Here is a 144,179-nt window from a genome sequence, read left to right on the forward strand (position 1 = left end):
GACTATAAAGAAAGCTGACCACTGAATAATTGATGCTTTTGCACTGTGGTGTTGGAGAAGACTCTTGAGAGTCCCTTGGACTGCAAGGAGATCTAACCAGTCAATCCTAAAGGAGATCAATCCTGAATAGTCATTGGAAGGACTAATGCTGAAGCTGAAATTCCAATCCTTTGGCCACCTGATGTGAAGAACTGACTCATTGGAAAAGACCCTGATGCTGGGAAAGATGGAAGGCGTGAAGAGAAGGGGACGACAGAGGATGAGATGGTTGGATGGCATCACCAACTCAAAGGACATGAGTTTGAGCAAACTCCAGGAGTTGGCAATGGACAGGGAGACCTGGTGTGCTGCAGTCCATGGAGTCCCAAAGAGTTGGACATGACTGAGCGACTGAATTGAACTAAACAGTTGGATAGGTGGAATGTGTCCACCAGAGTCCTGACAGACTGGTCATGTTGGATCTACCTCATTCCTGGGTTGAGAACGCTCCTTCAAGTCTCCATCAACCCACAGGGATATCACCTTTCTTATATTCCATCCCAATGCTTATGGCTCTTCAAGATGATTAAAAACCACAGTGGGATGGTTTGGGGCAGAGCCTCCGGAACTCAGAAGGAATACAATTGTTCATCACAGTCAACCCAAGGACTAGGGAGTGGAATGCATTTACTCCCAGGGGTAGCAGGCAGGACCGATGAGCATGTTAGACTCCAATGAACACGGTAGACCTGCTCTCTCCACCAGGAGAGAATAGTTCCTGAATGTGGAACCTGTCTTGCTGGTGCTCTGAATTGAATTCCCTTTGCAGAAATGTCCAGTCGCCTGGCAGTCGGATCCACCAGCCTCCAGTAATTCACCTAGGGAACATAAAGGAATAATAGACGATTCAACAGAGTGGAGCAATACGGGAGGATCACTGAGACAGGAGCTTCTGTCGACACCTTACTGTGTTTCTTCTGAATGGATGTCAGGGGGCTACTGGACACTGAGAGCTCCCAGGCCCTTGGACGAGAGATGCCCGTGTTGCCGTGGCAACCCAGGAGGCGTGCGCACCATCACCGACCTTGCCGGCAGCACTGCTGTCCATAGGCTGGTGAAGGTCAGTAGTTATGTTAGCAGTACTCATGCATCTGCAGGTTGCACATTGAACTCTCTTGGGGGGAAGTGTCTGAAACCTATGAAAGGAATTCATCAGAAAAGGATGAAAGCAAAGGAGGAAATTACCCGTGGATTGAAATGTCAGCACACTCCATGCCTCCAGCATACTCCATTCAGGAAATCAGTTCCTGACTGTTCATTGGAAGGACTGACGCTGAAGCTGAAGCTGCAATAATTTGCCCACCTGATGCAAAGAGCCGACTCACTGGAAAAGACCGTGATGCTGGGAAAGATTGAAGGCAGGAGGAGAAGGGGACGACAGAGGAGGAGATGATTGGATGGCATCACTGACTCGATGGATATGAGTTTGAGCAAACTCTGGGAGTTGATGATGGACAGGGAATCATGGCATGCTGCGGGCCATGGGGTTGTGAAGAGTCGGACACAACTGAGCAACTGAGCTCAACTGATACCCCATGCTGGTGGGTCTCAGCGAGGAGCAATTGTTTCCTCAGTGGCCATCTGGAAATGTCTGGATTCATTTTGATCGTCACAGCTGGGGAGAGGGCAGTGGAGTTGCTGGTCTCTGTTTCCCATGGGTCAGTGTTGCTAAACCTCTTAAGACAGCTGTCTACAAAAAAGGGATTGTGCGTGCATCTGTGCATGCTCAGTCGCTTCAGTCGTGCCCGACTGTGACCCCATGGACTGTAGCCCACCAAGCTCCTCTGTCCATGGGATTCTCTAGGCAAGACGACTGGAACAGGTTGCCACACCCTCCTCCAGGGGATCTTCCCCATCCAGGGATCAAACTTGCCTCTCCTGATGAAAAAGGAATGATCTGGTCCCAAATGTCAATAGTTCTGAAATTGATTAACCATGTTCTGAACAAAGAAGAGCTCTTTGTGAAAACCAATTATAAATCCCCTGGAGGAGGAAATGGCAGCCCACTCCAGTATTCTTGCCTGGGAAAATCCTGTGGACACAGGAACCTGCTGGGCTATAGTCCACAGGGCCGCAAAGAGTCAGGCACTACTGAATGACTGACACATTGGTGATATGGGAAACCCCAAAAGAAGGGATCAGTGCACTGACCCAGCTCATGAGAGGACAAGCAAGTCTTAGGCTCTGATCAACTGAAAACATACGAGCATCTCTAAAGTCATGGACTTCCCTCGTAGCTCAGTTGGTAAAGGATCTGCTTGCAGGGCAGGAGACCCCTATTTGATTCCTGAGTTGGGAAGATCCCCTGGAGAAGGGATAGGCTATCCCACTCCAGGATTCTTGGGCTTCCCTTATGGCTCAGCTGGTAAAGAATCCACCCACAACGACAGAGACCTGGGTTCGAGCCCTGGGTTGGGAAGATGCCCCCTGGAGAAGGGAAAGGCTACCCACTTCAGTATTCTGGCCTGAAGAATTCCAAGCACTGTATACTCCATGGGGAAGCAAAGATTCAGACACGACTGAGCGACTTTTCACTTTCACAGTTACCCTCCAGAGTCAGAGCTGCTGTCTGGGCAGGATGCTTGCAGAGGAGAGCACTTTTCACATCCACGTCATCTATCCTGCGTGGCAGCTGTGAACACCTTTCTCTGGACAGAACTCTCTCCTTGCAATTGCTGTGGGATGCTTGTCTTTGGGACCAGCCACTTAAGCTAGGATGGCAGCTGCACAGCTTGACTCCCCCGCAGCTGTGTCCTCAGGGTGGTCCATGTCACGCAGCACATGCAATTTCATCCTGCTCACTGCCACGTCTCCCAGTCAACTTGACGGTGCAGCTTCCCAGTGCCTTTGCCCAGAGCCCCCGTAATCACCTGACTGCTGTCTCATCCATCCTTTGTCTGACTTGGAGCTGGTGGGCCCCCGGGGGCTCACCTTTCACCCAGGTAGATGGATGCTCCTCTCGCATTTTGTTTGTGAGGCTCCCCTTGCTCTACAAGGATCGATTCGAAGCATGGTAGAAAACCCACGGCACGTCTGTGTCATGCTCACATGGCCCCTCATTTCATTTCACCTTGATCCTATAAAGGACACTTAGCTTTGGATGCCGGCCAAGCAGACGATGAGCTTGTGTGCAGCGTCTGCTCTCGTCTGGTGACTGCTTAACCGAGATGGCTTGACGCTGTGATTTTTTTGTTTTTAAGGATAGATATTTATCTAAGAGCTTAGTGTGTGGTCTTGGCCATCTTTAAATCGACACAATTATTTGCCCAAAGCCGTTCATGTGAGAACGTGCCTCTCAGAAAATCCCTCTCAGCGGTAGAGAAAAATAGCTCTTGATTATCCACAAAGAGTTTCTCCCAGAACGTAAAAAAGGTATCCATCTTGAGAACTGACAGCATCTCGTTTAACTGAGACAACTCAGTGGCAGAAGTGTCGGATGTCCTCAGAGACCGAGTAAATTGAGTTGAGGGCTGGTGGAGCTCAGAAAAGACAGTCCTACGGGCTCACTTGTTCAGAACAGGTCCTGCCTGTCATCAGCTGAGAACTAACCACTTTTTGAAACTTAAAATTTATACTTTGGGGATTCATACGCATGTGCCCATCAGCTGTCAAGCACCGTCAGTCCCTGTTATTTATCGAAAACTCCATGTCTCATTTTGAGGATCTGCAATTTCCTGTATCAGCTTGTTCAGATTTTATAATTCATACATCCAAATAAAATAGCCTGGGACTTCCCTGGCAGTCCAGTGGTTAAGACTTTACCTTTCAACGCAGGAGGCATGAGTTGGATTCCTGATCAGGGAACTAAGATCCCCCATGTGCTAAGTTGCTGCAGTCGTGTCTGACTCTGTGACTCTATGGACGGGGGCCCACCAGGCTCCTCTGTCCATAGGATTCTGTGGGCAAGAAGACTGGAGTGGGTTACCATGCCCTCCTCCGGGGGATCTTCCCAACCCAGGGATTGAACTTGGGTCTCCTGTGACTCCTGCTTTGCAGACAGATTCTTTACCACTGAGCCATCAGGAAAGCCCAACATGAAAGTGAAAGTGAAGTCCCTCAGTCGTGTCCAACTCTTTGCGACCCCATGGACTGTAGCCCACCAGGCTCCTCTGTCCAAGGGATTCTCCAGGCAAGAAGACTGGAGTGGGTTGGCATTTCCTTCTCCAGAGGATCTTCCCGACCCAGGGATTGAACCTGGGTCTCCTGCATTGTAGGCAGACGCTTTACGGTCTGAGGGAAGTCCTTTACCACTAGGGAAGTGCAACATGACTTGTCCACCCCCTCCCCCCAAAAAAAGAAAGAAATGAGACACACACACACAAAGACAGAATAAATATTTTAACAAATCATTAAAGAGTTTTTAAAAATGGTCCACATTGAAAAAAAGTTTAAAATTACATAAAATAGCTATAATCCATTGCATCTCTTGGGATTCCCTGGTGGCTCAGACAGTAAAGAGTCTGACCCTGCAATGCAGGAGATCCGGGTTCAATCCCTGGGTTGGGAATATCCCCTGGAGGAGAGCATGGCAGCCCACTGAGTATTCTTGCCTGGAAAATTCCAGGAACACAAGAGCCTGGTGTGCTACAGTCCATGGGGTCACAAAGTGTCAGACACGACTGAGTGACTTCACTTTATTGTATCTCTTGTGAAGGCATTTATCACATTTGTCATTTCTCCTTGAGTTTTCTTCCCGGAAAAACAGTTTATCTCTGTTGCTGATGAGTTTGGGCCTCATCTGTGTTTTCTACTCTCTGACTGGTTCATGTTAGCCTTGCTGCCCTTCCCAACCTCCTATTTCCAATGAAAAGGTTCTTTCCTTCAGTTCTGAGCCCAGGTTTACCAATTGCTGTAATCCATTCTTATCTCATTCCTCTGCCCTATAATTTCTTGAGCCATGGCAGAAACCACCATCCTGCTTCTCCACCTCTAACCACCCAAGGTCAGGGGGGAATTTGTATCCTGCCACTTCCTTTGGGTTTCCCTCATAGCTCAGTTGGTAAAGAATCTGCCTGCAATGCAGGAGACCCTGATTCGATTCCCTGGTTGGGAAGATCCGATGAAGAAGGGATAAGCTACCCACTCCAGCATTCTTGGGCTTCCCTGGTGGTTCAGCTGCTAAAGAATCCACCTACAATGCAGGAGACCTGGGTTTGATCCCTGGGCTGGGAACGTCCTCTGGAGAAGGGAAAGGCTACCCACTCCAGGATTCTGGCCTGGAGAATCCCATGGACTATACAGTCCATGGGGTCGCAAAGAGTCAGACATGACTGAGCGACCTTCACTCATTTCTTTTACTTCTGACTCAGAAGGACCCCCAGGCCATCAGCAATCCTCACACACCCATGGCCTTTCAGGTATCCCAGATCTTCATCACCTTGCTTCCTTTGCAGTTCCTTTGCCTTCCTCTAAGTTGAGTGCACTCCTTGCCTCTGAAAAGAACGTGGGATGCCTCAGGATGAGCTTGCTCCGCACTTTGCTGCTATGTCTGACCCTTGTCCAGTAACCTGCAACTGTTTCCATGTGAACTTATCCCCTCTGGTCTCATGGATGAATTCCCTCCAGTGAAATAGTTTGAGTAGAGGGATAAAGACAAACCTGCATGCCTGCTGGTGAAGCAGGGAAGGTCAGGAAATGAGCAAAAGAATTGCAGATTACCCTGTTGGAACTATGGATGAGAGAGAAAAAATGTACCATCTGGAGAGGGAAGAAGATATGAGAAGAGGGAAGGAGTTTGCTGAAGTTCATGTCCATTGAGTTGGTGATGCCATCCAACCAAATCCTCCTCTATCACCCTCTTCTCCACCTGCCCTCAACCTTCCCCAGCATCAGGGTCTTTTCCAATGAGTCAGCTCTTCACATCAGGTGGCCAAAGTATTGGAGCTTCAACTTCAGCATCCATCTTTCCAATGAATATTCAGGGTTGATTTCCTTTAGGATTGACTGACTTGGTCTCCTTGCAGTCCAAGTGACTCTCAAGAGTCTTCTCCAGCATCTCAGTTCAAAAGCATCAACACTTTCAAAGTGAGGTCACTTCATTCGTGTCGGACTCTTTGTGACCCCATGGACTGTAGCCCACCAGGCTCCTCTGTCCATGGGATTCTCCAGGCAAGAATAGTGGAGTGGCTTGCCATTTCCTCCTCCAGGAGATCTTCCCAACTGAAGAATCCATCTCAAGTCTCCTGCATTGGCAGATGGATTCTTTATCGTCTGAGCCACCGGAGTTGATGCTTGACCATAATTCTTCTTCTCTAAACCTCTCTCGAGGCTTCAGAAACACCAACTCTGCTTCTGCTTAAGTGCTCACTAAATTCCTCCTCCTGTAAAAATATCTTGCATAATTTATAAGTTTTCACCGGTAAAATATGACTCACACAAACATGGGGATTTCTGGGGTAAGAAGCAACAAGAAGTACCCATCTAAGCATCTCTGATAATGAGCTTTCTGTGTCTGATGCCTCTTAAAGTGAGATGAAAGGTCGCCCTTCTATCTTGAAAAATGATGGACCCTCAAAAAGCTTCTCCTTACCTAGTGAGAATTTTGGCTTCATGCTGCGTTACTTCTTTTTTCTCTTTAAAGGAAGCATTCTGTGTTTTCATTGCTAAAGTATTGATGAGCAAGCTGTTTACTAAATAAACTCGTAGAATGGAGAGCTGGAGGAGGTAATTAGGAAAACATGACGAGGGACCAAAATATTCCTCCATCACCAGCTTCTGTGACTTCTTTATGGGAATCCAGAGAGCTTGTAAAGGGGTTTGCGAAGCGAGTCAGGAAGAGAAATCATGAAGAACAGCAGGTATGGATTCCATTTTCCTCCTCTTCTTCCCATGTGTGAAGGACACAGCACGCTTTCTTGAGGTTTTTGCGCTCCACTGGTAGCCTTGCTGTTGTGTCACTAACCTGGAAACTCCCCAGGATGTCGCGGAGACAGGATCTCCATGTCCCCTGCGGGCCTCCCTGTTGAAGTAGCTACTGGGTTAATTACAAAACCTCAACCGATGTGAGTGAGTGTGCCTGGAAGGCCCGTGGCTCATCTCACAGTTGGCATGGAGACCTCCCCGTGACGTCCTTGACAGTTTACATTTAATTGTCGCTTTGAAGGAAACGCAAAAGCCCACCCCTTCCCAGCAGGGCAAGCAGCAGTCACGGATTCCAACAGAGAAATCCAGCTGCCTGCAGTCAGCCAAGTCAGCAACCCTCACCTGGTACCCCATGTGTGGAAAATACCACATCCGTACCACATGTGGGAGCCGATCAGGGAAGAGACAATGTGTGTCGTCTTTGATTGTAAATAGCACACCTGCCTGTATGCACACCCACACACACACACCCACACCCACACACACACACATCCACAGACACACACACAATGCCTTTGGTGACCAAGGCTCCCCAGGAGATGCAATCACTCAGAACACCTCCAACGTGATGATCACTTTCTTTCCAGGTTCCCTCCCTTTTACACGTGTTATGTTTGGGAAGCTGGGACCAAGCCCTGTGCTCACGGAGGGTTCTGGGCTCCAACAGTACATTTGCACTCATTCCCTGCATGTCGCCTTGACCTTGTTAAGCACCCTGATGAAAGGAGCCACCAACATCAAGAGGCATGCCTCCCAATCGCTTCACCCAATCTCACTGGTTCGAGCTGTGCCCTTGTAATGTCGTGCATATGTTAAATCGCTTCAGTCGTGTCCGACTGAAGCCCACCAGGCTCCTCTGTCCATGGGGATTCTCCAGGCAGGAATGCTGGAGTGGGATGCCATGCCCTCCTCTGGGGCTGTTTAATGTCAGGACTTATTGGTCATGACTTATACCGGACTCAGGCTTCTGCCATCTGCCTGTGCTTTAGTCTGTAGCTCGTTTCATGATCAAATCTCATGCCTCGAGGCCAAAATTATTGCTGCAAGAAAAGGAGAAGAAAAAAATTATGCGTGTCATCTCTGTGGTCCCCAGCCAGACTGACAGGGCAATTTTCACAGTGTGGTGAGAGGTTCCAGTGTAAGGGATGATGCTAGTAACTCCTCTTGTTCATTTCCTTCCAAGATGTAGGAAGGTGATTCTTTTTTTTTGTTTTTTTTTTTGTTTTTAATATTTCTTTCTTTCTTTGGTTGCTCTGGGTCTTCATGAAAACTCTTAGTTGTGGCATGTGGGATCCAGTTCCCTGACCAGGCATCAAACCCTGGGCTCCCTGCCTTGGGGGCATAGAGGCTTAGCCGCAACCAGCAGGGAGGTCTCATGCAAGCTGATTCTTATGTGGCTCGTTGGAGGACATGTGTACTTGCAGAAATAGCTCGTGAAAAGGATCACTTCCCTCGTCATAAGCAAAGCCATCGTGCAAACAAAATATGGAACATGGATGGACCTAACACTCAACCCTCAAAGGAAACTCATCATGGTTTGTTTGCTGTTTCAGGGACCTCAACGCTCACCCCTTTATTAACTGTCCACCATGAATGAGACACTAAAGTTCTTCCTCTCTGCAGATTTCCCTAGCAGTCCCCTTTCCATCTGACTTCAGTTGCTACCATCACCTCTCTAGACTGTCGAGGTCTAAGCCCCACACCCTTCCCCCTTGCCCCTTGTTCTTTCATCAAATCAGCTCCATCTCACCAATGCCCAGTCCCAGCTCAATCTTCTGATGAAAGGGGAAAAGCATCATTATCAAGAAGTAACCTTCCTTGGTTTTTCGTATCCCCTGCAGAATGATAGATATCTGCCTCCGCTCTTCTCTCAGGTCTCCAGGGAACCAGTATGGACCAAATCCATCCTTTCCCCCTCTCTCTCACCAGCAACCTTTTAAAGAAGAACAAGAATGTCTATAAATGAACGAGTTCCCCATGCGTCCCAATGTGGTTGACAAACACCATCTGTCAGTGTTATCCAGTTTTAGCATCTTCTGCACTCACGTTCACAACTCTCACCTCCTGCTTATTTCTGAACCTACCCTACGTCTGTTGTTACCGTTCAGTCTCAGATATTGGCAAGGTCAGTCATCAGTGACCTTCTACACACAAGCATAATGACCTCTCTTAGGGCATATTTCTGGGCTTCCCTGGTGGCTCCCTGGTAAAGAATTCGCCTGCCAATGGAGGAGACATGGGTTCAATCCCTGGTTCGGGAAGAGCCCCTGGAGAAGAAAACAGCAACCCACTGCAGTATTCTTGCCTGGAGAATCCCACGGACAGAGGAGCCTGGTGGGCTACGGTCCGTGGGGTTGCAAAGAGTCGGACACAACTGAGCGATTAAAACAAGTACAAGGGCATATTGCTACCTGGTCTCAGTGCATGCGTTATGTGATTATACGTGATCACAGAGTGGACACTTGTTTTTCTTTTTTTTTTTTAAAGTGTCTTTCTCTTTTGGAAAGGAGTTAGCACTCTTTCTTGTTCAAGCAACAAGCTCTTCTAGAATTTCTTGTGTGTGTGTGTGTGTTTTTGTCCAAGCACCGCCTGGAGAGGCAGTGTGGAGCCCTGAGGGACACAGAACGATGAGTCCATTCAGGGGTGTTTACCAGAGTCCCGTCTGCACTGTTACATGAGCAGTGGGTACCCAGGATGTGAATATTCGAGACTGAAGAATCATTCTGGCGACGGTAACAGAGCCACGGTTGTGCAGTAAGGCTCTGCATGAACGCGTTAGGGTTCAACATAAAAAGAAGCTTGCAGGAAACCCAAGCAAGCTTCTGATCTCACGCTGAAGATGACGGAAGCATGTCTCTGGTAAGGAGATGCTTCTCGTGTAACTGAAAGTGGGGTCCCTCTGCTCTTGTCTCAGAAGCCATTAGAGAGGACAGGTTGGTAGAAAGGAAAGTGTATTTTGGATGCTGGCAACCACAGGGGAAAGGGCTAAGGGGATACTGCTGTTGAGAGACCAAGTTCCCCATCACCGCTAGTCACGGGGCAAGAGATTTTACAGGCAGAAGCGAGGGGGGTGCATGCAGAAATACTGCAGTCAGCTCTGGCGGTCATGTTGAAGGAGGCCACCCGTGGTCTGATCAGTGTCATCTTGATTCTTGTAAGTACGGTTGGTCTTCCCTTCCAGGGTGGGTTTGCTCCCGTTTGCTTGAGGCCAGTTCTCAAATGATGTCCGCTTATGTCTTGGTGTCAGTCTGGTCCTCGAGTAGTTAACTTCTGCACCTGCTGGGGGTTTCAGTATCTACGAGACAGCTTGCAGGACATGGCTCAGAATATCGTCCGTAGCCCTGGAGGAAGAGCTAGACGTGCTCGTCTGTGCTTCATGCCTAAACGCTTTAGTCTTGCTGAACTGTTTTCCTGTTTCTGCTTTTTTTTTTTTTTTTACACTTCTCTCAAGTTGAAACTTACTCTTTGGCTGAAGTTTTTCCACAGACAAGAGACAGGTGGAGGATATGGGGGACAAACTCCATTTCAGTTTGGGTCCCCAAATCCAACTTACACTCCACAGAGTGTCTGCTTGGTCCTGACCTTTGACCTGGGTGTCCAGTTGACAAGACTGGGGTTCTTGTTTGTGCACAGCTTTTTTCCAGAGGAGTCCCCCAGAGCCATCCTCCCAGGCACATATCCTGATATCTACAGGCAGCCTCTTCCAAAACAGACGGCAGAGCTGAGCTTCCCTCCATGGTTTTCCCCTTCCTTGTCAGTCTGCTGGGCTGAAGGACACGGGACAACCTACCATGATTTTCATGCACCGTCTCCACACACATTTTTCTCTTGCACTCTCTGCCACTCGTTCTGCAGATTTTAAGATGTGAGTCTAAAAATAAAGACGTGTGAAGATTCAATCACCACTGTTCTTTTATTTAAAGCTCTGGACAATTACTGAGGAAAAAAAAAAAAAACCCGAGGGATGAAAAATAGAGATTAGAAAAATTGAATAAGAAAGTCATTATGTACAATACATCATTTGGTATATGGTGCACTGCGATCTTGAATTTTAATAATGAGTCAGAGAATTGTTAGGATTTTTACCGAGTATTATGACCCTGTAAAATTATTCCCATAAGGGCAGTTTCCTAAGTACCTCAGAGATTAAACTTATACTTAAACATACCTTTCTAAAGCGGATATTGTTTCCTATGTATTTTAAAATGATTATGGCTGTCTAATTAACATGAGCCAATGATCAGTATGCTCGTCACTAATTGGATAATCCTCCAAAATGATTCATGCAGTTAATTGGACAGCAACTCCGTAATGTCTCTTTGTATCATCTAAAGAGTATTTAAATATTGACAAATGTCTCATGCATATGTATGTACCTGAAAAGGTCAAGATGACTCAGAAGATGGCAGCTTACTACTTGAGAATGAGGTTGAAACAAATACATGCAATGCGCTTCTCCAGTCCACAGGTCAGACACACAAGTGAAAGCACATGCACTGACTCCGTACTGGATCCAGTGGGAAATCTAACATCCAACCTGGTGAACGGTGAAGTCGCTCAGTCGTGTCTGACTCTTTGCGACCCCATGGACTGTAGCCTACCAGGCTCCTCCGTCCATGGGATTTTCCAGGCAATAGTACTGGAGTGGATTGCCATTTCCTTCTCCAGGGACCTTCCCAAACTAGGGATCAAACCCGGGTCTCCCACATTGTAGACAGACACTTAACCGTCTGAGCCACCAGGGGAGTCACCCAGCTTGGGGCACCCTTAAATCATTTATTCATTCATGCATTACAAAAAAGCCTGCAATACAGGAAACCCAGGTTTGATCCCTGGGTCAGGAAGATTCCTTGGAGAAGGGAATGGCAACCCATTCCAGTATTTGCCAGGAGAATTTCATGGACAGAGGAGCCTGATGGGCTACAGTCCATGGGGTCGCAAAGACTCGGACATGATTGAGCAACTAACACTTTCACTTTTTATGTGTCAATGAAGGTGAGGTACTGAGGAGTGAGAAAGGAGACAATCCCAATCTCAAGCCACTTACCATCCTCAGGAAAGCAATGGAGAACTTAAATGCAGGCATGGGGATTGAATTTGTTGTCTGAGGTCAATACTTTCCATTTACAATAGAGTTTAAAGGATTGGAGTGCAACCCTGTTCTTTCAAGATCTGTATGGGTGCCCGCTCAGTCATGTCCAGCTCTTTGTGACCCCATGGACACTAATGGCCCACCAGGCTCCTCTGTCCATGGGATTTCCCAGGCAAGAACACCAGAGTGGGTTTCCATTTCCTTCTCCGGGGGATCTTCCAGACACAGGGACAGAACCTCCATCTTCCGTGTCTCCTGCATGGGCAGGTGGATTCTTTACCAACTGTGCCAACTGGGGTACCTCAGGGCCATTAAGCTCCTATGTCCTGAGTATCTCTGCTGATTCCTGAAGGATGAGTGAGAGTCCTTCCCGATGTATGAGGTTGGCAATGTCGTCCCTGGCACAGGGACCAGCAGTGACCAGCATAGGGTCTAGAGGGAGCCACTTACTGGCGTGTGGCCACGTAGGAGTCACCAAGCTACAGACCAGAGAGCTAAGAATGGTGCTCACGTTGATAAGTGGTTGAAAAAGTCAGAAGAAGACGAGCGTTTTTGTGACACATGAAGATTATACAAAACTCAAATTTCAGTGTCCATCAGTGACACTTTATTGGGAGGCAGCCATCTGCATGGTCTTATCTCATTTGTGATGTCAAGGACTATGTTCACGCTACAGCAACAGAGTTGATTGGTAGTAATAGTGACCATGTGGTCCTGTCTGTCCCCGGACAGAAAAAAAATTTGCTGATCCCTGGACTTGCAGGGATCACATCCATGTGAGTGGGCAGAGGTGAGCCATAAAGGTGAGCCCCAGATGGTGCAGAGTCTTGCAGGGAGACCAGGAAATTGGATTTTATTATCTGCCGATTGAAAGACATGGAAAGCAGGGAAGTAAGTCTATTATCGAGAATGAACATTTTAGGAAGCTCGCTTGGGTGGACCCGTGAGTGAAGATCTGAGTAGGAAAGCCAGGATGGAGTTAGGGAGGTGTGGCAGTAACCTCGCCAGGAGCAAAAGAAGAATCTGTGTGTAGGCAGTGACCACCTCCAACCGTGGAGGGAGGGATAAACAAGACAGAGTAGAATATTCCCAGAACAGTTTTGTGTGTTGGCCAGTGATACCATTGTCTTCCGGTTACCTGGACACCCTTGAATACTGTCTGTTACACCTGGAGGGGCAGACTCAACCTGCATATGAACAGATTTGATGATTGGAGTGGAGACAGTTCGTGGGCCATTCCCATTGTCTCTGCACCCACTTCTACATGCCACAAGCTGTTCACTGCTCGCTCAGATGGTAAAGAATCTGCTTGCAATGCAGGAGGTCCAGGTTCAATCCCTGGGTCGGGGAGATCCCCTGGAGAAGGGAACGGTAACCGACTCCAGGATTCTTGCCTGGAGAATGCAGAGGAGAGGACAGAGGAGCCTGTGGGGCTACAGTCCATGGGGTCGCAAAGGGTCAGACACGCCTGAATGCGTTTCACTCAGTCATTCATTTCATGCCACACATTGCTCGCTGTCAATACCCCTGCTTGTCTTCTTGGAGTGTCTTTCTCGCCATGGGAGGCATGCCGGGACCAAGTACAGGACAGCCAGACGTTCTAGAGAGATGCTGGCCTTGTCGGCATCCCTCAGACCATGACATATGAGGTGAATACATACCCTGCCTCCTTCTCCATCCATCAGGTGGGATGAGTCTGGAGTGTGTCTTTCAGATAGTTTACTGGGCTTCTGTTATCCGCAGGGTTGGCTGCCCTGAGAAGCCATCCCTGTTTTTGTTTTCTTTTTGCAACAAGTGATACATCCAACTGCTCAGTTCATAGTGGTCTTTGGCCAGACGGCATGGAACAGCAAAAGGAAGTCCAGATTTGGTGTAAGGAGATGACTTGCGGGGGGCTCAGACAGTAAAGAATCCACCTGCAATGCAAGAGACCCAGATTCCATCCCTGGGTCGGGAAGATTCCCCTGGAGGAGGAAATGGCCACCCACTCCAGTATTCTTGCCTGGAGAATCCCGTGTTCAGAGGAGCCTGGCGGGCTACAGTCCCTGGGGTCACAGAGTCGGAGACGACTGAGCGACTAACACTTTCCCTTTGCGCTGCACCCACAAATAGTCCATTTAGACCAAGAGGACATCGCTCACACATGTAGGATGTTTGCAGGAATGCATGCTTACGTGCCTAGCAAAAGCATCGCCAAGGCTAAATGCCTCAGAGGTCCCCATCCCCAAATCCCTCAGCCCTTCACATCCTCTCCTGGGTAAACTGAAAGGCTTGGCCTCCTTAACACTGAATGACATTTTATCATCAAAAATCAGTGCATCCCTCAGGAGCACAAAGTCAAAGCAGTAAGATTCGTATTCTAAGTTATGCATAGTGTGGACATGTACACACATGTGCTGAAAGAGTGAAACACCCGCCCCAAGACACACACACACACACACACACACAGAGCTTGGAAAATGGTCCCATGAAAACGCAACCACCACAGTAACCATCTGTAGATCTGTTTCTCCTTAATCCTGAAGGCTAAGCTGTCGGGATTCAACTCAGCTCTTAGGGACCCACGAAAGCAGCAGCCCATGACATCCGGGAGACGGTTGTCACCAATGTGTCTAAAAAATAAATCCCCTGGTCGTTTTCAGGAAGAGAGCCCTCTGCGTCATCTCCACGGAGGTGCAGGACTCGACTCGTCTTTTCCCGATTTTTGAAAGCAGCCAATTTAAGGATATCTGACTTTGCTCCTGAGTGAAAGCTCTTGTGTTTCAGCTTCCTTATTTCTTTAAACATTTCCTTATTAGCCCTTATTTCTTAGGAACTTGGTTCCTAAGAAACTTAGAGTTAGGGTTAGCAGAACTTGGTTCTCTTGAGTCTGTGTTAGAGGTAGGAAAAACTTTCCTGTACAGGGGCAAATAATAAATATTTTGCCTTTCTGACCCACACAGTCCATGTCACATATACTTCTGTTCCAGACAGTATCTATGTGAACAGGTATGATCAAATGCTAATAAAACGTTATTTATTAAAAAAAAAAACAGACAGTGTAGCCTGGGACTGCAGTTTGCTGAGCCTGCTTTAAATTAACTTACCTAATATCTGAATCAGAAGAGAGATTTGCTAGTTAATTCAATAAATCCACTTATATCATCTCCCTGATACTTATCTAGAGTCTACCATACATCAACCTGAAAAATACAAGACAGAAATTTGTCTATTAGCATGCAGAATTCCATTTTGAAGAGGGGGAAAAACAGGCATGAAAGCAAGTTGATGTCAGGGCTCTACTGGTTTTTAAAAACTTCAAGATGAACCATGGAATGTATGTATATATGCATGTGTGTATGTATATATGTGGGGCTTCCCTGGTGGCTTAGCAGTAAAAAAATCCCATCTGTCAATACACAGGAGACACAAATTCCATCCCTGGGTTGGGAAGATCCCCTGGAGGAGGAAATGGCAGCCCACTCCAGTATTCTTGCCTGGAAAATCCCTTGAGCAGTGGAGCCTGGGGGGCTACAGTCCCTGGGGTTGCAGGAGTCGGACGCGAATGAGTGACTAAACAGGAATAAAAAATGCATGTATGTATCATATCTACCTAGACTGTGCTGTGCTGTGCTTAGTCGCTCAGTCGTGCCCGGCTCTTTGCAAACCCTTGGACTGTAGCCCACCAGGCTCCTCTGTTCATGGAATTCTCCAGGCAAGAAGACTGGACTGGGTTGCCATGCCCTCCTCCAGGGGATCTTCCCCACCCAGGGAATGAACCTGTGTCTCCTGCACTGCAGGCGGATTCTTTCCTGCCCGAGCCACCTAGTGGACGCCCCACTAGTGAGTACTGGACACTAAAACACTCCCCAGAGGGTGGCTGAGTATTCCGTTGCAGCCCGGCTTCACATGTTGCGAAACCCACTGGTACAGCATGACTGTAAGCACAGCAGATAACTAAGCCACAAGTATTTGGAGGAGAGAGGATGTCAGTATGTACATAAATCACATTAAATATTATTTTTAAAATTTATTATATTTTTATTGAATGATAAGGATGAGATGGTTGGATGGCATCACTGACTCGATGGACATGAGTGTGAGTAAACTCCGGGAGTTGGTGATGGACAGGGAGGCCTGGCGTGCTGCAGTCCATGGGGTCACAAAGAGTCAGACACGACCGAGCGACTGAATTGAACCGAATTGCTTTACTGAACTTTGTTGTTTTCTGCCAAACCTCAACATGAATCAGCCATAGGTATACATAAAGAGTATTAATAGGGCTGCTCATATTTTTCTTCATCCTACCTGCTTTTTCTGGGGTTTCTCAGCATCACTGACATTTAGGCTGGATTCTTTATTTATTTTTTTATGTTTTACAGCTCTTTACTATGGGAAAAGAAGCCAAATACAAAACAATGTGAAAGAATACCGAAATGAACACCATATGCACACAATTTAAATTCAAAATTGTTAATGTTTGCGTTCCTTTGGTGTAGGTATCACATGTGCTCTTGGTTTTTGCTCTGCTATTTGCAATCAAGTTATAGACACCCAGTACTTTAATAGGTTTCTCCTACAGACAACGACATGCGTGTGTGCGTGCGTATGTGCTCAGTCACTTCAGTCATGTCCAACTTTTTGTGACCCTGTGGACTGTCCTCTGTCCATGGGATTCTCCAGGCAAGAATACTGGAGTGGGTTGCCATGCCCTCCTCCAGGGGATCTTCCACATCCAGGGATGGAACTAGCATCTCTTAAGCCTCCTGAATTGGCAGGCAGGTTCTTTACCACTGGCACCGTCTGGGAAGCCCAGTTCAGTTGCTCAGTCGTGTCCAACTCTTTGCCACCCCATGGACTCCAGCGTGCCAGGCTTCCCTGTCCATCACCATCTCCCGGAGCTTGCTCAAACTCACGTCCATCACGTCCATGATGCCATCCAATCATTCCCTCATTTGGGAAGCCCAGATAAGGACATATTCCTACATAATCAGACTTTAATATGTATCTTTGACATGCCTACATAATGACAATAGCCTTGTTATAGCTAAGATAATCATGTAATAATTCATAATGTGATCTAGTATCCATACTTCCGTAATACGATCTAATACCCAGTTTCGTCTGCAGCGTCTTCATCTTGTGGGGCCGTCCTGTGCGCGGTGGGACATTGGGCAGGGTCCCTGCTGTCCCCCCCACCGCACAACACTAGTACTCCCACCCCTCAGTTTGTAAAGATCAGAAAGGTACCCAGAAGGGCTCTGTCGCCTCCCGCTGACAACCCCTTGGGACCTCTACAGACAGTGGACTGTCCACAAACACAAAAGCAGAGTCGGGAGGTCCCTGGTCAGACAGGCACAGCCACGTGAGGACCTCCTCTTGGGCCGCCAGCCAGTCGTCTGCCGTTTCCAGAAGATGACGTGGCATCTTGGCATGTGGAGATGCCCTGTCGGCCCACACGCGTGATTTCACTGACGAACCCACCCTTCGGTACTGATGAAGTTTAGTTCCAAACCCTTAAGGAGCAAAGACCTTGGACCCAACCTCAACACCGAGCATGTCCTTAAAACTTATCAGATCACTAACTCAGCTCTCACAGACACAATTCAGGAAGGAAAGGAGTATGCAAATAGGTGCTTCCCCTTGTTCTCAAAAACTGCTAATTGCTCCCCCCACGAACCTCCTAAAGGCACTTGTGTGTGTGCGAGAGGTGGTGATTCAGCCCAGGTGTTTCCACTACTCAGCACTCTCTTCCTTCCTTCCACACACCACCTTCAGACTGTCAGTTACAGTCCAAAGTGGCAAAAAAAAAAAAAAAAAGAATGTGCGAGAGTCTGGCAGTTACTCAGGGACTCATGAAGGCAGTAACCAAATTCCCAGAGTTTGGGACAAAGTACGTCAGCTTCTGCATTGTTGATGCTTGGGGTTGGGTAGTTCTCTGTGCCGGGGACTGCCCTGTGGTCTGTAGGGCATCGAACTGCGTCCCTGGACTCTAGGATATGTGTGTGCTCAGTTGCCTCTGACTCTTTGCGACTCCACGAACTGTAGCCCTCCAGGCTCCTCTGTCCATGGGGTTCTCCAGGCAAGAATACTGGAGTGGGTTGCTGTCTGCTTCTCCAGGGGATCTTCCCAACCCAGGAGCCACCTAGGAAGCTCAGACTCTAGGATATAGTAGGATGCTAATTAGGTTATGGCAACCATGAATTGCCATCTCGGCAAGGAGATCCAACAAGTCCATCCTAAAGGAAATCAGTCCTGCATATTCACTGGAAGGACTGATGCTGAAACTCCAATACTTTAGCCACCTGATGTGAAGTATTGACTCATTTGAAAAGACCCTGATGTTGGGAAAGATTGAAGGCGGGAGGTGAAGGGGACGACAGAGGATGAGATGGTTGGAAGGCATCATTGACTCCATCGAAATGAGTTTGACGAAGCTCCAGGAGTTGGTGATGGACAGGGAAGCCTGGCGTGCTGCAGTCCATGGGGTTGGAAACAGTCGCATGTGACTGAACTGAACCATGAATATCTCCTGACATTGCATAGTATCCCTGGAAAGGGGAATCCCCCCAGCTGAGTATAATGGCTTGTGGCAGGGGTCCCCAGCCTCCCAGATCTCATGCCTGATGACGTGAGGTGGAGCTGATGTCATAATAATAGAAATAAGTAGTAGTTAGTAGTAGTTAAGTCACTAAGTCGTGTCTGACTCTTGTGACCCCATGGACTGCCAGGCTCTTCTGTTCATGGGATTCTCCAGGCAAGAATACTGGAGTGGGTTGCCATTTCCTTCTCCAGAGGATCTTCCTGACCCAGCAGTCGAACCCAGGTCTCCTGCATTGCAGGCAGATTCTTTACTGACTGAACTATGAGGGAATGGGATGCACCTGAATATTCAGAAACCATCCCCTCCCCACCCTGCCCCAGTCCGTGGAAAAATTGTCTTCCACAAAACTTGTCCCTGGTGCAAAAAAGTTGGGGATCACTGGTTTAAGAGATAAATTCTTACTGAAAAGGAAGGACACTGACATGAAACATTTGGGGAAGGGCCTGATTGGAACTTTCAAAAAGACTTCCGCCTGGGTCTCACCCTTGGGACTTTGGAAATAATTGTCTGGGGTTAAGCTTGAGTACAGGGTTTTTCAAAACTTCTGGTTTGATTGTAATACACAGACAGGCCTGAGAGTCTCCAGATCTGGGAAAAGATAATCATGACCTGATTTCAAAGGAAGCTTCACCAGCGCTCTCATAAGTCAGTATACCACCTGATCCCACTGGATGGTTGACCACGTTGCATCATGGTTTGATAACCTGTAGAACTCTTGTGGTACAGTTGGTAAAGAACCCACCTTCCAGTTCAGGAGACATAAGAGAGGTGGGTTCCATCCTTGGGTGGGGAAGAGCCCCTGGAGGAGGGCATGGCAACCCACTCTAGTATTCTTGCCTGGAGAATCCCATGGACAGAGGAGCCTAGTGGGCCCCACTCCATGGGGTTGCAAAGAGTCGGACACCACTGAGCACACACACAGAACCCTTGTTAGTCTGGGGACAGATGCCAGTCCTTAGTACTGTTTTGTCCACAGGTTGAAGAAGACATGGTGGGCTGGCAGATGAAAATGCATCAGCCACCCTTTGAGAGTCCACTTTCTAGAACTTGCCCTGGTTTCCCAGGCTGTCATGATGGAATGTTCATCCACTCTCCATCGCATGTCCCATCTATTGAACTTTCACAATCTACCCAGAAGATGACCTCTTCTCATGATGACCTCCACTGTTCTTCTAGAAACTTCCACCATTATCTCCCTCAGGATAATAAAAATCATTGCTACTAATTGGTATATGTTCAGTTCAGCTCAGTTGCTCAGTCATGTCCGACTCTTTGTGACTCCATGGACTAGAGCACACCAGGCCTCCCTGTCCATTACCAACTCCTGGAGCTTGCTCAAACTCATGTCCATCGAGTCGGTGATGCCATCCAACCATCTCATCCTCTGCCGTCCCCTTCTCCTCCTGCCTTCAATCTTTCCCAGCATCAGGGTCTTTTCAAACGAGTCAGCTCTTCTCATCAGGTGGCCAAAGGATTGGAGTTTCAGCTTCTGCATCAGTCCTTGCAGTGAATAATCAGGACTGATTTCCTTTAGGATGGACTGGTTGGATCTCCTTGAAGTCCAAGGGACTCTCAAGAGTCTTCTCCAACACCATAGTTCAAAAGCATCAATTCTTTGGCGCTCAGCTTTCTTTATAGTCCAACTCTCGCATCCATACATGACTACTGGAAAAACCATAGCCTTGACTAGACAGACCTTTGTTGGCAAAGTAATGTCTCTGCTTTTTAATACGCTGTCTAGGTTGGTCATAGCTTTTCTTCATATAATACATTATTATATGTATTATTATATTAATACATTATTTGTACATAATTAAAGTATATTTACACAGTTACTTCTCCTCTGTCTCCTGTTTCTTTTTTTCTTATTTGATTACCACTAGCGTCACTACAGGGGCTTCCCAGGTGGCTTAACGGTAAAGCATCTGCCTGCAAATATAGGAGACGTGGGTTTGATCCCTGAGTTGGCAAGATCCCCTGGAGGAGGGCATGGCAACCCACTCCAGTCTTCTTGCCTGGAGAGTCCCATGGACAGAGGAGCCTGGTGGGCTAGTCCATGTGGTCTCAAAGAGTCGGGCATGACTTAGCAGCTAAATGGCGATGCAGTCAAATTACCACAAGCTTGGGGTGGGTGCCTTAAAACCAACAGAAATTTATTCTCTAACATTTCATAAGGCTAAAAGTCAGAAATCAAGGTGTCTCAGGGCTGAGCTCTCACTGGAGACCCCAAAGGAGGTTCCTTTCCTCCCTCTTCTAGCTTCTGGGAGGCTCCAGGCTCCCTTGTTCTTGTGGTTGTATCTGTCGAGTCTTCGAGATCAGCTTCTTCAAACCCCTGGCCCCTCTGCCTTCACCGTGTCTTGGCCCGTGTGTGTAAATCGATCTTCACCTTTTGACGCATGTGACACGTTCAGAGCCCACCAGCTTAGTCCACAATAATCTCACCATCTCAAGACCCCAGATCACATTTTCAAAGACCCTGTTTCCATATAGAATTTGTAGGTTCCAGGGCTTAAGAATATTTTTCTTTCTTTTTTTAAATAAATTTTATCGGGGTAGAGTTGATTTACAGTGTCACAATAGTTTCAGGCATACAGCAAACTGAATCCCTTATACACATACATATATCCGCTCTTTTTAGTTTCTTTTGCTATATGAGTCATTATAGAGTGCTGACTAGAGTTCCCTCTGGTATCCAGTAGGTTTTCATCAGCTGGAGCTGATTTCTTAAAGGGTTCTGGTTATTCTACCTACTGCTCCACTGCTTCATTTTTCATGTTTATTTGTATATTAGATTTCCTCCGCTACGATTTAAAATTCATTAGGGCCAAAGTCTTTTTAAAATTTCTTATTCCACTGTGTTTCCCTACCGTATTGCATCACACAGTATTGTAATAACCCCATTGTACACCCCATCTAAAATACAGAAATTCAATACATTTTTAAATCTTTTTTTTTTTAGACGAAGGGATAAACAGATTTGTGTGTGTGTGAAAAATAGTATTACTGACTTAAAAGTACCTTCATGGAGTAGATATTAATCAAAGGGAAACCTCCAAAGGGATTATATATCACTGAGCATTGAATGATACTTCTGACAAGATGACCCAGAGTGTAACACCAGCAGGAAAAAAAAAGAGTTGTCAAATAGGAGACAGGAAGGAAGAGCCCTGAGAGGATAAAAGCAGGACTTTGTATAGGATTCACTGGAGATGCAGAAGAAGAAATCAAAATAAGAGACTGGGAGAACACTCCAGCACTCAACAGGCAGTTGAGTCCCTAGCCCTCCTCTCTGCCCAGGCCGTCTCTCCCCTCTCATGCTCGGCATGCCTTCTGGAATAGAGTCGGAAAGTCAGAGGCCATCACCCTCCCTGAGATGGGCATTTATGGTCAGTGCCCGCCACTGCTATCTGCCTCCTTCCCTGGAGCTGGACCACTCATGCATCTTTGCAGGCAGGGTGCAGTGCATGAAAGAAAAATGGTGCTCCACCAGACTCCTTTTATAAATTAGACGTGTTTTATAAATAAATATATATATATATGTATATGATTAATGCAAACAATGTGGAACAGATTGATCAGAGTGCTCAAATTGCAGCTTTATTCATTCACGACTTCAGTTATATTCCCAGCCTTCGTATCTAGAAAGTTCTCCATCCTCCCGTCTCCATCCTCCCCTGTTCCTGTAGAGTAACTCATCCACACCCTCCTACTTTGCAGAAGGAACAGCTTCCAACAATTAGCAGTGTGCCTTCCCTTATGTATTGTGTGCTTTTGCACCTTTTCAAAAATACACAAAATGTGATGTGACATGCACGGGAATCTCTCAGTGTTACTTTGCGACGTCTCTTTCATCTAGCAATCTATCTTGGGCATTTTTCACTGTCACCCCACTGAGACACTCAGAAACCCAGAGAGTGTCAGGCATGCTAGGCTTTGCCTGGATAATGGTACTGATGGGCATTTACATCGTTTCTGTTTTTTTGCTACTGTTAGCAAGGACCCCCATAAAAAAAATCATGGTATAAATCTATTTGCATACTTGGGTGAGTATGTATGTGGCTTTTTCAATAGGCTATGCGACGATAATGACATTATTATTTCAAACTAAAGAGCCTCTTGATGAAAGTGAAAGTGGAGAATGAAAAAGTTGGCTTAAAGCTCAACATTCAGAAAACTAAGATCATGGCATCTGGTCCCATCACTTCATGGCAGATAGATGGGGAAACAGTGGAAACAGTGTCAGACTTTATTTTTCTGGGCTCCAAAATCACTGCAGATGGTTATGGCAGCCATGAAATTAAAAGACGCTTGCTCCTTGGAAGAAAAGTTATGACCAACCTAGAAAGCATATTGAAAAGCAGAGACATTACTTTGCCAACAAAGGTCTGTCTAGTCAAGGCTATAGTTTTTCCAGTGGTCATGTATGCATGTGAAAGTTGGACTGTGAAGAAGGCTGAGCGCTGAAGAATTGATGCTTTTGAACTGTGGTGTTGGAGAAGACTCTTGAGAGTCCCTTGGACTGCAAGGAGATCCAACCAGTCCATTCTGAAGGAGATCAGCCCTGGGATTTCTTTGGAAGGAATGATGCTAAAGCTGAAATTTCCAGTACTTTGGCCACCTCATGCGAAGAGTTGACTCATTGGAAAAGACTGATGCTGGGAGGGATAGGAGGCAGGGGGAGAAGGGGACGACAGAGGATGAGATGGCTGGATGGCATCACTGACTCGATGGATGTGAGTCTGAGTGAACTCCGGGAGTTGGTGATGGACAGGGAGGCCTGGCGTGCTGCGATTCATGGGGTCGCAAAGAGTCGGACACGACTGAGCGACTGAACTGAACTGATGCATTTTGAATGTCGATCAGGAACAACCAAGCGTGATATTTTCAACAATATTTTTTATGTTTTAATCTTTGCCACTTTGCAAGTGACTGTTGCTATCACATTTGGAAGTGTACGATGTAAACATTAGGGGAAAGTGGAGTGAGATACGTGGCGATGCTTTGTGGTAGCTTGTCCAATTTTCTGTAATGGCGAAAACTCGTGTTGGAATTAAAGACTCAAGCTGCTCATTTTACCAGCTGTGTGACCTTCCACAAGACACCTAACCTCTCTCTGGCTCAGGTTTCTCATCTGTAAAATAGAGCCAGCATTGGTGTCTGGGATTAAAGACCTTAGAACTGTTTCTGGGACTTCATAAGATAAAAAACCCAACATGTTTTGGAATGATGTCATTATATATTAGGATTGTGTGATTCTAATGTATCTGTGATTTTAATGGCATGTTTATTAGATCCTAACACTCAGATTCATTTATAGTAAAGATCTGTTCTTGTTCAATCACTAAGTCATGTCTTATTCTTTGTGACCCCATGGCCTGCAAGATGCCAGGCTCCCCTGTCCTTCACCGTCTCCCAGAATTTGCTCTAATTCATGTCTATTGAGTCTGTGATCCATCCAACCATCTCATCCTCTGTTGTCCCCTTCTCCTCCTGCCTTCAATCTTTCCCAGCATCAGGGTCTTTTCAAATGAGTCTGCTCTTCGAAAAATATGGCCAAATTATTGCACTTTCAGTCTCAGTATCAGTCCTTCCAATGAATCATCAGGACTGATCTCCTTTAGGACGGACTGGTTGGATCTCCTTGCAGTCTAAGGGATTTCAAGAGTCTTCTCCAACACCACAGTTTAAAAGCATCAATTCTTCAAAGCTCAGCTTTCTTTATAGTCCAACTCTCACATCCATACACGAGTACTGGGAAAACCACAGCCTTGACTAGACGGACCTTTGTCGGCAGAGTAATGTCTCTGCTTTTGAATATGCTGTCTAAGTTGGTCATAGCTTTCCTTCCAAGGAGCAAGCGTCTCTTAATTTCATGGCTGCAGTCACCGTCTGCAGTGATTTTAGAGCCCAAGAAAATAAAATCTGCCACTGTTCCCACTTTTCCCCCATCTGTTTACCATAAAATGATAGGACTGGAGCAAGGTTTAGTAACATCCTTTAATGGATAAATGGGTGGATTAAATGCAAGAACAGACCAGGATCTTCAGGGATGGAGATCACAAGAATGCTAGATGATTTACCATCAAAAAGCAACAACAACAAAAAAAAAACCTAGGAAAACAAAACACCCCCTCGAAGATGCTTTACAGGAGAGAGAAGCAATTTTGCGACACAATTTCCTCATTGCAGAAGCCCGATCAAGATAATTTGGAACATCCTTAAGGCAGGCTTTGTCAGTGACAATCCTGGCTCTAGCAAAACTCTCCAGATAATGGGATGACAGTAATATGATTTCCAAGCAATAAATCGTGTCTTTAAACTTCCCAGAATAAATTATCAGCTAAATGGCAAGCAAATGAATTAGCTCGTGGCCACGGGTTATCAAAAATGAGTCAATTAAATTTTTCATGGCATCTGGCAAAAAATGATGATGTTTATTCATAAATACTGAGTAATAAATCTTTTTTTTTTTTTCTGACAACTTTGAGACTGCAGGAGCAATTATCTGTGGAGGCAACTCCTTATTTTGTATAAATAGCATGCTGTGCATGTAGGAAACCTTTCTAGAAGATTCCCAAAATGCTTTCCCACCACTAAAATAGGAAGCCAGACGGAGGGGCTTGGAGAACATTCCCTGCTTATTTTTACAACCTAACTATCACTACCTCATCCGTTGAGAAACCATATGTGCTTGCTCCGACTTAGCCGTGTGTATGCGTGCTCAATCAGTCATGTCCAACTCTCTGCAAAGCCCATGGACTGTAGCCCACCAGGCTCCTCTGTCCATGGGATTCTCCCGGGAGGGATACTGGAGTCGGATGTCATTTCCTCCTCCAGGGGATCTTCCCAACCCAGGGATCGAACCCAGGTCTCCTGCATTGGGAGGCAAACTCTTTACCATCTGAACCACCAGGGAAGTCCTATTTGTCACCATTACTTATACTTAATTCTATAGTTAGCTTCCTGTTTGCTGCCTCTCTTACCACGCCTATAATGGTCAGTTGTAAATTTCAGTTTTGATTGATCTCGCCTTTCACTGGAGTACGTCTGCAAATGTTTATTTATTTCCAGAAAGACTTATGGGTGATATATTTTCCGAGTCTTTGCACATTAAAAAAAAAAAAAAAACCTTTTCAGCTAGTTTTTACATGGGTGACATTTCCTGGAGTGTGTGTTTTATGACCATCTCCACTCGAGAAGAAAGGGACGTGTAAATCACGTTAGGATTTGGTTTAGAATCTATTTTTTAACATGTGTACCAGAGATGACGTTGTGACACGGGGCCATAGATATCTTGATTCCTAAGAGCTGTTAAGATTTGTCATCTGAAACATGATCAGGAACAAACACTGATGATGCCCATGTCTCCTACCTCTCTGAAGTTGGATGCAGGGATAAGCCAGAGGGGCAGAAGGACTCAGCTGCAGTATTGAGAAAATGGGGAAAAGATGGCATGCTTGCTTGCTGGATTCAGACGCTCGTGCTCAGTGACTCAGTCATGCCTGACACTTGGTGACCACATAGACTGTAGCCCACCAGGCTCTTCTGTCCACGCGATTCTCCAGGCCAGAACCACTGGAGTGGATTGCCATGCCCTTCTCCAGGGGAACTCCCCAATCCAGGGATCGAACCTGCATCTCTTGCTTCTCCTGCATTGACAGGTGGGTTCTTTCCCACCAGTGCGACTTGGGAAGCCCTTACCTCCCAGTGAAAGTCACTCAGTCGTGTCTTACTCTTTGCAACCCCATGTACTGTAGTCCATGGAATTCTCCAGGCCAGAATGCTGGAGTGGGTACCCTTTCCCTTCTCCAGGGCATCTTCCAAACCCAGGGATCGAACCCAGGTCTCCTGCATCGCAGGTGGATTCTTTACCAGCTGAGCCACCAGGGAAGCCCAAGAATGCTGGAGTGGGTAGCGTCTCCCTTCTCCAGGGGATCTTCCCGACCCAGGAATCGAACCGGGGTCTCCAGCATTGCAGGTGGATTCTTTACCAGCTGAGCCACCATGGAAGCCTCAGAAGCTAGAGGAAGATGGAAACTACCTGAGCACCATCAGAACTTGGGGCACATCACATACACCCGGAGAAAGCTCCCTATTCTCTCAGCTGAGCCTCGATGGCATTATTCTTGAGACAACACACCTGTGCTGTGTGGTTTCCCTAACAGCCCATGGCCAGGTCTCTGGGGACCAGCCACTCTGAACCCAGGAAGAAATACCTGCAGACCATGATCAGCAGTGACGATCAGGGGCCAGGACAAGCTCTGCCATCCCTTCCCTCGTCCATTCATTTAAAAAGAAATATTTTCCCTTCTCGAGTGCCTGATGCATGTTCAGAATGCTCCGCTTTTGTTAGATTGCAGAGTCGGGTGTTTAAAACAGACTTTTTGAAGTTCCTTGGAGCTCTGTTTGCCCTGGTGGGTGAGGCTGGAATCGTTACTGTTACAAATATTTCCCCAGGCTCTAACTGACTGGGGGATCCGGTTAACCACTTCTGCATAATGGACGGATTCTTTGTTGCATTTTGAACCCTGTTTAATTAATGACTTATTTCAGTGTAACAACTGGAAGATCAAACTGCATTCCTTTAAGTCCTGAAATCACAGCTTTGCTTCATCTTGCAATGAGCGCCTTTCTGGCAGGATATTTCTTGTCTAACAGGTGGGCTTATGCCAATGTCTGGGCTTCCCAGGTAAGGAATCTTCCCAGTGGTAAAGAATCTGCCTGCCAGTGCAGGAGATGCAAGAGACGTGGGTTCAAGCCTTGGGTCGGGAAGATCCCCTAGAGCAGAAAAGGACAACCCACTCCAGTATTCTTGCCTGGAGAATCCCATGGACAGAGGAGCCTGGCGGGGCTACAGTCCAGGGAGCTTCAAAGAGTCGGACACGACTGAGCACGCATGCATTCGTTCATTCAAGCCTTTAGTTATTGTTTTATTTTTTTCTGCAGATGGATCGTTTCTTATTCATGAATTTGTGTTTGTCTTTTCAAATATCGTGAAAATGTCATGAAAAATAGAAAAGGGAAACAAAATTGTGGAGCATACGTTTGCAAACAGCTGATACTCTTCAGTTTTCTGGAACACACATTCATTTCTTTGTAGTAAGTGCATAATGAGATGGTTTGATTATTCCTTGACCTTTCAAAGTTTGAATATATCCACTTTCTTCTATAAGATATTGTAACTCAGGAAATGCCTTTTTGGCGAGAAGGCCAAAATGGTCCTTTTTAAAAAGTCTTTGCCATGGGCTGTGACTTTTGATGTTATTACAGATTAAATTACATGTGAAGGTACTTTTATTTGAGGCTGTTATGTTTTAGGTCATTTGGCGTAATGCAAGTAAAGATATAAGGGAAAAGGATGAAAATGAAAGAAAAAAATAATGCTACTCTGAGGCGGGGGGAGCAACAGATTTCTTTCGCGTTTGGAGTTAAATCTGCCATCAGTGTGTTTTCTTAAATCCAATCAGCGTGGCTTCTTACATTTAAAAAAAAAAAAAAAGGATAGTGGAAAGTTGCTGTATATAATACAGGGAGCTGGTGCTCTGTGATGACCCAGAGGGGTGAGATACGGGGAGAGGAGGGGGCTTAAGAGGGAGGGGATATATATATATATATATAATTATGACTGATTTGCGTTGTATTGCAAAAACCAACACAACATTGTAAACCATTTTTTCACCAATTAAAAAATAAATTTAAAAAAGTGAAATATTTCCGAATTCAGCTCAGTTCAGTTCAGTTGCTCAGTCGTGTCCAACTCTTTGTGACCCCTTGGACCAAAGCACACCAGGCCTCCCTGTCCATCCCAACTCCCGGAGTTTACCCAAACTCATGTCCATTGAGTCAGTGATGCCATCCAACCGTCTCATTCTCTGTCGTCCCCTTCTCCTCCTGCCCTCAATCTTTCCCAGCATCAGGGTCTTTTCAAATGAGTCAGCTCTTCACTTCAGGTGGCCAAAGTATTGGAGTTTCCGCTTCAGCATCAGTCCTTCCAATGAATATTCAGGACTGATCTCCTTTAGGATGGAATGGTTTTTTCAGAGTTTGAACATATTTTTATAACGCTTTTTGTTATTCAGCCCCTTGGACTATAAATCACCTAATTGATAGCTTTCTCCTTGAGTGTTCTCTTCCTAAGGTGTAGGACCTCTTTGCTGAGGCAGGAAGTAATCCACTTTGAGTTTGGATGTGAGAGTTGGACCGTAAAGAAAGCTGAACACTGCAGAATTGATGCTTTTGAACTGTGCTGTTGGAGAAGACTCTTGAGAGTCCCTTGGACTGCAAGGAGATCCAACCAGTCCATCCCTTGAAAGTCTGTCCCTCAGTCCATGGCTTGTCTCTTAAACTGGTTTACAATGTCTTCTACAGAGCACAGATTCTGGATTGAATGTGACTTGACATGCCAATATCTGAGCTTACCAGGTGGTTCAGTGATGAAGAATCTGCCTGCCAATGCAGGACAGATAGGAGACTAGGGTTCCATCCCTGGGCTGGGAAGATCCCCTGGAGAAGGCAATGGCAACCCACTCCAGTACTCTTGCTTGGAGAATCCCACGGACAGAGGAGCCTGGTGGGCCCCAGTCTACTGGCTCGCAGAAGAGTTGGACTCAACTTAGCAACTAAACAGCAGGAAAATGATAATATTTCCTTTACATAGGGTTTGTATGTCGAGTGCCTTTGGGAGATTTTCTTAGTCCAAGGTCTTACACGTATTTTCATTACTTTCTTCTAATTGTTGGGACACTTCTATTTTCAAGTTAGATATACTTTATTTATTTATTTTTTTTAGTTATTCAGCGTATTTGTTTTTAGTACTGCAATGCAGGAAGCTCTTCTCTCTTCCTGTCCCATCTACCTGACGGAAGTTTTCCAACACCATTTATTGAGCGGCCTGTCTATACCCCACCCCATTAGTTGGCCCTGAATTTTTGTTTGTTTGTTTTTTCAGTATTAGAGATTCTCTCTCTTGTTGTTGGCCCTGAATTTTTTTCATATTATGTTTCTTTTTTTTTTTCTTAATGTTTGTTTATTTGGGGCTGCTCTGAGTATTCATTGTTTCAGTTCAGTAGCTCAGTCATGTCTGACTCTTTGCCACCCCATGAACCGCAGCACGCCAGGCCTCCCTGTCCATCACCAACTCCCAGGGTTTACCCAAAGTCATGTCCATTGACGTGCGTGGGCTTTTTCTGATTGCAGAGAGTGGGGACTGCTCCCTGCCTGTGGTGTGTGGTCCACTGGCTTCCCTTGTCGCAGAGCACGGGGCCCTAGACCCGTAGGCTTCAATCATAGCTGACTGTGGGTTCTGTAGTTTCAGCTCCTGGTTCTAGAGCACAGGCTCAGTATTTGTGGGACATGGGTTTAGTTGCTCTGTGGCATGTGGGATCTTCATGGAGCAGGGATCAGACTCAGATATCCTGCATTGGCATGTGGATTCCTAACCACTGGATCACCAACCAGGAAACCCTCACGTTATGTTCCTATTAACACCTCCATCGACTTCTCATCCCTCTTGTCTGTTCCTTTAGTCAAGCTGGCTGCCCACATCGCATTGTTTTAATTACTATAAACCTTCTAATGTGATGTATCCTGTTGTAATGCTGTTTAGTAGGAGAATTGCCCCCAACTTTTATTATCCTTCCAAATAGTGTTGGCAGTTCTTATACACTCACTGTCCATGTGAAAAAAATCACCATCGTTTGCAGTGTAAAGAAATACGCTATCGTGGTTATGCTAGCTGATTTGCATTGAACTGATGGCTTACTCCAAGGATAATAAACATCTTTAAAGATCATTGCGTCTTCCCTTTAGTGGGAAGTGAAAGTTGTCCAACTCTTTGCGACACCATGGACTGTCCATGGAATTCTTCAGGCCAGAATACTGGAGTGGGTAGCCTTTCCTTTCCCCAGGGGATCTTCCCAACCCAGGAATCAAACCCAGGTCTCCCGCATTGCAAGCAGATTCTTTACCAGCTGAGCCACAAGGCAAGTCTAAGAAGACTGGAGTGGGTAGCCTTTCCCTTCTCCAGGGGATCTTCCCAGCCCAGGAATCAAACCCAGGTCTCCTGCATTGCAGGTGGATTCTTTACCAACTGAGCTCAAAGTCTATCTAGTCATCTGTGACATCTTTTATGGTCTTCATAAACATGGTCTTGTTTGTCTCTCTTTCTAATGGGCTCTCATGTCTTATGATAGGTGTACTTTAGGAATTGATAGCTTAATTATAAATTGTTTGTATTTGTAATATAATGCTTGCTAAGGGGTGTTTTCTAATGCTGTGTTGCTGGTGTAATGGAATGCATATTGTTTTGTGTATTATTCTTGTCTTCTGCAGCTTTGCGGAACACTCTTCTTCATAGATTCCCCAAAGATTCTCTTGAATTTCCGTGGAGATGATCACATTCTCTGTACATCATGCTATTTCTTTCCTCTTCTACATTCTTACTGCTTTGAACATTTTTGCCTAATTGCCCAGCTCTCCCTTCCCATGAAATTCTGAGTGGATGGTGTGTCTTCAATTGTATGAGATGATATTTTGTGTGCAATGTGACTTTGGAATTGGTTCACTCACGCATTGGGGGCTTCCCAGGTGTCTCAGTGGTGAAGAACCCACCTGCCACTGCAGGAGATGCAAGAGACTCCGGTTTGATCCCTGGGTCGGGAAGATGCCCTGGAGTAGGAAATGGCAACTCCACCCCAGTATTCTTGCCTGGCATGAAAAATTGTACTTTATACTCGTCTGTGGTTAATCACATCAAGGAGGAAAAAGCTTTTCCTCCACCCTGTGTGTTCCATCACTAAGACGGTGCAGAGTTCATTAACAAGAGACAGAGAAACGAGAGGAAAAACAGTGTTTATTCACACACATACACTCCTGGGAACTCACACAGCCAGGCGGCTCGAGATGCTAGCATTTAGAGCTGATAGATCATCTTTGCAGGGGAAGGGGAAGCAGGGAGAAAGGTATTTATGGAGGTATAAATAACATTTAGGAGGAATTAATGGCTCTTCAAGAGCATTCATCGCAGGTTGGATAGATTTGTGACCATGTCTGCTCAGGCGGTTTCCCTTCTTGCTGCCTTGCTGATGGGAGTTCATTTTCCAGGGTGCAGGAAGCCTTCCTCGAAGGGGAATTTACCAAAGTTGACATCTTTTAGGAGACTTTTTTCGGTGCAGCAAAGGAGGGTTCCAACAGGACCTCTTTCCTGCATCTGTTCATTGTGGAATGTCTTCAGCTCAAAATAACTTTATTGCACTGGAGGTGCATTCTGGATTTCTTTGTCCACGTTAGTAAATTTAATGAGCTTCCATCTGGCCATCAAAACCCTTCCCTCTGGTCTAAAGATCCTACTTCCCCGGGGTGGGTCTTCCTCTCTGGTTCTGCATCATCGAGGCCAAGTTCACGGGCCCTCAGCCCAAACCAGCCCGACTACGTCACTGTTTGAATTTCCACGTCTCACAAGTCATCTCCTGGTAGCACTTCACTAATCTGTGTTTCGGCATGTCTGTTTGTGGTCCGTTCTGTCCTCCAGAATTCAAGCCGGGAGGCAGTGCAAACGCCCTGAAACAACCGTGACCTTGTGTTAGTTCTCCTGTGTATGTGGTAGCCACCTTCCCACAGTTCACTGCCCCTGGTCATTTGCACCATCTTCCTCCAGTCGTTTCTCCACAAATTCATCCTTCTTTTAAGAAAAATGCGTGTAAGTCCTAAGCACTTCTTTACGTCTTGATTTTTCCTATGAAAGCTCCTCTGTGCATGCAAAATATTAATTAACATGCATGTGCTGTTGCGCTGTTAATCTGCCTCATGTCAGTTTAATTCACAGGCTCCCATTTCAGAACCAAAAAGGATGGACGTTTTCTTCTTTTACAATAGCCACCCAGCGGATTGCTATGAGGTTGATCAAAATGATGCAAAATTATTTTTTGAGATGGGAAAATGATTACGATCCACTGTTAAATTAGAAGAAAATGATCAGTATCAATTCCTTTTTGGAAAGCAAATTGTGTATGCATATATAATATTAAATGCATATTATATGCATATTTGGGCTTCCCTGGTGGCTCAGCTGATAAAGAATCCACCGGCAATGCAGGAGACCGGGGTTCAGTCCCTGGATTGGAAAGATGCCCTGGAGAAGGGAAAGGCAACTCACCTCAGTATTCTGGCCTGGAGAATTCACTTTCACTTTCATGGGTATTATAATGTGCATGTAAATATAGTACATATAAATTTATATCTGTATGCACACACACACACACACACATATGGTTTTTGAATATAGTATATATGTAACTGGAACAGGTAGCCTATTTAGGACATTGGCAATGTGACAATCATATGTTAAAAGAAGAATGGATGAAGTTTGTTTTGAAGACTCAGTTATATTTTCTTTTTGGAGATTTTTAGCTTTACTTTTATATGGTTTTCCATGCAAGGTTGAGCAACATATATCCAAAATTTGGCTTATATTTCTATGTCATATGAAGTCATATTTATATATTTAGATAGGATATATCTATATACACCTATATCTATTATCCATCTATCTATACCTATCTTTCTATCTCTATCATCTGTGTATCAGTTCAGTTCAGTTGCTCAGTTGTGTCTGACTCTTTGCGACCCCATGGACTGCAGCACACCAGGCCTCCCTGTCCATCACCAACTCCTGGAGCTTGCTCAAACTCATGTCCACTGAGTCAGTGATGCCATCCAACCATCTCATCCTCTGTCGTCCCCTTCTCCTCCTGCCTTCACTCTTTCCCAGCATCTGTCTATATTAGCATCTCTAGCTAGCAAGCTCATCTGTCTGCATTTCTATCTCTGTATTGGTCTGCCTAAACATCTGTGTCTGTGTCTTTGCCACTGCCTCTGGGTATCTGCCCGTTTACTATATGCCTGTCGCTTGTCTGTCTATAAATTTGTCCATGGTTATCACTACACGGTTGAATTATTGACTATCTAGACTTTCGCATTTCTCTGTAATCAAGATATAGTAAGGTTCCCATAAAACGATAAGCTGTTGCAGGCTCTGGTCACCTGCCTTATGGGTTTGAAGTGAGAGTTGATCCCTGTGGGACCTTATTCTTCTCTTTCCCCTCTGGGGAGCTCCTTTATGCCCATCTCTTTGGTCCCAGCCTCCCTGACACATAGCCCTTCCTGCACATAGCTGCCTCCCAAGGCTGGCTTCCTCCTGCACCACAAAGGCTATCATCCCGCTAGAGTCTGCCTCATACTGTGTCTCTGACAAGCTATTTGAAATGCTGCCCTGTTCAGGGATGCTGTGCTTGAGTGGAAAAGACAAAGCTAAACAAGTAACTTCAGCTTATCGGTGACTACCATTGTGCTCGTTGCCTGTAACACACAGCTGAAAAAGCATGATTTCTGGTGAACAACAGCTTGCATTCTTGGAAAGCCCAACCACCCTTTGGTGTTTCTTGCAAAGATCCGATAAAGACTTTCCAATGTGGGGCATCGTACTCTTCTGAAGCTTGGGGGTCCCAACCCTCTGGGACTCCTCCTGAAAGCATCCCTAATGCCCTGTATAGTACAGTGGAATTGCAGGTCATCATGCCCTGTTCCTCTGGTGAAAACCACGCTCCTTGTCCAGCCTACTGCCTGTGGCAGAGAGAGTTGACCTCCTCATCATAGTTGAATGCAAACTCAGACAATCTCAAAGAAATATGTCTAATATCATCACCAAGAACTCTTGGCTCACTAGCTTGATAGCATCCTGAGTTGGGCTGCCCACCCTGCATTTATAGACAGGGCACAATTATTTTTATGAGCCTGGAAGCAGCTTAGAGATGAGCCAGAGGGCCAGAGTGCTGAATCAGGGCTGCACACATTGTGGGTTAATCACTGGGGGCTCTGACAACCGGTGGTCAGATGGGTGGGCAGAACATGTGCTGGGTCAGTCTGAGTCAGCCAGACCCCACAAGCAGGGCTTGAACTGGAAGGGTATTTCCTGGCCTTGGTAGAACATCGAGGGGTTGGACAAATAGTTGTGTGCAGTCTGCAAAACGACCCAGCCTTTAACACACAGAGAAGCCTTAACTCTTTTCCTCCAGCCTACAAGTGATGTTTCTAGGCAGCAGAGGCATAAAAAAAGCAAAGTAATCCGTTCCTTTCAACCGGGCAGCCCCACGCATAGCAAACTTTTTCTCTCTGTCATTTATAGTGAGCTGGCATATAGATGACAAGATCTGTGCTGGTCTTAAGATCTTTTGAGCAAGGTGGCTTCCAGTGTTTGAGCAACACACAGCAATGACCACAAGGATGGGGGAAAGGCTGCAAACATGCCTTGACACTTATGTGCTTGAGATGAAATCAGATCGCTAAAGGAATTGTAAGAAAAACAGGGAAACAGGAACTTTGTGCAGTTATAAACTCCTGATCATTGATGGTGCCATGGGTGTATGGGGGTGATGGAGAAATGGATGATGGGTGGGGAAATGGGTGGGCCACGGAGACATGGGGCTGTGGATAGATGGGGTGATGGGGGAGTAAATACTTGGGGTGATGGATAGATGGGGAGATAGATACAGGGGGGATGGGAAGATGGATAGATGGGGGGATGGGAAGATGGAGAGATGGGGAAGGGGAGATGGATAGATGAGGGATGCATAGGTGGGGAGATGGATAGATGAATAGATGGTGAGATGGATAGGTGGGGAGGTGGATAAATGAATAGATGGATAGATGGGGAGATGAATAGATGGGGAGATCTGAGATGGGTAGATGGGGAGATGAATGACTGGATAATTGGGAGATGGATAGATGGGCAGATGGATAGATAGATAGATGAGGAGATGGATAGATGGGGAGATAAACAGGTGGACAATGGGGAGATGGATACATGAATAGATGTACTGATGGGGAGATATAGACAGATAATATGGAGATGTGATATGGGTAGATAGACAGATGGGTAGACGGGATAGAACCTGTGCCCCCTGCATAAGAAGCATAGAGTCTTAATCACTGGATTGCCAGAAAAGTCCTGCCCTGTGATTTGAGCCCTGGAATCCATCATGTTTAGGACTCTATTCATACATAACCCACTCCACCCAAGCAGCGTTTGTTGAGGGCCGCTCATAAGCCAGGCTCTGTGCTGAGCCCAGGGAGTGGAAGCTGATACCTCTGCTGGATGGAACTAATATTTGAGAGGGTGTCAGTGGGTGGCCTACTGGACCAGTGGGGGAAAGAAACACCGTACCTCACCTTGAGTGAAGCAAACACGGTGGAGTAAAGGGTTCCTTTTGTCTCGGCCATCGAGAACCTTTCCAAAGAAGATTGTAGTGGTCCGTGAGCAAGGTGGAACAGGACTTCTAGACATGAGACGAAATGAGTGGAGAATAGAGTTTATTAGAGTGGGAGGTGCTGGGGGGCAGCAAGTGGGCTCAGGGGAGAGACGACACCTTTTGCAAGCTCATAGCCAGTTCTTATAGCCTCGAGTGTCCCCCGGTGAGTCAGTCATAAAGAATCTGCCTGCAGTGGAGGAGAGCCAGGTTCAATCCCTGGGTTGGGAAGATCCCCTGGAGGAGGAAATGGCAACCCACTCCAGTCTTCTTGCTGAGAAATCCCATGGACAGAGGAGCTTCCCAGGCTACAGTCCATGGGGTCGCACAGAGCTGGACACGACTGAGCACACAGCATGCTCAATAGCCTCAAGACAGAGAAGGGCTCCCCAGTCGGCGCTAGTGGTAAAAGGATCTACCTGCCAGTGTAAGGAGACACAGGAACACAGGTTCGATCCCTGGGTCAGGAAGATCCCCAGGAGTAGGAAATGGCGTGGGTCACCACCGAGTTGCAAAGCCTCGGATAAGACTGAGCACAAGATAAAAAATTTCCTACTGGAAGGGTGGCATTAGGTGTTTGGTTAGGATGCTGTACGGTGGGTCACAGGGTGGATATTTGACCTAATATGGGTTTGGGAACTGGCCGGTTTCTATCCAGAGGCTCAATGCAACAGTTGCCATGGGGCTTGGTCAGTTCCAGTGAGGAGGGACGGCTCTGAGAGGCAGAGGCTGGGAGAGGCTGAGTGCTGAGCACTTAGGTTTCATTTCCTTGGCTCTGTAGGGCCCCTCGGGCATGTGAGGAGGGAAGTGACATTCCCTAATCCTAATCTCTTAAGAGGATGATCCTGGGGAAACACTTTGGAGGATGAGCTTCTATTCCGAGCTCCAGGTCCCTTGAGCCCTGCTCCTGTTTCAGTGTCTGGGGAGAATGGACTCTACTGTCCAGGGCCGTGTCTGCCAGGGTTTTCCTGTGCCTGGCAGGGAGGAGGAAGACGGGCCGCATTTGAACCACCCTGTGTCTCCGGGTCTGTGTTGTCTCCTTTGGAAGTGCAGTCGCTGACCCTGATCCCTCTTTCCCGAGTAGTTTACATGATGGAACAGGAAGCCAACATCGTCAGGGGGCACCTTGACTCAGGTTAAGAACCCCCTGGGTGCCTGACCCCAGCTGACTCCTGGCGCGGCTGTTTATCCTCACGTGGCTCTCATACAGGAACCTGGGTCGTAGAGGCGATGGCTACGAACTGAGAGTAACCAGAACAAAGGCAGCTGAAGGACCGATGATGTGTTCATCTGCAAAGATCATTTCCTGGAAGGAGAAAGCATCCCCAGAAGGACTTAACGGTTTCCTGCCCCGGGTTAAGTCATCCATTTAGCCCGAACCCTGGTACCATGGAGGCTGCTATCTGCACGCCTCTCGTTTCCACGTGTGCAAGACTTTTTCTCAAAACCCCGAGGACTGCCCGGAGGTCATCCTACTCATTTCCTCAGCACTTTCAGGAGCTGTCTGACAGCTTTGGAGCTGCGGTTTACAGATTAAGGAAACGGGTGGGAGACAGAGAGGGTCTTCCCTCAGGCTGCGGAGTCTATTTGTGTCCTGGCAGAGAGACAAGTCTTATTTTGGAAAACGCTCTCCACACAGTCATTCTCACACTGCTTGGGGGGAGAGGGGGACAACGGCTCCCGGAAGGCTACCATAGACAGTTGGCATTTCAGAAGAATTCTTTCTATGAGGCTGACAAAAAAGAAAAAAGAAAAAAAGATGACTCAATTCAGGAATGTGGAAACAGATAGCTCTTTGTTTCCTCAAGGCATCTCTGCATGCTTGGTAGCTGTTTGAGCTGCTTAAGTATTTGAGGAATTCAACTTGTTTTGGTGGGAGGAATGCATTTTCTGGGTCTTTCAGCCACGACTGCTGTAAATCCCACGGGAGTCTCTTGCCTTAGGGTTTCCTCTTGTTGTTCAGTCACTAAGTTATATCTGACTCATTGAGATCCCATGGACCAAACCAAGCCAGGCTTCCTTCCCTGTCCTTCACCATCTCCTCGAGTTTGCTCAAACTCATGTCCACTGAGTTGGTGATACCATCCAACCATCTCATCCTCTGCCACCCTCTTCTCCTTTTGCCTTCAGTCTTTCCCAGTATAAGGGTCTTTTCCATTGAGTCGACTCTTCTCATGAGGTGGTCAAAGTATTGGAGCTTCAGCTTCAGCATCAGGCCTAATGAATCGTCAGGACTGATTTCCTTAAGGATGGACTAGTTGGATCTCCTTGCAGTCCAAGGGACTCTCAAGAGTCTTCTCCAACACCACAATTCAAAAGCATCAGTTCTTTGGCACTCAGCCTTCTTTATCGTTCAACTCTCACATCTGTATGTGACTTCTGGGAAAACCATACTTTGCTTGTACAGACCTTTGTCGGCAAAGAACAGACACGGCCAAAAATGAATAGTGAGCTGGTGAAGTTGGAGTCAAATGTAGAAGATGATATAGATTAGGAAAATGGTGATAAATGTTTCTCCAATTATACAGCAAAGTGCCAAGTTCACAGGCTTGCATCAGCCATGTGTCTAACCATGGTTCTCGCTGCTCTGCTACGGTCCATCCTGTGGGTGACAGAGACTCAGCCCATCATGGTTCCAGAGTGTGCATGGAGTTGAAAGATATGCACAAAGAGTTGTGAATTATGTTTCATTTGAGGTAAAGTGAGGACTGCAGTCTGGGAGACAGCACCTCAGATAGCTCTGAGAAACTGCTTTGAGGAGGTGGGGGAAGAGATGGGTTATATAGTTTAGCAACAAAGAGCACGTAGTCTGAACGTCGAAAAATTGTTGTTAATTGAAAGTGGAAGTGAAAGTCGCTCAGTCGTGTCCGACTCTTTGCGACCCCATGGACTATACAGTCCATGGAATTCTCCAGGCCAGAATCCTGGAGTGGGTAGCCTTTCCCTTCTCCAAGGGATCTTCCCAATCCAGGTATCTAACCCAGGTCTCCTGCATTGCAGGTGGATTCTTTGCTGTCTGAGCCACATGGGAAGCCCAAGAGTCCTGGAGTGGGTAGCCCATCCCTTCTCCAGCGGATCTTCCCAACCCAGGAATCGAACCAGGGTCTCCTGCATTGCAGGCTCATTCTTTACCAACTGAGCTATCAGGGAAGCTCATTGTTAATTAAATAAGATCAGATATCCGAAGTTAAGGAATTTAGCACTTCTCTGTGTATGGGGAAATGCAAGAGTCTGGGTGCAATGAAGTCATTCCTTTAATCTGCACCTTAGCGATTGGGTACCAGGATGTGAACACACCCTGAGTTTCCTCAGGGTTTACCATGGGAAGTGGCCGCAGTCTGACGGCTGCTAGAAAACAGGTGTCCCTTCCTCCTTGAGTTCCCTCGGGGCTCACCATCCATGGTGGCTTCAGGAGCTGGTGACTGTGACGTCCTTTGTTTACTGAGATGGCAGGAAAGTTTCCATTTCTCAACGGCACAGAACCCTCCAGAATCGATTCTACCACCTCACTTTCCCTTTCTTACTGTATTCCACCCCCCTCTCCCCGAAAAGATCATTATACACTATTCCTGACGTTTATTTAGGCCATCCTTTAAAAATTATGGTAAAATACATGTAACATGGGCTTCTCAGGTGACTCAGTGGCAGAGAACTCACCGGCCAATGCAGGAGGCCCTGGTTTGATTGCTGGGTTGAGAAGATCCCCTGGAGGAGGAAATGGCAACCCACTCTAGTATTCTTGCCTGGGAAATCCCATAGACAGAGGAGCCTAGTGGGCTATAGTCCATGGGGTTGCAGACTTGGACACAATTTATATATATATAATTGGACACACACACACACATACATACACACACACACACACACACATATATGTGTATGTGTGTGTGTGTGTGTGTGTGTGTATGAAATGGGCTGTTTGCTGTCATTCTGTTTGTGTAGTATTTGGCTGAGAATCTATGTCTCTAAGGAAGCAGAGTGCTGGGTTGGGAAGATCTCCTGGAGAAGGAAATAGCAACCCACTCCAGTATTCTTGCCAGGGAAATCCCACGGTGGGGTCGCAAAAGAATAGGACACAAATTAGTGAGAAAACAGCAGCAACATACGTGACATAATGTTACCAATTTAATCTTTTTTTAAGCGTATAGATCAGTGGCATTTTTCTGACTACTGCTGCTGCTGCTAAGTCGCTTCAGTCGTGTCCGACTCTGTGCAACCCCATAGACGGCAGCCCACCAGGCTCCCCCGTCCCTGGGATTCTCCAGGCAAGAACACTGGAGTGGGTTGCCATTTCCTTCTCCAATGCATGAATGTGAAAAGGGAAAGTGAAATCGCTCAGTCGTATCCGACCCTCAGCGACTCCATGGACTGCAGCCCACCAGGCTCCTCCATCCATGGGATTTTCCAGGCAAGAGTACTGGAGTGGGGCGCCATTGCCTTCTCTGTTTCTGACTACAGTCTTTATCTTATGTTGGGGTATAGGAGATTTCCAATACTGTGTTAGTTTCTGGTATCCAGCACAGTGGTTCAGTTATTCATATATATATATGAATATATACATATACAAGCATGTGTGTTATGTATATGTTGCCAGGCCAGTGCTATGAAATACATTCACATTGTTTTGCAAGCATCACCATTGCTCATGTGTAGAACTATTTTCATCTTCCCAATCTGAAACCCCATAGTGATTTTTAAAATTAATTTTATTGAAGTACAGTTAACGTATCATGTGTTCATTTCTGCTGTACAGCAGAGTGACTCTGTTATACATACGTGTACCTTCTTTTTAAAGTCTTTTCCCCTATGTTGTATCCCAGGGTATTGAATGTAATTCCCCGTGCTATACAGTAAGGACTTTGTTTATCCATCCTATGTATAATAGCTTACAATCTGCTAATTCCAGGCTCGCAATGCATCCGCCTCGCTTCCTTTTGGCGACTACAAGTCTGTTTTCTACTAAGCTGTGGAAACTCTCTCCTCATTAAACAGTCACTCTTCACGCTCCCTTCCTCCCAGCCACTCCCCTCCCCCAGCCCCTGGAAGCCACACTTTCTGTAGCTATGGATTCAGACTGTTCCAGGAACCACATATACATCGACTCACGCGATGTGGATCCTTTGGCGTCTGTTTTATTTCACTGAGCACAGTGTTGTAGAGTAGCCAGAATATGCCAACTCCCAAATACACTAGTTCCGTTGCATTGATCTGAAGGCCATTGAGAACAAATGGATAGGAGAAAATCAAAGCTCCCTATATGCCTTGATTTGCCTAAAAGCAGGACATAGCCTTGGAGGAATAGCGATATTCCTCCTCCCTTCTCTAGCAGGAAAGACAAAAGTTATTCATCAGAGACAACTTTGGACCCCATGAGCCAGGAATCTACCTAACACTTTCCCAACTGGCTTTATCTGCCATGAGTCAAACTTCCCACAGTTTGACCTTGGATGCCTGAAACCAGTCTCCTTTGTCCCACTATTTCTTCTGAAGCTTTTCTTCTTTGCTGAAGACCTTTGGGAGCTACAGTTCTAAGTCATCTCTAGGAGGTACTCATTTTTCCTTGGTCTCTCCCAGGTATATACAGGAGGCACCCATATTAATAAACTTGCTTGTTTTTCTCTTGTTCATCTGTCTTTTATCACAGGGATCTCAGCCAAGAATTCAGAGGTATAGAGGCAAAATTCATTTTCCTTCCCTACAGTGTCCTCAAGATTCAGCCCAGGTATGGAATGAGTTACAGTTTCATTCCTTTTTAAGGCTGAGTAAGATCCCATGATATTGATAAACCACATATTAGTGAGTCCTTAACTCATCTGGAACCATTTTATGAGTTTATTCTAAATGGCAATATTTTATGCCTCCAACATTTAATGTAATGGGATGAGAAAGACACACATCCTATCTAACCAGTGTGTTTGGAGATAGAGGACTTCCCAGGTGGTACTAGTGGTAAAGATTCCACCTGCCAACGCAAGAGATGCAAGAGATGTGGGTTCAATCCCTGGGTTGGGGAGATCCCCTGGATCAGGACATAGCCACCCACTCCCCTTCCCTGGAGAATCCCAAGAACATAGGAGCCTGGTGGTCTACAGTCCATATGGTTGCAAAGAGTCAGACACACACAAAATTTGGCATGCACAAACACACAGAGTTACAATTATCTGACAAATGGTATGTGTTGAGTTGGCCAAAAAGGTTCATTTGGGTTTTTCTGTAACATCTTTTGGAAAAACTCAAACAAATTTTTTTGCCAACCTCATAAGTGGTGATATCTATAGGAATATGTTTCCTTTGCAGGGGCAAAAGTTTATTTAATGGGATTTAAGAACAGCACAGAAAAAACCAAAAGCCTTCCATTTTTACCTCCAGAATATTATAACTCAGCTGTTGTATTTGCTTGTGGTTTGAAAGATCATCACATGTACATGTGTGGACATAATGTAGGTTAGAGTATACCTCTCTCTACAAGGTCAAGTCATTTCCCCTTTGAAAAGGTCCAGCGGGAATATCTGCAGGTCCCCATGTGGTGATTATCAATAGTTTTGCAGTGGTTCAGTACGCATTGCTCAATGAAGGACCCTGGGGGAAATTGAAGCAGAAAACAGAATTATTGGAGGGCTGGTTAAACAAGACAGCTGCCTCTATACGCTTAGAAATGAGAGTGCTGTAGTTTGTCCCTGCTGTGTGAACAAGCGGACACAGCCCACGAAGTGAATTTCCCGGCAGAATGTCTACAGTATCGAAAGTGGAAAAGTAAACTCAAAAACGACCCCAACATGCATAGCATCACTGGTAGCTTTTCAGAGATGGTGTGACTGATCCAGGTCATCGTTTTAAAAACTCCCTTGCGACTCTGGTGTCTTCTAGGTCGAGAATCTCTGGCTAAACAAAGACTATAAACACAGGTCTTTTGAATTCTGATTGTAGAAAAGGTAAAGAAAAAAAAAACACATTGAATTTCTCAGCATCCGCCAAGAGAAAGATGAATGCTGCTCCTGCTGCTAAGTCACTCCAGTCGTGTCCAACTCTGTGCGACCCCATAGATGGCAGCCCACCAGGCTCCCCTGTCCCCGGGATTCTCCAGGCAAGAACACTGGAGTGGGTTGCCATTTCCTTCTCCAATGCATGAAAGTGAAAAGTGAAACTGAAGTCGCTCAGTCGTGTCCGACTCTTAGCGACCCCATGGACTGCATCCCACCAGGCTCCTCTGTCCGTGGGATTTTCCAGGCAAGAGTACTGGAGTGGGGTGCCATTGCCTTCTCCAGATGAATGCTAGGGGAAACTAAAGGAAATCTGTGAACCCAAACAGAACAAAGAATGTGTTTATAAATGTGACTGCTTGTTAAGTATTCATAGAAACTTCCTGTGTGATATATAAAGGATCAGTTTTACAAAATAGTTTTTAATGGGGAGGGGGGGTGGAACCAATGAGAAAAACAGTTTCCACTTCTTGACCTAAAGTCAATTGACTATGGAATTTGCTTCATTGTGGTATGGTTGCTCCAGAAATGTTCTCAGCATAAATCAGTGATAAAAGTTGTCTTTATCTATAAAATGGCATACCTCTTTCCACTCAACTGTAATAACTATATAGAACTTGGAAAGTCTGTAGATTTAAAGGCATCACGATCAGAGCTAGCAAACCAATGTGTTTTTAATGAGTCTTTGCTTCTTTACCAAAGGTTTTTGATATGTGGTTGGCTTTAAAGGATACCTCAGAAATTGGCAAGGTAAAAAAAAAAAAATACACAGTATGATAGAGAATTATGTTACCATAGCTTATTTTCAGTATGATGGAGTGCTTCTCTTAAGAAGCAGGCAAAGTGCAATCTCTGTGGGTTCCATTAATTTGGCATGATATTTATCTGGCTAATTGTGTTTTGTATCTGGTTAACTGTGTCCAATAAAAACGAATTGTGTGCTTTGAATACACTTTAAGTATTTTTAGGATACCACCTAAGAATTTGGGGCCACCATTTCACATGCTAAATATGCTTCTGTGGGAAAAAAAAATAAAGTTCAAGTAATATAGCTTTGTTTAAAGCCCCCAGATTTAATTAACAGATTATTCTGCAAACTGTTACTGTGAAGATAAGAGCTAATGGAAAAAGGCACAGCTGTATATGTATGCACACACACACACAACCCTTTGGAGAAGGGATAGGCTACCCATTCTAGTATTCACGGGATTCCCTGGAGGTTCAGATGGTAAAGAATCCGCCTGCAAAGCTGGAGACCTGGGTTCGATCCCTCGGTTGGGAAGATCCCATGGAAGAGGGCATGGCAACCCACTCCAGTATTCTTGCCTAGAGAATTCCGTGGACAGAGGAGCCTGGCGGGTTATAGTCCACGGGGTCGCAGAGTCAGACATGGCTGAGTAACTTAGCACACAAGTAGCATACACATAACAGATTCATCTTTGTATATGTGATACATGTGTCAAAAAAGATGGGATCATCCCAAGATTATTATAACATCTCACTGAGAATTCAGCACAGATATCTATACATATTGATACATTAGCCCTTATTCTTTCTGAGTCCATCCTGAAATGAAAGAAAGAATGTAGCAGTGAAAAATCTTTGAAAAAAAAAGATACATAGAAGACCACCTTGGATAACTGAAGAGTAACTCTTTGGGGCATAATATAACATGTACGTTTTCAGCTAAATTAAGGAGGAAAATACTTTGCGTCTTTGGGAAGATGCTTGAATTGCAAAACAGCATGTTTTTTTAAGTTAAATATATATATATTTAGTTATTTATTTTATTTTGATGGTGCTGGGCCTTCCTGGCTGCACATGGCCTTTGTCCAGTTCTGGCAAGCAGGAGGACTTCTCTCTAAATTGGGGTGTGCAGGTTTGCCACTGTTGTGGCTTCTCTCATTGCAGAGCGTGGTCTCTGGAGCCTGGGGGCTCAGGAGTTGTGGCTCCCAGGCTTAGCTGCTCTCTGGCCTCTGGGATCTTCCTGGACCAGGGATGGAACCCATGTCCGTTGCTTTGGGAGGTGGATCCTTAACCACTAGACCACCAGGAAAGTCCCAAGGAGCAGCTCTGATAAAGAACCGTTTTCCTCCCTGCAAGCCAGCTTGGGATGAGTAACACAGTAAGCGTGTAGGAGTGACTTGGCCTTGGGCATCTTACCAGCCTTGAGGTCCAGTCGTGTAGTAGGCACTCGGGAAGCGTCAGCTCAGGAAGTGAAGGTACTTTAATAGTAAACGTCCATGCGGAAGCTGCAAGCTACCAAGGTCAAGCATACCGAGGCAACCTTGTGTAAAGAAGCAGGATCGCTGTCTCCTCTGAGTCCAGGGAGCAGCAGGCTATCGGCTTCTTTTGCAGCGTCTCCTTCATCACAGCCTTAGGCAGTTGCCAATGGCAACCAGAGCTTCCCAATCCACATGCCGATGGCATTCCATCCTGAAAATCTCTTTCTGTGACTCACTGGCCCCACCTGCATCTATCATCCTTGGAGCAAGGGTTGTGAGATGATCAGACATGGTGCTCTAGGATGGAATAGAGGTTGCCGCCACTTGCCCCCAGGCTGACTCTGCTGGGCTCTTTCTTATAGGAGAGAAAAAAAAAAAAACATAACTCGTTAGATTCACAATGTCTCATTTGGGGGTTGGAGAAGGCAATGGCACCCCACTGCAGTACTTTTGCCTAGAAAATCCCATGGATGGAGGAGCCTGGTAGGCTGCAGTCCATGGGGTCACAAAGAGTCGGACATGACTGAGCGACTTCACTTTCCCTTTTCACTTTCATGCTTTGGAGAAGGAAATGGCAACCAACTCCAGTGTTCTTGCCTGGAGAATCCCAGGGACAGGGGAGCCTGGTGGGCTGCCGTCTATGGGCTCGCACAGAGCTGCACACAATTGAAGCAACTTAGCAGCAGCAGCAGCATTTGGGGTTAGTGGTTGTGTAACAGACTGGGGTGTAAGGAAGTTTGCAGATACAAGAATGTAGAGAGGTTTTCTGAAAGTGACTGTTCGTTCATGGTGGTCCCAAAAGAGAACTAGGGCCAGTTTTTTTTTTTTAATTAATTGTAATTTTTTATTTAAGGATCGTTGCTTTGCAATGTTGTGTTGGTCTCTGCTGTCCAATGAAGTATATTGGCTGAACATATACATATATCCCCTTCCTCTTGAGTATCCCTCCCACCCCCGATCCACCCCTCTGGGTCATCACAGAGCCCTGCACTGAGCCCTGTGCTATAGCAGCTTCCTACTCGCTGTCTATTTTACACACGGTCCTGTATATATGTCAGGGCTGCTTTCTCAGTTCATCCCACCCTGCCCTTCTCCCACCGCATCCACGTGTTCATTGCAGTGCTATCTCTAATAGCCAGGACCTGGAACCAACCTCAGTGTCCATCAACAGATGAGAGCACAAAGAAGATGTTCAGTTCAGTTCAGTCACTCAGTCGTGTCCGACTCTTTGTGACCCCGTGGACTGCAGCACGCCAGGCCTCCCTGTCCATCATCAACTCCCGGAGCTTGCTCAAACTCATGTCCATCAAGTCGGTGATGCCATCCAACCATCTCATCCTCTGTCATCCCCTTCTCCTCCCACCTTCAATCTTTCCCAGCATCAGGGTCTTTTCCAATGAGTCAGCTGTTTGCATCGGGTGGCCAAAGGATTAGAGCTCCAGTTTCATCACCAGTCCTTCCAATGACTAGTCAGGACTGATCTCCTTTAGGATGTACATACATATGATGGAATATTTCTGAGCCACAAAAAAAAAGAGTTAAATTGGGTCACTCACAGAGATGTGGGTGTCAAAGAGGGTGAATTAAGTCCAAAAGAGAAAAACAAAGGATGTGTATTAACACACCTACATGGAATCTGAATTCATGGTACATACCGAGAGGGCCAGATAGTTTTAATGGCTGGTCCAGAGATGTGTCCTTGTTGAGTTTCTTTCAGATGTCAATCATTTCAGATAAACTTAGTTCCTGGTCTTGTGCTTGAAATGCAGATTCTTGGAGATGCTCAGTCGACTGAACGGAGACTATTCTTAAAGATGAGAGGCCCTGGAATCCAAAATATGTAGGAAGCAGACTTTGGGGTTAAAAGCCCCAAAGACAGCCTTCATTTATAACAGTTAACAGGAATTCAGAGTTTCTCCTCCACTACTCTTTCTAGCTGAAGATTAAAAACAGTAGAAAAACGCCTTTACTTCCCAGTAGTTTAATTATTACTTACTCAAAACATTTTTGCCTAAGAATAAAAAATTTTCCTAAGTGGAGATCTTTATTCAGAATTGAAAATATATATAATATGAAAAATCATAGTAAATTGTATGCAGTAGATCATAACGGATGTTGAGATACATCCCCTTATTTAGTCCTTAACGTAACCCTTTGTAGAAAACAGAACTTGGCGTGTTTCTGTTTATCATTCATCTGTCCGTATGCATCTGCTCCTCTCTGTCATCCATCCACCTAAATGTGTTTCTCTTTTTCTGTGCCCCCTCCCCCCGCCCCCTTCCCAATCATGTGAGAGGGAAAACGAGTTTCCCCTCCACTGTCTTACAATCTGTTTATAGAGGCTTGTGAATTAAACTGACAGAAGATGGATTAACAGGAGATAGGCAGGTTTCTTTACTGATGCTAATGTTTTTATGTGCACGAGGGTGTCACAGAAAGAAGGGAAAACCCAAAGACGCGATTATACAGGGGTCTGGGGTATGATTTATATACGACCTTAATGGAAGATGATGAATTAGTGGCTCAGCGGTAAAAAACAAACAAACAAACAAACAAACCCAAGACACAAGAGACGTGGATTCAATCAGTGGGTCAGGAAGATTCCTCTGGAGAAGGATATAGCAAGCCACTCCAGTATTCTTGCCTGGAGAATCCCACGGACAGAGGAGCCTGGCGGGCTACAGTGTACAAGGTCGCAAAGAGTCGGATACGACTGAGTGCCCAGGCAGGCATGCAGGACTGGACAAAGAAAGAGATACTTGGGCTCCCTCCCAGGGCTGGTGAACTGTAGGCTCCCTCCCAGGGCTGGAGAACTGTGGGCTCCTTCCCAGGGCTGGTGAACTGTGGGCTCCCTCCCAGGGCTGGTGAACTGTAGGCTCCCTCCCAGGGCTGGTAAACTGTAGGCAGAGACCTTGCAGTGGTGGTTCTTAGTAGCCAGTGCTAGTGAGTGCTAGTGAAGGGCTCTTTAGGAAGCTTGTTATGCAAGCTAAGAGTTGTTTGCCTCTTCTGGTATGGGAGAGGAGAATGCCTTTACAGATGGGAATTTATGTCACCTTCCCAAAGGGAAATTTATGCCCTGCTCCCTTGGTGGCTCAGATGGTAAAGCGTCTGTCTACAATGCGGGAGACCCGGGTTCAATCCCCGGGTTGGGAAGACCCCCTGGAGAAGGAAATGGCAATCCACTCTAGTACTATTGCCTGGAAAATCCCATGGACAGAGGAGCCTGGTAAGCTACAGTCCATGGGGTCGCAAAGAGTCGGACATGACTGAACGACTTCACTTTCACGTTCATGCCCTGCTCTCAGGCAGAAAGGGGTCAGGCAGAGGCTTCTATCAGCTTCTGATGCTTGATGGTCTGTTTCTTTCATCTCAAACTTATCCTTATGCCAAAGCAGCACGTTTGGGGGTGCATATAGTCTGATCTGTCTGCCCATTCATCCATCCATCCGTTCATCCATCTACCCATGCATCCATATATCTCTCTATCCATCCCTCCCTCCATCCATCCATCCATCTATCCACTCATCCATCTGTCTGTCCATCCATCATATCTATATATCTATCCGTCCATTCACCTACTTTACTCTATCGTCTGTCTGTGCATTTACGTATCCATCTATCTCAATTCAAAAGCTTTGTGAATTCAAAAGCTTTGGCTCCTACAAAATAGGTATATGCTTACAGATGCAAAATTACTATGGGGATGCTTGGATCCTGACTCTCACCGGATATAGCGAGACTTATTTCTATCACAAGTGTCTGCAGAACTGAGAACTTAACCCAATAGCGATTAGGTAAAAGAACTTGAAAAGTAAATCTTGTTTCCTGTCTCCTGTGCAGTGCGTCTTTGGTACATCACTTTTCCCTGTTATTTTGAATTTTTAGAATTAAGAAAGGTTTGCTTCCTTGGGCTTCAGGGATATGGTGACAAGAACCGCTCAGTCGTGACTCTTTGCAACCCCATGGACTGCACAGTCCATGGAATTCTCCCGGCCAGAATCCTGGAGTGGGTAGCCTTTCCCTTCTCCAGGGCATCTTCCCAACCCAAGGATTGAACCCAGGTCTCCCGAATTGCAGGCAGACTCTTTACCAGCTGAGCCACCAGGGAAGCCCAAGAATACTGGAGTGGGTAGCCTATCCCTTCTTCAGTGGATCTCCCTGACCCAGGAATCAGACTGGGGTCTCCTGCATTGCAGGTGGATTCTTTACCAGCTGAGCTATCTGGGAAGCCCACAGTGACATGAACGCATCAAGATCAACTTCTCATCTTTCACTTGTTCCTGGGCCACAGTTTCCCCTTCTCCCAAAGAGAGAGGAACACAGAGATACTCAGAAGGAGAAGGAGTGCATGACGCATTATATATATTGCACCAAAGTGTGGACCAATGGAACCACAGAATCGCTCAGCCATGCCCTTGAGAAATAGCGTGTAGCTCTAAGAAGAAGCTGTGAGTGCCCGTTGTGTTTTAAACCCCCCATTCCTGGAAACCTACTTTCTCAGCTCAGCTTTTACTTTGTGGCTCCTGCTCGGCTCCCTGCGAGCAGATCATGCAAGTCACCAGGGCACAGCGGCTCGTCCAACCTTTTCTGCCTTGCCAACTCCGCTGTCTTGACCCACTTCTCGGCCCTGAGGTTGAAAATAGCTCTGCCCCATTTGATGCAGAAGAAAGGCATGCTAGGCGCTCTGGAGAAGAGGACAACGCTTATGCAATAAGATGTATGTTCCACTTCTTTCTCCATCCACCTAGCAGTGGTGTCCCGGGTCACGTGAGTGGAACATCAACTTTGTACTCAACATACATAGCACATTATTGCTGTCTCTGTGAGACACAGTGCTGATGCTCCTTTATGGTGAGCATGACTTGCTCATGTCCTGAGACAAATGTCATCATCCCTCTTTGTGGTAAGAACTATTTTTCCCCGCTAAGGGAAATTTCTGGCTAAAACCCTCTTGTTGGTTTTGAGTGAATTATTTTTTTTTTACTAAGTAGGGTCTTCCCTGGTGGGCCACTGCCTTATAATCTCCTGTTCCTTGAATGCTCCCAGCGCAGAGGGCCTGCATTGCATCCTTGGTCAGGAAACTGGATCCCACATGCCACAACTAAGAGTTTCCATGCTGTAACTAAAGACCTCACCACAGAGATCAAACATTCTGCAGGCCACAAGTAAGATCTGGCACAAGCCACATAAATAAATGTTTTAAAAAAAAAAGAAAAGAAGAGGTGGAAATAATGTTCGTCTTTACTGATTTCACAAAGACAGTTTGAGCTTGAAAAGAGCATTGGGTGTGAAACCGTTTTCCCATGGTTCAAAACCACATTGACTCATATTATTGACACTTGATGCTGGGTTAAGTGGAAAGCCCTCAGGCATCTTCGCGTTTGAACGTGTCTGTTCAGACATCCCGCCACACTCCACAGGGGTTTCCCTGGTGGCTCAGTTGGTAAAGAATCCGACTGCAATGTGAGAGGCTCGGCTTCGATCCCAGAGTCAGAAAGATCTCCTGGAGAAGGGCATGGCAACCCACTCCAGTGAAGAATCCCATGGACAGAGGAGCCTGGTGGGCTACTGTCCAGGTGGAAAAGTGTCAGACAAGACTCAGCAGCTCAGCAGGAGCATGAATGAATACCACACTCCACAGTTGAAGTCTATTCAGGAGAGTCTTGCCACAGAAAGTATGGTCCAAACATGGACAAGCTTCTAGCATCCCTGGAGAGAGAGCACTGGAGATGCTCTCAGGTTCTGCCCGAAAGCTGCTGAATCCAAATGCTCCTTGCAGTGACATCTCCAGGGACTCAAGGCACAGGAGAGTTTGAGAAGCCCAGAACACACTGTCTCCACGGAATGAATTCCTCCCTTGCCTGCACATGGTGCTGACCGTGAGGATATTTCCTGGGTGTTGAGAGGACACAGAAAGTGTTTAAACGCGTTATCACTTCCCCAGGTGCCGGGAGCCGGCATATTGCATATTGAGTGCATATTGCATATTGAGTGCAGCACTTTTCAGGATCTGGAATAGCTCAACTGGAATTCTATCACTGCCGGTAGCCAGCGTGAGGAACTCCGCCCGTGACAAAGGTCATGAGGAAGGAGGCTCGGCATACGCAAAGGCGGGATCGAGCCTCAGGAGTCCCCCTGGAAATTCTCGAGCATATACCCCCAAAACCAGAGTCTGCCTACTTTCTGCTTTACGGGGGGCTGTCCCCCACTACCTCTCTGAAAAAAAGTTAGCTTACAGCTCCAGTTAATAATTCCTGGGTGTGACTGTGTTTAACCTACAAACTCCTTTGGAAATCCTCTAGCCTGCCTGAATAGGTTTTTCCGGCAACATGTGATTGTTCAGAGCCTCCCAACTGTGAGAAGCAGGAGATGTTCTAACTGTCTAAACACAGATTCTTTTGAGTAGTTAAAAGATTGATTAGAAATTGTATTGGTGAAGGGATTTTCACTTGTTGGGCCAATGTTTGCTGCTAAGTCTCCATATCCCTTACCTGCTGTGTCCCTGGCAGTGTATTGGTTAATATAATTGGTGTAAATAGTAGCTTTAATGTTTGTAACCTGGGACCCTTGAGTTAATTCTTTTTCTTGTTGTAGCCCACCACACCTTTGCTCTGTAGGAATGCAACTTTATCTAATGCTTTTGGAGGGTGGCTCCTGACCAATCACCTTTAGAGAAAAATAAGTTTTCTGAAGAAAAGGTCTTAAAATGTTAACAGGCCTCCAGGCCAGAAGATGATGCAAATCACCTAAGCTTTTGCATATGATAAGTTTGCAGGAAGAAAGCCTGGTTTGCTGCAAGACTCTACCCCTTCCCCCATTATCCTCTGTGCATAACTTAAGGTATAAAAACTACTTTGAAAAATAAAGTGCGGGCCTTGTTCACCGAAACTTGGTCTCACCATGTCGTTCTTTCTCTTACCTTCTGGCTGAATTATTCAGCCTCTTTTCTCCACTGAATTTCCTCACTGAGCTATCCTTATTTCAGCCTCTTTTCTCCACTGAACTTTACTGAGCTATCCTCATTCTATTACTCTTTATATCCTTAATTAACATTTAATTAAGCAATTGTTTCCTGATCTTCGCCTACGCCGTCTCTCCTTCGAATACCCTGGTTCAGCCGGGGCTGGTCCCCGGCACCCAGGCACTCAGCCTTTTTCGGGGTGTGCGTATGTGTATTAGTCACTCAGTCGTGTCCAACTCTTTGCAACCCCATGGACTGCAGCTCACCAGGCTCCTCTGTCCATGGGCTTCTCCAGACAAGAATACTAGAGTGGGTTGGCATTCCCTTCCCCAGGGGATCTTCCCAACCCAGTGATCAAACCCAGGTCTCCCGCATTGCAGGCAGATTCTTTACCAGCTGAGCCACCAGGGAAGCCCAGATGGGAGCCCTTGGGAATCTTATGAAGCCTATGAACTTGCTTGCCATCATTCTCCATGCAAGATTACTGGAGTGGGTTGCCAGTCCCTTCTCCAGGGGACCTTCCCTACCCAGCAATTGAACCAGGGTTTCCCACATTGCAGGAAGATTCTTTACTATCTGAGCCATTTAAATGTGATCAATTCAGGACTCTTGAGAGTTCCTTGAACAACAAGGATATCAAACCAGTCAGTCTTGAAGGAAATCAATCCTGAATATTCATTGGAAGGACTGATGCTGAAGCTGAAACTCCAATCCTTTGGCCACCTGATGCAAAGAACTGACTCATTGGAAAAGACTCTGATGCTGGGAAAGATTGAGGGCAGGAGGAGAAGGCAGCAACAGAGGATGAGATGGTTGGATGGCATCACCGACTTAATGGACATGAGTTTGAGCAAACTCCGGAAGATGGTGAAGGACAGGGAAACCTTGAAGTCCATGGGGTCACAAAGAGTCAGACACAACTGAGCGACTGAACAGAAGCAACAAATTCAGTTGAACCATGGGCTTTGTTCTTTGCATCTCAGGGTCAAGTAAGCAAGGTGATGATTTGTATGCTGAATTGAGACTTTTGCTCACTTTCTCATAAGACTTATCCAAACTGTCAACACTTAGATGGAGTGAGCTGGTGGAATTCTTGAGGGTAGATTTGCAAGCAAAGTGAAAATTGTCAAGAATGGTTAAAAGCATGCAGAGAAAAAAAAAAAATAGCATTTTCCCTGAAGGTCTTTGGGCTTATAGGGCACAAAAATGTCTGTCAGTAAAACCTCACCAAGGTTTAAATGAAAACATAGTCATTTTCAGTGTTTATGTGTTTAAAGCAAAAGTTTAAAATTTCCTTTTCAGAACCCATTGCTTTTGTCCTGGGAAAATATAGCCTAATTATACATCACTTAGACATGGTGAATTTGATGACGGCCTATTTGAGCGTTCAGAATCTTTGTTCAGAATTCTGGGCCATCACTTTGACAATTTTCTCCCGATGAAGAATCCATTTACAGTTATTTATCTGGGCACCGTAAGCACATCTACTGCCTTGAAAGCGAAAGAGAGAATTTATACTTTCCACACATACACGCGCCAGAAATGCCTTCAAGATTAGATGAAAGAGAAATTGCATTAAACCACAGAAGCTCTTTGCAGGGTGTTCTTAACTGAAGCAGGCTAGAGAAAGGAAATGTGTGACGTCTCCACTGTCTTCCCGTCATTCCTTTCTTAAAATTTTTGTTTTGGGTGGGAGTGCAGTTGATTTATAGTGCTGTGTTGGTTTCAGGGGTGTGGCCAAGTGAATCAGTTTATACACATACATACATTCACTCTTTTTTAAGATTGCTTTCCCATATAGGTCATGACAAAGTGTTGAGTGCCCTGTGCTATACAGTAGATCCTGTTTCTTTTTTTTTTTTTAATATTGAATCAAATCATCAGCCTAAGTCAAGGACCTCAGATATGCAGATGACACCACCCTTATGGCAGAAAGTGAAGAACTAAAGAGCCTCTTGATGGAAGTGAAAGAGGAGAGTGAAAAAGTTGGCTTAAAGCTCAACATTCAGAAAACTAAGATCATGGCATCCGGTCCCATCACTTCATGGGAAATAGATGGGGAAACAGTGTCAGACTTTATTTTTTTTTTGGCTCCAAAATCACTGCAGATGGTGATTGCAGCTATGAAATTAAAAGACGCTTACTCCTTAGAAGGAAAGTTATGACCAACTTAGACAGCATATTAAAAAACAGAGACATTACTTTGCCAACAAAGGTCCATCTAGTCAAGGCTATGGTTTTTCCAGTGGTCATGTATGGATGTCAGTGTTGGACTGTGAAGAAAGCTGAGTGCAGAAGAACTGATGATTTTGAACTGTGATGTTGGAGAAGACTCTTGAGAGTCCCTTGGACTGGAAGGACATTCAACCAGTCCATCCTAAAGTAGGCCAGTCCTGGGTGTTCATTGGAAGGACTGATGCTGAAGCTGAAACTCCAATACTTAGGCCACCTGATGTGAAGAGCTGACTCACTGGAAAAGACCCTGATGCTGGGAAAGATTGAGGGCAGGAGAAGGTGACGACAGAGGAAGAAATGGCTGGATGGCATCATCAACTCAAAGGACATGGGTTTGGGTAGACTCTGGGAGTTGGTGATGGACAGGGAGGCCTGGTGTGCTGTGATTCATGGGGTCGCAAAGAGTCGGACACGACTGAGCGACTGAACTGAAGTCAAGGAAGTCAGAAAGAGACAAAGCTACCATATGATATTCTTTGCATGTGGACTCTGAAATATGGCTATTCCCTTCATTCCAAGTGTTAGCACTATCAACCACATGCCCCTCCTTCCAAACATCCTCAAGGCATTTGCCTGTCCTTTCACAGACCAACATGACAGTCCGGAGTCTTGTGAACAGTACAAGATGCCAGGATTCCTGGGGGGAAAAAATCCCTGTGCCTTTTGATCTATCAAGTCCAGAAAGAAACTGAGCCCCCACTATGGGGTCTAAGTATGCTGTCTCCTTGAAGGCAACGAAATGGAATGAAACGTGGCATGTTAGTCGCTCAGTCATGTCCGACTCTTTGTGACCCCATGGACTGTTAGTAGAAAAACACAAACCTTTTGGCCAACCGAATACATATGAAAAATATGCAATGCTTATGGCATATATACTCTGTACATATATGCTACATATATACATTACAAAGATAATTTTTTGTTTTTATTAAAGAGAATATTTTTGATGTACTTTTGAAACATTATATGGATTAAAACAATGGTGATATACATTATACCTGTGTATATTACATATACATTATATGTATATAATGCATTACATATGCATTGATATATACATCACCATTGCTTAATTCATATGTTATAAATAAGTATATCTAAAATACGCTCTTTGTTTTACTTATACATATATATGAGAATAGGGCTTCCCAGATGGCTCAGCAGAAAAAGAATCTACCTGCCAATGCAGGGGACGTGGATTTGATCCCTGGGTCAGAAAGATCCCCTGGAGGAGGAAATGGCAACCCACTCCAGTATTCTGGCCTGGAGAATCCCATGGACAGAGGAGCCTGGTGGGCTACAGTCCATAGGGTCACAAAAGAGTAGGGAAAACCTTAGTGACTGAACAACAACAAAATATGTAACTGTTATACATGAATTTATATATATGTATACATACCCTGCCCCACACATAAAGTGTAGCTAACATAAAGTGCTTTGTAATTTATATGTGTATTACAGAGCAGCATATATCAGCAGCATATATCATACAGTTTCATAATATCATAGGGATTAAAACCATCACTGATCATGATTTTTCTGTAGGTTTATAGTTCTATTTTTTCATGAGTTTCTGTAACTTGTTTTTTTTTTTTTTTGCTAGTTCTGCTGAAACGAATGAATCTCTGAAATGATTCTGACATCTCACCTTTGAACCTGTCTCCCGGAGCAATTCAAAATAGCGTGGCAGAGTCTCCACACAGTCCTGATTCTCCTATTCAACACACAACCTGTTCTCTGCAGCACCAAATCAGAGATGCTTCAAACATATATTGCCTGTTGAAGAACAGAGAATCAGAAATTGATTGGTATGCAATTACGTGTCAGGGAATAAAATATATTACAGTAGATTTGCAAAGCACGGCGTTTTTCTAGACGCGTGCTCGCTGCATTTTAAAAAACCGTGAGGCTGTCATGATATGGAATTTATAAAACGTGATACTTATTTCTGGTAAATAATCTACTGCTCTGTTTTTCGCGTGAATATGCTTAAGAGGTGAAAGGCCAACCTCATATTTGTATGGAGCAGTTGCTGTTGGAAATTTTTCTTTTTTCCCCCTCTGTGCTTGAAGAGAGAGAGGTTTAGTATGTAGAGAAGAGGCCATACAACTTAGGGGCAGGCAGATTTGGTATGCAGTTCTCTTTCTTCCTCATTGCCTGGGTGATCTTAGGTGATTTGTTTACCTTTGTAATCCCCTTGTGTACCTCAAAAATGGAGACAGCCATATACACCCTCCTGGTCAAGGTACAAATTCCTGGCACCACCTTCATATATCTTCATACGTAGCACTGCATATGCATTAGCTATATGTATACATATACGAACTTCCCTGGTGGCTCAGACAGTAAAGCATCTGTCTACAATGCGGGAGACCCGGGTTCGAGCCCTGAGTTGGGAAGATCCCCTGGAGAAGGAAATGGCAATCCACTCCAGTACTATTGCCTGGAAAATCCCATGGACAGAGGAGCCTGGTAGGCTACAGTCTATGGGGTTGCAAAGAGTTGGACACGACTGAAAATATATATATGCACATACATATAAAATATACACATGTTATATATATATGTACATTTTGTGTGTGTGTGTAATATACTATACATAGGGGGTGTATGGCTAAGTGGGCAACACAAATTCGGTGTCATTTAAATTTAATTTCTCTGCTATAAGTTAGAGTCATCCACTCAGCAGGTAAAGCAGTTAGTCAGCCAGTTCAGTTGCTCAATCGCGTCTGACCCTTTGCGACCCCATGGACGGCAGCACGCCAGGCCTCCCTGTCCATCACCAACTCCTGGAGCTTGCTCACTCAGGCCCATGAAGTCGGTGATGCCGTCCACCCATCTCATCCTCTGTCTTCTAGGAACTGGAAGGACAAATGGTCACAGGGCCAGAGGAGTTAAGGACGTGAGTGACAGACGAGGTGAAGACCATGGAGACACTCTACAGGTCGATTCACGGGGCCATCTTGACTTGACATCAGGGCTCACCACGTGGAAAATGATGGCCCACGTCATCCGTTTTCTGCATTTTTCGGCATAGTCACATTTTTTCCGTAAATGTCCCAATTTGCAAATGTTGGCAACTGACTCGGTTAAAGGAGAGCATTTGTATGTGATACCAGCACACGGGGAATTGCAGCAGAAACACCACTCCTTTGAGCAAGAGATGGCTCACAAGCTACTTGGTTTTGATTGTTAATCTTCCTCCACCATTCGGATGGGGGTGGAACCCACCACGGAGCTTGTTAGAAGGGCACTTCTCAGAACACCGCCTTGTCCCACGGAATGGGGAACCCTGGGGTGGAGGCGCAGCATTGGCCTTTTAACAACCCGAAGACCTCACTGCCAATGCAGGGAGTGTGGCATCAGTATCTGGTCAGGGAGCTAGGATGCCACATGCTGGGCAGTGCGGCCAAAAGATTAAAAAAAACATAAATCAAAAAAATAAATTTTTAACAAACCCTGTAGGTCAAAATCTATAACCTAAGCCCAGTGGGCCAGATCTGAACCACCATCTCCCTCTTCACAGCCATAAACTAAAAATGGATCTTCTGTTTTTAAATGGCAGGGAAAACAGATAAAATCAGAAGAATCATATTTTTTTTTGTAATTGTAACAGAATATTGCATTGAAATATTTGATAAGGCCAGGAAACAACAACAAAACTGGAAGTGGAAAATCTGTCACTTCTACTTGATACTGCTAAAGCTCATATTTATAACACCCAGCTCTCCATTTTTTAAACAATGGCTTTACTTCCTGACTGCTTCCTTCCCGAAACACATATGTTTCTTTCTCTATTTCCAATCCAGTGGGTTATATAAATTCCCAAAGTGAAAAGAACCTGGAAAAGCCAGGATTTCCACAGAGAAAACCTTGTAACTGAGGGATCCATTGAGAACACACTGGAACAGGATATCCCGTATTCCAAGTGTTTTTTATTCTCTCCGTCAGATAAAAGTGGGAAATTCCAGCCAACTGCCTGAAAAATCACCTCTGTCGGCCAGCAGCCTTGAAACAGATTTTAAATCGGGTTGATGCACAAAAAGCCCTTGAGATTTAAATGTGTATGATTCTTTGAAAGCTATACATATACCAGAGGAATTTCTCCAGAGTAGGGTGTGACAGATAAGACACACTCCAGCACTTCTCTGTCAACCTTTTGGTCATATTCTAAAGAGTCTGGCTTGCAGGTGCAAACGCAGCCTTACGTGGGAGGCATGTATCAGTCCTATGTGTTCAGCACATCTATAAACACAATAGGATTCCAGGTGGCTCAGTGGTAAAGAATCCGCCTGCCAATTCAGGAGCCACAGGGGTTGTGGGTTCGATCCCTGAGTCTGGAAGATCCCTCTGAGGAGGAAATGGCAACTCACTCCAGTGTTCTTGCCTGGAGAGCCCCATGGACAGAGGAGCCTGGCGGGCTACAGTCTGTGGGGTTCCAAAGAGTTGGGTACAAGTGAGCGGCTGAGCACAGAGCAGATAAACATAACAGTAACCAACCTTGTTAAACTGTCACTTAGAGGGTAGGTCTGAATATACATAAAGGAAGAAAAATCTCTTATCCCACTTCCTCATTTATCGTTTTCTGAGTCACCACACATCAGTTCTCAAGCCTTAATAGAGACTTTTATTATTAGTCAGAGCAGAAAGTCGGTCAGTTTCTTTCTGATGGGAAAACTATTTTCAAAAACCTAAGATTGTTCATGGGGTCACAAAGAGTCGGAGACGACTGAGCGACTGAACTGAACTGAAGATTGTTTTGCTGCCCAATTTAAAAAAAACACATTTCGGAAGACTTAATGCTTTCATGGATGGAACCCAGGACTGATGTTGAAAAGCAGCGGTAATCTTGAATTAATAATTAACGTTTTCTTTGCCCTGTTTTATCCCTTTTTATTACATAAAGAATATAATGCTTCTCTTCGTCTTGTCTTCATTAAAAAGCCATATTGCATTGCAACAAAAACCTATGGAAATTATCAGGCTCTGAAAAGAACGTTGTGCAAGAGATGCCCAAATTGAATATGTAGAATGTAGAATCATGATTCGTTTTACATTTGCCGGATATAAACCTATGAAGAAGACATATCCTCAGCTTAAAATAAATTCAACTAATTTAACATTTGTAATGCCGTTCTTCACAAAGTCTTTCTTCATTTGTGTGAACAAAGTGGGCTGCTGTCAAACTCTTTATGGGAGGCTTGTTCACCTTTGGAGGCAGAGTTACTAAGCAGTAATCAAGGAATTGGAAAGCAATTCATGAATTGCCTGCCAGCGATAACAAACTACAGAGTTTATTGGGTTGCAGCTGTGTTCACTACTGTAATAGCTCTTATTCATATTATTCAGGCTCTTATAGGATGAATGATTCCGTCCTTCCCACATAGCACTGTGTTGCAGGATTTCACAATCTGCCCATTTTAGAAGTAACCTAAAATTATCTCTCCTTTTCTCCAACTTCTCTTTTTGATGCCTTCTTTTTTTCCCTACCTTAATAGGTACATAGTAAAATCTTTGTTCCTTTGAAGTAGTATTTTATTCCTAATAAAATTTTAAAATGAGGTGAATTTCACAAGTCAATTGTACTAAATTAACAAGGATAGATATTGGTTCCACTTGTAAAGTAGATTTTAATTTTATTATAGGGCAGAGCCTTGAGAAAAAGGAATTAAATTTGTTTAGTTTAAATGCGAAGCAAAAGCAAGACTGATTTAATTTAAAATAAAAGAGTTGAGGGTCATTGTAGTTTAATCAAAATACTATGTGATTGAAGTTATACTTGCAGCAACATCTGCCTAGCTGTCTTCAGACAATCAATCCTGTTGACAACAGAGACAAGCAAAGAGATCAAATACATCAGAAAACCATCAGGAGTGTCAGAATTTTCAAAGCTGTCTTAATGGGATGCAAAACTCTGCTGATAAAGGAAAAGACTGGTAAACCAGTAAGGTGTTCTGATCACAAAAGACACCATCAAGAGAGTAAAAAGGCAAGCCACGGACTAGGAGATGATATTTACAGCATTTTGAAGTCATAAATGTGTTGTATCCTCAATATAGAAAATATTCCTTAAAAAATCAATAAATAAGGACTAACAAGGCAGTTGAAAAGTGGACAAGAGGTTTGAACTAGCAACTCACACTTTGGACATCCAAATGCCTAATGCACCCATGAAAATGATACTCAGGCTCAGTCAACATCAGGAAAACTTACCTTAAAGCTATAATGAGAGACATACACCTAGGCACCACAACGGCTAGCATAGACAGGCTGACGTCAGGAAGTGCCGGCGAAGATACAGAGCAACTAGAACTCACTGGAAACACTTATAGGAGGAGTTCTGAATCAGTGCAAGCTTTGGGGAAACTGGTCTTATCTGTGAAAACTGACTGTAGGTAGATATATACGTGACCCCGTTCTTGACATCAATGTATACTTAACCACTTTAAAAGATTGATTCCAGAATGTTCATAGTATCACTGTTCATTAAAGCCAACACGAAGAAAGAAGCCAAATAGTGTCAACAGTCGAATGAATGAATGTTCTGAACCATGCTTAGTCGTTCAGTCGTGTCCGACTCTTTGTGATCCCATGGACTGTAGCCTGCCAGGCTCCTCTGTCCATGGGATTCTCCAGGCAAGAATCCTGGAGTGGGTTGCCATACCTTCCTCCAGGAGAATGAATGAATACATTGACATATATTCATGTAAGAGAATATTGCATGGAACTGCACGATGAATGAGCCACTCCATGCAACAACATTAACAGATCTTATAATATTACATGAAATAAGCTAGATGGGGTAATAAATGGGCTTCCCTGATGGCGTGGCAGGTAAAGCATCAGTCACTTCAGTTGCTCAATCATGTCTGACCCTTTGTGACCCCATGGACTGCGGCACGCCAGGCCTCCCTGTCCATCACCAATTCCCAGAGTCTACTCAAACTCATGTCCATTGAGTCAGTGGTGCCATCCAACCATCTCATCCTCTGTCAGCCTCCTTCTTCCGCCTTCAATCTTCCCCAGCATCGGGGTTTTTTCCAGTGAGTCAGTTCTTCGAATCAGTGGCCAAAGTATTGGAGTTTCAGCTTCAGCATCAGTCCTTCCAGTGAATATTCAGGACTGATTTCCTTTAGGATTGACTGGTTGGATCTCTTTGCAGTTCAAGGGACTCTCAAGAGTCTTCTCCAGCACCACAGTTCAAAAGCATCAATTCTTCAGTGCTCAGTTTTCTTTATGGTCTAACTCTCAAATTGATACATGACTACTGAAAAAACCATAGCTTTAACTATATGCACCTTTATTGGCAATGTAATGTCTCTGCTTTTTAATATGCTGTGTAGGTTTATCATAGCTTTTCTTCAAGGAGCAAGTGTGTTTTAATTTCATGGCTGCAGGAGGCGTGGATTTGATCCCTGGGTGGGGAATATCCTCTGGAGATGGAAATGGAAACCTACTCCAGTATTCTTGCCTGAAAAATTCCATGGGCAGAGGAGCTTTGTGGGCGACAGTTCATGGGGTCACAAAGAGTCGGACACCACTAAGCGACTGAACAGGCAGAGTATCCATGGAAATAAATGTTGTACGATTCCATTTATGCAGAGTTTAGAAACAGGCAAAGGGAATCTATGGTATTCAAATGTAGGGAGCAGTTGTTTTTGGCCTGGGGAGTGGTAATTATCGGGAGGTCTTTGGAAGATGCTCCTCAGATGTAGGTCATGCTTGGTTTTTTAGCATCGATGGTGATGACATGTCTGTGTTCACATTGACATCATTCATTCGCCCACACAGGCATGATCTGTGCAGCTTTCTTCAATACATCATCCGTCAGCCAGAGGTTTATTGACTTCTCAAAACCCCTTGATGAAGACATCTACATCTTCGATCAAAGGACTGGCTTTGAATTAAATCAACTCTAGTCTGTCGTGAAACAAAGGTAAACCAAAATCTCTATGAGATTTATTTTCTCTTCATTTTCCACCCCCACCCCCATCTCTTTCTTTCCTGCCCGCTGGGGTTTTCTCTTCCCTTTTAGCAGCAGCCAGCATTACGAGGGTAGAATGTACCGTTTTCCAGAGGCTGTTTGCCATGTCACCTGATTTTCAGCTCATTTCTGTCCTCATGAAAATGGGTGACACTTGGTGTGCAGAGAGATTTTCAACTAATGTGCGTAGAAGACTTGAGATGTGTACATACACTCTGTTCTCCCTTGGCTGGCTTCAGTAACGGAGATGTTTTTTCATAATTCGGTACTTTTTAAAAATTTTTACTCTTAATCAAGAAGGGTGTCTGAAACTCACTGACTCTTTCCTTGGTATGACTACTAAAGGGAAAAAAAAATAGGGCTAGTATTTAAGCTCTTTTCACAGTGTCTGATGCAATCAATTCCCTCTGGGGAGTCCTGATGTTGAAAACTTGCCACTGAATGGACTCACTCAGGCCTCTCTGAGGCTGCCTTCTGCACGCTTACTCTCCTCACTCATCAGGTTATTTCTGATTGAAATGGTTGTTTGTGAACCACTCCACCACACACCCCATTCTGTTTATTCCTTCCCCAGTGAGTCTTACAATTAACCCCACATTTCGGCATGGATTCGAGACCACGTAGGACAAAACACTTTGAAAAGCTATGTGAATGAATATATTTATTTTTCTTAAATAGACTAAAAATCTAATCAGCCAGCCACCTTTGGTTTTCTGCATCTTAAACTCTGTCTGTGCTTTTCTCTGAGGTAGTCAGGCTTCTGAAGCCACATACGTTATTTTTCAATAAGGAGATCAATAGTAAGTGTTTATAATTTCTCACGGAGAAGGCAATGGCACCCCACTCCAGTACTCTTGCCTGGAAAATCCCATGGATGGAGGAGCCTGGAAGGCTGCAGTCCATGGGGTCGCTGAGGGTCGGACACGACTGAGCGACTTCACTTTCACTTTCACTTTTCACTTTCATGCATTGGAGAAGGAAATGGAAATCCACTCCAGTGTTCTTGCCTGGAGAATCCCAGGGATGGGGGAGCCTGGTGGGCTGCTGTCTATGGGGTTGCACAGAGTCGGACACGACTGAAGTGACTTTGCATACTTTCTAAAATGGTAGCGGAAAGATATTAGAGATAATTTTGTAAAAGATAGACATTGCCCCAGAAACAGCCATTCCGCTAGAAATAGCCAGCAAAGACTTGAGAAATGGAGGTTTTTCTTATGATACGTTGCCAGGGACGTGAGAGACAATGGCGTTTTCTGGCTACTGAATGGCTGTATTTTCTAAAAGCTCTTGAAACTGGTTTATCAATTATAAGTATTAGTTGTTCATTCATGTCTGACTCTTGGTGGCCCCATGGACTATAGCCTACCAGGCTCGTCTCTCCATGGGATTCTCCAGGCAAGAATACTGGAGTGGGTTGACATTTCCTTCTGCAGGGGATCTTCCCGACCCAGGGATCAAACCTGCATCTCCTGCATTGGCAGGCAGTTTCTTTAACTGTCTAAGCCACAAGTGTTGTTAAATCCAAGTGCTGAGAATCATAAAAAAAAAAAAATGGGTCACCATTTTCAACTGGCAAACTCAGCCATCTGTAGGAAATAACACACCTCTTCTGACTTCAGTTACAAATAAAAATGCACACAACTACATATTCTGGAGAAAGCCAAACGTTTTTTTCGGGCTCAATTTCCTTGTCTTTAAAATAAGTGTTGCAGTACTTGTACCTGTAAGACTATGATCAAAATTAATACAGATAAATGAAAGCATCATCTTTATTGTTCAAGTGGCTTGGCTTTCTCCAGTGGTTACAAGAAGACAGGGGTTTCTCTTAGGCCTGCCACCATCTCCCCAACTCTGTCCACAGTCAGTTGGTCATGCCTGATTCTTTGGGACCCCATGGACTGTAGTCTGTGAGGCTCCTCTGTCTGTGTGATTCTCCAGGCAAGAAGACTGCAGTGGGTTACCATGCCCTCCTCCAGGGGATCTTCCCTACCCGGGGATCGAATCCTTGTCTCTTGCATTGGCAGGCTGGTTCTTTACCACTGAGCCACTTGGGAAGTCTGCACAGCTTCTCCTCTTCACCCCAACAGGCAGAGACCCCAAAACGATGGTGGTTTGTCATCTCCATCATTTGCCACCTGAAGTCGTTCACCCAGAATGACAAGCAGCATCCTCGTCGCTGGCATCAAACACTTCCCTACACACCAGAGGGCACTTTGGGAAAACAGGAAAGTGAGCCAATGAGAGTGGTTACCAAGAGTGCGGCCAGGCTGAGCATAGTAAATGATTTTTATCCAGGGATTTGCGAGAGCTGTAGGCAGCTGCTGCTGGCAGTGGTGTCACAGGAATAAAGCAAGGAACTTGCCAAAAGAGAGTTTTCCAGCAAGGGGAAAAAAAAAGAGGTCTGCACTCAGGGAATTGCAGTAGAGGGGAGGTAACTTGTTCTAGAAAGCAAGGCTTTGTGGCCACGAAAATGACAAGAACAATGTAGAAAATGTGTAGATACCACGGCCTGCGAAGAGACTGCAGGGCTGTCTTTCACACTGACGGCTCCGTTTACTGTCTTTCCATTCCTATCACACTCACATTTCTGTTTACTTCCTTTCTGTCTGGTGGCTCAGAGGTAAAGCGTCTGCCTGCAATGCAGGAGACCAGGGTTCGATCCCTGGGTCGGGAAGATTCCCCTGCAGAAGGAAATGGCAACCCACTCCAGTATTCTTGCCTGCAGAATCCCGTGGACAGAGGAGCCTGGTGGGCTGCTGCTGCTGCTAAGTCACCTCAGTTGTGTCCAACTCTGTGTGACCCCATAGACGGGGCAGCCCACCAGGCTGCCCCATCCCTGGGATTCTCCAGGCAAGAACACTGGAGTGGGTTGCTATTTCCTTCTCCAATGCATGAAAGTGAAAAGTGAAAGTAAAGTCGCTCAGTCGTGTCCGACTCTTAGCGGCCCCATGGACTGCAGCCCACCAGGCTCCTCCGTCCATGGGATTTTCCAGGCAAGAGTACTGGAGTGGGATGCCATTGCCTTCTCCGGCCTGGTGGGCTACAGACTCACAAAGAGTCGGACATGACTGAGCAACTGCACTATCCCTTTCCTCACAGACACACAGACAGGTCTCTGATACAACATGATTCTCTTTCCAGGCTCACTTCCTCACGTCAGTATTTCTAGCTCTAGCTCGAACATCATTTCCAATGCCTCGCCGTCATGTTCTCAGTGACCTGTTTTGTTCTCTTAATTTCTTTCTCTGTGGCCGTCTGCTTGCTCTCTGTGCCCATCCATTCTGTCCGTGGGTGGATTTGCCATGGCGTTCCTGTGAAAGATAACGCATTGAGACATTGACATGAGACAGGCTTTGCGTGAGATAGATGTCTTCATGAGACTCTTGTTTACCGGGTTGAAAAGTAGAAGCTGTCATTCCATGGAAAGAAGGAAGCCAGGAGAATGGCTTGTGCTAGTCTCCAGCTGGGGATTTGTGCAGAAGGCATGGGTTGCACATGTGCACAAGCCAGGACCCTGCTCTGGGAAGGGCAGGAAGGTCTGGTCTGTGGCTCAGTGGTGCTGCTCCCTGTCCTGCCTGGGGTCCCCAGGGCTCTCTGTCAGGGTCTGTGCTCACCTGTCCTACTGCCTTAAACCCAGCCTGTGGCAAAAGCCTGCCTTCTGCTGCTCAGACAATCAGTTCAGTCTCTCAACGTATCTGATTCTTTGTGACCCCATGGACTGTAGCACACCAAGCTCTCCTGTTTGTCACCATCTCCTGGAGTTCACTCAAACTCATGTCCATCGAGTTGGTGATGTCACCAATCATATCCTCTGTCGTCCCGTTCTCCTCCTGCCTTCAGTGTTTTCCAGCACCAGGGTCTTTTCTAATGTCGGTTCTTTGCATCAGGTGGCCAAAATATTGGAGCTTCAGCTTCAGCATCAGTCCTCCCAATGAGTATTCAGGACTGACTTCCCTTAACATGGACTGGTTGCATCTCCTTGTAGCCCAAGGGACTCTCCAGAGTCTTCTCCAACACCACAGTTCAAAAGCATCAATTCTTCGGCGCTCAGCTTTCTTTATGGTCCAACTCTCACATCCATATGTGACTACTGGAAAAACCATAGCTTTGACTAGATGGACCTTTGTTGACAAAGTAATGTCTCTGCTTTTTAATATGCTGTCTAGGTTGGTCGTAACTTTTCTTTCAAGGAGCAACTGTCTTTTAATTTTATGGCTGCAATCACCATTTGCAGTGATTTTGGAGCCCTCCCTAAAAAAAGTCTGTCACTGTTTCCACTGTTTCCCCATCTATTTGCAGTGAAGTGATGGGACAAGATGCCATGATCTTAGATTTCTGAATGTTGAGCTTTAAGCCAACTTTTTTCCTCTCCTCTTTCACTTTCATCAAGAGGCTCTTTAGTTCTTCTTCCCTTTCTGCCATAAGGGTGGTATCTTCATATCTGAGGTTATTTTGCTGCTCACTGCACCCCAGGAAGCAAGATGGAGATTCAGGGTTGCCTTCAGAAGGTAGCCATGCCTGGGGCACAAATTCACTTTCAACTGTAAGGTTTCATGGAAACACTACTTCAGGGCCCCACACAGCATGGAAGTGGGTTAAAAGGTTCATGTGTTTGCAGTGGGCTGCACCCTACAGAGGACCCGTTTCTCCTGAAAGCCAAGCCCTTGGTAACATTTCCTTTCTACATGCCCCTGTATCATCCCCTAGTTTTCCTTTGGTGGGGCTGCTAATTCTGTATACAGCCCATCCGCATTTTCTTACCCTGAGCTAGGACCCATGTCTGTGCTGTTGGCTGTCACTTCTCTAGCATCTAACTCTCATGGTGGATGCTATATAGGTATTTTTGGTATCAAGCGAGAAATCAAGGCTAGGATAGCTGATATGTGTTTTTGTGTGTGTGTTTGTTTTTATTTGGCTTGTCATGTGTTAGTTCTAGGATCTTTAGTTGTGGCATGTGGGATCTAGTTCCCTGACCAGGGATTGAAGCTGGGCCCCCTGAATTGGGAGCATGGAGTCTTAGCCACTGGACCACCGGGGCTATATGTGTTTCAGATAATGCTGCCGAGAAAGGTCTGTCTTGTCAAAGCTATGGTTTTTCCAGTAGTCATGTATGGATGTGAGAGTTGGACCATAAAGAAAGCTGAGTGCTGAAGAATTGATGCTTTTGAACTGTGGTGTTGGAGAAGACTCTTGAGAGTCCCCTGGACTGCAAGGAGATCCAACCAGTCCATCCTAAAGGAGATCAGTCCTGAATATTCATTGGAAGGAGTGATGCCGAAGCTGAAACTCCAATACTTTGGCCACCTGATTTGAAGAAGTGATTCATTGGAAAAGACCCTGATGCTGGGAAAGATTGAAGGCAGGCGTAGAAGGGGACGACAGAGGATGAGATGGTTTGATGGCATCACTGACTTGATGGACGTGAGTTTGAGCAAGCTCTGGGAGTTGGTGATGGACAGGGAGGCCTGGCGTGCTGCAGTCCATGGGGTCGCAAAGAGTCAGACACGAGTGAGCTACTGAACTGAACTGATGTTTTAAGTATATCCTTGGCTCCTTTTTGGATGTCCATTTGTGACATACTCTAATTAGGATGAGGAAGCAGCATGGCAGGCTTCCCAGGTGGCCCTAGTGGTGAAGAATTGCCTGGCAACGCAGGTGACATAAGACATGGGTTTGATCCCTAGGTTGGGAAGATCCCTTGGAGGAGAGCATGGTAACCTACTCCAGTATTCTTGTCCAGAGAATCCCATTAACAGAGGAGCCTGGGGTGCTACAGTCCATGGTGTCTCAAAGAGCTGGACATAACTGAAGTGACTTAGCATGCGTGCACACAGCAGAAAGGCATCCTGCTCTGCAGAAGATGTCATGGAAGGTGGAACATTTTGGGCGGTTCAGGGTGACTGCCTTCTCCTCCGATGGCAGTTGACCAACAGGGCTTCCACACACACCTTTGACCTCTTTCTCTCCCAGTTGACCTCTTGGTTCATAAACTCTGAGGACACCACCCCACCGGCTCAGGAGACCTCTCTTCTCTGAGCTGCCTTCATGACTCCCAGGCAACCTCTGCTCCTGGTGGGTTTGGGGGTTCAAGAGAGATAGCCAAAAATGCCCTGCCCTGGCAGGAGGCCAGGAGACCCATTCCTCTGGTTTGATGGGAGACACGGAGCCAACTGGGGGCTGGATGTTCCAGTCGGCCACGTGGGAGCCCAGGTCGCTTTCTCACCAAAGCCCACGTGAGCTCATGGTTCTGCTGGAAGCACACTGACTCTGCTCTACACTTATGACCTTGTACAACAGATGGTTGAGTTTCTAGGGCGAAAGGTGGAAGTTGTTCTTTTACTTTACAGATAAAACAACAACAACAACAAATGCCCTCAGTCATACGAGTGAAGCCTCTTGACCAAGTCTCTTTCCTTCTGCTCTCTGATAGGAACAGATGATCAGACAGAAAAGTCTGCACAGCAGTGTGTACATCCCACCAGGAGAGGCCCAGGACAAAGGGCGACGAGCTTTCCCGTGTACTGCTGTGTGCTGGACGTTGAAAGAGGAGCAACAGAAGAATTTGGGAAAGTTTTGCCAGAGGGCTCAGAACTCAGACATATGTCTGCAAATGGACCATATGTCACAGTCTTTACAGAGGCCAGCATCCCAGGGCATCCTGGGGTTTCCTTCAGTCAAGATGAAAGCGCAGCAAATGCTGTCAACGCTGCCTCACTGACTTCTGCAGCTGGCCAGCCCTCCAGTAAATCAAGCGTTTAACCTCCAATAAACGTGCTTGTCTCTCTTCTTCCTCTCTGTTGCCTACTGGGTTTTTCTTGGAGTTCATGTTCCAGGGAGAACTTTGAGTGTGCGAGCATGCGTGCTAAGTTACTTCAATCATGTCTGACTCCATGTGAACTCCATGGACTGTAGCCCGACAGGTTCATTCATCCATGGGACTGTCTAGAGAAGAATACTAGAGTGGGTTACCATTTCCTCCTCCAGGGTATCTTCTTGACCCAGGGATCAAACCCACATCTCCGACATTGCAGGTGGGTTCTTTACCACCGAGCCACCAGGCAAGCCCAACTTTGAGTATGCTTGGGTCAAATATTTATTTATACCCACCCGAGGTCAGAGAAAAATAAGTTGTGAGGGTTTTCCCGGCAGCTCAGTGGTAAAGAACCCACCTGCCAATGCAGGAGACACAGGTTTGATCCCTGATCCAGGAAGATCCCACATGCCTCGGCAAACTAAGCCCATGTGCCATAACTACGAGGCCCAGGAACTGCAATTACCGAGCTCTCCTGGGTAGAGCTTGAGTTCTGCGACAAGAGAAGCCACTTCAATGAGAAGCCCACACACCTCATGCAAGAGCAGCCCCCGCTGTCCACAACTAGAGAAAAGCATGCAAACAGCACCAAAGACCCAGCATGGTCCAGAAATAAGCAAATGAAGAAAAAGAGGCTGTGATCATTCGATTCAACGACGTAGCATCTCCAAGTCGCTCGTGGCTTGCAAAGATCTGTGCCTCTCTCCCCCTTTCGGTGGTCGTGGACCTCTCCAGGATCTGGGTGTCACAGTCAAGACGGGGAAATAAAGTGGACAGAAAGACCATTTGTCTGACGGAATCTTAGAGAGCTCTGTTGGACCAAGAGGCTCCCGCAGGCCACGGAAACACAAGCCATGTCCTTTCTGAGGTGCACGCAGGAGAGAGGGCTTTTCGGAAATCTCCTGTCCCCCACATAAGTCCACGAATTATGAGGAACCCCTGGAGGGTCTACCCCTTTAACCTCCCTGCACCCTGCCCTTTCTATGCAAAGCCACACAAGTGGGGTGGGAGAAACGTCTGAGCTCCTCCTGGATGGGGCTGTCTTCTTCTCAGACGGTGCAGCGGTGGCCGCTGCTCTCATGGACAAGCCTTGAGATTGGAGAAGCAAGTTCAAATCATGGTACGGAAACCACCAGAACTTGCTGTGCTTCGAGAAAGTCATAGGGACACTGCAGAGCAACGATTTAGGGCAATGGAGAATGAGGACCGTCAAACAGAGACTAACGCATCTCTTCTTCTTCCTGGAGTGTCTTTTCTGGGTAACGGAAGCAAGAGATCACAGCTGTGGAGTTTCTGTTATTAGAAGCTGTAATGAATCCTCATGTGCGTTGTCTAAATCGGGGGGTTCCCCAGACCCCGGGGCCGTGGGCCGGTACCACTCCATGGCCTGTTAGGAACTGGGTCACACAGCAGGATGTGAGCGCTGGGCAAGCTGGAGAAGAAGAAACTTCATGTGTATTTACAGCTGCTCCCCAGTGTTCGCATTCACACCTCAACTCCGCCTCCATCAGATCAGTGACGGCATTTGATTCTCATGGGGGCTCGAACTCTACTGTGAATGTTGCACTCGAGGGAGCTAAGTTGCACCCCTGCCCCCATTTTAAGAATCATCTCAAAACCTTCCCTCCAACACACCATCTATGGAAGAATTTTCTTCTGTGTCACAGGTCCCTGGTGCCCAAAAGCTTGGAGACTGCTGGAGGTCTCCAAAAGTTTGGAGGTCTAAATGATGCAGGCTATTTCTCAACCCAAACACGGCACGCGTGTCCTGAATCCTGTGTGTACTGTGAATCCTTCTGCTCTCAAGACAGAGCAGACACTCTAGCAACAAGGGCAGGTGGATCTGAGACAGGTGAGCCTGGGAACGTCCATCTGGTAGGAACTCCAACCCTCCAGAATCAAGTCTCCATCATTCACATTTGGCGAACAACCCTTCTGCCTGCCCCTCTGAGCCTCCACTGTCTTACCTCTAAATTAAGTATGATAATAGCCATTCTGCCTCACAGGCGGTCTTTTCTGGATTAACGGAGACAAAGAGACCAAAGTGCATACGTACTCAGAGTAACGGAGAAAAGTAGATGAAAGTGCTTTATGAACTGCAGAGCTCTGACACTGGTGAGCCGATACTGTTTTTGAGGACCCCTGGGACTTTGTGCCCATGTGGTCTCACAAGTAAAACAGCTCTTCCTGCTCGTGGCATCTACAGTATCCTTTGATATTAGTCACGATGAACGTTGAACTGCTTTGCCTTAGCTGGGGAGCTCAGTCATGGCAGAGAGAGACCCACTGCTTCCAAACCCCTTACACTTCTGGGGTTGACTAGGGTGCTTTCAAAGAAAGTGATCATATGAGTCTTTGCATGTGGGTGACGCCTGGCTTCCTCTGCCGAGTCTGGATTAGCACTTGATAACCTCACCCTCTCCTGATCAGTCAGATCATGTGTAATGTTTCACATTTAACTGTTTTTATAGATGTTGTCACTAGGTGGTCACTATAATCAAAGTTTGACTCCATTAAAAAAAATATAGAACAACGTGAAAATATTTTTGTTAAGATTTCAGGGGTGGGAGAGAGAATGACTCCACCTTGGTTCATCATAGAAGGGAATATTTGAATTGGGTTTTGAAGGGTGAGTAGGAGTTTTCCAGGAAAAGATCAGCAGTGGGGCTCCTCGACCTGTCCAGTGATTCAGACTCAGTGCTTCCAATGCAGGAGGTACCTATTTGATCCCTGGTCGGGAAACTAAGATCCCACACGCCAGGCAGCATGGCTAAAAATATAAAAAATAAATCAACATATATTACATATATATATAAAAGTCAGGAGCTAGTTGCCTAGAAGGTGGTAGGGAAATTCAAACCAGGAAAATCCCAACTTTTGAGCATGCAGAAACCGTCTATATGGTCAAAGCCCCTGATACTGTAAAATCAGACCTTCTCGCCCCCTTCTTCTCATTTCACTCTGAATCAAACCTGAGGTTTTCTACTCAGGAAATGCTCTGTTTTCTATATGCATAACAAACTGTTTCATAGTCACATGTGCCTGCATGTCATTGATCCTTCCATCCATCAATCCCTTGGCAGGTGGCTGAGTGGCGTCTATCAGAGGTTGCTGGTCTCCTGAACCATCCTAGCTAGCCCACTAAATGACCATCATTAAATAAGAAAGTGTGCAGAGTTCCCGAGTGGCGCAGTGGTTAAGAATTCGACTGCCAATGCAGTGGGACACAAGTTCAATCCCTGGTCCGGGAAGATTCCACGTCCCACAGAGCAGCTCAGCCTGTGCATCCCAACTTCTAAACCCCATGCACCCTGGAGCCCATGCTCAACAAGAAGAGAAGCAAGTGCAATGAGATGCCTTTGTACAGTTGAGAGTAGCCCCAACTCACCAGAACTCGAGAAAACCCAAATGCGGCAGTGAAGACCCAACGCAGGCAAAAGTAAATAAACGGACACAATTTTTTTAAAAAAAGAAATTTAACTGCTGCTGCTGCTACTGCTAAGTCGCTTCAGTTGTGTCTGACTCTGTGCGACCCCATAGACGGCAGCCCACCAGGCTCCGCCATCCCTGGGATTCTCCAGGCAAGAACACTGGAGTGGGCTGCCATTTCCTTCTCCAATGCCTGAAAGTGAAAAGTGAAAGTGAAGTCGCTCAGTCGTGTCCAACTCAGCGACCCCATGGACTGCAGCCCACCAGGCTCCTCCATCCATGGGATTTTCCAGGCAAGAGTACTGGAGCGGGGTGCCATTGTCTTCTCTGAAGAAATTTAACATGGAGTCGTAAATAGATCAGCACACAGAATGCCACTCAAGTGCTGTGGAAGATGGTTTTAAAGGACTCAGCTGCAGCTTCCCAACCAATAAACCCTGTGATCTCCCTACACAATTAGTCAAACACAACCACTTGCAAATGTAACTTTCAAATCTGCTTCAGATCCATGGAAGTGTTTTCAAGTGATGCGAGAACAAACCCACAGGCTCTGCTCTTCATGTGTGTCGATATCTTGGATCTGTCTCGTGCTTTCAGATCAAGGTGTTTGAACTCCTCGTCTCAGTGATCTACCAGACAACTCTCAGCTTTGAAGAACACACTTTCATCATCTCGTGTGTTCCTGTCCATCAGGGTCGGGGCTCCAGGTGAGGCCAAGCTGAGACTCTCAAGGTTGCACTGAATGTGTCAGCCAGGACTGGAGTCTCCCATGAAAGCTTGGATGGAGAAGTATTTGCTTCTGAACTCCTGTGACTGTTGGCAGGATTCAGCTCCTTGCACGTGACTAGACAGGGAAGGAGAGAGACAGAGACAGGGAAAAACAGAGAGAGAGACCTTGCTGGCTGCTACCTGGAGCTGTCCCTGCATGTCTTGCCTTGACATCTCCCTGTCCTTGCTTACGTCATCACAAGCCAGCAAGAGAGAAAGGATCTGCTAGAAAGACCCAAGTTATGTAACCTAATCATGAAAGCTCATCCCATCGTTTTTTGCTGGACTCTGTTGGTTAGAAGCAAGTCATCAGGGACCCTACCTTCAAAAGAACAGATTAAAGATGGGAGATAAGTCAGGAAAGTGAATGTCACTCAGTCCTGTCTGACTCTTTGCGACCCCAAGGACTATACAGTCCATGGAATTCTCCAGGCCAGAGTACTGCAGTGGGTAGCCTTTCCTTTCTCCAGGGGATCTTTCCAACCCAGGGATCGAACCCAGGTCTCCAGAATTGCAGGCAGATTCTTTACTGTCTGAGTCACAGTTCAGCTCAGTCACTCAGTTGTGTCCGACTCTTTGTGACCCCATGGACTGCAGCATGCCAGGCCTCCCTGTCCATCAACACCTCCCAGAACTTACTCAAACTTATGTGCATCGAGTGGGTGATCCATCTCATCCATCCAACCATCTCATCCTTTGTCATCCCCTTCTCCTCTTGCCTTCAATCTTTCCCAGCATCAGGGTCTTTTCCAATGAGTCAGTTCTTCGCATCCGGTATCCAAAGTATCAGAGTTTCAGTCTCAGCATCAGTCCTTCCGATGAATATTCAGGACTGATTTCGTTTAGGATGGACTGGTTGGATCACCTTGCCATCCAAGAAACTTTTATGAGTTTTCCCCAACACCATAGCCCAAAAGCATCAATTCTTTGGTACTCAGCTTTCTTTATAATCCAACTCTCACATCCATACATGATTACTGGAAAAACCATAGCTTTGACTAGATGGACCTTCCACAAGAATCTCCAAGAATCCTGGAGTGATAGCCTATCCCTTCTCCAGGGGATCTTCCCGACCCAGGAATTGAACTGGGGTCTCCTGCATTGCAGGCAGATTCTTTACCAACTGAGCTATCAGGTAAGCCCTTCTAATTTGTTGAAGTACAGTTGATTTAAAATGCTGTTAATTTCTGCTGTGACATAAAAGTGATTCCGTTATACACCTATGTGCATTCTTCTTAATATATTATTTTTTATTGTGGTTTATCTCAAGATGTTGAATAGAGTTCCCTGTGCTCTGCAGTACAGCCTTGTTCTTCATCCATCCTGTATACACTAGCTTGCATCTGCTAATCCCAGAGTCCCATTCCATCCCTTCCCCACCCTCTTCCCCTTTGTCAAGTCTGTTCTCTATGTCTGCTAGTCTGTTTCCGCTTTGTAATAAGTTCACTTGTGTTGTATTTTAGATTCCACGTGTACATGATACCATGTGACATTTGCCTTTCTGTCTGACCTCACTTACTACGATAATCTCTAGTTCCATCCATGTCATTCCAAATGGTGTCCTTTCATTCTCTTTTATGGCTGAGTAGTATTCCACTTGTATATATGTACCACATCTTCTTTATCCATTCTTCTCAGTTGAGTTCAGTTCAGTCACTCAGTTGTGTCTGATTCTTTGAGACCCTATGAATCACACAGCATGCCAGTCTTCCCTGTCCATCACCAACTCCCAGAGTTCACCCAAACTCATGTCCATTGAGTCGGTGATGCCATCCAGCCATCTCACCCTCTGTCGTTCCCTTCTCCTCCTGCCCTCAATCCCTCCCAGCATCAGGGTCTTTTCCAATGAGTCATCTCTTTGCATCAGGTGGCCAAAGTATTGGAGTTTCAGCCTCAGCATCAGTCCTTCCAATGAACACCCAGGACTGGCCTCCTTTAGGATGGACTGGTTGGATCTCCCTGCAGTCCAAGGGACTCCTCTCAAGAGTCTTCTCCAGCACCACAGTTCAAAAGCATCAATTCTTCAGTGCTCAGCTTTCTTCACAGTCCAACTCTCACATCCATACATGACCACTGGAAAAAGCATAGCCTTGACTAGATGGACCTTTGTTGGCAAAGTAATGTCTCTGCTTTTCAATATGCTGTCTAGGTTGGTCATAAGTTTCCTTCCAAGGAGTAAGCATCTTTTAATTTCATGGCTGCAGTCACCATCTGTAGTGATTTGGGAGCCCGCAAAATAAAGTCTGACACTGTTTCCACTGTTTCCCCATCTGTTTCCCATGAAGTCATGGGACCAGATGCCATGATCTTCATTTTCTAAATGTTGAGCTTTAAGCCAACGTTTTCACTCTCCTGTTTCACTTTCATCAGGAGGCTTTTTAGTTCCGCTTCACTTTCTGCCATAAGCGTGGTGTCATCTGCATATCTGAGGTTATTGATATTTCTCCCAGCAATCTTGATTCCAGCTTGTGCTTCCTCCAGCCCAGCGTTTCTCATGATGTACTCTGCATACAAGTTAATAAGCAGGGTGACAATATACAGCCTTGACACACTCCTTTTCCTATTTGGAACCAGTCTGTTGTTCCATGTCCAGTTCTAACTGTTGCTTCCTGACCTGCATATAGGTTTCTCAAGAGGCAGGTCAGGTGGTTTGGTATTCCCATCTCTTTCAGAATTTTCCACAGTTTATTGTGATCCACACAGTCAAAGGCTTTGGCATAGTCAATAAAGCAGAAATAGATGTTTTTCTGGAACTCTCTTGCTTTTCTGTTGATCCATCAGATGTTGGAAATTTGATCTCTGGTTCCTCTGCCTTTTCTAAAACCAGTTTGAACATCTGGAAGTTCATGGTTCACGTAGTGCTGAAGCCTGGCTTGGAAAATTTTGAGCATTCCTTTACTAGCGTGTGAGATGAGTGCAACTAGGTGGTAGTTAAAGCATTCTCTGGCTTTGCCTTTCTTTGGGACATTGGTGTATGTCTTTGCGTATGTCTGTCTTAGCTGCTGTGAATAGTTCCCAGTCTTTTTTCATGATTGGACACTAAGGTACTTTTTCACACACGTGTTCCTAATTCACCCCTCCGTGAAGTTTTCACGGATGCACTTTTTCTCCGTTCTGTATTTGTGAACTCTGCATAAAATGAGCATGATTATTTTCACGTCCCAAGAAAGAATTTTCACCCACTTGGGACGATACTGACCATGAAAGAATGCATGCTCTAGAGTCAGAGGGCCTAAGTTTGTGATAATTCTTCAACTCTCTCTTTGAACTTTGTTGATTGTGAATGAGAATCACAGCAATACCGACCCCTCGAGATTGTTGTGGTGGTGAAATGTACATAGGAAATACCCGTGACAGAGTGGCTGGGGGGACATAGTAAATGCTAGCGTCTGTTATTGCCACACTCAGAGCACCACGTGCGGCACTTTCGGATACCAAGACGAGATGGAAACAAGAGTCTCGAGGAGGTCTCACTGTCACAGGAGACAGAAAGACGGGAAAGGGTATGCTGTGTGCTGTGAGGAAGCTACATTCAGGGGGATTTGGGCATAGAAAGGGCTGCCTCGTCTCTTGAAAGAGTGAGGGGAACAAAGGAGGACTCTCTCAGAGGAAAGAGAGTTGAAGAAGGAGAATTGATTTGAGAGGTGATGAAGAGCTAAACTAAAGCCATGGCACTGTTAATGATGGAGAGGAAGAAAAGAATGGGACAGACCACCGTGTGGTAGAAAGGGATGTTTACCCAGGAGGGTCGCTGACATAAGTGTGTTCCTTCAGCTTTCTTTTTGTTCATTCATGCATTCTTTCATCTACCCGTTTATCCACACACTGTGAATCCATCTACCCACGTATCGTTCGATATATGCATCTGAGTTTTTTCCATCCATCTATCCATTCATCTGTCCACTCCCCTGTTTATCTGTGCATTCCTCCACCTCATCTTTACATCCATCCCAAAATCCATCTTTCCTTTAGTTCATGCATCCATCACACCCTCCTTTTCATCCACCCACAAGTCTACCCATTCACACATTTATGTACTCACCATGCATCCACCTACTTTATTGACCCGTCCATCTCTACATCTATATATCCATCCATGAATCCACATTTCTGTTCATTAATTCATCCACCCATCCATCCATCTCAACCTCTGTTCATACATCCATCCACTTATCTATTGACCCATCCATCTCTACATCAATCCATCCATCCATCCATCTATCCATCTATCCATCCCTTCACCTGTCCAGAAGTCCATCTTTCCACTTATTCATCCATCCATTCATCCCATCCTTCTGTTCATACATCCATCCATACACCCATTCACCTACTCACCCATTCATCCACTTACCTATGGACCCATCTGTCTCCCCATCCATCCATCCATCCATCCACCCATTCAAAAATCTTCCATCCATTCATCCACTCCATCTGTTTATCCTTCCACCCACCTGTTTATCCATTCACAAATCCACCCACAAATCCATGCATCCATTTATTTACCCATCCTCCCCTCCTCTCCATCTAACCATCCACCCATGCATACATCCATTCATTATCTCTCATTTTACAGAAATGTTTTCCGCACTTGTTTCCACATTATCTCTCATTTTCCACATATGTTTTCAGGTGGCTTAGAAAGACACGTGAAGTATATAAGCAAAACAAACAAAGCAAGAGAATGATGAACAAACCAGACAGAAGTCAGCTGAGAATGAAAAGGACAGGACTCAGATAGGGACATAAAGTAGAACCGGGGATTCCATTTATCCAAGTGTGCCTTCCTGTGACCATACCTGCCACGTGAGGGTCTCACAGGGCACATCTTAACATGTTGGGTTACTCGTGCTCCCAAGTTGGCCCCTGTCTGTACAGGAACTTCTGTTTCCCTGCAGTCTAAATGGGGATCTCTCCTAAAGTGTTTACTGAGGTCTCCATCAAGTATTGATGGCATTTGAATAGACGTTGACAAATACAGTCCGTCTCTCCATTTATCCTTCATCAGCATCTAAAGTGAGTTGGGGATCGGAGATGAGATGAAACTGATTAAAATCCAGTCAGGTTTCAGATACTTTCTCCTGAAAATTCATTTCACTCCTTTGCTGTTAGCAGCATTTTCTACAGGGAAAAAAAAATACACTTAACATTTAGCCAAAAAAAAAAAAAACACCTCTGCAAAATACCTAAATATAGATTGCTTCATTACCTTCAAATCAGCCTGAAAAGAATGCAGAGGCTGGTGCTCAGAGTGCACGGAGTGGCAGGGGAACCGCAGTGCAGTGTGCAATCAGGAGGAATTAACAATTACAGCGCCCAGCACAAACCCTGGAAAATCAAAACACAGTTAGGCAGACGCTAAAATCCCATTATAAACTATCATAATCATTATTAAGCCTTTTTTTCCCCTAGAAAATGAAGAATTGGAGACATTATGTCGTCCCTTTACCATTTTCCGTTGAGGGGTCATTATTCTTTATGACGCTCCTAAATACACTCATCACTTTACAAATCCCAAGTTCACCTTCCAGATACACGATCTCGTCCTTCTGTGTAAAGTTAATCAAAGTTGTAAAAGTGCTTTATTCCATATCTTTATTTTTCCCCGCGGGCATGGGGAGGTAAAACCGTGATGCGTCGGAGAATCACACAAGTCGGCCAAGAAACCTTGAGATGTTATTGTCTCCTGTCTCTGCTCACAAACGACCCACTCTGAAATTAACCCTGTCCTGGAAAAATGCACATCTTAAGTGTTCTTGGAGAAGAGCTGCTTTTGTTGTTAGAAAGTTCTTTTTTTTTTTTTTTTTCCTGTTCAGCCCAACTTCTTCATGCTGTACTAATTTTTGTATCCTCAACTGAAATTTAGAAACTGGGTAATATCTTCTAGGACTTCCCTGGTGGCTCAGTGGTAAAGAATCTGCCTGCCAGCGCAGGAGGCATGGGTTTGATCCCTGAGTCAGGGAGACCCCCTGGAGAAGGAAATGGCAACCCACTCCAGAATTCTTGCCTGGAGAATCCCATGGACAGAGGAGCCTGGCGGGCTACAGTCCATGGGGTCACGAAGAGTCGGACATGACTTTAAAACTAAACAGCAGCAACCGTGTCTTCTAGGGTTCTTAAAATCCTCTGAGACCACGGCACTGGTATCTAGAAAGGTGCTCATTTTCTCAAGACTATCACCTCTTCTAGAACATGCCAGAATCAGACCACACTGAAAATTTTCTTTAGGGCAGAGACTGTGTTGTATCCAGTTTTGAACCGACACAGTATAGCCCATTCGTGGACACACAATGAATATTCATAGATCGTTCTAGAAAGAATGAGTAAATCAATGAATCAATACTACCTAAATTCAGTACAAACCACTTCATACAATGAGACCAAAATATCCATTATTCATCTCTTACAATGTCCATTCTTAAAAAGGAAGGACAGTGTAAAAAGCGAGTTCTCAGTAAGTAAATTATTTCTAGGTTGGACCACATGAAATTGATATTTTTTTTTTGTAAGTAAGAAACAGCTGAGTATCTGCAGCATGCTATATTTGCATTCTTCTGCTGATATTTGGGACTTTTTTCTTTAATGACAGCAGAGTAAGTAGTTTCAGATGAATCTGGGATATATAAAGAGCATCTCACCTTGGGAAAACAGCCAAGTAAAGATCCACTAAAAAGCTAAAATGTTCAGTTTGGGAATGCGCTCTTCTGATTAAGGGATAAAACTTTGGTCACTGGTAGATGCTTCTTTTAGGAGAAAACAATGGCACCCCACTCCAGTACTGTTGCCTGGAAAATCCTATGGATGGAGGAGCCTAGTAGGCTGCAGTCCATGGGGTCGCTAAGAGTTGGACACGACTGAGCGACTTCACTTTCACTTTCCACTTTCATGCATTGGACAAGGAAATGGCAGCCCACTCCAGTGTTCTTGCCTGGAGAATCCCATGGACAGAGAAGCCTGGTAGGCTGCAGTCCATGGGGTCGCACAGAGTCGGACACGACTGAAGTGACTTAGCAGCAGCAGCAGCAGATGCTTCTTTTAGCATTTGTTCGGCAAGATGAGACATTTAGACCAATAACAAAATGACTTCCATCTTCCCGTGCCATAGTTTGAAGAACTAAGGAATCAGTTAAAAATGAGCATCATAGCACAATCTGAAAAGACACTTTTCCAAAGAAGACATACAGATGCCCAAGAGATACATTGAAAAGGTGTTCAGCATCACCAATCATCGGGAGAATGCAAGTCAAAACCATGGTAACATCTCTCATCACAGGCTTAGAGAGATCAGAGAGCCTTTTATCAAAAAGACAAGAGATAACAAGCGCTGGCAAGGATGTGAAGAAAAGCAAACCCTCGTGCACTCTTGGTGAGGAAAGTAAACTGGTACAGCCACCACAGAAAACAGTCTAGAGGTTCCTTAAGAAATTAAAAAAACAGAGTTACCATATGATCTAGCCATCCAACTCCTGGTCACATATCCAGATAAAAGTCTCATTCAGAAAGAGAGGAACACCCCAGTGTTCACTGCAGCACTATTTACAGTGGCCAAGACAAGGAAGTACCCTAAATGTCCATCTACAGAAGAATGGATGAAGAAGTTGTGATACCTATATTCAATGGAATATTATGCAGCCATGAAAAAGAAGTAAACCACGACATTTGCAGCAACATGGATGCAACTGGAGATTACTAAGTTAGTAATCAATTACTAAGTTAGTATTCAATGGTAATTGAATACTTAGCAATTACTAATATTCGTACTAAGTGAATAAGTCAGAAAGAGAAAGACAAATACTGGAGTGGGTTGCCATAGCCTTCTCTAGGGGATCTTCCTGATCCAGGGAACATATATCATATAATCATCATACATATATATGTAATGTATATATATATTCTTTCTATAAAGAAAGCTGAGTGCTGAAGAATTGATGCTTTTGAACTGTGGTGTTGGAGAAGACTCCTGAGAGTCCCTTGGACTGCAAGGAGGTCCAACCAGTCCATCCTAAAGGAAATCAGTCTAGAATATTCATTGGAAGGACTGATGTTGAAGCTGAAACTCCAATACTTTGGCCACCTGATGCAAAAGCTGATTCATTAGAAAAGACCCTGATGCTGGGAAAGATTGAAGGGAAGAAGAGAAGGAGAGACAGAGGATGAGACAGTTGGATGACATCACGACTCAATGGGCATGAGTTTGAGTAAACTCCAGGAGTTGGTGATGGACAGAGAGGCCTGGTGTGCTGCAGTCCATGGGGTTGCAAAGTGTTGTACACGATTGAGTGATTGAAGTGAACTGAACTGACAACTATATATATATATATATCATAATATTCATACACAGAGAGAACTTATAATAAACTTAAAAAAAATAGCTTCAAGTCTGTCTGTTTGTTTTTCATGCAAGATGGTTGGGTGATATCCTTATTTGTCTTGGATCACTCTGTGGGCTCTTATGACACAATGAGGGTACTATGAAAAGAGATCAAAAGTAGGAAGTTGAAACAGTTGTGCTCGCATCCTTAAACAGGACATTTTGCTCTGATGACTTATTGGGTTCATTCGGGGTGGCAGAAGGGAAAGAAAACCCCACAGCACGGCATTGGGAAGGTGAAGTTTTGCTGAGTAAGAGATGCAGTTTGTGAGACTTTTAATGGCTTCATCCAGTTTCTAGAGGGACAAAATTAGGTTAAGAAGTAGCGTTTTCCGGTTCTGTTTCGTCACTTCTTCCTGTATCATTTCAGAGGAGAGTCAGCCAGTCCGAATGTCTCTGCTCTTTGGGTGGAGGGCCAGTTGCATGGGTGTTGACACACCAGCCCACACGTTCCCTCATTCAGTCACTGAATGCCTTTCTCATGAGGGGAGCATCCTTTCTCCCTGCTGTATCCTTCTTTGCTGACAAAGGCCCATACAGTCAAAGCTATGGTTTTTCCAGTAGTCATGTACGGATGTGAGGGTTGGGCCATAAAAAGGGCTGAGCGCTGAAGAATTGATGCTTTGAACTGTGGTGTTGGAGAAGACTCTTGAGAGTCCCTTGGACTGCAAGGAGATCCAACCAGTCCATCCTAAAGGAAATCAGTCCTGAATATTCATTGGAAAAACTGATGCTGAAGCTGAAACTCCAATCCTTTGGCCACCTGATGCAAAGAGCCAACCCACTGGAGAAGACCCTGATGCTGGGAAAGACTGAAGGGAAGAAGAGAAGGACAGACAGAGGATGAGACAGCTGGATGACATCACGACTCAATGGGCATGAGTTTGAGCAACTCCGGGAGATGGTGAGGGACAGGGAAGCCTGGCGTGCTGCAGTCCATGGGGTCACAAAGAGTCAGACACAACTGAGCAACTGAACTGAAACAATGCTGCTTTCAGCACAAAGTTCTAAAGTGCCATTGACGTAATTAACTTGAGGTGTTTCACCTGTTGTATTTCCCTGTGTAAATACATTTAGCAACGCTGATGATGAGTGCGTAGGGTCCGTTTTAACGTACAACGGCCACGAGTTGAAGGGTGGCCCGGAAAATCCCAGTTATGACAGCTTCCATAAAGGACAGTTTGGCAGCCAGCACAGTCAGAAACCACACGTGACTCACCCTGCCCCGCGGCTTTCAGGCCCACGGCCACGTGGGGAGATGAGGTAGGTGATTAAGCTCTACGTAGCTCCACCTGCCAATCACTGAAAGCTGCTAAAGAAACTGGGTCCCGCTCCAGCCAATCAGTGAAAGCTGCTAAAGAGACTGGGTCCCACTCCAGCCAATCAGTGAAAGCTGCTAAAGAAACTGGGTCCCGCTCTAGCCAATCAGTGAAAGCTGCTAAAGAAACTGGGTCCTGCTCCGAACGGCGGCTCTGCACCTCGCCAGGGCAGACAGACGCTGGTTGATGGATGGAAGGTGGTCTCATGAGGATGTGCTGAAGTACGTGCTTTCAAAACTTTTGATCCCTCGGTCCTGATCTCGATTCTGGTGCACCGCCCCCAGAGCCACTGCTGTTAGGAGTGTCGGGAACAGATGGGAAGAAGAAACGGAACGGACAATTGTCAGAAGCCGGATTCTGAGAGAGTTGACCTCTGTTTGGCATGAGAATACCAAAGTGTTAGTCACTCTGTCGTGTCTGACTCTCTGAGACCCCCATGGACTGCAGCCCGCCAGCCTCCTCTCTGCATGGAATTCTGCAGGCAAGAATACTAGAGTGGGTTGCCACCTCCTCCTCCAGGGGAATCTTCCCGACCCAGGGGTGGAACCCGCGTCTCCTGCTTTGTAGGCAGATTCCTTTACATTGTAGAACGCTTCCCTGGTGGCTCAGATGGGAAAGCGTCTTCCTGCAGTGCGGGAGACCTGGGTTTGATCCCTGGGTTGGGAAGATGCCCTGGAGAAGGAAATGGCAACCCACTCCAGTATTCTTGATTGGAAATCCCATGAACAGAGGAGGCTGGTGGGCTCACAAAGAGGTCACAAAGAGTCCATGGGGTCGCAAAGCGTCGGACACGACTGAGCGATTTCACTTTCACTTTACTGAGCCACCAGAGGAAGAAGGTAGAAGAGGAAGGTAGAAGAGACTCGGCTGGCTTCCTCTTTGCTGACAGAACTAATTCTGGCATTAACAGCACCAGAGGCAGGGGTCTGGGTGGGGGCGGGGGAAAGGCATGTGCTTACCTACTGGGACCACTTGGAGGTTAGCTCTTTCAGTTGATGCTGGCAAAGGGGATGCTGGCAAAAAAAAAAAAAAAAAAACCAGGAGATTGAAACCACAGAGATTAGACAGCAGAAATGATAACCTGTGACATCACGTTGCCTGGTCACCTCCTGTCCACCCCCCACCTCGAAGTTCCTGAGCATCTGCCCCACCAACCTCCTGGGACCCCCTTAGACCTTCAGACCCTCAGGACCAAGCTGAACGTCCTCAGACAGGTACTCGGGGTGGGGTAGTTCAGGCGGAGGAAACGGATTCATCGAGGAGCATTTTAATTATTATTTTTTTAATTAAAAAAAAAAAGTCTTTGTGTTGAAGTGCAGTTGCTCTACTGATATCGTGTAGTGAAGTGAAGTCGCTCAGTCGTGTCCTACTCTTTGTGACACCATGGGACTGTAGCCCACCAGGCTCCATGGGATTTTCCAGGCAAGCGTACTGGAGTGGGGTTGCCATTTCCTTCTCCAGGGGGTCTTCCCGACCTGGGGATGGAACCTGGGTCTCCTGCGTTGCAGACAGACGCTTTACCGTCTGAGCCACCAGCGAAGCCTAGATATGGGATTTTCCAGGCAAGGATACTGGAGTGTGGTCACCATTTCCTCCTCCAGGGGATCTTCCTGACCCAGGGATCAAACCAGTGTCTCCTGCATTGCAGGCAGATTCTTTACCACTGCACCATCTGGATGCCCTCATGTAAGTTATAGGTATTCCACAGAGCGACTCAGTGTTTCAAGGTTATATTGCATTTGCAGTTATTGTAAAATAGCGGCCATCTCCTCTTGAGCTGGGCAATGCTTCCTTGCAGCTTAGTTTATACCCGAGAGCTTCTCACTCTTACTCCCTCCGCCATATTGACCCTCTCTACTTTTCCTCTCTCCACTGGTGACCACCGTTTTGCTCTCCGTATCTGTGAGCCTGCTTCTTGTAACTCACATTCACACGTTTGTGGCTTTTTTTAGATGCCACATAGAAGTGATATCACAGTGTCACTGTCTTTCTCTGTCTAATTTCACTCAGCGTAATACCTTCCAAGTCCATCCACGCCACTGCAAAGCAGTTTGGTTGGTTTTCTTAACAAGTGCTCCGAGGGGATAAATACATGGTCAAGTCTAATTACCATGGCTTAGAAGGAGCATTTTTCTTTTCTTTTTTTTTTTTTAATTAGCAAGACAAGCACAGGCCAAGTTTGGAGGAATTTGGGGAGTAAGCGGATCTGCAAGACAGTGTTTGAGGCATGAGGGAGGAGACAGAGCTACCATTGATAACACAAGCGTGTGAGATGGTGTAGAACAGGGAACTGGGTTCACAAACAAGGCAGGGTCCCCCTGACGGCTCTGAAACACGCTTCCAGTAGAGCTGGGTGGAAGGCTGCCCCGGTCCAGGGAAAGGACGTGATGTTCCTCCTCGAACCCTTGCTAAGGCTGGACTGAATGGACAGGAGGGAACCTTGTGTGGTTCCAGCTGCTGGGATGGCCACGGCAACCCTGTCTGCATTCTCCATCCATCTAGACCAGAGGAACCCAACCTTATCAGTATGTCCCTATGTGAGACCCAGGCTTCCAGGGGAGCTCGGTTGGTAAAGAATCCACCTGCAATGCATGAGACCCAGGTTCGATTCCTGGGTCAGGAAGATCCGCTGGAGAAGGGATAGGCTACCCACTCCAGTATTCTTGGGCTTCCCTTGTGGCTTAGTTGGTAAAGAATCCGCCTGCAATGTGGGAGACTTGGGTTCGATCCCTGGGTTGGGAAGATCCCCCAGAGAAGGGAAAGGCTACCCACTGCAGTATTCTGGCCTGGAGAATTCCAGGGACTGTATAGTCCATGGGGTCGCAAAGAGTCGGACGTGACTTTCACTTTCATTTTATGTGATACCCTCAGGCACCTTCATTTTGTGTATTATTGTATTGGATGATAGTTGCTTTGCTGCGTTAGTTTCTGCTGTACGGCAAGGTGAATAAGCCATGCATATACATGTATCCCCTCTTTTTTGGATTTGCTTTCCAATTAGGTCATCATAGAGAATCGAGCAGAGTTCCCTGTGCTTTACAGTAGGTTCAGCTTGGTTATCTATTTTATGCATAGTATCTGTACTGTAAATATGTCAGCCCGAGTCTCCCGGTTCCTCCCACACCCCCTTCAATCCTTGGTGTCCATATGTGTGTCCTGTATGTCTGTGTCTGGATTTCTGCTTGGCACATGGGTTCGTCTGTACCGTTTTCAAGATTCTCTATCTATGTGTTAATGTATGTTTGTCTCTTTCTGACCTACCTCAGTCTGTTTTGACAGTTTTAGGGTCCATCCACATCCTCTGAAAATGGCACAATTCTGTTCCTTTTTAATGACTGAGTAATACTCCATCGCCTCTTTGTACCACATTTTCGTTATCCATTGCTCTCTTGGAGGACACTTAGGATGTTGCTGTGTCTCAGCTATTTCAGAGAGAGCTGCTGTGAATGGAGGGGTGCGTGTATGTTTTTAAATGACGGTTTTCTTCCGGTTTACGCCCTGGACTGGGATGGTAGCATCATTCGGTGGCTCTGTCTGCCCGCCTTCCTTCTGGGATGGTAGCATCATTCGGTGGCTCTGTCTGCCCGCCTTCCTTCTGGGATGGTAGCATCATTCGGTGGCTCTGTCTGCCCGCCTTCCTTCTGGGATGGTAGCATCATTCGGTGGCTCTGTCTGCCCGCCTTCCTTCTGGGATGGTAGCATCATTCGGTGGCTCTGTCTGCCCGCCTTCCTTCTGGGATGGTAGCATCATTCGGTACCTCTGTCTGCCCGCCTTCCTTCTGGGATGATAGCATCATTCGGTGGCTCTGTCTGCCTGCCTTCCTTCTGGGATGGTAGCATCATTCGGTGGCTCTGTCTGCCCACCTTCCTTCGGCTTTAGCTGCACTGGTATAGTTCGACTTGGATCTCCTTATAAAGTTGTTACGGTCATCAGTGTTGTTTGTCATGACCTGGGGTTGATGTTCAGGTGTTGACAGCCTGTCTCTCTTGAGGTCCAAGGGCTAGAACTGCACTCAGAGAACTCCGAGGACAGCAGTGCTGTATTTTCATGGGAAGATTGGATTCTGTTAGTTTCCAGCACTGACACCCAGCGCTTCCTGTCTGTGCAGACCTTCTGCTGTATGGGGTCATCTTCCGTAAGTGACAGAGGACAGATGCAGATGGGGCTAGGATTCTGAGACCCAGGGTCTTGACCCGTTGCAAACCCACTCCTTCTGTGATCACTGGGAAAATCCCCACCCTGTCCATCCTAAAGGAAATCAACCCTGAACATCCATTGGAAGGACTGATGCTGAAGCTCTAATCCTTTGGCCACCTGATGCGAAGAAAGGACTCATTGGAAAAGACCCCAATGCTGGGAAAGATTGAAGGCGGGAGGAGAAGGGGATGACAGAGGATGAGATGGTTCGATGGCACCACCCACTTCATGGACGTGAGTTTGAGTAAGCTCCGCATAGTTGGTGATGGACAGGGAAGACTGGCGTGCTGCAGTCCATGGGGCTGCCAAGAGTCAGACATGACTGAGCGGCTAAACAGCAACAAAAAGAGCTTCAAGTCCTTCATCACTGAATGCAGGCCCTGAAGTTGAAATGTACACATTCCTCTTCAGATCTCCAATCCCACCATCTATTCTGTCAGTTCCCCTTCCTGAGTCATCCCTAGTACCAAAGCTTCACTCTGAATCTCAGATGAGAGAGTTCTCTGGCAGTCCAGTGGTTAGGACTACCCACTGTCCCTGCTGAGGGGCTGGGGTTCAACTCCCTGGTGGTGGTGGGGGGGGAACAAATCCCAAAAACCACATGTCACAGCCAAAAAAATTTAAAAAGTTCTCAAAGGAAGCCTAAACATCTCAGCTATAAATCCAAACAGTGCATGATGCTCTTTTATTTAGCTATTTTGGACAAGTGCTGTGTCCCACCCTCCAAGAGTCCCCTCCTGAGATTCGACGTCTCAGTTCAGACTACTATAACAAAATTTCGACAGATGGGCTGGCTTGCACATCAGATGTTTTTTTCCCTCATATTTCTGGAGTCTGGGAAGTCCAAGATCATGGCGCCAGCAGACTCACTGTGTCGTGAGGTCAGGCTTGCTGGTTCATAGATGGCCATCTTCTCCCGGGAATGGTGGGGTGTCCTGTGGTGATGGAGATATCTGTGTTGTGCTCAGTCGCTCAGTCGTGTCCGATTCTCTGTGACCCTGTGGGCTGTAGCCCTCCAGGCTCCTCTGTCCATGGGGATTCTCCAGGCAAGGATACTGGTGTGGGTTGCTATGCCCTCCTCCAGGGGATCTTCCTGCCCCAGGGATCGAACCCACATCTCTTACATCTCCTACATTAGCAGGCGTATTCTTTACCACTGGCATCATCTGGGAAACCCACAGAGCTCTCTGGAGTATCCTTTATAAAGTCCAATCCCATTCAAGGGGCTCACGACCTGATCATCTCCTAGAGACCCCACCCCTTCATTCTATTTCATGTGAGTCAGGACCCCACATATGAATTTGAGGGGTGGGCACAGGCATTCTCTCTGTTGCCCTGAATGCCTGACTTAACTATACAGGGAATCAAGCAAAGGGGGCCCTTGGCATAATTTAAAAAAAAATGAACCGAGGAACATGGTTATTCCATGCTCCTCATTTCTCAGTAGCCAGCAAAATCTCTCATTAGAGGTATCCACAGCTTAATTAAGTCTTTGGGGTGAAGGGAAAAAGAAAGATGACCTTTAAAACTGAATTGGTATTGCCTAAGTCGTAGACAAATGAGTTTTCTCAGCCTTGTTACAGTTATATCTGTGGGAGAAGATCTGATTTTATTTTATAACTGCAGGGAGTGGAATTATACAGATGCCCCCAAGATCCCCACCACCCCTGGTCTGTGCATCCCATAAAATTACTGCCTTTCAAGGTCCACCTGGTCCTTGCATTGCATGGATGTCAGTCCAATGATGAGGTTGCAGAGATGAGCCTCCCTGGTGGCTCAGTGGTAAAGAATCCAGCTGCCAATGCAGGAGACCTGGGTTCCATCCCTGGTCCAGGAAGATCCCCTGAAATGGCAACCCACTCTAGTATTCTAGCCTGGAGAATCCCACGGACAGAGGAGCCTGGTGGGCTACAGTCCATGGGGTCACAAAGAGTCAGACACGACTGAGTGACTGAGCACGCACCCGGGCCTAGCGGAAGTTTTGAAGGGTTTTTAGGAAAGATGACACTTTTTAATGCAGGATTAGGGTTCCCTAACCCAAGCGCAGACTTTAAGCTGTCACTCAGGAAGAAATTGTTGTTGACGGATCTGACCACCTCCATGAGCCTATCCAAACAAGGTTTACAGACAAGACTCTCAACACAGCAGCATCTCTCTGAAGCCACCCATTCTGAGTTTGACAGCCCCGAAGAAATGAATGCTTCCAACAGCCAGAGAGCTCGGAGGACAATTCACTTCTGTAGATGAGGACTCAGCCTCTGGCTCTTCGTCTGGTAAATTTTAGAGCAAGACAAGGGCTCCCAAGAGCCAGGACCCACGGGTGTTAATATCTGACAGTCCTCTCCAGAGCTTGTGTTAATCGTTCAGCTGTGCCCGGCTCTTTGTGACCCCATGGACTGCAGCCCGCCAGTCTCCTCTGTCTATGGGATTTTCCAGGCAAGGATACAAGAGTGGGATGCCTTTTCTTTCTCCAGGGGATCTTCCAGACTGGAGACACCTTCCCAACTCCAGGGCTTGGCACCTCCTTAAATCAATTCCCAGCTGGTCCCCTATAAACAGTCTGGGTGTGCATTCAGCCACCCCCCTGGCCCGTTGTCCGTGGCCATTCATGGCCAGATTTCTTACCGATCCTTTCGAGGGCAAGACAGGAGAATGACCTCACGATGGCCAGAGTTCTGACTTCTCAGAATGTTTCTATTATGACGCCATGGGGGGCAAAAATTCTCCTCCACCTTTTTTTTTGAATCTGGAACTGAGTCTAACAAGGAAGGAGACGCAAGAGATCAACAGGAAAAGAAGCGTACACATTTTATTGAAAGTTCACCTGGGATCCTTAACAAGGGGATGGAAATCGAAGAAAGGGACCCCAGCAGGGAACTTTAGTACTTTTCAGACAGACAGTGAATCTGTACAGAAATGACAAGACTGTAAGGGTTTGGGGCTTCAGGCAGTGAATGGGTGAGGGCAAGTTTCAGTTCAGTTCAGTCGCTCAGTCCTGTCTGACTCTTTGCAACCCCATGGACCGCAGCACACCAGGCCTTATCCATCACCAACTCCCGAGGTCCACCCAAACTCATGTCCATGGAGTCAGTGATGCCAAGTTTAACAAGGTATATCGTCTAGAGATTTCTCAGCACCCCCCAAACCCCCACCTCTGGTGGTAAGAAGAGATGCTATCTCCTCCTGATGCTGGGGGTGTGTGCCTCACATGGCAGTTTCATGACTGATTGTAAGGACCAAGGGTAAGCTCTCGGGGTGAGCTAGAACGAGGCGTCCGTGTGTCCTTCCTGTTTGTGTCTGTCCTTCCTTCCGACTCATTCAGCTCCAAATTCTCAGGACACCAAGCTATCCTGGTGCAGGGTAGCACGCCCTGAACGCCATCAACAGAGAGACAGGGCTCACAGCCCCACACAGAATGAAAACCGTCTGGCTTGACAAGCATTATCCGTTTTTTTACAGAAGGATATACCACAAGCTTGACAATATTCAAGCTCCGTCTGGAGCTGGCATCGTAAGGAGACAGAAAAGGTCAGGAAGCCGGCTAACTTCTTCCAAGATGGAGAGGGACGCATCATAAGACGGAGTTTTATCTCGTAATTGTTTTCTCAGTGGAAATTTGAAATACGTCTCTCGGCGGAACTAGGTAGGTGGAACTTTGTCAATAAATCTTCCTTGGGAAGGTTTTGCTCTGCTTTTTTGTTTTTCTTCGCCCCCCACTCCAAAATAAGTCTGTTCTATGAAGGGGAATGAAAAAGCTCTTTTAAAGGACAGTTTGCAAAGAGAGGTAAAACCATGACTCTCAGGCAGATATTAAGTGAACAAATGTTCCAGATGGTATTTAACACATCATTGCTGAGTGAAACAATGGTGGGCTGTGAAAGCTCCATCCTAGAACAAAACAGACTTCTATGTGTAGATTAATAACAATATGGATATTGGGATTTCCCTGGCGGTCCCGTGGCTAAGACTGACTTCCTTTTCTGGCGGACAGAGAAGTCAATCGACTTTCCGGATGAAGAATCTTCATCTCTGTTGCTGACAACTGTTTTGCATTCCTCTCGGGCATCAAGCACGTCCTGAGTTGTAAAATCACTCAAAGGCAAGGCAAGCAACGAAGGGAACCAGGATGGTTTGGCAGCAACAGCGTGGTCAGAACACGGCATCGTTTACTGTGGAAACATACGTCGACCCATGCATGCTAAGTCGCTTCAGTCCTGTTCATCTCTTTGTGACCCGCTGTGACCTGCCAGGCTCCTCTGTCCATGGGGTTCTCCAGGCAAGAATACTGGAGTGGGTTGCTGCTTCCTCCTCCAGGGGATCTTCCCAACCCGGGGATCCAACCCACATCTCTTACATCTCTGCATTGGCAGGTGGGTTCTTTTCCACTAGCCCCACCTGGGAAGCCCTGTCTTGCCCCATGCATACTTTAATTTACAGACTGTGGTGCTCAGACTTCAGCGAGTGTAATTTTTTTAGTTTACTGGCAGTCCTGTGTGAGCCTTCAGTTCGAGGGGAAATATTACTGGTGGGCGTGGTTCAGAAGGCATCAGCCCAGTGTGAGCTACATGGCCAGTTTTCCTTGTTTTAAATTCAGTGTGTTACTCTTCACCTGGGAGTCCTCCTTTTTTGTTGTTGTTGTTTTTTAATGAAGTATAGTTGATAAAGTTTAATTAGTTGGTTTACAATCTTTCAGGTATATAGCAAAGTGCTTCAGTTATGCAAACACACATATATATATATATATTTGATGTAATATAGACAAGTTATTGAGTAGACTTCCCTGTGCTAGACACTAAGTCTTTGCTCTTTATTTTATATCTAGCAGTGTGTATCTGATGGGCTTCCCTAGTCACTCAGTGGTAAACAATCCGTCTGCAATGCAGAGACCTGGGTTCGATCTCTGGGTCCGGAAGATGCCCTGGAGGAGGGCATGGCAACCCACGCCACTATTCTTGCCTGGAGAATCCCACGGACAGAGGAGCCTGGCGGGCTACAGTCCATAGAGTCGCAAAGAGTCGAACACGACTGAGCGACTTTGAGAGAGAGAGAGTGTGTGTATGTGTTTTATCCCAAAGTCCTAATTTATCCCTTGCCTGGTTTTCCCCTTTGATAACCATTAGTTTGTATTCTGTGTCTGCAAGCCTATTTCTATTTTGTAAATAGGTTCATTTTTATCATTTTTTTTTTTTTAGATTTCGCATATAAGCGATATCATCTGATACGTATTTCTTTCCGTGTCTCACTTCCTTAACTCACTATGATGGTCTCAAGTTCCATCCATGCCACCTGTTTTTTTTAAACTTACCCTTCAGTGGCTTCTGATTGTTCCCGAAAATAAAACAGAACACGAGGGAAGTGAATTTGCCGTCGATGAGGTTATTTCAAAGTACTTTGTGGGGTGAGTTCTAAGGAGATTCCTGAACAAAGACTTCAAAACCTATCTTGAGCGTTCACAATGCTCTTAAGAGCTGCAAAGGCCGATTGCCTTTTTTTTTTTTTTGAGGTGATAATGTACATTTGTGTATTTATGGTCTGTGTCATTTACTAAAAATATGGGAGTTTAACTTGAGAGTCACACGGCGTTCAGATGGAAAATAGCTTGAGACTTAACACAAATCAAATCTGAAGCAATGAGGTTCCCAGGGAAGTCTGTTTAGGGATATAGAATCAGTTCAGTTCAGTTCAGTTGCTCAGTCGTGTCTGACTCTATGCGACCCCATGGACTGCAACACGCCGGGCCTCCCTGTCCATCACCAACTCCTGGAGTTTTCAAACTCATGTCCATCGAGTCTGTGATTCCATCCAACCATCTCCCCCTCTGTCGTCCCCTTCTCCTCCGGCCTTCAATCTTTTCCAGCATCAGGGTCTTTTCAAATGAGTCAGTTTCCTGAGTTCCCTGAACTATTTTACAAACTCGTGAAATTGTAGATGACAGATAGCAACTGAAAGTAAATCTTAGAGATCGGAAAATTCTCTCTTTTGCCCTTTGGGCTTAATCAGGTTGGTTAGCTGTGCCCTATGCCCTGAGGACAAACCAGGTGACTTTCCATCTGCAATCTATATAATATATACCTTACTCAGTGGCTCAGTCACATCTGACTCTTTGCGACCCCAAGAACTGTAGCCCGCCAGGCTCCTCGTCCATGGGATTTCCCGGACAAGAATACTGGAGTGGGTTGCCATTCTCTCCTGCAGGTGATCTTCCAGACCCAGGGATTGAAAATCTGCATCTTCTGCATTGCCGGTGGATTCTTTAATGCAATCCCACTAGATATACACATATGATGCATACTATGTAAACATGTTTCTGTGTATATGCATGTATCGACATATACACACACGTATATATGTTATTGTGTTAGTCACTCAGTGATGCCTGATTCTGTGACCCCCATGGACTACAGCCCCGCCAGGCTCCTCTGTCCGTGGGATTCTCCAGGCAAGAATCCTGGAGTGGGTTGCCATGCCCTCCTCCAGGGGATCTTCCTGACGCAGGGATGAAACCTGAATCCCCTGCATTGGCAGGTGGATTCTTTACCCCTGAGCCACCTGGGGAGCCATATCTGTACATTCTTTTCTGTATTCTTTTCCATTCTGGTTTTATCACAGGATACTGGATACAAGTTCCCTGTGCTCTACAGTAGGACCTTGTAGTTGATCCATTCTCTGAACAAGAGTTTGCATCTGCCAGTCCCAGACTCCCACTCTGTATCTCCCACGCTCCCACCCTCTTGACAACCACAAATCTTTTCTCTAGGTCTGTGAGTCTGTTTCCTAGGAATTTTGTGGGGTTTTTTTTAACATCCTTCCTCAGGACCAGTGATAACATCAGCTTTTGTTTCCCTCAGTCACTGAGTTAAACAAAATTGTTCAAATGTTGATGGAATGGTTAGATAGCATCACCGCCTCTGTGGTCATGAATTTGAGCAAACTCTGGGAGATGGTGAGGGACAGGGAAGCCTGGTGTGCCGCAGTCCACGTGGTCGCAAAGAGTTGGGCACGACACAGTGACTGAACAGCAACAGCAACCAAAATGTGTTAATTTGTACAAATTTGCACATGAGCCTGATGATTTCACCTTCTGTGAGCTTAACTACTTCAAGTGCAGTCATTTCCTTGGACAAGGACTCCACATTGGTGATTGTTAATAAGATCATAGTTGATATTGGCCATCAATATGGCCAATATTGGAGTTTGGAGCTCCAGATGGGTTTGGAGCCGATGGCTGCCCATTAACCTCCAGCGGGAAATATTTTTCTAGGCGTCATCCCTCCAGCAAGCAGTACCCACACCCTGACCTAAACACACACACACACACACACACACACACAATTGCCCAGCGTCCAGGAGTTCTGAAACGTGCTGAGGATGTAACCCAGAGGTCCCCTTCTTGGGCTGAAAAGGAATCTTCCACAGGGTGGTGTGGGGAGTTGATATTTTCTCCTCTCCTTTCCGTTTCTTCTTATTTTAAATATATATATTTTTAATTTGGCTGCATCTGGTCTTAGTTGAATCATATACCATGAACTCTAGTTGTGGCTTGAGGGCACGGTTGCTGTGAAGTATGTGGAATCTTAGCTCGCCAACCAGGGATGCAAACCAGGTCCCCTGCATTACAAGGTCTGCAGACTCTAACCTGCTGAACTCCCAGCAAAGTCCTTCCACTTCCTGTTCCTTATGAACTTTCTTTTCCCATTTCAACTGCTTGGCTCCTAAACCACACTTCCCTCTGATTTTGGTTCCCCTCTTATACCTTATATCCTTCCTAGCTGAGGTTTTGAGATCAGCATAGTGTCTCCTGTTGGGAAGAATGACACATTCCCCTTTAAGCTTATCGGCTGGGGGCAGAGGCTAGTGACTGGCCCGAAATGTCGCCCTAGTGGGATAGTTTATCCACTGTGCTCAGGACACTTTCTCTTTACACTTGACTGTCTGTATTGCCTTAATACTAGACCTGGGTCCAGGTGATATCACAGAGGGCAGATCATTTAGGGGACCCAGAAAATGGAGAAGGGAGTTAGGAACACACGTCACGTGGATGTCTGTGTCCATGGTCACATGTTCTGTTCAGCTTGCTCTCCTGCTGTGTGGTGGTCTGGCTTCCAGAAAAGCCCCTCCCACCTTGGGTCTTGCCTCACCTGACCTTGTGACTCTAAGGGATGAGACCGTAGATCCCGTGGGGATGTGGAAACATCCCCAGAGACCAGCATTACCAGGGGAGGGATACAGGGAGAAGAAGCCTTCACAGAGACACAGACAGAAGTCATTTGAGGGGGAGCTTTTACCCCAAATTGTTGTTGTTTAGTTGCTAAGTTGTCTCCGAGTCTTTGCAACCTCGTGGACTGCAGCACGCCAGGCTTCCCTGTCCTTCACCGTCTCCCCGAGTTTGCTCAAACTCATGTCCATCGAGTCGGTAATGCCATCCCACCATCTCATCCTCTGTGGCCCGCTTCTCCTCCTGCCCTCAATCCCTCACAGCATCATGGTCTCAAATATCAGATATGTGATGTTATTTTTTTAATTTCTTAAATTTTGTTTAATGTTTTGGTCCCATGGGACTAGGGATCTTCGTTCCCTGACCAGGGATCCTGCAGTGGCATAATGGAGTCCCAGCCACTAGAAGGGAAGTCCCAGGTGTATAATCTTACAAGAAGACATTTCAGCTCCTATCAGTGCCTGGGGAAATGGGAAGTTCTATGCAGTTAGGTATATACTGCATCAGACCACACACTGCCATGTAAGCACACAGCAGTTGTTTTTGGTTTTGAGGCAATGCAGGGAGATCAGTCGCTGTATCTGTAGAGCAACCGTCCACTGCAGTTGCATGAAAAGACGGCACGGACATCTCGAACAGCTCACGTACAGGAAAATCTTGAGAGCTGTAAACAGTATATGGAGTCTCATCGTATTTGTGCTTCAGTGAGTGGCCTGTTTCGCTGGGCATGAAAGCCTCAGAGTTCATCTGTCTTGTTCCACCTGTATGGTCTCCTTCCTTTTTAAGGATGAACACTGTTCTACTTTTCGCCTTTTCATACTGTTCATGAGGCTCATGGGATTTGAACTGCGGCTTTGGAGAAGACTCTTCAGAGTCGCTTGGACTGCAAGGAGATCCAACCAGTCCATCCTAAAGGAAATCAGTCCTGAGTATTCATTGCAAGGACTGATGGTGAAGCTGAAACTCCAAAACTTTGGCCACCTGATGCGAAGAGCTGACTCATTGGAAAAGACCCTGACGCTGGGAAAGATTGAGGGCAGGAGGAGAAGGAGGTGACAGAGGATGAGATGGTTGGATGGCATCACCGACTTGATGGACATGAGTTTGAGGAAACTCCAGGAGTTGGTGATGAACAGGGAGGCCTGGCGTGCTGCAGTTCATGGGGTCGCAAAGAGTCAGACACGACTGAGCCACTGAACTGACTATTCTACTTTGTATATATATGGTATTTTGATTATCCATTGATTCATTTACAGAAATTTCTGTGGCGTATGCCTCCTGGCTGGGATTTCCAGGTGCACTGGGGGTAGAGAACCCTCCTGCCAAGGCAGGGGACATAAGAGATCTGGGATTTGATCCCTGGGTCTGGAATATCCCCTGGAGAAGGGAACAGCAACCCACTCCAGTATTCTTGCCTGGAGAATCCCATGGACAGAGGAGCCTGGCAGGCTATGGTTCATAGGATCTCAAAGAGTCGGACACGACCGAAGCGACTTAGCAGGTACCTACACCTCTCGGCTACGTTGAATAATTCTTCAGGGGAACACAGGAGTGCAGGCATACCTCTTTGAGATCCTGCTTCCAAGCTGGGTGGATATATGCTCAGAAGTGAAGTTGGATATTGTCTTTTTTTAAAAAGGAAAACGGGCAACAGAGAGTTAAAATGCCCTGCAGCAAATGAAATTGCTGACACTCAGACAGATTTGGGTAAAGATAAGATCAGGATCCCTGGATAAGAGGCTTCCGTGCATTGATTTCCCCAGAGCTTTGTAAACACAAAGAGCTCTGAGCGTTGATTACAGACAGCTATTTGAGTACATGAAGCCCCTGGAAGCCACACAAACTCTGTATTTATCGCACCTCCTGTGACTTCACCTCCATACATTATTTTTTTTTTTATGTGAATGGTGTTTCCACTGAATGGGCTTTTATTTATTTGGTTTGTTTGTTTGTACTTCTATTATTGTACATGAGAAATGGTATGCCAGATTGTATCTTATGTGGCTTCTAATACTGTACCGAGGAGGAGACAGTGGTTTGTAATGCTCATTTGAAACCAGTCATTATGATAAGGAAAGAAAGTTTGGATAAAGCACAACCAACCATAAACCTCAGTGTGTTACTTCATTAAGGGCTTCAACTCTGAAAATGATTGTCCAAAGAACGGCAGTTTTTTTTTTTTCCCCCAAAGGCCAAGATTCATCCTGCCTCGAAAAGAGAAGAATGATGCATTTATTTTATTTATTAATTTTATTCAAATATATTTGGTTTACAGTTTTGTGTAATTTCTGCTGTATAGCAAAGTTATATGTATATGTACTTTTAAAAATTATTCTTTTCTATAATGGTTCTATAATTGACGCTTTTGAACTGTGGTGTTGGAGAAGACTTGAGAGTGTCTTGAGAGTCCTTGGATTGCAAGGAGATCCAACCAGTCCACCCTAAAGGAGATCAGTCTTGGGTGTTCATTGGAAGGACTGATGTTGAAGCGGAAACTCCAATACTTTGGCCACCTGATGTGAAGAGCTGACTCATTAGAAAAGACCCTGATGCTGGGAAAGATTGAAGGTGGGAGAAGAAGGGGACGACAGAGGATGAGATGGTTGGATGGCATCACTGACTTGATGGACATGAGTTTGAGTAAACTCCAGGAGTTGGTGATGAACAGGGAGGCCTGGTGTGCTGTGGTCCATGGAGTCGCAGAGTCAGACACGACTGAATGACTGAACTGAACTGAACTAATAATGGTTTATCGTAGAATATTTTTTTAATCTATTTTTACTTGCATCAGAGAATATATCTCATTTGAGTCTATCCTTTTATGGTTCCTGGTTCATCATAGATGTTATATTTAAGTAATTTTATGGACAAAACTCTTTAAAGTTTTTATGTTGTATTGGGGTATAGCCAGTTAACAAGGTCATGATAAGTTTCAGGTTGATAGCAAAGGGACTCAGTTATGCATATACATGTATCCACTAAACTCCCCTCCCATCCAGGCTGCCACATGACGTTGAGCAGGTCCTTGCTGGTTCTCCATGTTAAATACAGCAGTGTGTCCATGTCCATCCCAAACTCCCTAACTATCCCTTTCCCCATCCTTTCCCCCTGGTAACCATAAGGTTATTACAGAGTATTGAGCTGAAACTCCAGTGCTGTGCTGGACAGCAGGTCCTTGTTGGTTCTCCCACATTAAATACAGCAGTGTGTCCATGTCCGTCCCAAACTTCCTTCCTCTCTCTTTCCCCATGCTTCCTCCCAGCAGCAATAAGTTCATCCTCTAAGTCTATTGCTGTTCAGTAAGTAAATTCACTTGCCTCATGTCTTTTGCTTTGTAGATTCCACATATGAGGAATGTCATACAGTGCTTCTTCTCTATCTAACTTCCTTTACTCAGTAGGACAATCTCTAGGCCCATCCAAACGGCATTATCGCATTCTTTTTAGGGACCCAGTAATATCCCATTGTGTATATGTACCACATCTTCTTTATCAGTTCATCTATGGATGGACATCTAGGTTGCTTCCATGTCTTGACTGTGGTAAACAATGCTGCAATGAACATTGGGGTGCACGAATCCTTCTGAAGTTTGGTTTTCTCTGGATATCTGCCCAGGAGTGGGATTGCTGGACATGTGGTAGCTGTATTTTCAGCTTTCATAGGACACTGAATATAGTTCGCTGCGCCATACGGGAGGACCCTGTTGTTTATCTCTCCTACAGATCAGAGCTCACATCCACGAACCCCGAGTTCCCCCTCCTTGCCTCCGTCTCAGTCCCTTCCCCCTTGGCAATCACCAATCTGTTTTCTAAAGGACCCTAAACTGAGATGATGAGACCCAAGGCAAGGGGAGACAAATGTCAGCTTAAAAAATGCACAATGTGAGCATTGCCAGTTACACTTTGCTGCTAAGTCGCTTCAGTCGTGTCTGACTCTGTGCGACCCCATAGACGGCAGCCCACCAGGCTCCCCCGTCCCTGGGATTCTCCAGGCAAGAACACTGGAGTGGGTTGCCATTTCCTTCTCCCATGCATGAAAGTGAAAAGGGAAAGTGAAGTCACTCAGTCGTGTCTGACTCTTACCGACCCCATGGACTGCAGCCTTCCAGGCTCCTCTGTCCACGGGATTTTCCAGGCAAGAGTACAGGAGTGGGGTGCCATTGCCTTCTCCAGTTACACTTTTTTGGGGGGCAAAAAGAGGACTGCAGCTCAGGACTAGTGGTTTAGTCGCTCAATCCTGTCCGACTGTCTGCGACCCCAGGCGCTGTAGCCCACCAGGCTCCTCTGTCCATGGGATGCTCCAGGTAAGAACACTGGAGTGGGATCTTCCCGATGCAGGGATAGAACTCCTGCATTGCAGAAGTAGCTCATTCCCTACTGAGCTACCAGGGAAGCCAAGCCACACTCCAGATAGCTTCAAGAAAGTGCTCCAAAAAGACAGGGTTAAGGTCAATATAAGTGATTTTGGTGAACGGAGAGTTCGTGCAATCAAGCACATATTTTTTGCAGAAGGTTTCACTGATCACGAGGAGCAGACATCACCATGAAGGATGTTTGTGCTTTTCTAGGCATGAAGAGATACAGGGATCAGCTTCATAAAATCAGCTCCTGAAAATATCTATCTGAAGGCCTCTCCTGCCAGTTTTTCTCAGCACACAGAGGCCTCATTTCTGCTCTTCACCCTCAAGTCCTTTCAGGGGGCGTTGAAGGTCAGCCGCCTCAGCAGCTCAGGATTAAATTCTTGTCGAGCTGGATGGCAGGGGCCCATGGCAAATGCCAGTGTGTAGTTGACACAGGACAGGCACCACATCTGGCTGCTTCCAGCTGGGTAGGAGGAGCAGGAATTAGCCGACGGGGAAACTTCTCTCGTTTGTGTCCAAAGGGGGCTCGGTTCACATCCCATGACTGTTTGTATCCCTGCGGTATAATAATAATAATGATCATAAAGCTTGATCCTTTCCTGCTGGCGTAGAGCTCCCAAAACCCTTGGAATTTCCAAGTGATCAGACTGTCTTTTGTTATTTATAACAAAGGCTTTGGACCACACCTGAGCTTATGCTAATGCATCACTGTAGATTTATCAGCCAGGCTTGACTTTTTCTCCTCTCCAAGGCAGTGTCTGAAGACATATTTAATTTTCAGAAGTGGGAAAGGTGCCCTACTGATATCCACAGGGTGGGGGTCAGGGAGGCTGCTTAAGACCCTACAACTCAGAGGCCGGCCCCACAGCAGAGTGTTGTCTGGCCCCAAACGTCCATAGCTCTGAGCTGGACAGTGGTAAAGAACTTGCCTGCCAATGCAGGAGACTTCAGAGATGTGGGTTTCCATCCCTGGGTGGGAAGATCCCCTGGAGGAGGGCAGGGCAGCCCACTCCAGGATTCTTGCCTGGAGAATCCGATGCACAGAGGAGCCTGGAGGGCTGCGGTCCACGGGGTCACAAAGAGACGGACACGACTGAAGTGATAGCATGCACGCGTGCACTGAGCTGGAGAATCCCAGCCTCTGAGACACTTGAGAAGCAGCAGATTCTAGGATCCTGGTTTCTCCCTTGCCTTGTTTTTCTCAACATTTCACTACGTTGTTTATTTTTTTCTAAAACATAAATTATTGGAATAGAGTTGACTTACACCGTTGTGTTGCTTTCAATGATAGAGTAAAGTGACTCAGAGTTATACATATGCAGAGAGCTAAGTGATTCAGTTTTACATATGCATGGTATTCTGTTTCAGATTCTTTTCCCACGTGAGTCATGACACAATACTGACCACAGTCTCCTGTGTTATGCAGTAGGTCCTGGTTGGTCATCTGGGTTGCACACAGTAGCGTGTGTGTGTGTTAGTCCCAAGCGGGGCTCCCCCTTAGAAGAATTATGTCAGTACTTCCAGTCGGCAGGTCAGCCTGCAAGGTTGGCATTTGGAGGCATTGGGCGAGCTTCCCTGGGTGGATTCCGATTCAGCAGAACTGCGATCAGACAAGTCTGGTGGGAGGGGGCACCTCCCCTTACACGATTATGCATTCGAGGGTATACAGTGGAGACTTTGCCCAGAGCTGTGCAATCTGGTATGTAAAAGGAGTTCTGATCCATCGCAAAGGGTTGGACACGACTGAGAGACTGAACTGAACTGATCAGGTAGGAAGGCTGGAATAAAGCCAGCGCTCAGATTTAGAAAGCAGAATAGTCACGCTCTTCGTGACAGGTTTCCTAGGAAGGTCATTCCCGTTCTATTTATATTTTTCAGATCGAGATCATATGATTAATCTCTGCGTAGGCTGTTTGAAGTAATGTAACTGCAGGAGAATTCCACTTGGATATTTAAGGTCAGATAATGCGTTATCGATTTACCCTAGAAGTTGTGTGCTTTAGATGATCAGTAGCATGAAGAAGTGGTCTGATGGTGTGTGATCCACATGCCTGCCTTTCATGTCTGCTCAATATATTCATCATATCCTGATTCCTGGACTAGACATCACTTTAGCATCATTTGTGTGTGTGTGTGTGTGTGTGTGTGTGTGTGTGTGTGTACTCAGATGCTCAGTCATGTCCGACTCTTTGTGAGCCCATGGACTGTAGCCCACCAGGCTCCTCTGTCTATGGGATTCTCCAGGCACGAATGCTGGAGTGGGTTGCCATTTCTTCTCCAGGGGATCTTCCCGACCCAGGGATCTCCTGTATCTCCTGCATTGGCAGGCAGGTTCTTTACCCACTGAGCCTTCTGTGCAGATTCCCTAACTGGCTCGCGCACCTTCACCAAGGCTCCTTCTCGATGCCATCCAAGCAGTGTTGTGTTTCCACACTTGGCTGGGGTAGAATCAGCTGGAGGACTCGTGTCACAAGGCATTTAGTGATTTAATTCCACACGTGTTCACTGTTGTTTGAAGAGGCAAGCTCTTGTTTTGATTCTGTTCAAGCCAAGTGTTTGAGTAGGTATATTTGCATCCTTGAGAGTCGGTTATTTGAATATGTGCCTTGTTACTTGATGGAAAAGGTTTAATAAAGAAAAATGAAATGCAGTTCATATAGGATGCTAAAAATAAAGAGATACGCAGGTACATTTTTAGTTCTTTTTTTTAAAATGGTCTAGGCTTCACTCACCCTTAGAGGTTATATACATTTTTCTAATTTTATTGGAGTAGAGTTGCTTTACAATGTTGTGTTAGTTTCTTCATCAGAGCTATGGAATCCACAAATATAAAACATCTGTTTATCCCAAAATTATGTAGTTTGTGTCTAGTATTTAGTTATGGTAGCAATGAGTTAGGTGCTGCAGATAAATTCCCCCATATAAGATAAATGTATGTCCTATCTTGCGTGTTCCAGACACAAACTTAACTCAAAATGGGTCATAAACCTAAATGTGAGAGCTAAATTATAAAACTCTCAGAAGGCAGCATGAATATTTCTTCATGACCTTGGGTTAGGCAATGATGTCTTAGATATGACATTAAAAGCAGCAGTCACAAAAAAATAAAGAGAAGAATTGGAATTCATCAAAATTTAAAATGTTTGCTCTTCAAGAGACACCATCGAGAAAGTGAAAAGAATTTAAAAATGGAGAGACAATATTGCCAAGTCATGTATCTGGTAAGGGACTTTATTCAGAATATATAAATAACTTTGTAACAAAACAGCAAATAAGCGAGTTAAAAACACAAAGGAACTTAACAAGCATTTCTTAAAAAAAAAGATACACAGAAGGCTGATACTCATATTTTAAAATGTTCAACTTGATTAGCCTTCAAATGAAGCTGTAATGAGAGCACAGATCACACCCACTGGGATGGCTACAGTGGAAAAGCCACAGTCAATAACAAATGTAGATGAACTGAAACTCTCATGTATCTTTGGGAATGTAAAATGGTATAGTTATTTTGATAGAACAGGCTGGCAGTTTTTCCCCATGTTAAACACAGAGTTGATTATATGACCCAACAGTTCCCCTTGGAGGTAACTAGCTCAGTTCAGTTCAGTCACTCAGTCCTGTCTGACTCTGTGACCCCATGGACTGCAGCACGCCAGGCCTCCCTGTGCATCACCAACTCCCGGAGCTTGCTCAAACTCCTGTCCATCGAGTGGGTGATGCCATCCAACCATCTCATCCTCTGTCATCCCCTTCTCCTCCCGCCTTCAATCTTTCCCAGCGTCAGGGTCGTTTCCAATGAGTCAGTTCTTCGCATCAGGTGGCCAAAGGATTGGAGTTTCAGTTTTAGCATCAGTCCTTCCAATGAATATTCAGGACTGATTTCCTTTAGGAAGGACTGGTTGGATCTCCTTGCAGTCCAAGGGACTCTCAAGAGTCTTCAACACCGTAGTTCAAAAGCATCAATTCTTCGGTGCTCAGCTTTCTTTATACTCCAAGTCTTACATCCATCACCATGCATCACCATGGGTGAATTTTGACAAAAAAATCCCAGTCACTGAAAAAGCATACGTGACAAGGGGAAAAGATAAAGTTTTTATTTAGTAGGTTCAGAGTTTCAGCTTTGCAGGATGAAATAAGTTATGGAGATGGTTGGTGGGGATGGTTGCAGAACATTGTGAATGTCCCTAATGCCACTTAGCTGTTGACTTTATTTTTGTTTTTAAATCCATTTTTTAAATTAATTAATTTATTTTAATTGGAGACTAATTACTTTACAATATTGTGGTGTTTTTTGCCATACATCTTCATGAATCAGCCATGGGTGTACATGTGTCCCCCTGAATCCCCTTCCTGAACCCCCATCCCACCTCCCATCCCACCCCATCCCTCTGGGTTGTCCCAGAACAACCAACTTTGAGTGCCCTGCTTCCTGCATCAAACTTGCCCTGTTCATCTATTTTACATAAGGAAATTTTTTTTTTTTTTGATGCGGACAATTTTGAAAGTCTTAATTGAATGTGTTGCCTCTGTTTTATGTTTTCTGAGTGTGAGGCATATGGGATCTGAGTTCCCTGAAAAGGGTTGAACTCTCACCCCCTGAACTAGAAGGTGAAGTCTTAACCCCTGGACAACCAGGGAAGTCCTGTTAGCTGTTAAACCCAACAGTGTTTAACATGGTAAATTTTTACAATAAATGGATTTTGATGGCAGAGGAGTTATTCTTGCTGCAAAAATCTCCTCCTTCCCGCTGAGTCAGTCTGCAAGATTCAGAGAGCCATGAAAAGACTACTTGTGACTCCCTGAAATAATTAGTTCTGGGACTTTACATCAGGACGCTTGGAGCAGGGTGGCCAAAAGCTACCGACCCTGCAGTCATCTCGTCTACCAGCCACATAACTCCATTTGGCTTCTCTCCCTGGTCCAGCCCAGCGTTCAGTAGTCCCTGCTTCTCTCCTGTTGAGGAGCTTGAGGCTCTCCTCAGCAAAGACCAAGCAAACAGTCATAACTATGTGGACTGGCGCTGATAATGACCGATGACTGTGGCTTTACGCAAAGATGTGGGTCCTTGGGCTGTAGCTTGAGTCAGACAACGGAGTTGTTAAGTGTGGATTTAAATACCGGCTCCAACACTTGTTAACCACAGACACAATATGATGCTTAATCTCTTTAAACCTTAAAATCACAGAAAAATGAAGATAATGGGTTGCTGGGTGTGTATGTGTGTGTGTGTGTGTGTGTGTGTGTAAGAGGATTGTGAGAACTCAATGAACTTACGTATGATAAGTGCCACCGTACCTGCTGGTCGACGTTCAGTGAATGTTACTTCCGCTCTCCTTCTGTTTATCGTAAATGTCGACTCATCCTGCAGATTTAGATGCTGTTCCAGATTGTTTTGAATGACGTTTCTCATCAGAGCAGGACTTTCATGGTACCTTAGAAGCCGTCCTGTCTATATCCATCTTTGTCTGAGGTCATGTTAACAATCAGCTACTGTTAACATCCCAGAAGTCACATGGGGCGTAGCGATAGGTACTGAAACTTCTTTACCTTGAAAACTATAATTTGACAGTTACTCCCTGTGATTGCAATTACTCTTCTGATTCTGAAACGCCTCTCTGGCTTAATTTGAACCATCATTATCTTTCCTCAAGCATTCTTAACAACATATTGACGATGGGTTCTGTTGTTGTTGTTACTTGGCAGGGTCTTCCACTCTCAAAGACCTTTTCGAAGCCCTAAGACATTTTCATTCTAGAATTAGATTCACAATTTGATGATGTCTTTTTCCATGCCAAAGGGGGAAAACGATCCCGCCAAAGAAAATTATGCATTTGGGGTTGCACTTGATTACTTGGAGGTTATTTGCATAATAACAGGATTTTGTTTGTCAAGAGTCGAGGGTGCTGGCTGTTTATTCCCCACTTGAAGTCATAATCTTGTGTGTGACCTTGCCATCATCTCCACGGCAACCAACTGTGCTTCAACAAATTGAGGATTACGGCGGGGATCAAGTGGGAACAAACAGGTGGTACAGGTGGAGCAGATAAATTTCCCCAAAATAAAGATTTTTTTGTCGTGGTTAAGTGCAGTACTTGCTTTAAAATATAAAGACATCCTGCTGAAAGTATCCGTTCCATCATGGTTCTCATCAGCCATCAGCTGAGTCCTCCCGGGGCTCGCAGAGAGAGACTAACTTGAATCGCAGTAACTAACCTGCTGAGACAGGTAACAAGTGTCATTTTGACTTGTCGAGATCTTGCTCATAAAAATTCATAAGTGGTGGTGGAGAGGCTTTACGATTCCCCAAACTGGCATTTCTCTGTCAGGCTTTTCTAAACTGACAAAGGCCACGGTCTCTAGACTTCTGTGAGGGGTAGAGATTATTTAAATCTATATTTAGCTCCTTTTCTAATCACACTGAACAGGTAGATGCCCTCCCCAAAGTCGTCTGCTTGGGAATAATAACACAGCCCTGATTTTCATTTTGATTTTGTGACTCCACGCTAATCGTCTCTCTGGTCCCCCGTGGTTGGCTATTAGATGGGCAAGAGAAAGTCCAGGCATCTAAAGGAAATATATTTTTTCTGATCCTCACGTAAAACCTTTCCTTTGAAACGTGGTTAGATTTTTTTTTTTCTTGGTTTTGTTTAATATGTTGACCAGAGACTTGGGTTTGGGGAAACTAGTTTTCACATATGTAATGCGTTCTCATTCAACGTTCTGCAACCCAGGAGATAGGACTGTCAACCCAGTCTACCCAGCAGTCATTGAGATTCTATTCAACACCCTGAAAACACACGCATCCAGCCCGGCTTGTTACTCTCAGAACGCTCAGAAGCCAGGATTACTCATCCCCACGCACTCATAGGAATTCGGGTCACTCACTTTCATCCTCCAAGCTTGCCATATGAATCAAAAGATCAGTACATGGGCACCGTCATTTATCAGACGCTCTCATGCTAAGTGGCCGGGTGTAGGGGAAAGCGTGAGGGAATGCTGCCTACATTTAAAGTGGCTCTTCAGGGCTGAACTGTCCCCTGTGGTGCTAAAGAACCTGCCTGCCGGTGCAGGAGACATAAGAGATGCAGACTCCATCGCTGGGTCGGGAGGATCCCCTGGAGGAGGGCATGGCAATCTGCTCCAGTATTCTTGCCTGGAGAATCCCCATGGACAGAGGAGCCTGAAGGGCTAGAGTCCACAGGGTCCCAAACAGTCAGGCATGACTGAAGCGACTTAGCATGCATGCAGCACCCAGGTTTATGTGTTGAAGCTTTAGCCCCCCAGAACATTAGAATATGCCTGTATTTGGAGACGGGGCCTTTAAAGGCATAAGTATACACACACACACACACACACACACACACACCCCTATGCATACACTCACAGGTGAATGTGGATATTACACTCAATGGAACTTGCTGACTGTGGCTCAGAGGTGATGAAAAGAGAGCGGAATGCTGGGCAGATGAGCAAACACTTTCATCCTGAACACGACAGAGTCTCCAGCCGTCTCCAGTGCCTACGAGACACAGGTCACGTGCTCAGTTGTGAGGGCTGGTTCTCTGAAGTCTTGAGTGGAGACTCGTCCTCCCAGTCTGGAGGTGAGAATCATGGATCTGGGTTGAGGAGAGAGTTGAAGGCTGAGGACAGGATGTGACTGAGAGGAAGGGAGGAGTCAGGAGTTGGGTGGTTAAGTACTGAAAGGAATTACATGGACATCACACGTCTTGGGAAAGGATGTACAACCTGGGGACCTGGGTATCCTCCAGGCTGGTGCGTGACCCAGATCAGCTGGTAGCCTTTTAAGGCTGTTTATACTTCTTTATAAATTATGCTTGCTCCTTGGAAGAAAAGTGATGACCAACCTAGACAGCATATTAAAAAGCAAAGACATTACTTTGCCAACAAAGGTCTGTCTAGTCAGGGCTATGGTTTTTCCAGTGGTCATGTATGGATGTGAGAGTTGGACTGTGAAGAAACCTGAGCACAGAAGAATTGATGCTTTTGAACTGTGGTGTTGGAGAAGACTCTTGAGAGTCCCTTGGACTGCTAGGAGATCCAACCAGTCCATCCTAAAGGAAATCAATCCTGAAGATTCATTGGAAGGACTGATGTTGAAGCTGAAGCTGCAATACTTTGGCCACCTGATGTGAAGGACTGACTCATTGGAAAAGACCCTGATGCTGGGAAAGATTGAAGGTGGGAGGAGAAGGGGACGACAGAGGATGAGATGGCTGGAAGGGATCACCGACTTGAGGGACATGAGTTTGAGTAGACTCAGGGAGTTGGTGATGGACAGGCAGCCCTGGCGTGCTGCAGTCCACAGGGTCGCAAAGAGTCTGGAGCGACTGAGTGACTGAACTGAACTGATACTTCTTTATAGCATTCGAGGTGACAATGATGGTTAGCAGTGGGTACCATGACACACCCCCAGAGTTGGCGTGTGTGACAGATACAATTCCAATTCCAAGCTGCGTGAGCTTTATCCTTCTTTGCCTCTATAATTCCATAACCGAATTGCATTATGAGATAAAATCATCATGCTCCTTTCTATGACACTCTTCCTATGCTATAAATCTTTCTATGACTCTTCCTATGCTATCAAACATAAGAAGCCACACACCTTCCTCAAACCCAAAAGAGAAGCCCAGGTTACTGGTGGACAATCCTCACGGATGTTAACAGTCAGCATAGACCTGATGAATCCAGCACAGCGGAGGTGTCCTTGTTCTGCCTGAGGTTACGAGGATGGAGAGGAAAACCCTCCCCTGTTCCTTGCAAGCCTAGGGCTTGAGGAATTTAGGTCGTTAGAGCTTCGCCAGAAAAGTGGGTCACGTAAGAGCAACCGTGGTACTTGATCGGCTTCCTGTGAAGTGAAGGTAGGGGGGACTGAGAGCTTCCTTTCTGTGAGAGTTCTCATTCTGGGTAGCATAGCGTATAATAGATTTTCTAGTGTGTCGCTGGGAGGTGGAAGTCTTTGACAAAATAGCAGGAAAATCTGTTCTTATCAATGTGCTCTGCAGAGGTGCAAAAATCAAGAAGGATTGGGTGAATCTTCCAGTAGTTCTTAATACAGTATATATATTATATGTATACATTGGGGATACAGTACATATGTTGTATATATATTAGAAATACAGCATACTGTATTGACAATACAGCATATGTATTATATGTATACATTGGGGATATAATGAGCTTCCCTGGTGGCTCAGCTGGTAAAGAATCTGCCTGCAATGCTGGAGACCTGGGTTCGATCCTTGGATTGGGAAGATCCCTGGATAAGGGAAAGGCTACCCACTCCAGGATTCTGGCCTGGAGAATCCCATGGACTGTATATAGAGTTCATGGGGTTACAAAGAGTCGGACGTAACTAAGAGGCTTTCAGTTTCACTTTTTCATTTTCATACGCTGTGGATGTGGTGTATATATATTGCATACGTATTAGGAATCCATATATATATATACATATATACACTATATATATAGTGTATCTGCATATTATAACATAGTTCCCCCTTATCCACAGGACATATTGTCGAAGCCCTCCAGTGGATGCCTGAAATCACGGATAATACCAAACCCTCTGTGCGTTATGTTCTTTTCCAATATGTGCACACCTATGATAAAGTTTCAGTTGTAAGTTAGGCACAGTAAAAATATTCGAACTGGCAGCGTTGCTGTCTTCTGCTTTGGGGCCATTATTATGTGAAGTGAGGGCTTGTTGAACATAAGTACTAGAGTACATTACAGGCTGAAATGAGTCAGCTGCTAAGCGAGTAACAGGCAGGAGACGGGGGTGATTCGTGTGAACCAGGGGGACCACAGTAGTAAGGAAAAAACATTGATGTGTGAATACTTTTCACACATCGATTTGTTCCAGCACATGCCCAGTTAGAACCGTCTTATGAAAATCGAATATAGTACTTTTATTCTGAACTGCTTTCAATGCCAGTTTCAGGATAATGATTTCAAAGAGCACATTTTATCTGAAATGTGTCATATTTTATATACAAGCTGGTCCCTCTCAGGCATACGTGCTCAGTCACGTCCAAATCTTTGCAACCCTATGGACGGTAACCTGCCAGGCTTCTCTGTCCTTCGGATGCTCCAGGCAAGAATACTGGAGTAAGCTGCCATTTCCTTCTCCAGGAATCTTCCCAACCCACACGTTTCCTGTGTATCCGGCATTAGCAGGTAGGTTCTTTACTGCTAGTGCCACATGGGACCCTATGCAAGCTGGTGAAGGATTTCAATTCTGGGGGAAAAAAAAATCAGGTCCAAAAAGCCCTTCAGGAAGACAATCAACCTACTGAAAATATTTTACCTAAGTATTGCATGCATTTGCACTTCTTTTCCACGTCTCTTGCATAAGTATCTTGGAGAGGAATTCCTGGCACGTATCAGCATCGTACGTTTGACCTTGCGAAGAATACTCCAGAGTTTCCCCAGGAAGGCTTCCAGTCACTGTCCTTCAAGGGATGTATTAGTGAGTTCCACTTAGGGAGAATTCTACCAGAGTTGTCACCCTCTGTCCCTGCAGTTTTGGGTTGCTGTGTCCTCTTTTTGAACCTTCTTTTGGATTAATTGCATCCTTTTGGTGTTGTGTTTTACATAGATGATCTTTTCAGTATTCTGTCTTATCTCCTGTCTTGATAACATAGATGATAAATAGATAGATAGATAGGGGTTCCTTGGTAGCTCAAATGGTAAAGAGTCTGCTTGCAATGTGAGAGACCTGGGTTCGATCCCTGGGTCGGGAAGATTCCCTGGGGGAGGGCGTGGCAACCCACTCTGGTATTCTTGCCTGGAGAATCCCATGCTCAGAAGAGCCTGGTAGGCTACAGTCTATACACAGACTTTATCAACCTCCCTGATAGCTCAGATGGTAAAGCATCTGCCGACAATGTGGGAGACCCAGGTTCGATCCCTGGGTCGGGAATATCCTCTGGAGAAGGAAATGGCAACCCTCTCCGGTACTCTTGCCTGGAAAATCCCGTGGACGGAGGAGCCTGGCAGGCTACAGTCCATGGGGTCGCAAAGAGTCGGACACGACTGAGTGACTTCACTTTCACTTTATATATGTAATCCATGGGGTCACAAAGAGTCGGACGTGACTGAGTGACTTTCACTTCACCTTACAGATGGTAGCTAGGTAGGTAGGTAGATAAATAGGTACATACGGATGATAGATGGTAGGCAGGAAGAAAGAAAGATAAATGGGAAGATGATAGATAGATATGGATAGATGATAAAGGGGGAGATACATAGACAGATGGCTCTGTTTTAATTGGAGGATAATTGCTTTACAATGTTGTATTAGTTTTTGCAGTGCAGCAAAGTGAATTAGATATATATATATCCCCTCCCTCTTGAGCCTCCCTCTCCTCCCCACATCCCACCCCTCTGGGTGATCACAGAGCCCAGCGCTGAGCTCCCTGTGCTGTAGAGTAGCTTCCCACTCGCTGTCTATTTTACACACAGTCGTGTGTGTAAAATTGCTCTCTCAGTTTCATCCCACCCTCTCCTTCCCTCCCTAAATCCACAGGTCTGGTCTCTACATCTCTGTCTCTATTCCTGCCCTGCAAATAGCAGGATAGGTTTTTTTTTTTTTCTTTCATTGCTTTATGGTAGAGATCAAATTCTGAAAGAGAATGGGAATACCAGACCACCTGACCTGCCTCTTGAGAAATCTATATGCAGGTCAGGAAGCAACAGTTAGAACTGGACATGGAACAACAGACTGGTTCCAAATAGGAAAAGGAGTACGTCAAGGCTGTATATTGTCACCCTGCTTATTTAACTTATATGTAGAGTACATCATGAGAAATGCTGGGCTGGAGGAAGCACAAGCTGGAATCAAGATTGCCAGGAGAAATATCAATAACCTCAGATATGCAGATGACACCACCCTTATGGCAGAAAGTGAAGAGGAACTAAAGAGCCTCTTGATGAAAGTGAAAGAGGAGAGTGAAAAAGTTGGCTTAAATCTCAACATTCAGAAAACGAAGATCATGGCATCTGGTCCCATCACTTCTTGGGAAATAGATGGGGAAACAGTGGAAACAGTGTCAGACTTTATTTTTTTGGGCTCCAAAATTACTGCAGATGGTGACTGCAGCCATGAAATTAAAAGACGCTTACTCCTTGGAAGGAAAGTTATGACCAACCTAGATAGTATATTGAAAGCAGAGACATTACTTTGCCAACAAAGGTCCGTCTAGTCAAGGCTATGGTTTTTCCTGTGGTCGTGTATGGATGTGAGAGTTGGACTGTGAAGAAGGCTGAGCGCCTAAGAATTGATGCTTTTGAACTGTGGTGTTGGAGAAGACTCTTGAGAGCCCCTTGGACTGCAAGGAGATCCAACCAGTCCATCCTAAAGGAAATCAATCCTGAATATTCATTGGAAGGACTGATGTTGAAGCTGAAACTCTAATACTTTGGCCACCTGATGTGAAGAGCTGACTCATTTGAAAAGACCCTGATGCTGGGAAAGATTGAAGGTGGGAGAAGAAAGGGGCGACAGAGGATGGGATGGTTGGATGGCATCACCAACTCAATGGACATGAGTTTGGGTAGACTTTGGGAGTTAGTGATGGACAGGGAGGCCTGGCATGCTGTAGTCCATGGGGTTGCAAAGAGTCAGACACGACTGAGCAACTGAAATGAACTGATGGTAGAGATCTAGCCCATCACTTGTTTTTGTAGGATCTACTCGTTAAGAATGGTTATTTCATTTTTAAATGGTCACATGTTAAATACTAGTTATAAATGCACCTGTATAACCTCCTCCCTCTTGCCTCTTGGTCTACAAAAGCCAGATTGCATCCTATCTGATCATTGACAGAAATGGTCACCATGTCTTCCCTAGATACTCTATTAATAGAACTATACTGTCTTGTATAGTAATCATTTGTTACCTCTAGCTACAGAAATAAATTTAAATTCAATAAAGGTAAAAATTCACTGCCTCCCTCACACTTGTCTCATTTCAAACACCCGATATGTGTATGTGGCTACCATCTTAGATAATACAGAAAGCACGCCCATCATCTCAGAAAGTTCTTCTGAAAAGCTGTTCTCTAGGCAGCTCGAGACTTATCCTTAACATAGCAGAGTCTACCTTACAAAATTATACTGCCTTCAGAAATCTGCACAAACATCATAAGAACCTTACACTAGAATAATTGCAGTAAACACCTCTCTTTCCTTTTCCTTCTCATCATTTGCGGTCCACTTTCACAGGCTTACATCTCACATCACATTCTCGTCATTTTTGTTTTACAGTGAATACTTGTTAAAAGACACTCAGACAATGTAGATACTTTTTTTTGAAAAAGGTGTTTTATATGTGTTTATCCAGATAGTTATAGCTTTGCTTGCAATTCTTTTTGCGTAACTGGGCTCTTACGTGCTATTTTTTTTTTTCCTCCTTCTTCCTGAAGACCTTTTATTTTTGTATTTTTTAGCAGTATCTTGTGGAGTGCGTCTCCTGACAAGGAAGGCCTCAGCTTTCATCATACCTGAAAATGTCTCTCTGTTCTACTTTTAGTTGAAGGGTATTTTCTGTAGACCTCTAATTCCAAGCTGACGCTGTTCTTTCATCACCTTAGAGATATCTTTCCATTTTTCCTGACCCCTTCTCTGTTTCTTGTGGTGAACCGCGAGCCGTAGCTCTGAATGTCATCTGCTCATGTGTAATGTCTCTCTGCTCCCCAGCTGCTGTCAAGGGTCACTCTCTTGTCTTTCGTGTCCAGGGTCATCTGCAAAATTGTCAGCTGTCCTTTCCTTCCATGTTTCTCCTGTTTGCGGTCTGCTGAACACCATCGGTCTGTGTATCAGTATGGTTCATTGGTTCTGGAAAGTTCCTGGAAAGTTCCTTTGAATCTTCCTCTTAGGGACTTCGCTGGAAGTCCAGCGGTGAAGACCGCTTGCTCCCAATGCACAAGGCCCAGGTTCCATGCCTGATCAGTGAACCAAGGTCCTGCATACTGCGTGCGGTACAGACAGAAAAAGAAAAAAAAATTAGAGAGGAAATAAAAATGGAGAACCTCTGTACTCAGTCTATGACTCCCTTGCTCCCCTGAATCCTCCCTCCACCCCTACTTTTTTGTTCTTTCTCTTCTGACTCCAATAGAAGGCCTGCAAACTGAAGTAGGGCGAGCAGAGAGCTTGGGAAAGCAGGGAAGAGACTGTCCAAGGTCTTTGAGAGACCACGCCGGCTTCCTTGTGACTCACATCACTGTGGACTTCAGAATGTTTTCTAATTGATTTATTTTTGGGTGGAAGATAATTTCTTTTACAGTATTGTGCTGGTTTCTGCATACATCCACATGAATCAGCCATAGGCATATATATGTCCCCTCTCTCTTGAACCAACACCCCCCCAACCCGCCACCTTTTCTTCCATCCCACCCCTCTAGGTTGTCACAGAAAACCAGTTTGAGTTCCCTGCCTCACACAGCAAATCCCCACTGGCTGTCTATTTACATGGTGGTTTAGTTGCTGTAAGTTTGACTCTTATAAGCCCATGGACTGTAGCCTGGCTTGGAACCTGGCAGTGGGAAGTTGCCCCTCGTCTCTCTCTCTCTTCCTTTTCTGTGAAGCCCCTGGTTCTCTCAAGCATGAGAACTTTCCCCTCACACCTGGATACCCCGTGTCTGTCTGCTATGGTCTGTCACATCAGAGCAGTCACCTCACCCCAGGACACCACCTTTGTTTCTGGAGGACTGTTGTCTCCGTGAAACTCAAGGACATCTGTGTACAGTTGCCATCAGATCCACCACTCTGATCCCTACCTTCTGGAAGAGGCTGCCTCCAACGTGGGCAGGAGCTCCTGGCGTTTATCTCTTCTTCCTTCGCTGACATGGGCCAGGCCATCTCTTTCCTTGGTGAAGATTCTTTTTTTTTCTAACTTTTATTGGAGGAGAGTTGCTTTAGCGTACTGAGTTCATTTCTGCTGTACAGCAAAGTAAATCCGCTATGTGTTGTTCAGTTGCTCAGTCGGGTCCGACTCTCTGTGACCCCATGGACTGCAGCACGCCAGGCCTCCCTGCCCATCACCAACTCCCGGAGTTCACGCAAACTCACGTCCATCGAGTTGGTGATGCCATCCAGCCATCTCATCCTCTGTCATCCCCTTCTCCTCCCGCCCCCAATCCCTCCCAGCATCAGAGTCTTTTCCAATGAGTCAACTCTTTGCATGAGGTGGCCAAAGTACTGCAGTTTCAGCTTCAGCATCATTCCTTCCAAAGAAATCCCAGGGCTGATTTCCTTCAGAATGAACTGGTTGGATCTCCTTGCAGTCCAAGGGACTCTCAAGAGTCTTCTCCAACACCACAGTTCAAAAGCATCAATTCTTTGGCGCTCAGCCTTCTTCACAGTCCAACTCTCACATCCATACATGACCACAGGAAAAACCATAGCCCTGACTAGACGAACCTTTGTTGGCAAAGTAATGTCTCTGCTTTTGAATATGCTATCTAGATTGGTCATAAGCCTCCTTCCAAGGAGTAAGCGTCTTTTAATTTCATGGCTTCAGTCACCATCTGTAGTGATTTTGGAGCCCAGAAAAATAAAGTCTGACACTGTTTCCACTGTTTCCCCATCTATTTCCCATGAAGTGATGGGACCAGAGACTAGGTAGGACTGCCTCATATTTCTAACAAAACTGGCCCACCCGGGTTTTAAAAGTTCACTCCGTCCTCCTCCTGATCCTTAAACCTACAACAGGGTCCTCCCACCCAGACCACTTCCACAGAGACCAAAGTTGACACCAGTCTTTTCCTTCCTGAAAGGAGCTTGCTACTCTTTTTTGTTTGTTTGTTTTCCCGTAGAAATAACACTGCTGCTCCTTTCTGTCCATATCACAGTGTTGCTGTCTTCCTTCAGGTTCTATCTTCCTTTGCCTAAAGAATCAGGTAACTGCCTCCTGGTCTCCACTCTTTTTTTTTTTTTTTTTACTGTAGCACTAAGTAGGGGAGGAAAAATAATTTTTCCTCTACTTTTCTACCTTCTTGGTTGAGACCCACTGTAATAAAAGATGGGCTGTCATTGTTGATGTTGGTTAGTTATTTGGTCATGTCCCACTCTTTGTGACCCCACAGAGTATAGCCCACGGTCTCCTCTGTTCATGGGATTCTCCAGGCAAGAATACTGGAGTGGGTTGCCATTCCCTTCTCCAGGGGGTCTTCCTGACCCAGGGATGGAACCTGCATCTCCTGCATTTGGTAGGTGGATTCTTTACCGTGAGCCACGAGTAAAGTCCAAAAGACAGATTAGTGGGAGAAGAAAAACAGGCAGAAGTTGAGTAACACGTGTACTTTCTGTATATGTGTATATGTGGGAAATAGCCAAGTAAACAGAAATTCCCTGAAATGGCCCAAGCCATCAGCTCAAAGACCACCTAATTATCACCTGAAATACCATCTCCAACTAAAGACAAAAGAAAGTGCTCAAGCCAGGAGGAGGTGCTGGGGACCAGCCCCAGCTGATCCAGGGTATTGGAAGGAGAGACGGCCTAGGCGACTATTTATATGCTAATTAGAGATATAGAGAACAATAGAATGAGGATAGCTCAGTAGGAAAATTCAGTGGAGAAAAGAAGCTGAGTAGCTTGGTTTACGCGGGAGACCAATAAAACTTCAAGACAAGAAGTTTGCACCACTTACGTAGGCCGCAGGCGCCCTCTCGAATAGCGGAAGGTGTCTCACCCTAGACTCCTTCTCGAGTGGGTCTTAGAAGCCCAGGCATGGTTAGTAAGCGTGGTGGGTTCCGCGCTCCAGATGGAGACTCAGCTGGAAGTTAAAAGGAAGAATGACATGGGGAGACCAAGCGCTGGTAAACAAGGCCCATAGCTTTATTTTTAACAGGGGCTTTTATACCCTAAGTTACACATAGAGGATAATAGGGGATGCAAAGTCAGCAGTCTTTGATTCTTATCAAAAACCAAGGTTCCTTTCCTGCAAATGTATCGTATACAAATGGTTTAGGTGATTTACATCATCTTCTGGCCAGAAGGCCTACTAACATTTTATGACTCTTGACAAGGACTTATCAACAAAGACTTATTTTCTCTAAGAGTAATTATTTCAAGGTTTGGCACCATCTTCCAAAGATAAAATTGCATTCCTATAGGGCGGATGTGTAATGGGTTTACAACAAAGAAAGAATTTATTACCTTAAGGGTCTAAAGTTACTAACACCAAGGCCACTACTTATTTTTTCTACATACCCACTATTAATTGATACATATTCAAGGATACAATTCAGGGGATGTGAAAACTTGGCAACAAGCATTGACTCATCAATGAAATCCTTTACTAGTTTATTCTGACAGTTTTTAACTCTCTGAGAGGCTCTAAGCTATTTGAATATCTTAAGCTTCCCATGCCTCTCGAGGCTGGGAGACTGTAAACAATCGTATGCATAGCTGCAGGAGTCCGGGTAAACTTGTCAGGCGAGTTAGAGAGCCATCAGAGGGGTTTGGATTTAAACACTCCTAATTGCCCAGGAACTTTATTAATTGGAGCTGTAAGTTAACTCTTTGACACAGAGAGAGAGAGAGAGATGGTGGTAGGGGACAGCCCCCAGTAAAGTCAGAGGTGAGAGCACAAAGCAATAAAGTAGGCAGACTCTGGTTTTTTGGGGGAAAATGCTCGAGAATATCCGGGGGGACTCCTGAGGCTCGATCCCGCCTTTGCGTATGCCGAGCCTCCTTCCTCATGACCTTTGTCACGAGTGGAATGCCTCACCGGCTCCCCGCAAGGAGGGGAGCCACGTATGGGGGAGGTTATAGAAGGAGCTTGCCCCTCTTTTACATTTAGTTGATTCTGTTTCTCTGTGTCCTGCGGTTTTCAGGAATCTTTTTTTTTTTCCTTAATTATGATTTAAAAAATAAATATGCTTCCAACATAGGTTTTGAGGCTTCCCTGGTGGCTCAGATGGTAAAGCATCTGCCTGGAATGCAGGAGACCTGGGTCTGATCCCTGGGTCAGGGAGATCCCGGTCAGGGAGATCCCCTGGAGAAGGAAATGGCAACCCACTCCAGTACTGATGCCTGGAAAAATTCCCTGGATGGAGGTGCCTGGTAGGCTACAGGCAATGGGACCGCAAAGAGTCGTACACAACTGAGCAACTTCACTTCTTCTATAGATTTTGATCAGGAGGATGAGAGTGATGATGCGTCCTGCAGTAAAAGTGGGTATCTTCACTGCTGCTGCTACTGCTGCTAAGTCGCCTCAGTCGTGTCCGACTCTGTGCGACCCCATAGATGGGCTCCTACCAGGCTCCCCTGTTCCTGGGATTCTCCAGGCAAGAACACTGGAGTGGGTTGCCATTTCCTTCTCCAATGCATGAAAGAGAAAGATCAAAGTGAAGTCGCTCAGTCGTGTCTGACTCTTTGTGACCCCATGGACTGCAGCCCACCAGGCTCCTCCGTCCATGGGATTTTCCAGGCAAGAGTACTGGAGTGGGGTGACATTGCCTTCTCCCGGGCATCTTCACAATGATATTTAATTCTGGTGCTTAATTGTGGAGGAAATGAAATTTTCAGTTCCCTAAGTAGCCAACCCAAACACTCATTACTCCGCGCCAGGTCATCTAAAACACTCGGGCCTCTGTGTGCCTGCATTGCTGTGCCTCTCTCGTTCTGCTAATCAGTCTCTGCGAGGCTGTTCTGACATCACGCTGGGTTAATAATTGCAGACTTAAACTCGGAATCCTTCCTTCTCCCACTCCCTTTGTCCGCCATTCCTCTTCCTCAAACCGCCGAGACTGTTTTTATTCTTCCAGACGGCTAGAAGAATGATCTTGTGACCCCAAAAAACCACAAAAATTCCTTAGTGATGTTCATTCGCTTTGTCCCTAACATACGTTCACTTTGGGGGGAAAAAAAACATGAATACTGAAGCATCATCTCGTCCAGAAACATGCTGCATTTGTTCATTTATTTTAGTTTCTTTCCTACACCCTTCATTGCATCTTGTATTTTTCATCATAAAGAGTTTATTTTTTGAGAGAAAGAACAAGGGAGAGCAGAGAACTGTATTAGGTGAGGAAGCGGTTGGACACGTCTATACACTTAAGGCTGTGCTGTACGTTAGTCGCTGAGTCTTTGTGACCCCGTGCACTGCAGCCCGCCAGGCTCCTCTGTCCATGGGGATCCCCCAGGCAAGAATACTGGGGTGGGTTGGCATGCCCTCCTACAGGGGATCTTCCCCACCCAGGTCTCCCGCATTGCAGGCGGATTCTTTACCATCTGAGCCACCAGGGAAAGCCCAAGAATACTGGAGTGGGTTAGCCTTTCCCTTCTCCAGGGGATCTTCCCCATGCAGGAGTCGAACCCAGGTCTCCCGCATTGCAGGCGGATTCTTAACTCTCTGAGCCACCAGGGGAAGCCCAGGAATACTGGAGTGGGTTGCCGTATCCTTCTACAAGGGATCTTCTTGACCCAGGAATCGAACCGGGGTCTCCTGCATTTCAGGCAGGTTCCTTACCAGCTGAGCTATCAGGGAGGGTGAAAAAGACTCATCTCTGGTCTGTGTTAACTATTTCCTGCAACCTGTTTAGCTTGATGGCACCTTGGGCATATCTTTTTTTAAAAAACAATATCTGTTAATTTATGTGATTGTGCGGAGTCTTGGTTGTGGCATGTGGAGTTTTACTTGTGGCGCGTGAACTCTTAGTTCCAACATGGGGAGCTACTTTCCTGACCAGAGCTGGAGCCCAAGCCCCTTGCATTGGCAGCTCAGAGTCTTATCCTCTGGGAGACCACTGGGAAGTCTCCCGTGGACACTTCCAGTTCCTTTTCCCCCTCTTAACCCCAATCCCAGAGCCCTCAGGCACATTTGTCAATGACTGCTTTCTTCTCTTCATTGACTAAATGGGATTTTTTTTTCTTTTCTCACATTAGCATTGAATAACGAATCCCAATGGTCCATTTTCCAGAAATAGGAGAAAGAAAAAATTTACCCCATTATGCTTTGAATATTAAATATTCTAATATGCATTTTAATAGGAAAATGTGGATGGCCCGATAATATACAACAGTTAGAACGTTCAAGACAAATGAAGAAAAATGGACGTGACGATTAAACTCTGTGACCTTGTAATATGTTGAAAGTGTAATTCTGGCTGAATTCGGAGCTAAAGATGACAGTTGTTAAAGTCTGGCGCTGAAGAAGAGCTATTGTACCGTTTCGCATTATTGAAGGGTATTATCATGCAGAAAGCAGGAGCTGAAAGAATGCAAAAAAAAAAAAAAAAGACATCACCCAAGTTCTGTGAGCTGACATTCACCTCTCAGGACTGACAGAACATATACTTCTCATGGGTATCAATTAGAAAGCACTGCGGAAATGTATTCAGTGGATGTTCACGAATTAGCAGCCTGTTAATTCACCGAATTTTGTAGGTATGACCCACTATCAATATGGAAATCTTTTTCACGCTGCACATGCCCCAGAATGCTACATGTGCCTCGTAGCAGACCATTTTCACCGCAAGGCTGGACTGGGCCAGGTTAAAACACAGAATCACACTTTAGAGGAATCACATTTAAAAATCACATCTTTAAATTGCTGCTGAACAGTCAGACAATTAACGCCACACTGTAGGAGAATATATTATCAATGTTTTCAGATGAGAATTCATATATATATATATTTTTTTTTTCCCCCGGCCCGAAAGGCCCGTGAGCTGTTGTTAGATATGCTTAAAACAATATTCTTTTCCAACAACTGCAAAGGCATTAAGCTTAATTAGCTTCATATCACTGAGAAAAATACTGGGGAGAGAAATCGGAGTCCGGATGGTGACATAAATCCTGAGCACAACGGTCATATCTGAACTTAAGGAGAAGTCTCTTTGTAGCTGTCCAGGCAGACACGTTGTAGGGAGGAAGGAGATTTGCCCTACAGAAGTGAATATTTGTTTCTCAGCACTCTGTCCTTCTTTTCGGTAGAACTCGGGCTTCCCTGGTGGCTCAGCTGGTAAAGAAAACACCTGCGATGCAGGAGACCCCGGTTTGATTCCTGGGTTGGGAAGATCCCCTGGAGGAGGGATAGGCCACCCACTGCAGTATTCTTGGGCTTTCTTGGTGGTTCAGTTGATAAAGAATCCGCCTGCAACGCGGGAGACTTGGGTTCGATCCCTGGGTCGGGAAGATCCCCGTGGAGAAGGAAATGGCAACCCGCTCCAGCATTCTTGCCTGGAGAATCCCATGGACAGAGGAGCCTGGTGGGCTATAGTCCATGGGGTCACAAAGAGTCGGCCACGACTGAGCCACTAATGCTTTCCACTTCTAGGCTATGACGTCACTGGGGTAGGTAGTCATATGATCTGACCGTTTTTGTTCCGCATCTTTTAGTATTTCCTTAGTTATTTATTTTTGGTTGCTGTCATTTTATCAGCCCTCTGACCACGTGATAACTTGTTATTTATTTGTCCCTTTCCACTCCTAGACTACAGAGTCATTCCGAGGAAAGGCTAGCCTATGATTTGACTGCTTTTTTTGTTTGTTTTTTGTGTTGCTGATTATTTGTTTATTTTTGGTTGCTATCCAGTCTTGGTTGCCGTATGTCGGATCTTTCATTGCGATGCACAGGCTTTTCATGGAAGTGCCTAGGTTTTTCTCTAATTGATGGTGCACAGGCTCTGTAGTTACGGCGTGAGGCTTAGCTGCCCCCTGCATGTGGGATCGTAGCTCCCCAACCAAGGAGACCCCCATGTCTGCTGCATTGGAAGCATGGAGTCTGAACCACTGGACCGCCAAGAAAGTCCACTGACTTTTTATTTTTAACTTTTTTTTGAAAGTTTTGGAGCCTCACACAGTGCCTGGGTGCCATGTAATAGGTTACTCAGGTATCGTGCAGAGACAAATTCTGCGACACAGCGGCACGAAACCAGAAATTAACCCCAGAGAAAGAAATGAGACAGAATCACGAGCTCCTGAATACCAAGTCCATGCATTCACTTAATTTATGAGTGCACTTTCCTCCTTGCTTCTCAGCCTCACCAGGAATGCAACCCACAGTGGAGAAACGTGCTTGGTCAAACTCCACGATCGCTTTCGTCCCTTCTTTCAGCAACCAGTATGGACACGGTGAGGATGGCGGATACGCCAATGGTCTGGGTGTTGGGTTTTTCTCACTAGCATCCTGCCTTCCCTGGGCTGGTGTCTGAGAGCCGAGCTGTCCCACATCCACGTTCCCTGCATTGGTAGAAAAGCACAGCCATGATTGCTCCAGCTAGAAAGGTCAGGGTGTTTCCTTAACTCTCGTGTCTTTGCCGGAGAAGGATTCAATGCCAGGATTCAACGCCAGGGTAGAATCAATGTCTTGGGACCGTTTCTCCATCTCCTGAAAGTTCTTCAGTCCAGCCACCTTCCTCTGTTACCATGGTCACTAGTCCCAACCTGTTCGTTCTCATGAAGACAGTATCTTCAGCTGATGCGACATATTCTGAGATGTGAAGTCATACATCTCTTTTCTGATCTTCTTATTCTTTTTTTTTTTAATTAATTTTAATTGGAGGCTGATTACAACATTGTGGTGGGTTTTGCCACACATTGACATGAATCAGCCATGGGTGTATGGCTGTCCTCCCGCCCCTGTCCCAAACACCCCCTCCCTGTTCCTCTTATTCTTAAAACACTCTTCACGTAGCCTTTGCTTGCTTGCTTACTCACTCAGTCGTGTCCAACTCTGTGAAACCCCATGGACTGCAGCACGCCAGGCTGCCCTGTCCTTCACTATTGCTCAGACTTTGCTCAAACTCATGTCCATCAAGTCGGTGAAGCCATCCACCCGTCTCATCCTCTGTTATCCCCTGTCCTTACTAAGAGTTTGCTCAAACTCATATCCATCAAGTCAGTGATGCCATCCGCCCATCTCATCCTCTGTTATCCCGTGTCCTTCACTATTACTAACAGTTTGCTCAAACTCATGTCCATCAAGTCGGTGATGCCATCCACCCATCTCATCCTCTGTTGTCCCCTTCTCCTCCTGCCCTCAATCTTTCCCAGCATCAGGGTCTTTTCCAGTGAGCCTGCTCTTCACATCAGGTGGCTAAAGTTATGGAGCTTCAGCTTCAGCACCAGTCTTTCCAAAGAATATTTAGTGTTAGTGTTAAGTTTGAATTGTGTCTCACCCAATAAGAGATGTTAAAATCCCAAGCCCTGGTACTCATGGAAGTGATGTGATTTTGAAACAGGTGGTAAAATTAGCCTTTGTAAATGTTCAGTTTCTCAGAGGCATGTACACAGAAGATACTGGTTGTACCGATACAGGAATGAGTGAGGATTAAAACACGGTGACTCTGTGATCAGAAAGATCCCCTGGAGAACAAAATGTCAACCCACTCCAATACTCTTGCCTGGAAAATCCTGTGGATGGGGGTGCTGGAACACTAAATATTCATTGGAAGGACTTCTATTGAAGCTGAAGCTCCAAAACTTTAGCCACCTGATGCAAAGAGTTGACTCACTGGAAAAGACCCTGATGTTGGGAAAGACTGAAGACAGAAGGAGAAGGGGATGACAGAGGATAAGATGGTTGGATGGCATCACCGACTTGATGGACATGAGTTTAAGCAAGCACCAGCAGACGGTGATGGACAGGGAAGCCTGGCATGCTGCAGTCCATGGGGTCGCAAAGAGCTGGACATGACTGAGTGATTAAGCAAGCAATAAGGGGCCTCATGAAGAGTGCTTTAAGCATAAGAGGAACAGAGAAGAGGCTGGTAGTCTACAGTCAACGGGATAGCAAAGAGTCAGACACGACTGAGCAACTTCACTTCTCTCCATGATCTATGCACACGTCAGCTCGCATCCAAGCGTGGAGATTAGAGACTGCACCATCCAGTCAGCACCTCCCAGGTCACATCAGCTGTCCATCCCGATCACAGGAGGACCTCTGCAGGTATGGAATTCTGAAGGAGGAGGCCCCAGCGAGGAGAAATCAAAGGTTGCCTTCCCAGAAGGCAGGGGCATGGAACTTCTGTTAGTTGTCTTGGTGTGTAGCTGTTAAGTTGTGTCTGACTCTGCGACCCCATGGACTGTAGCCCGCCAGGCTCCTCTGTCCATGGGATTCTCCAGGCAAGAATACTGGAGTGGGCTGCCATTCCCTTCTCCAGGGGATCTTTCTGATTCTGGGATGGAACCATCATCTCTGCCTTGGCAGGCAGATTCTTTACCCTCTGAACCACCAGGGAAGCCTGATCCGATAAAGAAAATCCCCTTTGTAAGCACCGTGTTACCACAGCCACTGTGATTATCACCTTTTCTTCACTGAAAGTTGTTCAGCCGTATCCAACTCTTCGGGACCCCATGGACTATACTGTTTGTGGAATTCTCCAGGCCAGAATACTGGAGTGGGTAGCATTTCCCTTTCTCCAGGGGATCTTCCCGACCCAGGGATCAAACCAGGGTCTCCCATATTGCAGGCAGATTCTTTACCAGCTGAGCCACCAGGGAAGCCCAAGAATACTGGAGTGGGTAGCCTAACCCTTCACCAGCAGATCTTCCCATACAAGGAATCCAACCAGGGTCTCCTGCATTGAAGGCGGATTCTTTACCAGCTGAGCTATCAGGGAAGCCCTGTCCATTTCCAAAAAGGCAGGTGGGTGCCACGTGTTTTTCCTCCTTCCCTCCATCACCGCAATGGCTGCCTGCATGCCTGAGTGTGGTCTCGCTTGGCTGGAATCCGTACCCCGTGAGGAGATGAAATAGGCAGTGATGTTCCCCCAGCTCTACACAAATCAGTCTGGATGAGTCCTCCCCAGCCAACGCTGGGTCCCTCTCTGCCTTTTGCTACGACCAGCATGTCACCTCCTTCCCCACCGGCCGTGAGATCTCATGACATCCTTGACACGTTTCTTTGGGGGCATAGCAGTATCCCCCAAAGTGCAGATAATCCAGCCTGAATGTGAGCCCAGCACCAGAACGGCACCGGCCTTGGGCTTGGCCGGCAGCCACGCCCTCCCGCATCCCTGTGATGGACAAGCTCTGCGTTCCCAAAAAGGAACTCCGCGGGGGAGGCGGGAGGGGGGCTGCTGAAGATCCTTCCAAACCTGGAGGGTGAAAAACACAAATGAGAAGGGAAGGAACTGGGTCAGAGCTCCCGGCAGAGCTGCTGAAGTGTGCAAGGGCAGAGCCATGCCCAGTGATGGGGACTAAAGACCTCCTATCTTGCAGTCGCCTAATTAATCAGAGGAGGACCAGCCCCTACAGTGGTGGTGGCTCCACCCCCCCACCCGGTCCCCTTTGCCGCGGGGTTTCCATTTCTGTCCTCTCTTCTGCAGCACCCCGGCCAGCTCTGATTGTGGATCCTGGAGCTGGCCAGCTCTGATTGTGGATCCTGGAGCTCGGCTGGGTGGGCCTGCGATCCTCCCCAGGGCAGCATCACTCTATAAATAACAGGCTGAGCCCAGAATAGCAGAGTCCCCTCATTACCCAGCCCCTGCCGGAGGAGACGGCTTCCCGGAGCTCCTTGCAGGTCAGGACAAGAAGGTGAGCGGCATGGCAGAGGTGACAGATGGAAGGAAGCCTCGTGTCCTGGATGGAAGACAAATCTCTCCATCTCCCAAATGGATCACTCCCAGAAATCTCAGAACGGGACCTGAGTCGCCAAGAGGGTGTCTGCAGATGTTTAGGTATGGATCTCCGTTGGAAATCATCCTTGGTTTAGGGTGCGCTCCGCCTCCAGCGAGGCCATGGCAACCCACTCCAGCTGCCTCTCCTGGAAAAGTACCATGGACAGAGGAGCCTGGTGAGCTAGCGTCCTTGGGGTTGCAAAGAGTCGGACACGACTCAGCAAGTAAGCACATCACACTCACAAACACACACACACTCTCCATTGATGACGAGGAAGGAGAGGGAGATTTGCCCAGAGAGACATGCAGAGAAGAAGGCCAAGAAAAGATGGAAGTGGAGGTTAGAGGGACTTGCCCACCAGCCCGCCAGCCCTGGGAACTGCAGCCTCCACCAGAAATAAGAAAGGGACCCTCCCCTAGAGACTTCACAGGGAGAGCAACCCCCCTGACACCTTGGTTTTGGAACTTCTGGCCTCCAGAACTGGGAGAAGATATAATCGTCTTGTGTCCAGACCCCCAGGTGGTGGTAATCAGATACGGGCAGCCACAGTAAACACACCCAAAACCTCCATGCTGCCTTCTCAGGTGACGCCAACACATCTTTGCCAGGTCCTGGCCACAGGCTGGCTTCCAAACTCAAGGTTCGCCAAGAGCCCCAGAGGCAGTTTCCTGCCTTGCCGAACTCGCTTTTCCTAGAAAATCACATATATAACCAGGACCCCACAGACGGGGCCCATGAAACCTTCAACCATCAGCACAAGGACGGGGAAACAGAATTAGGGGGCGGCAAACCCGGAGAGGCTGAACTGCTCCTTGTCTTTTTTCTCTGCACCCGGGAAAGAAATCAAGTGATCCCAGGCAGGACCCCGGGGGTGCAAGCAGGTGATTCACAGCACAGAGTCGAAAATAAGCCTGTGTCTCACACCACCCTCCCAAATTTATTCTTTTGGCATATAACCACGTTCTGACAAAAACAAGCTTAATGACTTCACACCCTGTACCTCAAGGTACGTGATGGCTTTGTGGGGTAAAAAATATATATATATCGAAAATCAGCCATGCCCGGCACCCTGGATTTGCTGCTTGCTTTTTTACAAAGTGGCGTCGATGTTCTTGGAGAAGGAAGTGGCAACCCACTCCAGAATTGTTGCCTGGAGAAATCCCATGGACAGAGCAGCCTGACCCGCTACAGTCCACGGGGGTTGCAAACAGTCGGACACAACTGAAGCTCTCTAGTGTTCCTGCTACTGATATCGATGCTCTTAGGAGGTGAGGTTATCAAGGTTCTTGTTATTAAGGTGGTCCAGGCACACGGGGCGTGGGCCAGGACACAGGGCATGCTGTGGAGGAAACAGGTGCAGCTCTGTGTTGCTCTTTCCTTTCACCTTCCCAGGGTCCACACTTGTCCACGCCAGGGGGCTCGCCTGACGCTTAGTGTGGGGTGTGGTGACTGGGGAGACCCTGGTTCTAAGTAGGAGCCTTCTGCACCACCAGCCTCCCTGGGGATGAGTTGGTAATCGCAGCAGTCAATGGGGAGGGCGATTATGACCTCTAGTATCTGACAGTCCCAGTCACACCATCCATAGCAATGTAGACAACAATTGTACATGTAGAGATGTCTGAGAAGCTCCCTATCATTCAGGGCAACCGTTTTCTGCAAAGCATGAACATTCTGTTCTCTGGGGGATCTCCCCGACCCAGGGCATCCAACCTAGGTCTCCCGCACTGCAGGCAGATTATTTACCGTCTGAGCCGCCAGGGAAGCCCTGTAAATTGCGCAACCAAGGTTAAAACCAGGCACTTCCCTGGTGGCTCAGACGGTCAAGATTAGGTTCAGTCCCTGAGTCAGCAAGATCCCCTGGAGAAGGGAATGGCAACCCACTCCACTATTCTTGCCTGGAGGAATCCCCATGAACTGAAGAGCCTGGCAGGCTACAGTCCAGGGAGTCGCAAAGAGTCGGACACGACTGAATAGACTGACACATCAGAAGGTTAAAAAACCAAAAACAGTTTGCCCAGGGAGCACTCTTAGCTCCCAGAGGCTGCTGCAGTCCTTGCCCTATGACCCCAGGCATTTCTTTTTCTTTTGTTGCTGTTTTTTAAATTTTTTTTTCTTTTGGCTGTGCTGGGTCTTTATTGTTCGTCACAGGCTTTCTCTAGTTTCGTTAAACGGGAGACTCTTTAGTTGTGCTGCGTGGGTTTCTCGTGGCTGTTTGGTCTCTTCCAGGCCTGTCTTTCTGACCCCACCTTCTTCTGATTAGGTCAGGCCCACCCAGGTTTGTTGACCGACTCAAACGTCAAGCGGTGAAGAGTCCAGTCAAGACGGTGGCGTTGACCATGTTCACAGGTCCCTCCCGTTCTCCAGAGGCCAGGACTCTGAACCCAGAGACAGGGATCTCAGGGGGTACACCTTAGACCTCAGCCCTCCCACACCAGTGTGTGTGTTCACGAGGGGCTACCCCTGGGGGTCCACAGGATCTCAGCAGGACTGCAGAGTCCCCGGGAGACTCTGTGGTAGCCACGTGGGGGCCCCTCCCATCCTTTTCAGGGGAGAGGAAGCTGACTGAATCTCCTCAGCCAGTGAGGGTGGTATCTAGGGTATCTGCTTTCCGGGTTTGCAGAGCAAGCATTCCCCCAGCGTAGCTCCAACCCTCTGCCCTTCATGCAGAGTTGTTTAGCCACTCGGTTGCATCCAACTCTGTGACCCCAAGGTCTGCAGCATGCCAGGCTTCCCTGTCCTTCCCCATCTCCCAGATTTTGCTCAAACTCATATCCATCGAGTCGGTGATACCATCCAGCCATCTCATCCTCTGTCGCCCCCTTCTCCTCCTGCCCTCAGTCTTTCCCAGCATCAGGGTCCCCTGTATTGAGGCTGGCGGCCTGTCTCTTGGGGTGGATTTACCGCTGGGATGCCAACACTCCGTCTCGATCGCTGGGGGCACTTGGCAGTGTGATTCCGAATCCTTGGTCAAGGTGAGGGCTGTGGGGTTTAGGACACCCTCCTGCAGTCCAGAACTCCTCTGGAGACCCCCATAGCTGGTGTTTTCACCCATGGTTTGCAGTCAACCTAAGCTGTTAAGACAGGTTGCCTGGTGACTCGGCTGGAGGGCCATAAACACTTGCTGTAAACTTCTTCCTTGAGCTCTCACAGAGAAGAAAGTGTTTGGCATGGACCTTGATGGTTTAATCTTGGGACAGAACCCAGAACCCATAGGTTGGGGAACCCCTGATCTAGTGGCATGAGATGCAGATAAATCTTTTCTTTCTCTGGAAAGCAAAAAATCCCTGTACCCTCTCCCATACTACTTGTTTGCAAAAAAAAAAAAGTACCTCTTGTCTGAGAAAAATCATGGGAGAAATCCGAAGAAACCTTCAGAGCTTGAAATTTCACAGGAAGGAGCAAAACTGAGAAGCACTAAAACTCATTTTTTTTTTAAATTGCTTAAGTACAATGTGGGAAAAAGCATGAGCGTATTTAAACTTGTGTGCTACATGTGTAAAAATCTTTACAAGCGAGAACGACCTAATGGTGTTTTTTTTTTATATATAATTTGACGTATACTTTATTGGGAGAGAATCACGCTATTTGGCAATTACCAAAATTACCACTTGTCAGATTCTCCTAATTATTTCATGTAAAACATGTCAGTCTGGTCCCATTTTTCTTTTCTTTTTTTTTGAGCAGAGATTTTTAAATGTTTCCGTAGCACAACTGTGCAGAGAGGATCGTGGTTCCCAGCGTGCAATTATGGGAAGGTTCGAGGTAACAGCATCGCTATGGAACATGGATCCGTCTCCCAGGGACTGAGAGGGCTTGTCATCTCTGTCTCCCGCCTCGGTACCTCTCTCCATGTTACAGCTGCTTGTGTTTGCATCCTCAGCATCCTCTGCTAGGCTGACTCACAGGCAGCGAGCATTTCTCATTTTCACACTTCTGTGGAAGGATTTGTGCAAGGTGGGGAGGTGGGGAGTACCCAACCCAACACCATTGTAATGCCGGGTGAGGATAGTGTTTCTGTGGTGACGACCGACAGCCCGTCTGGCCTGAGGAACTACCCTCCAGAGTCTGGTAAACAGTGGTCATCTTCTTGGAAGTTGGTTGGGATGGAGGATTCGGGGGTGGGAGAGAGCGGTTGGTCCTCTGCCTGGCAGCTGGTCACTACATCAGCCTTTGGTGTCCCATCAACAAGATGCTGAAAACAAACACGTGTCTTCTTTTTAAAAGTTTTTAATTGGAGCACTGCTGATTTACAATGGGGGTGTTAGTTTCAGGCGTACGGCAAAGTGATTCAATTATACATATACATATATCTATTCCCTTTCTGATTCTTTTCATTACAGAGTGCTGAGCAGAGTTCCCCGTGCTTACAGTAGGTCCTTGTTAGCTTCTATTTTATATATGAAAGTAAGATGAAAGTGTTAGTCATTCAGTCATGTCCAACTCTCTGCAACCCCGTGGACTGTAGCCCGCCAGACTCCTCTGCCCATGAGATTCTCCAGGCAAGACTACTGGAGTGGGTTGCCATGCCCTCCTCCAGGGGATCATGCAAACCCCAGAATCGAACCCAGATCTCCTGCATTGCAGGCAGATTCTTTATTATCTGAGCCACCACATACTGGTGTATATATGTCAATCACAATCTTCTAGTTTATCCCTCCTTCTCGCTTACTCCTTGGTAACCATAAGTTTATTTTCTACACCTGTGGCTCTATTTCTGCTTTGTAGATAAGTTCATTTGCACCTTTTTTTTTTTTTTCAGATTTCCCATAGAAGTGACATCATATGGTATTTGTCTTTGTCAGACCTAACTTCACACAGTGTGACAGTCTCTAGATCCATCTATGTTACTGCATCATTTCATGTTTTATGGCTGAGTAATAGTCTGATTGCATGCTGTTCGCGGGGTTCTCAACGCAGGAATAGTGAAGTGGGTTGCCATTGCCTTCTCCAATGGACCACATTTTGTTAGAACTCTGCACCATGACCCGTCTATCTTGGGAGGCTCTGCATGGCATCAATTATAGTTTAATTGAGTTAGACGATGCTGTGATCCCTGTGATCATTTTGGTTAGCTTTACTGTAACTGTGATGTTCGTTCTGGAGGCCGTGGGATTGTAGCTCTTGCTTCTTCCATCTGCCCTCTGATGGATGAGAGTAAGAGGCTTGTGCAAGCTTCCTGATGGGAAGGACTGGCTATGGAGACAGCTAGGTCTTGCTCTGGTGGGCAGGCCAATGCTCAGCAAATCTTTAATCCAATTTTCTGCTGAAGGGTGGGGCACTGACACATCTCTCGACTCCTGCTAGAAACTGGATGAGACTCCAGGTCCTAGGAATATCGTGGTCAGTGAGAGAGCCCTGGTATTTCCCACTGCGGGACGCAGCGGAGTGGACTCAATGGTCTGGAAGAGAACTGAGAAAGTGAAACAGTCGGGTGTTCGGTGATGGGGCTGGACCCAGAAGGAAAATGGAAGAAGAAAAGGATATGCTGATGGCAGGAAGAATGAGCAGAAATTTTGCAAAATGTGGGCGTTGGAGGTGTGTGTGAGACTGGGATGACGCTGAGTGTATTCCAGGCTACATGAGCCTCCAGGCAGGAGCCCAGTAATCTCAGAGGCCACGGGACATTCAGGACCCAGAAATAAATTCTGTGTGGCTGGACAGGCCCTGGGAGGGAGGCTGGGCAGTCGCAGGGACCAGATTCTTCAAGTCATGGTATGAGCTTCAGAGATCATGTGAAATGATTCGGGACGCTGTTGAAGTCACGATCAGCGTCCAAGAGTGTCGTGATCAGATTCTCTTTGTCAGGATTTCTCTGACTGCGTTTTTGGAGGACAGAAGGGAAAAGCTTAAGATTGAGGATACATGAAACTCCGTAGGAGCGGGAGGCTCAAGTGAAGAATCATTGGAGAAGCCTGCTGTAATCTGACACATAGTATTCTTACTTGGCAAAGAGAACAGGCGTCTGATTCTATTCCTCAAGTACCATCTCCTGTCATGGTTTTAATCCTTGGTTAGATTCTCTGTTTCAGAGAAGGCAATGGCAATCCACTCCAGTACTGTTGCCTGGAAAATCCCATGAACAGAGGAGCCTCGTAGGCTGCAGTACATGGGGTTGCTAGGAGTCGGACACGACTGAATTGACTTAGCAGCAGCAGCAGCAGATCCTCTGTTTAATCCCTTGTTTTTCAGGACTGAAACATGATATCCATTCGATGGCCAAAACCAGCACTCACATTGACTCGCCACCTCGATTCTGAATTTTAATCCAAATCGTCCAACAGCCGTCTTCACACTGAAACTTACTTGGGGTCAACTTCAAAGTTGCCCTTTTAAAAAGTTTTAGCATTTCATCCAGTCTGGTGTTGAACGTGCCCAATTTTAAAAATGACACGGAGACACTTAATTCCTTGCCAACCCTGCCTTTACACTCAGGCTTTACGAATGAGACTTATATCCACCAGGTGAATTATATGCAAGAGTTTCTGGTGTTTGACTTTTTCCAACTGGCTGAGTCTGTATCCGTTTGGGTTTTGACTAAAAGCAAATGAAGCTCATTGTGGAACTCGGTAGAAAGATAAATCTACCAAGGAGGATGAGATGGCTGGATGGCATTACCGAGGCGATGGCCATCAAGTTGGGCAAACTCCTGGAGATGGTGGGGGCACAGGGAGGCCTGGCATGCTGCAGTCCCTGGGGTCGTGAAGGATCGGACACGACTAGGGGATTGAACAACAGCAGTAAGATTATCAAGGGAAGGTTCGTGAAATCCATGTGAGGTTGGAGGTCAACACTTGGATAGAGGGGACTGAGAGATCTCTGGAGGCCCCTAGAAGCCTCTGGTCGGCAGACTGCTCTGCGGTTCTCATTCTGTGCATCACTGTGCTTCCATCCATCATCTCACCTCCGTTATGTGTTCCAAAGCTCATGCCCTGAAACTGTACCAGGGAGCAGGTACTTCTGTCCCGTGTGGTTTCCTAAAAGGATCCGCCACTTGATACACCTTCACAGCCAGCTCACACACAGTGGGAGCAAGGAAGCTCCCCCAAAAGGGTATTCAGATGCTGCTGTGGACTGAAGGTCTGTCTCCCCACCTCAGTCATCTGTTGAGACCCTGGTCCCCAGTGTGGTGGGTTTGGGGGGCACGCCTTTAGGAGGTAATTAGGTCACAGGGCGGCAAGAGCTTGCATGATGGAATTAGCACCCATCTCAGAGGGGTGGCTTAGATGGTAAAGTGTCTGCCTACAGTGCAGGAGATTCAAGTTCAATCCCTGGGTCGGGAAGATCCCCTGGAGAACGAAATGGCAACCCACGCCAGTATTCTTGCCTGGAAAATCCCACGGATGGAAGAGCCTGGTGGGCTACAGTCCATGGGGTCGCAAAGAGTCGGACATGACAAGCGACTTCACTTTCACTTTCAGAGGAGAAGTCAATGAGAGAACTTGGTCTCTCTCTCTCTCTGTGTCTGCTGTGTGAGGATCATCAGACCCTGGAACTGAACCGTGCTGACCCGCTGACCTTGGGGTCTCCAGCCTCCAGGATCAGTCGATCCCAGGAAATAGAACACGGCAGCCGTCCCCTGCATGGTGTGGTACCCATGTGGGAGCATCAAGAGAGACCCTGGCCGTCCACTGGTTGAGACTCCACCTTCCATCTAGAAAGAGGGTACCAATCTACAGGGCAGCAAGGGAGATGCAGACATAGAGAACAGACTTTTGGACACAGTGGAGAAGAAGAGGGTGGGAGGAATAGAGAGAAGAGCACTGAAATACACACACGACCCCATGGACAGCAGCATGCCAGGCCTCCCTGTCCATCACCAATGCCTGGAGTTTGCTCAAACTCATGTCCATCAAGTCAGTGATGCCATCCAACCATCTCATACTCTGTCGTCACCTTCTCTTCCCGCCTTCAATCTTTCCCACCATCAGGGTCTTTTCAAAATAACAACAATAATAAAAAAGACTTTGCCTCTTCCAATGGCTTCAATCCCTGGTTGGGAAGCTAGGACCCAAGTTTCATGGCCCAAAAACACCCAAGACATAAAGCAGAAATAATATTGTAACTAATTCCATAAAGACTTAAAGAAAAATGATCCTTATTAAAAAAAAAAAAACACTAAGCTTTAAAAGAAAGAAACATTAATACATGTTGGGTAAGCACTTAGACCAACCTGTGTGGATATATTTTTTTTCCTACTTAAAATCTCTGTCTCAAGTAAGGAAGCTTTGCTTTGACACAAGACCACAAGTATACATGTAGATAATTGTACCGTGAATGTGGTCGTACAAGCCTCCTCCTGTCAAGCAAACAGCCTCAATGGAGCTGGCTTGACGAAGATTTGTGAGAGGTAATCAGACATTGTCCCTTCCTGATGCCAGCTGAAATACAGCTACCTGTTCTCTGTCGGCCGAGGGAGCCCTAATAAGATTTAAGAGATAAAATACAGTCTGCCCGTGGGTGAAGGTAGTTATTTCATGCGCCTTGCTGAGAATCCAAGTAAATTTCACCCAATCCATTACCCGCAATGCATCAGATTACACGTGACACCTCTTCTGTGTGACAAATGGGTTTATAAAGTGTTACTCAGGCAGCATAAAGGTAATCCGTCTGCTCCGTGGCTGGAACCCAGGCACTCTGTTTTTCTGCAACAGTCCTAATTAATCATGTCAAAGCATTACAATGCATGTAAATATTTCTTTCTCAATGTGAGAGAAGTAAGGTATCAAATTTAAAGTAACAGTATTTCCCCCACCTCTCCAAAGTTGTGATGGGGTGGAAAAATTAACCAACCCTTCCAAAGCACAATAGATCTCAGTTCAGTTGAGTCACTCAGTCGTGTCCGACTCTTTGCAAGCCCATGGACTGTGTCACACCAGGCCTCCCTTTCCATCACCAACTCCCAGAGCTTACTGGAACTCGTGTCCATCAAGTTGGTGATGCCATCCAACCATCTCATCTTCTGTTGTCCCCTTCTCCTCCTGCCTTCAATCTTTCCCAGCATCAGGGTCTTTTCCAGTGAGTCAGTTCTTCGCATCAGGTGGCCAAAGTACTGGAGTTTCAGCTTCAGCATCAGTCGTTCCAATGAACATTTCAGGACTGATTTCCTTTAGGATGGACTGGTTGGATCTCTTTGCAGTCCAAGGGGCTCTCAAGAGTCTTCTCTATCACCACAGTTCAAAAGCATCAATTCTTTGGTGCTCAGCTTTCTTTATAGTCCAGCTCTCACACCCGTATGTGACTAGTGGATCTCAGTAGTGATGAGGTGAATGAGTAGTCTTATCCATGAGTAATAGGTCTCAGGGATACGAAAATATTCACACGAGATTCTAAAACTGGACAAGTTCTCATTTATACACGCAAGTGTCTCATTTTCAAAGATCTGCTCAATTGAGAAGCTACTCCATGGCGGTTCCTCACGCGTATATCCTTCAGCAAGCTAGGGATGTTTGATTCCCTTATTTGTCAACTATCTTCTTCCTAAATTGCATTAATTGTTTGCTTTTATTAAAAAAAATTTTTTTTAATGTGGACCATTTTTTTTTAAGTTTTTTTTTTGCATTTGTTACAGTATCGCTTCTGTTTTAAATTTTGGTTTTTTGGCCACAAGGCACGTGGGATCTTAGTTCCCCAGCCAGGGATTGAACCCACATCACACGCATCGTAAGGTGAATTCTAAACCACTAGACCCCTCAGGGAAGTCCCACAATATGCTTTTCTAATGGATCTCTTTCTGTTACTAAAGAACCAGCGATATTTCAGTGCTTACAGTAGACGTGGCAACACTATTTTTCACCTCAATATTTGTATATTTCCATTATCCTACGCCCCAAAGCTGTGTGCTCTGTAATTGCATTTCTAGACCAGTATTTTCAATCGTATTTCTGCCAATGATGAACAGCTTCATAGGCAAAGAGTTTTCGGCTTCATACAGACACTTGGAAGATTATAATATTCTCCCAAAGGTTTTATTTCCCTTTAAATGGATGAGGTATTGGTATTTCAGGTATGAATGTTTTAATATTCTGGGCTAAGAGATATATGGAAAAAAAATCAGCATTGGGCAACTAACTATTATTAATCATTCAAACATAAGGGTTTTCCCTAAAAGTGAAGTCTTTCAGTCGTGTCCGACTCTTTGTGACCCCATGAACTTTAGCCTACCAGTCTCCTCCGTCCATGGGATTTTCCAGGCAAGAGGACTGGAGAGTGGGTTGCCGTTTCCTTCTCCAGGGGACCTTCCCAACCCAGGGATTGAAGCTGGGTCTCCCACATTGCAGGCAGACGCTTTACTGTCTGAGCCACCAGGGAAGCCTAAGGATTTTCCTCACGATATAAACAATTTCTTTTCCAAGTAGGGGGAGAAGATGAAAGATTTTATTTTATATGGTGAGATTTCTCTTTCCATTAAAAAAAGATTTTTTTTTAAATGACTTTTTCGTGTTATTTATTTGACCGCTTTGCATGAGGGATCCTAGTTCCGCAACCAGGAATTGTACTCACGGCCCTTACAGTGGAAGTGTGGTCTTAACCACATGACCACCAATGGAGTGCTAAAATTTGTCTTCCCTCTGTGTGTGTGTGCGTGTGTGTGTGTGTGTGTTAGTAGCTCACTTGTGTCTTACCCTTTGCGACCCGTAGACTGTAGCCCATGGGCTCCTCTGTCCATGGATTTTTTCAGACAAGGATACTGGAGTGGGTTTCCATTTCCTCCTCTGGATTTCTTTTCCTTGTTGGGCACATAATCTCAGCTGTGTACAGGGAAGGGGAGGGAAGCAATTGCCCCTGTGCCTCATACATTCTTTATGATTCAAGTAGAAACACTTGAAGCTGTAGAAAGTTCAAGTGGACGGTGAGCTCTTCATATTATATATTTTTATGAACACACAGTGAGTTTTCCTCTACCTTATTTGAGCCCTCTGTGCCATAAAAATACACACCTACACAAGACTTTTTAAGGAACAATTTCTTCTGTCTTTGGTGAGGCTGAGCATGTTGTGTTGGGCTGCAAGAATCGTGGAGCATCCTTGACTATGGGGGCAGAGCACAAAGGTAGAACAGCAGGGTGTCAGAAAGGTGCATCGGAGCAGCATCTCAGCCTTGTGGACCATTTGGTCATGTATTCTCTTGGCAGACTTCATCCAGACCAGCCATAGCCACGTTAGTATTCATCTTTCAGTTGTTACGGATGGGGCGCCCAGTGTATGCACATGAAGACCATGGGAGATTCTCAAACCTGGCTCAACTTCCTGCTTGCACTTACTTTACTAGGAATCTGCCCAAGAGTGGATTGTAACCAGGACAAGGTAACACGTGGACCTTCTGAGAAAATACCTTCATCTCGTGGATCTCTAAGCTTTCCTGAAATGGGTTGAATAATTTATACCAAAGGCTCAAAGGATAAATTGGACAAGGAAATGGCAACCGAGTCCGGTAGTGTTGCTGGGAAAATTCCATGGACAGAAGAGCCTGACATGCTGCAATCCATGGGGTCACAGAGAGTTGGACACGACTTAGCAACTGAATACTCAGGATAAAGGATTTATCCAACACAAAGGATAAATTAGAAAAATGAGTCTTTAACTGATAATCCTTCAGAGAAGGTACTATTCAAGACACCCTTATCTAACAATAGGTGGTACTAGAATTTGCTACTGACAAGTATGCAGCAGAAAAACAAAAAAAAAACAAACCCTGCCTGCAAATATCTTATTCAGAAAAGAACTGGTCATGAGTAAGTATGTCAAGAATAGAGGCAGCAGTTAGACAGTGTAGTAATTGGGCATGGACCACAGTCTATTAGGATTTAATTTAATGTGGCCTTAGAATGTGTAGATGTGGTACACTTCATCTAATGAAATAAGAGGGAATGATCTCATTATTTTTAACAAAACATAGTCCTCTCCTTCGAAATAAATTGGATTTATGAGAAAAATACAGAAGGTATGAAGAATATCCATAGAAGAATTGGAAATGCAGTTCCATGATAAAGTAGCATTGATAATGAGTATGACACTGCAGACCTTAGAGACTGCAGTAAGCTTACAATCTATGGAAGAAAGATAGTCGTGGAGGAAGAGATGGAAACATGGAATCCACAGGCAAGAACTGGCTGAGTGGAAGCAGTTGGAGAGCCAGGGTCTGGGAGGGCAGCCCTGCAGGGCTCTGTGAAGCCCCAGAGTTTAGGGGATACCTGACATAGTAAGAAGCAGAGGGAAGCCATATCATGACCGGTCCCGTCATGCCAATGTGATGACATGCGGAAACACTGAGATGCTAAGTGGATCACGCTCAGATGGACAAAATGCTCTTGAAAACTTTGTACCACAGCTCAACAGAGGAAGACACCGAGGGGGCCATACCTCACATGGTCTTGTCATGCCCGTGTGATGACGTGCCGAGATGCTGAGACGGCAAGGTGGACCACAGCTGCTTGTGACACAACTCAGTGTTTGACACGGGAAGAGGCAGAGAGGGGCCGTATCACCAGTGATGTTGTCATGCCAACGTGATGAGATGCTGAGATGCTGAAGTGGACTAGAGTCACTCGTGAGAAACTTATTCCACAACTGGACATCTGGCAGAGGAAGAAGAGAGATGTCCCATCATGAATGGCCTTCCCATGCCAGTGTGATGAGATGCTAGATGCTGAGATGCTAAGGTGGACCATCCCTGCTCTGAAAACTGCGGTGCCACGGCTCAACTGTTGACCTGAGATGGAGCAGATAGAGGTCCTGTCACAAATGGTCCCACGCCATCATGATGAGATGCTGAGATGCTAAGGTGGACCGTGACTCCTCTTGAGAACTTTTTACCACCGCTGAACACTTGACATGGGAAGGAGAGGAGAGGGGTTCTATCGTGAATGGTCTCTGTCACGGCCACTTGACATGCCGAGATGCTGAGATGGGCCATGACTGCTCGGAGAAGCTTGTCCCACAGCTCAACACTTGACATGGGAAGGAGCAGAGAGGGGTCATCCCATGAGCGGTCTTGTTATGCCAACATAATGATGCAACAATGAGATGCTGAGATGGACCAGAACTGTCCTTGAGAAGCCGCAATGGGCCATAACTACGCTTGAAAACCCTGTACCACAGTCCTCTGCTAGACCGATGCCATCTGTCACACCTTTATTTTCCCCACTCTGCCTTTCAGCCTTCACCGACCTTCTCAACCCTTCCACTGTGTTGCGGAGACCACTTTCCTTTCTGCAGCTCCACCTGGTACCACATCAAGTATTTTTCCCCCATGTTTGTGGGTCTCATTTTTTTTTTTTTTTTGCTATTTCTTTGGACCTGTTTCCTAGCCAACCATTTCTCAGATGCATCCCTGGGTATTAACACACTTGATGTCTTCTTTGGTGATCTTTACAGCTTATAAACACACCCCCACAGGCAGCATACAAAATCTGTCATATACAGAGAAAGAATGAAGAGCTGTCAAAGGTTGCTGTGGAGAACTAAATATAATAATGTGGAATCCTGGTCCATAAATGAACACCAGCAGGAAAACTGGAGAACTCATAGTAAGATCTCTGATGTAGTTAATAGCATCCCATCAATAATTTCCTGGCTTCACCGCTGTCCTTTAGGATGACATAACGTTCACATTAGCAAAGGTAGTGTTGAGGGTGTATGTGACTTCCATGACTACTCTGGCAATTTCTAAGAAGCCTATAATTATCTCAAAATAAAAAGTTACAATGTACATAAAGCTGAAATTAAAAGGAAAAAAAAAATCCCGGAACTCATTCTCTAGCATTTTAAAAGTAGGATCTGTATTATTTTTCCTTTGTCTTAAAGTCTTTTTTTTTTTTTTTAAAGACTGTATAAGCTTTTTGTCTCTATTCCTTAGATGCTACTCACATTATTAGGTTTTGGTTCATGTTATTTCTATCGCGCGCAGAAGAGCTTCTTTTTAAGGAGATGAAGATAAAATTCACATAAATGAAAAGAACCTTTTTACAGTGTGGGGCTTCTCTGGTGGTCCAGTGGCTAAGACTCGGAGCTCTCTCTGCAGAAGTCCCGGGTTTTATCTCTGCTCAGGGAACTGGATCCCACATGCTGCCACTTAGACCCTGTGCAGCCAAATAAATTAAATTTTTTTTGTAGATGAACCATTTTAAAATGTGAAATTTGGTGACATTTAGTATGTCCATAGTCATGTGCAACTATCCCCAGGATCTGGTTACAAAGAATATTAATCACCCCCCGAAAGACACCTGTTTAGCAGTCATGTCTCATTTCTGTGCTCTTCCCTCCAGCCCTTGGTAACCTCTAATCAGCTTTCCATTCTGTGGATTTCACAGGCAGACGTGCACATTCCACAGGTAAATGGGGTCAGACATGTGTCCTTCCGTCACTGACCATCATGTCTTCAAGAATTGTGGACACTGTAGCAAGCATCACCTTCGCGTTCCTTTTGAAGACTGAGTGCTATTTCATTGTGTGGATATACCGTCGTCTATTTATCCATGCATCTGTTAATGGAGACTTGGGATGTTTTCACCTTCTGGGGATGGTGTATAAAAATGCTGCTGTGAACGTGCACAGACACATTTATGCATGGAAGTGTGTCTTTATTTTACTGGAGTATCTTCCAGGAAGTGGAACTGCTGGGTCCTAGGGTAATTCTGTAGCTTCCCAGGGGACTCAGGGGTAAAGAATCTGTCTGCAATGCAGGAGACCTGGGTTTGATCCCTGAGTTGGGTAGATCGTTTGAGAAGGACATGCAACCCACTCCAGTATTTGTGCCTGGAAAATCACATGGACAGAGGAGCCTGGTGGGCTACAGTCCACAGGGTTGCAGAGAGTTGGACACGCCTGAGTGACTAATACCTGCACACACAAAGATTGAAGCTGGGCACGTGCTCTTTTTTTCTTCTGAATAATTCCATTTCTAAAAGCTTTCAATTATAAGATGTAACACAAACATGAAAGATGACATTAAAAAGAGAAAGACATAAAAAATGAGTCTAGCAAACAAAATCCCCAAAAACCAGCATGGAGGTCAAGAAATGAAGTACTGTAAATGGAATCCTTTAGCATGTATTCCTTTGAGTCTGATTTCTTTTTCTTAATTTTTATTGGAGGATGGTTGCTTCAGTCTTCAGTTCAGTTCAGTCGCTCAGTCATGTCCGACTCTTTGCGACCCATGAATCGCAGCACGCCAGGCCTCCCTGTCCATCACCAACTCCCGGAGTTCACTCAGACTCACGTCCATCGAGTCAGTGATGCCATCCAGCCATCTCATCCTCTGTCGTCCCCTTCTCCTCCTGCCCCCAATCCCTCCCAGCATCAGAGTCTTTTCCAATGAGTCAACTCTTCACATGAGGTGGCCAAAGTACTGGAGTTTCAGCTTTAGTATCATTCCTTCCAAAGAAATCCCAGGGCTGATCTCCTTCAGAATGGACTGGTTGGATCTCCTTGCAGTCCAAGGGACTCTCAAGAGTCTTCTCCAACACCACAGGTCAAAAGCATCAATTCTTAGGTGCTCATCTTTCTTCACAGTCCAACTCTCACATCCATACATGACCACAGGAAAAACCATAGCCTTGACTAGATGGACCTTTGTTGGCAAAGTAATGTCTCTGCTTTTCAATATGCTATCTAGGTTGGTCATAACTTTCCTTCCAAGGAGTAAGCGTCTTTTAATTTCATGGCTGCAGTCACCATCTGCATTGATTTTGGAGCCCAGAAAAATAAAGTGTGACACTGTTTCCACTGTTTCCCCATCTATTTCCCATGAAGACATGGGACCAGATGCCATGATCTTTGTTTTCTGAATGTTGAGCTTTAAGCCAACTTTGTCACTCTCCACTTTCACTTTCATCAAGAGCCTTTTTAGTTCCTCTTACTTTCTACCATAAGGGTGGTGTCATCTGCATATCTGAGGTTATTGATATTTCTCCTGGCAATCTTGATTCCAGCTTGTGTTTCCTCCAGCCCAGCGTTTCTCATGATGTCCTCTGCATAGAAATTAAATAAGCAGGGTGACAATATACAGCCTTGACGAACTCCTTTTCCTCTTTGGAACCAGTCTGTTGTTCCATGTCCAGTTCTAACTGTTGCTTCCTGACCTGCATACTTATACATAAAACCCCTCCCTTGTGGACGTGCCTTTCAGGTCAGCACAGTGCACAAAGTAGTTTCCTTTGCTATGCAGTATCTTCTCACTAGTTAGCTATTCTACTCCTGGGTATATGCCCAGAGAAAACCATGATGAAAAAGGACACATCCACCCCAATGCTCACAGCAGTGCTGTTCGCAATAGCAAGGACATGGACACAGCCTAGATGTCCATCAAAAGAGGAATTTCTTTTCTTTTCAATTCACCATTATGGTCAGTAAATTCTTCTTTTTTAGAAAAACTTCCATGTACATTGTATTTTTTTAACTGGAGTATAATGGATTTACAATGTTGTGTTAGTAAATTTATTCAGGTTGAGGTCTGCCATTCTCAAGTTGGTGCATGTAGGAATAGATATATCATTTATCACTACTTCACTGTATAGATCCCGTCTCTCTGTAGACCAGTAAGTGAAAACTGGTCTGATTTTCTGCTGTGAACACAAGTGAGCCATTATGAACTGATTCTGAAATTCCTGCCATATTAGAAACAGTTTTACCTGGTTAAACAGCCCCTTAGTTCAATTCCACAGATTATTCCAATTCCTGGGTTCCAGTGCAAACTGCACTTTCTCTAAACCTAATACTCGCTGGCATGAACTATGAGTAAATTGAAACCTGTCTATATGTCGGTAATGGCGTGTCTATTACAGTTTTCGAAATTGCATCCTACACTCAGATTTCCAAAATGTACCCATTTGTGCTTCCATGGGCAATTTTCATTTAAGGGTATATTCATAATATTAATGCAATGCCAGCAGCCATATTTGGCTCCTTTTATTATGCCACAGAATTTACTTGAAAAGCAAGAGCTATTTGAGTGATTTTTTTTGCATTAGAGTAAAAATTATTCCCAATAGGATCCGTCGTACACTGCTCATATGCATCAACTGACAATTACGTTTTTATTCCCAGCGTTCTGAAGTTAATCATGACTCACTCCACTCTCTGGTTGAAATAATAATAATAATCAACACTGCACATGAGCTGACAAAACAAATCTTAATATAGAGACTGAATGTACAGAGCGACCAAGAAAAAAGCAATACAGTACGTATTTCTAACCTGACCACAGTTCATATAATCGTGGCTTTGAAGCACAGAGTACGGTATAATTAACGATTCAGCTTAAATGCAACTCTCAGAGGACTTCCTTGGTGGCTCACTCAGTAAAGAATCTGTCTGCAATGCAGGAGACTAGGGTTCAATCCCTGGATGGGGAAGATCCCCTGGAGAAGAAAATAGCAACCCACTCCAGTATTCTTTCCTGAGAAATCCCGTGGACAGAGGAGCCTCGTGGGCTACAGTCCGTGGGGTCACAAGCCTTGGGCATGACTGAGTGACTGAACCTCCACCACCAAGAGGGTGATTTGCATTAGAGTCTTTTCTTTTTCAATTTTTTTACAGATTTTTTTGTGTGTGTCTGTGTGTGAATCATTTGAAAAGTCCTTACTGAACTTCTTACAATATTGCTCCTATTGTTTATGTTCTGGGCTTCTGACCACGAGGCGGGTAAGATCTCAGCTCCCCTGAAAATGAAAGAGTTAGTCGCTCAGTCATGTCCAGCTCTTGGTGACCCCATGGACTGCAGCCCGCCAGGCTCCTCTGTCCATGGGACTCTCCAGGCAAGAACACTGGAGTGGGTTGCCATGTCCTCCTCCAGGGCATCTTCCCGACCCAGGGATCAAACCCAGGTCTCTCGCATTGCAGGCGGATTCTTTACTGTCTGAGCCACCAGGGAAGCCCCCATACATTCTGGTTTTCTTCACAATAGACTTACTGCATTCTGTATTGACTTTGCATATGCAGAACTACTCAAGTCATTTCTAATGACTCATTATGAGAGAGGACTGTAAGGCAACACCATATTTTATCAAGGCCCTTTGGGGGTGGGAGGGGGGCCTTAATGAGCCAGTGAAGAGGAATGAGGTGTTTGACTTTGAGAATTCAAGACTGCGAAATTGCTCTATCATGGGAGGAAAACGTAAGATTTTTCACACAAAAATTCTTAATAGAACCAAGCAGGTGAATATGTTCATACATCATGTAAGCAGCGTAGATAGATTTCAGGGCTTTCATTTTTTTTTTTTTTCCCTTCTAAATCTCTAATTAATCACCGAGCTGCAGAATAATTGAGTCTGCACACCTGAGTGCTTCAGACACTCTCTATCACTTGTAAGCGCACGTGCATTTTTGCCTTCCTTCATCTCTGGGTTCTACAAGGTTGGCAGCAGCTCATCCCTGGAGTTTTCTGTGCTCCTAACCACCCCCATTCCATCACTTGTTCTGCCCATCCTGTGTCTCCAAGTCGGCCTTAGCGTCGACTTAAAAAGATAGTCCCAACGTTGAAGGTGATGAGAGTTATATTTTATTCGGCGGGAGTGTTTGGGGTGTCAAGCCCAGGAGATAGCATCTCAAGTGACCTTGAGAAAACTTGTCGGAGGAGGTATGTGTGTACGGGAGCGGGGGAGGAGTCAGGTTATGTAGAAGTTTGCAACAAGAGGCAGGTAGCCTGAACATCAGAAAATTATTAATTAAAGGAAACCAGGTACGTCAACTGAAGAAATTTTGTGCTTTTCTATGTAGAGGAAGATGCAAGAGTCTAGGCTCACTGAAACCCTTCCTTTCTCATGAATCTCAGCTCTCTGGGGCCGGTATCCTGTTTTTTGTTTGTTTTTTTTTTTCACATCTCCCTCTATCCCTTCAACCCCCACCCCAATCCCCCCCCACCCC

At 45.8% G+C, this 144,179-nt stretch overlaps 1 long non-coding RNA gene across 1 annotated transcript; it reads left to right on the forward strand.

Moving 5' to 3' along the window:
• Positions 1–9,575: 9,575 nt before the first annotated feature.
• LOC133242922 (uncharacterized) lies at positions 9,576–56,126 on the forward strand. The gene is made up of 2 exons (XR_009734921.1): positions 9,576–9,759; positions 55,880–56,126. It is a non-coding gene; the product is annotated as an uncharacterized LOC133242922 (long non-coding RNA).
• The last annotated feature ends 88,053 nt before the right edge of the window (positions 56,127–144,179 follow it).

Source organism: Bos javanicus, chromosome X, assembly GCF_032452875.1.
Source record: "Bos javanicus breed banteng chromosome X, ARS-OSU_banteng_1.0, whole genome shotgun sequence".
Lineage (NCBI taxonomy): Eukaryota > Metazoa > Chordata > Mammalia > Artiodactyla > Bovidae > Bos > Bos javanicus.